At 43.7% G+C, this 121,896-nt stretch overlaps 4 protein-coding genes and 1 long non-coding RNA gene across 17 annotated transcripts; 3 read left to right on the top strand and 2 right to left on the bottom strand.

The window, feature by feature from the left end:
- The first annotated feature begins 13,674 nt into the window (after positions 1–13,674).
- On the top strand, positions 13,675–30,339 carry GNPDA1 (glucosamine-6-phosphate deaminase 1). 6 transcript variants are annotated; one of them, XM_084838801.1, is made up of 9 exons: positions 13,675–13,780; positions 15,541–15,746; positions 19,006–19,135; positions 19,579–19,660; positions 20,868–20,969; positions 25,390–25,572; positions 27,193–27,377; positions 28,609–28,783; positions 29,835–30,329. In XM_084838801.1, the coding sequence occupies exons 3-9, from the start codon at positions 19,037–19,039 to the stop codon at positions 29,930–29,932; spliced, it is 924 nt and encodes a 307-aa protein (XP_084694927.1). In that variant the 5' UTR covers positions 13,675–13,780; positions 15,541–15,746; positions 19,006–19,036; the 3' UTR covers positions 29,933–30,329. The 6 variants fall into 6 exon arrangements, with proteins under 6 accessions (XP_084694927.1, XP_084694926.1, XP_084694930.1 ...); XM_084838800.1 differs by having other exon boundaries at positions 13,675–13,727; XM_084838804.1 differs by lacking the exon at positions 19,579–19,660 and having other exon boundaries at positions 29,835–30,339.
- Positions 30,340–31,062: 723 nt separating this feature from the next.
- On the bottom strand, positions 31,063–52,564 carry RNF14 (ring finger protein 14). Of its 7 annotated transcripts, none has more exons than XM_084838797.1 (9): positions 52,335–52,518; positions 50,146–50,267; positions 49,522–49,684; positions 47,603–47,754; positions 46,131–46,643; positions 44,889–45,117; positions 42,370–42,542; positions 36,653–36,783; positions 31,063–32,622 (listed from the first exon to the last, which is right to left on the bottom strand). In XM_084838797.1, exons 3-9 carry the CDS (start codon positions 49,673–49,675, stop codon positions 32,559–32,561), a joined length of 1,416 nt encoding a protein of 471 aa, XP_084694923.1. In that variant the 5' UTR covers positions 49,676–49,684; positions 50,146–50,267; positions 52,335–52,518; the 3' UTR covers positions 31,063–32,558. The 7 variants fall into 7 exon arrangements, with proteins under 7 accessions (XP_084694923.1, XP_084694919.1, XP_084694922.1 ...); XM_084838793.1 differs by having other exon boundaries at positions 50,071–50,267; positions 52,335–52,462; XM_084838796.1 differs by having other exon boundaries at positions 50,071–50,239; positions 52,335–52,369.
- Positions 52,407–56,507, top strand: LOC146354410 (uncharacterized). Its single transcript, XR_014788386.1, has 3 exons — positions 52,407–52,806; positions 54,019–54,128; positions 55,807–56,507. It is a non-coding gene; the product is annotated as an uncharacterized LOC146354410 (long non-coding RNA).
- On the bottom strand, positions 56,082–89,304 carry HSPA4 (heat shock protein family A (Hsp70) member 4). Of its 2 annotated transcripts, none has more exons than XM_084838791.1 (19): positions 88,858–89,304; positions 76,908–76,965; positions 74,708–74,848; positions 74,131–74,253; positions 72,080–72,179; positions 69,284–69,417; positions 68,225–68,469; positions 66,765–66,841; positions 65,348–65,499; positions 63,805–63,911; positions 63,358–63,491; positions 62,629–62,810; positions 61,532–61,624; positions 60,610–60,762; positions 60,324–60,449; positions 59,622–59,729; positions 58,724–58,843; positions 58,165–58,326; positions 56,082–57,880 (listed from the first exon to the last, which is right to left on the bottom strand). In XM_084838791.1, the coding sequence occupies exons 1-19, from the start codon at positions 88,962–88,964 to the stop codon at positions 57,674–57,676; spliced, it is 2,529 nt and encodes an 842-aa protein (XP_084694917.1). In that variant the 5' UTR covers positions 88,965–89,304; the 3' UTR covers positions 56,082–57,673. The 2 variants fall into 2 exon arrangements, with proteins under 2 accessions (XP_084694917.1, XP_084694916.1); XM_084838790.1 differs by having other exon boundaries at positions 61,523–61,624.
- Positions 88,963–121,628, top strand: LOC146354412 (uncharacterized). Its single transcript, XM_084829805.1, has 6 exons — positions 88,963–89,175; positions 89,423–89,553; positions 105,379–105,463; positions 118,667–118,741; positions 119,838–119,903; positions 121,384–121,628. The coding sequence occupies exons 1-5, from the start codon at positions 88,963–88,965 to the stop codon at positions 119,892–119,894; spliced, it is 561 nt and encodes a 186-aa protein (XP_084685931.1). The 3' UTR covers positions 119,895–119,903; positions 121,384–121,628.
- Positions 121,629–121,896: the final 268 nt, after the last annotated feature.

Consider the following 121,896-nt stretch of genomic DNA (forward strand, 5'->3'; position numbering starts at 1 on the left):
CGCTTCTCCAGAAACAAACACAAGGTCTAGTGCATGACCGGCTACATGGGTGGGCCCAGTTAGAATATGGTGCAGCTCTCAGGAGGCCATGGTCTCCATGAAGACCCGAGGTGCTCCTGTGAGGATGGCCTCCGAATGTACGTTGAAGTCCCCCAACACCAATAAGTTAGGGGACTGTACACGCACATCAGAGACCACCTCAAGCACCTCGGCCAGGGAGTCAGTCATGCAGCGGGGTGGATGGTGCACGAGCAGAATCCCCAGACTACCCTTCTGGCCCAACCTCCATTACATGCACTCAGCAACCTTGGTCTCCTGGAGAGGGAGTCTGGTGAAGACCAAGGACTCTCAGTAGATAACAGCCACTCCCCCTCCCCGATCCTAGGTGCAGAACTTGGCATTTATCCCTATTAAATGTCATTCTGTTGTTTTCTGCCCAGCACTCCAGTCTATCCAGATCACTTTGAATTTTGTTTCTGTCTTCCAAAGTATTAGCTATCCCACCCAATTTGGTGTCATCTGCAAATTTGATCAGCATTCCCTGCACCTCCTCCTCCAAGTCATTAATAAAAATGTTGAAGAGCACTGGGCCCAGGACTGAGCCCTGCGGTACCCCACTCGTTACCTCTCCCCAGTTTGAGAAGGTCCCATTGATAAGCACTCTTTGGGTCTGAATCTGCACTCTTTGAGTCCGATTCTGTAGCCAACTGTGGATCCACCAGATCGTTGTTTCATCTAGCCCACTTTGAGCTAGTTTGCTCATCAGGATATCATGGGGCACTTTGTCGAAAGCTTTGCTGAAGTCGAGGTATATGATGTCTACAGCATTCCCATGGTCCACAAGGGAGGTTACTTGATCAAAAAATGAGATCAGATTTGCCTGGCAGGACTTGTTTTTGACAAAACCATGTTGGCTTCGAGTAATCACAGCATTGTTTTCAAGGTGCTTCCAGATGGATTGCTTTATCACCTGCTTCAGAATTTTCCCAGGGATTGATGTCAGACTGACTGGTCTGTAGTTCCCAGGTCCCTCCTTTTTACCCTTTTTGAAGATAGGGACAACATTAGCCCTCCTCCAGTCATCTGGCACTTCACCTGTCCTCTATGATTTCTCAAAGAGAATAGACAGCGGTTCTGAGAGTTCTTCTGCCACTTCCTTTATTACCCTAGGATGCAGTTCATCTGGCCCTGGAGATTTGAACTCATTCAAAGTCATTAGGTGTTCCTTGACCATATGCCTATCGATCTCAAGCTGCAATCCTGCCCCCTTCAGCCTGTACTTCGCCTTTGCCAGGGGGGTCATAGACCCTCTTTTGGGAGAAGACTGAGCCAAAGTAGGAATTGAGCACCTCTGCCTTTTCTTTGTCATCTGTTATCGTTTTGCCATCCTTATTTAATAGCTGAACAACCATTTATTTCCTCTGCCTTTTACTATGCACGTAGCTGAAGAAAGCCTTTTTGTTGTTTTTAGCATCCCTCGCTAACCTCAGCTTGTTCTCAGCTTTAGCCTTCCTGACGCCATCCCTGCGATTCTGTGCTACCTGCCTGTACTCTTCCTTTGTTACTTGGCCTTCTTTCCACTTCCTATATGTGTCCTTTTTTGTTTTCAGGTCATCTCTAAGCTTTTTGTGAAGCCACATTGGCTTCTTCTGTTGTCTTCCACCTTTTGTTCTTGTTGGAATTGTTTGTGATTGTGCCTTGAGAATGTCCTTTTTTAAAAGCTCCCACCCATCTTGGACTCCTTTTCTCTTTAGCGTCGCTTGCCATGGGACCTTACTGATCATTGTTCTGAGTTTATTAAAATCAGCTTTCCTAAAATCCAGGGTACACGTTTGACTACACTCGGCTTTTGCTTCCCTTAGAACCAAGAACTCAAGTACAACATGGTCGCTTTCCCCCAGAGTTCCTGTAACTGCTACTTTATCCACTAAGTCATCTCTGTTGGTTAGGATCAAGTCAAGGATAGCTGATCCTCTAGTTCCTTCCTCTATTTTCTGTAGGAGGAAGTTATCCGCCGCACAAGTCAGGAATTTCCTGGAGGGGCCATGTTTTGCAGAATTTGTCTCCCAACAAATATCGGGGAAATTGAAGGTGGGCGGCCCTCTCACGTTCCGGAGAGGGCCACCCACCTATCTCTGGGTTCAAGCCCTTTCTCCCAACGGCCCATCCTTTGGTGGCCTGGCTTTTGCACAGTTTTTTCTTCATTCTAAAAGGTGGAAATACCTCTCCTAAGGCTTAATTAGTGGCAGTATGAGCTTTAAGCTCAAATATGTTGGTATTTGTTTGTATTTGGGGCCCTTTTGCCTTTGGCCCTGCACATCACCAGAATGTGGTCCCCAAAGAGCTTCCCCAAAATGAAATTTGGCCCTCAGGCTGAAAGAGATTCTGTACCCCTGAGCTAGTTCAAAGTTGAATTTCTTTCTATCATTTCAGTCATTCCAGGTTTCTTTAGTGTTGTTGTTGTTCAGTTGTTAAGTCGTGTCTGACTCTTTGTGACCCAGTGGACCATAGCACGCCAGGCCTTCCTGTCCTCTGCTCTCTCCTGGAGTGTGCTCAAGTTCATTTCTTTAGTGTACATTTATTTAAAATCATGAAGCAAGAGGGAAGATCTTGGCCACAACAATTTCTGTGATCTGAGAGGTACAACACTGAACCTCTGACATCACATCAGCTCCTAGTTCAGACCAGAGAGGTTGCTGCAGTCAATATCCATATGCTCCCAGCTCACAATGTACCATCACTTCTGCAAGTGCAAGGCACAGTCGGACTGAAACATCCGTGTAGGTCACTTTTCCAGCTTTCTTCACTTACCTCGACATAGCAGAGTTGGATTGTGCAAGAGGAAACCTATGTAGAAATTGCAGAGTGAGATTGAATCCATATCTTTAATTATGTTGAACACTGAAATACATTCTTTATGATCGTGGCAGGGTAGAAAGAATTTCAAAAATTGCCAATATGCACTAATTTGCCCAAGACTTTAAATTTTCCTGATTCTACTTATGACATGGAGCATTAGATCATATGAATTTTCTATTATATCATATAATCTAACTCTCCTTGTCATAAACAGAATCAAGAAAAATTAAATCTATGTTTCTGTGGAAGCAGATCCTCATAGAGCTGTAAAAATGTGTTAGTTGTTTTTATCATTTTTTGAGTGCCAATATGTCATAAACTCTTAGGTACCAAAATACAAACCAAATTACAAATGTTATTGACATCTTTTTTATTTTTAAGCCAACTCCAAATATTTTAATGTAACATGATTCTGACATTTTCAAATTTCTCTTCACTTGCTTAGTTGCTGATCTCACCATGTCAAGTGATCAACAAAGCCTCAGTTGTTACATTTCTGAGGTGTCACTTGACAAGCCAAGAAAACTGAGGAAGGCTCAAGAGAGAGATAAGTAATGGGGTGGGGAGAGAGAATACATTCAAAGATTTTGGAGTCTGCTGTTGAGTATATCAATTGCTAGTCTGATAAGTTGGTGACACTGACATACAGCATTCATCCCTGTGATTATTTTAAGCCAGTGGGTTTCATTGTGTTCCAGGGAACTTTGAGGTTCCTCAGAATCTTATAGATTGCTTAATGAGAAGATACAGCTGCAGGGAAGTATCAGATATGTTCTAGGGTGCATATTCTTCTAGGCATGCTTATCTCGTTTATTTACAATTCATAGTATAGAAAAACCAAGAGCACAATTTAGCTAAAGTGTTTGTCAGTTCCACTGATTTCCATTAAAATCATCAGGACCTAAAAGTGGTTGGGAAAGCAGAGAACGGAGGAACCAGGCAGTTGAGAGGCATCACTTGAATAAAGCCTGTCTGTGCTCATTCCATCTGTAATGTGGCATGAATTATCCAGGAGCTGCATATTGTACAAACAATCCTGATGGGAAAAGCAGCAATAGTATATAATACACCTATTAAAATTATTTTATGCCTGCTCATTTTCATTTCAGCCATTCGTTTCTGACTTGATACTTTGATAGGAGAAAAATGCCTGGATGTTGCTCTTTGGAACTCAGCGTTACCCAGGATAATTAGATTGTGTTTATACTTACTTGCAGTTATGCGCATCACATATAAAGCACTTCTCAAGTTCCCATTCATGTTTCCCTTCCTGTTTCTGTGTTCTGCTGAACTGAATGTTATATTTATTGTTTGCTTAGAAAACATCTGATAGCTTGCCGAGCTAAAGAATGCTGAAGTTTTCAAGGTTTTTTTCCCCTGCATTATTTTGATAAGGCACATTCCAAAAAGAGTTGCTAGATCGCCTTCCCGGGAAGGACAATAGAGCAATTTCTCACATAAGTGATTTTGATTATCTTTAGGTCTGTTTTCATGACAGACTCAGCACCCACAACAAACTACAATTCCCAGGATTCTTTGGGGGAAGCCATGGCAATTAAACTGGTATAAAAATGGTACAAACTCTAAGGTATAGACAGGCTCTTCCACTCCTTGGGGATACAGCTAGTCCAGAATAGGGCCTGGCCAACAAGATCACACTACACCAGTACTCTTCCAGCTGCACTGGCTGCCAGTCCATTGCCAGGCCTGATTCAAAGTGCTGGTATTAACATTCAAAGTTTTTAACGGCTTAGGACCAGGTGATCTCAAGGATCGCCTCCTCCCATATGTGCCTGCCTGGACCTTAAGATCATCATCAGCGGCCCTTCTCCGTGAGCCCCTGCCAAAGGAAGTGAGGCGGATGGCTACCAGGGCCTTTTCTGCTGTGGCATCCCGGCTGTGGAATGAGCTCCCTAGAGAGGTTTGCCTGGCACCTACATTGTACTCCTTTCGGTGTCAGATGAAGACCTTTTTAGTCTCCAGTATTTCAGCATTTTAGAGAGCAATCCTATGGCTGCTAGTCAGTGGCTAGACAGCCATAAGATACATCGGTTTCCAGGAACTGACCTCAGAGCCCGCGCTCCGAGATCAGGTCCCTGAGAACTGACCTTTCCCCACTCCAGAACGGCCCCATGCTCCATGCTCAGAAGAGGAATATGGAGCGGTGAAAACAGGGCGTTCATGGGGATGTTCCAGGGTGGGCAGGGTGGAAATGCCAGTATGACACATCCAAGCTGTTGTCCAGCAGCCACTTCCCCTGCTTCACCTTCCCGCGACTAGACAGCTGAAATCGTCTGTCGAGCCGCAAATGCAGGGCAGCTGAAGCACAGAGGGGACGATCCCCTCCACGCTTCTCCATTGGATAGGCGGTTGCCTCCGAGTTTGAAGGCAGCTGCCTATCCCAGTAGGATTGCTCCCCCGGCTTCGTCGTCTCTTAGCTTTGATGTTTTGAATCTGTATTTTAAATCTCTGCATTGTTGCTAGGTTTTATTTTGGTTGTATTGTTATATTGTGTTTTTAAGCTTTCATACTGTTTTATGCTGCGCTTTGTGGTTCTAATTTTTGTGAAGCACCCAGAGAGCTTCGGCTATTGGGCGGTACAGAAATGAAAGACAGACAGACAGACAGACGGACAGACATGTAATTTTATTAATAGGGGTTAGAAAGTAGGAAGAGTATGTTATTTAAAAACCACATATGAAAATGGCCTAAGAGTGCTTTGGAAATCTAAAGACTGCTTCACATGTTACAGTAGAACACTCAAAATGCACCATCACACTTGAATGTGTGAAGCAGCTACAGAAAGACACTGGAGGCGGCCTTGTGCAAGCCAAAGTTAATGAAAATACATCCTGTTACCGTGGGATTAGACCAAGGGTGGGCTTCCAGATGTTTTGGCATGTTTTCTTGTGAGCTCTTTGGTTTTAATTTCTGTGAACCGCCCAGAGAGCTCCGGCTATTGGGCGGTCTAGAAATGAAATAAATGAATAAACAAACAAACATCTCCCATCAGGTTTAGCCAGCATAGCCAATGGTGAGGGGAATTGTAGGCCAAAATATCTGGAGTGTCATAAGTTGCCCAACCTCTGGGTTAGACTCTAGCAAGCAGGGCTGGCTGCAATTAAACCCTAAATAAGAGAAGGAAGATACACTGGTAGGTTCTTACAGTCATCATTCTGTCTTAGAGAGCTGTGTGTGTGTGTGGGAGGAGGTCTGTTTATATAATTTTCAAGCAATACACTTTTGGAAGCTAAGGGATTCCTCTTCTCAAACAGCCACTTAAACGTTAGACTTGGGATTGGCAGCTTACTTGTTTATTTCTGCCAAACCACGTTTATGACAATTCCCAGAGAGAAGTGATATTTGCTTGATGAAAGGCTGCATCTTCTCTTGTGTAATAACTGCCTCTTTCCCCATCCCAATGTCACATGGATGGTTGCCATGCAAAATGTGTCTGCCACATTTAAATGCTGTAGGTGTTTCTAATGGTGGACTGCTAGGGAATTTTCAGTGTAGTGCCCCTTCAGAAAAAAAGATTGTCATTTTAACTCAAAGCAAAGGATATACCAACTTGTAAGAGATTAAAGCATTCAGAGGGAATGAACCTGCCTTATTTATTTGTTACATTTATATCCCCGCTTTTCCAACAAAGAGTCCCAGGTAAGGCAGCATACGTGATCCTCCTCTCCATTTTATCTTCACAACAGCCCTGTGTGGTAGGCTAGGCTGAGAGTCAGTGACTGGCCCAAAGTCACCCAGTGACCTTCATGGTTGAATGGGGACTTGAACCCAGGCCTCCACAGTCCCAGTCCAACACTCTAACCACTACACCATACTGGCTCTTATACTATGCATTATAATTCCACGAATATCTCATAGCAAAAGACTGATGGGTGGCTACTTAGCATCAAGAACCACCTGGAAGTACCCTCAGACCATTAACTCATTTAGTCCGTTACTGGTTACTCCAGTGGTTCTCAACCTGTGTGCAGCAAGAGAGGCTGAAGTGTGCCATGAAAAATTAAACCAACATGTTGGATACATTCACCACTCAAGGTATTGGCCATAGCTCAGTGGTAGAGCACATGTTTTGCATGTAGAAGGTCCCAGGTTCAGTCTTCAGGTAGGGCTGGAAAAAAATCCTGCCTGAATCCCTGGAGAGAGAGAGATGCTGTTAGTCGGTGTTAACAATACTGGGCTAGGTGGGCCAATGGTCTGACTTTGTATAGGCAGCTTCCTATGTTCACTGTATGTCAGGGGTGTTAAACCTGTTTCAGACCAAGGGCCAAATTCCATTTTGGAGAAGCTCTCGGGAGCTTCATTCCAGCAGTGGGAGGGGCTGAAGGCAAATGGGGCGAGGCCAAATGCAAAAGGGGCAGTGTCAGGGTGGAAACTGAGCCCATAGAGCCCCAGAGCAGTTTTGATTCTTAGGAAGAACAGCAATCCATGAGAGAGGAGCTCGCTCATCTCTCACAAGCACAGCAGCTGGCAGAGATTCCTCCTGCCAGCATTCCTGAGAGAGATAGTGACCCTGGCAGTGAGAGAGTGCTGGAGGGGGGCTTGCTGGACGCTCGGTACAGACGCAGGGAGCGGCGACAGATGGAGGGCGCTGAAAAGAGGCGCTCTGCTCGTTTGATGCTAAAACAACGGTCGCGTCCTGAGGACCCAAGGGTAAGAGGGAGGATCTCTCCATAGCCCATAAGTTCAGAGTCTTTCCGCGGTTCTCCTTCGAACGGGGACCAACTGCCTTACCTGGAGCTTAGGCTACTCTGCTATCTATCCCTAGTGCAGTTCCTTGCTTAGTTGCTAGTGATTAGTATCTGTAAGAGTCATAAAGGAATAAAGCCTTGGAAAGAATCCTCGTCATCTGTGTCCTGAGTTGGCTATTGGAGGGGACTGTAAGAGGCAGCTAAGGCGCTCCTGACAGGCAGAGCCAAAAATACCAGCATATTGTAGCGTAACGTTTTTACTGCCAGTGACCAAGCCTTAGGAGAGGCATGTCAACCTTTCAGAATGGGGAAAAATTGCATAAATGCTGGGAAACCACCAAATTATAGGTGGTTAAGGGGAAGTGGTGGAACCAGGGGAAAGGAATGTGGCCATCTGGGGCACCCTGAAGGAGCCCATTGGGACCCCAGGCGGGCCAGATATAACCCTGGACCAGAGATTCTGCACTCTTGCTCTATGGCCATTGGAGAAGGGAAGTGGAATACAACATTGCACCTCTGACAATGACAACGGTGGCAGCCGCCGCACCCACTCCCTGACCATGATGGTGGTGGTGGCAGCAGCCACTCCCTCCCCCCAGTGCACTGCAGGCCTCTCCCATGATCCCTTGCTGTGAGGAGTCCTTCTTCAGAGCAAGGCATTCATGGGGAGGTGGCCCTGGAGACTTGTCTGTGCTGCTGCAGCAGCACAGGTGATCTCAAGGGCCAGCTACCTGCTAATGCCTCACTCTAAGGAAAGACCCCCCTCACAGCAAGATGTTTGGGCCGGGCTCTCTGGAGAGTCACGCTGGCTGCTCTGTCTTCTGAACAGCCAGTGGGGCTTCTCAGATAGTTTACCCACCTGATGCCACACCGTGAGGGTTCCTCAAAGCAAGGCATTGGCTGGGTGGCGCTCCAGAGAGCTATGCAGCATTTGCCACAGCAGGACTGCAGCCAGCACAGCTTTCTGGAGACCCGGGTGGGACATTCAGTTCTACTGTTGGCAGCTGCCCAGGGCACATGGGATCTGGGGGCCTTCAGGATCTACTGCCTGAGGTGAGGGATTCACCCCACCTCATGGAAGAGCTGGCCCTGCTTCTCTGTGCTGAAAAGCTAAACTGCCCTTGCATATACACTTAAATTTTGGGTGCCGCTGGTCAGTCCATAAGCATACGTGAGTGACTCCTTGGAGCTGTTCACACATACAGCGGTAAAACATGGGTTAGTTAACCCATGATTTGCCACAGTGCATGCCAGGCACATTGCACAACTGTTTTGACTATTCAACCTTAATTAATTAACCTCAGCTTAATTAATTGGTTAATTGTGGGTTATTCGGCTATTAAGTGGTTTGGAAATGTAATAAATAAATAAAATTAAACAACCCACCATTGCCTACAGTGTCTGGGTTCATACGGCATGTAGCAACTCCCAGTTGGTCCGATTGGGGGTTGAATATTCAAAATGGCCATGGAATGTCCCCAGCACACACCACAGCAAATCGGGGGGCGGGATTAATTAACCCATGATTTGCCACTGTTACATGAGAACTGGGTCTTTATAAAACATCACCAGAAGGGAGCTTGCTTGCATGTTTATTTGTTTAAAAACATATGAGCCTGACCTTCCTTTCATAGGGAAACATGCTAGCAGCATCCTACTGCATTTCCCTCACTAAGCCAACAAAAACTCAGTTAATGGCATGAGAATTACAGTATAGAAAGAGTTTGAGGGGGACACTAGAGCAAAGAAGCAAGCACCTTTGAAAAAGAGCAGTAATCTGTCATAGCTTTTACTTGGAATGAGTAGTGGGCTGGGCAAGGGCGTAGCTCAGTGAAAGAGCACGTGCTTTGCATGCCAAAGTTCCCAAAGTTCAGTCCCCAGCAGCTCCAGACAGGTAGGGCTCTGGGGTTTCAGACAGAAGGACTCCTCTCTGAAACCCTGGAGAGCCAGTGTCAGTCAGTGCGGTATAGACAGTACCGAGGTAAGATGAACCAATGGTCGGACTCAGGATAAGGCAGTTTTCTCTGTTTCCAGGGCTGATCTACTTCCACTGAGAGCCATTGTTGGGAGAGGCCTGGACTGTCTATCTGGTGACCCACTTCTGTGCCTGTCATTAGTGTTTGTCTTGTACTGCTTTCTAAGGAGTCTCCCGGTTGTCATAACAACCAGAGGCAAAGTCCATACTGGTTACATGCCCTCGTGAGCCTTGTGTATGTTTGCACCCCATGAAACTACTGAATAATTTTGACAGTGCAAGATGACAGAAACTGGACTTGTGGCCTTGATTAATGGAAGTGTTTTATTTCATATTGATTTTGCCCAGTTATGATGCTGACAGAGGGACAGACTCAGAAGGTTTTCAGTGAGTCATATAGGCTCATAAGACTGCTTATGCCAGAAGAAGCAGTTGTGATCAGTCTGTGCTCGTATAAGATTCCTAGATGTTGCAGTCCTCACAAAACACCAACTAAGTTCCCAAGTTCATCTCATTGATGTCAGTAAGGGTACTGTAGAAGAAGAGCTAGCAGCCCCATCTGGTGCTTCCTCTGACTGCAGGTGCGCCTTCTGTTGAATGCTCCGTAGGTTTGCCACTTTAAAAGCAACAACTGGCCCTGCGTCTGTGGCCTGACATGCAAAGAAGCAGCAGGAGATGGAAAAGCCCAATACACTATACTAAGACCCCTCCAGTGTATATTTTGTCGCCAGTTATGTTTATACTCTTTTGGATCTTTTACTCTATCCTAACAGCAAACTCATTCTCTGAGCGTGGATCCTTAAAGAAGCGAAACAACACTATCTACGCACAAGAGGACAGTATCAGCAAGTTTGGAGGAGCCCAATGCTTTGCAGATGTACAAAAAATATTTAGAGAAAAAAACCTCTAAGGGATGGGGGCAGGGCGGAAACCCAGCCCAGTGAGAACTGAGCATGAGCATATGCTGGAGGGGTTGGAAGCAGAAATTGGGGGTAGGGGTGAGGGATAGAATGGAGTATCCTGGAAAAGGGGCATGGCTGTCTGGCACTCACTCTGAATAGGAGCACTCTATAGTGAAATATTTTGTTACAGGTCTGGCTTGTCTATAAGAAATGTCACTCCTAGACTGAATGCAACCCATCTGGCCTCAGATCAGTGCTTGTTGCTAGGGGACTAAAGAAAACTCTAACCAGATTGAGTTATCTAAAGAGAACCAGATTGGTTACATTTAATTTACATGAATCATCAAATAACCCCAGGAAACGGCTCATAATGGCAAGAGTCAAATGCTTGCATAGAATCATAGAATAGTAGGGTTGGAAGGGCCTATAAGACCATTGAGTCCAACCCCCTGCTCAATGCAGGAATCTAAGTCAAAGCATCCCCGACAGATGGCTGTCCAGCTTCATCTTGAATGCCTCCAGAGTAGGAGAGCCCACCACCTCCCTAGGTAATTGGTTCCATTGTCATATTGCTCTAACAGTCAGGAAGATTTTCCTGATGTTCAGCTGGAATCTGGCTTCCTGTAACTTGAGCCCATTATTCCGTGTCCTGCACTCTGGGATGATCAAGAAGAGATCCTGGCCTTCCTCTCTGTGACAACCTTTCAAGTACTCGAAGAGTGCTATCACATCTCCCCTCAGTCTTCTCTTCTCAAGGCTAAACATTCCCAGTTCTTTCAGTCTCTCTTCATAGGGCTTTGTTTCCAGTCCCCTGATCATCTTTGTTGCCCTCCTCTGAACCCTCTCCAGTTTGTCTCATCCTTCTTAAAGTGTGGTGCCCAGAACTGGACACGGTACTCCAGATGAGGCTTAACCAGGACTGAGTAGAGGGGAACTAGTACTTCCTGGGATTTGGAAGCTATGCTTCTATTAATGCAGCCCAAAATAGCACTGGCCTTTTTTGCAGCCACATCCCATTGTTGGCTCATATTCAGCTTGTGATCTACAACAATTCCAAGATCTTTCTTGCTTGTAATATTGTTGAGCCAAGTATCACCCATCTTGTAACTGTGCATTTGGTTTCTTTTTCCTAGGTGCATAACTTGGCATTTACCCCTATTAAATTTAATTCTGCTGTTTTCTGCCCAGTGCTCCAGTTTATCAAGAGCACTTTGAATTTTATTTCTGTCTTCCAAGGTATTAGCTATCCCGCCCAATTTTGTGTCACCTGCAAATTTGATCGGCATTCCCTGCATCTCCTCCTCCAAGTCATTAATAAAAATGTTGAAGAGCACTGGGCCCAGGACTGAGCCCTGCAGTACCCTGATCGTTACCTCTCCCCAGTTTGAGCCCATGGATAAGCACTCTTTGAGTCCGATCCTGTAGCCAACTGTGGATCCACCGGATCGTTGCTTCATCTAGCCCACTTTGAGCTAGTTTGCTCATCAGGATATCATGGGGCACTTTGTCGAAAGCTTTGCAGAAGTCAAGATATATTATGTCCACAGCATTCCCACGGTCCGCAAGGGAGGTGACCTGATCAAAACATGAGATCAGATTCGTCTGGCAGGACTTGTTCTTGACAAATCCATGTTGGCTTCAGGTAATCACTGCATTGTTTTCAAGGTACAGATTGATCACTTTATAATGTTTAGGATCGCAGCCTATTGTAGCCCTGCCTGTCATTGGATGCATAGTTGTCAAAAGTAGAGACAAAACCTGCTGTTACAGTAACTACTGGCAGTGGACGATGCCTGGCTGGATAGGTCTAAAGGCAGCCAGATTCAATTTCAGACAAGCTCTTGGGGGGCCATGTGCCAGCGGTGGCCGGAGCCAGCACGTTAGTGTAAAGCTCTTTCAACCATTTAGAATGGGGAAAACATCCAGGCAACCATCTAACACTCAAGGGGGGAAGGGGGGGAGGTCAGGGGAAGTGGGCCTGGTCCTCTGGGGAATCCTGGAGGGCCAGATTTGGCCCCCAGGCATGAGGTTCAACAGCCCTGGTTTAAAGAAATGAAGGAACTGCTGAATGACTAGTAACATTCCCTTTACTTCCAAAGTTCAACCGTAAGTAACCAAAGCAACACCATCTATGCACAAGAGGGAGGAATCAGCAGGCTTGGGGGAACCCAAAAAGTTTTTAGAAGTAAAAGTTTTTTTTTAAAAAAGAAAAATACCCTAAGATGAAGAATCCCCAAGGAGGGCTGAACATGGGCATGGGACTGGGGGACATGGGGACTGGGGGGTGCTTGCAGACGGAGGGCTCCTTGCGCTACCATTCTGAAGATATTGTGCAGCTATTCCACCTTTCTCTCCTTAATGGATTTTCTGGGTGCTTCCAGAAGAAAGACCCTAGCAGTAACAATAAGAAGGCATTGTGCAGCTATTCCACCTTTCTCTCCTTAATGGATTTTCTGGGTGCTTCCAGAAGAAAGACCCTAGCAGTAACAATAAGAAGGCATTGTGCAGCTATTCCACCTTTCTCTCCTTAATGGATTTTCTGGGTGCTTCCAGAAGAAAGACCCTAGCAGTAACAATAAGAAGGCATTGTGCAGCTATTCCACCTTTTCTTCCGTAATGGATTTTCCATGATAAGAAAAAGTGGTGGGAAAACATGGGAGGTTTATGAGTGGAAAGCAGTGTCGTCTGGATCCCCTGTGAAATTCAGTGAAAGAGGCCGAGCAGTGGCACCATAAAAGGTGGAAACGGCTGTGGGAAAACACAGGAGGGTTACAAATGGGAAATCTCATCTGGACCCCCATCGAATTCTGTGAAAGGGTCAGGTTAATTGCGCAATAAAAGCCTCATCTAGAAGCACCCTGGGGCGGGGGGGATGGAAGGGGGTGGAATGGAGTATCCTGAAAGAGGGCAGGGCTTCCTGGCTGGAGTGCAACCCCCAAAAGGGGCACTCCGCATTTGTCGCAGGTCCTCCCTGTAGGCTAGAGCTGTCTTCTGGTTCTCCAGTAAGAAGCACTGCAACAAGAACAGCTTAACAATTTCTAGCTGCTGGGCGCAAGGAAGCCTGCGGTAACGGAAAAGAGGAAGCCTTAGAAGCTCAGCCGCGTCCGTCGCACGTCGGGGCGGCCAGCTTTGGGGGAGGCGGCGGCGCGGGCTCAGCGCCTTTCGAAACGTGATCGCTCATATGACTGAGTGAGGTCATAATGAGGCGGGCCAGGGCGGAAGACAGCCCGGAGGAGGAGGGGCGGCGGCAGCAGCAGCAGCAGCAGCAGCAGCAGCAGAGCGGTGAGCGAGCGGAAGGAAAGCGGCGCGGTCCTCGGACCTGGTGGCGATGCGGGGTGAAGGCTGCTGCTGCCGCCTTTGCACGCACAGAAAGGGCGGGCGCGCTATAGATGGGGGGTGCGGGGAGAAAGCCCCCGCTCGGGCATGCTTTTCTCCAGAGAACTTGGGCCGTGTTGTTGCACGACAACGGCCGCTGGCTGGACGCCTCTTCCTCGGGCGGCCTGCGCGAAGTGACTCTCGTCTCTTTCCCTGGCCCACGTCGTGCTCGAAGAAACTTCCCCTTCCTGCTTCCTGGGCCTCCGTCTCCTGTCTCTTTTTGGCTCCCGCCGGCCGGGGGAAGCGAAACGCCTCCCTTGCTGCCATGGAGGCTCCCATCGGGTAGCCTTTCCCAACCGGGGGCCCTCCAGATGTGTTGGACTACAACTCTCAGCATGCTGGCTGTGGCACGCTGGCAGTTGTAGTCTAACACATCCGGAGAGCCCCTGGTTGGGGAAGGCTGGGCTCAAAATCATGCAACCTGCCTTCAACCATCTTTTAAATCGGTTGATGACATACCTTCAGTTCAGAGTGGCTAAAATGATGCAGAAGCCCGTGGCCTTTCTGTCTCTAAGCCTACATCTCTGTGGGTGAAGTGTGGCATCTAATCCGTGTTAGCGAAGACTGTGAATAAGGAACAAAGACTGGTCCTTGTTTCTGTCTGATTTCACGTGGAGTACGGAGGGGTGCTCCAATATGTGTGATGTTAGCTGCATCTGCAGCTTGGTAGCCTGAAAGGTGTCTGTATAACAGCCTCCCCCAACCTGGAGCGCTCTGGATGTTTTGGACTTCACTGCCAGCATCCCCCAGCCAGCATGGCCAATGGTCAGGACTGCTGGCAGTTGTAGTCCAAAAAGTCTGGAGGGCACCAGGCTCAGGGAAGGCTGCTGTACAGTGGAGGTTAATGCCTCCTATTTCAATGGGGTGGTGAATCCGCTCTGGATTTCAATCAGAACACATCCATCCAGTGGGTATTGTGAATAGGTTGTTTAGCCTTCGTTTGGGAGAATCTCTCCGTCCACCTTGGACTAGGCTGCATCTGGCCCTGCTGCTTCTGCAGCTTGAACCACAGCTTGATACGCAAACCTGCAGCAGGAGATTGAAAAGCCTGGCACGTTCTCCTTCAGCTGCCCACCCTGGAGGAATATTTGGAGGATCAAATGGGATAAATGTATGCTGTTACCTCAGTGTTGAACACTCCCTCTCCCCACTCAGTAGAGCAGGCGTGGGCAGACTTCAGGCTTTACCCTTTGTGTAGGGTCCACTTTGTTTTCTCCTAGAACCCCAAGATCCACCAACCGGAGTCTGATGCAAAAGACATAGAATGAAAGGATTCTGAGCCCAGGAATTTCTTCTGGGTGCCAGAACTGAAGGCAGCTCACAGTAACCCACTCCTAGTTAACCCGAAGCTTTCTTCATTTCAGCATTATAATTTAGGTGAGGGGGAAATAATGTGTTGCTGTTATAGTTACATCATTGCCAGTCTAGCGGAAATCACCCAGAGATCTATCAGTTAATCCAAATCTACTTTCTGCCAACCACTGATGCTGAAGAAGCTGAGGTTGATTGGTTCTATGAAGACCTACAACACCTTCTAGAACTAACACCAAAAAAATACGTCCTCTTCATCATAAGGGATTGGAATGGTAAGGTAGGAAGTCAAGAAATCACTGGGATAACAGGCAAGCATGGCCTTGGTGTACAAAATGAAGCAGGACAAAGGCTAATAGAGTTTTGCCAAGAGAACACACTTATCATAGCAAACACTCTTTTCCAACAGCACAAGAGGCGACTCTGCACATGGACATCACCAGATGGTCAAGATCGAAATCAGATTGATTATGTCCTTTGCAGCCAAAGATGGAGAAGCTCTATTCAGTCAGTAAAAACAAGACCTGGAGCTGACTGTGGCTCAGATCATGAGCTTCTTATTGCAAAATTTCGGCTTAAATTGAAGGACGTAGGGAAAACCACTAAACCATTCAGGTATGACCTAAATCATATCCCTTATGAATATACAGTGGAGGTGACGAATAGATTTCAGGGATTAGACCTGATAGACAGAGTGCCTGAGGAACTATGGACGGAGGTCTGTAACATTGTTCAGGAGGCAGCAACTAAATCCATCCCAAAGAAAAAGAAATGCAAGAAAGCAAAGTGGCTGTCTGATGAGGCTTTACAAGTAGCTGAGGAAAGAAGGGAAGTGAAAAGCAAAGGAGAAAGGGGAAGATATACCCAACTGAATGCAGATTTCCAGAGAATAGCAAGGAGAGACAAGAAGGCCTTCTTAAATGAACAATGCAAAGAAATTGAGGAAAACAATAGAATGGGAAAGACTAGAGATCTCTTCAAAAAAATCAAGAGATATCAAGGGAACGTTTTGTTGAAAGACAGGCATGATAAAGGACAAAGAAGGCAGGGACCTAACAGAAGCAGATGAGATTAAGAAGAGGTGGCAAGAATACACAGAAGAACTATACAGGAAAGATCTGAATGTCCCTGATAGCCATGATAGTGCGGTCACTGAACTTGAGCCGGACATCCTAGAGAGTGAAGTCAAGTGGGCCTTAGGAAGCATTACTAACAACAAAGCTAGTGGAAATGACAGTATTCCAGCTGAGCTATTTAAGATCCTAAAAGATGATGCTGTTAAAGTGCTGCACTCAATATGCCAACACATTTGGAACACTGAACAGTGGCCACAAGACTGGAAAAGGTCAATTTACATTCCAGTTTCAAAGAAGGGCAACGCCAAAGAGTGTTCAAACTACCGTACAATTGCGCTCATTTCACATGCCAGCAAGGTGATGCTCAAAATCCTACAAGCTAGGCTTCAGCAGTATGTGAAAGGTGTATGACAAGGCTGTATATTGTCAACCTGCTTATTTAATTTATATGCAGAGTACATCATGAGAAACGCCGGGTTGGATGAATCAGAGGTTGGAATTAAGATTGCCGGGAGAATTATCAACAACCTCCGATATGCAGACGTTACCACCCTATCGTGAAAGTGGAGAGTCCAAAGGCTGGTTTGCAACTCAGCATTAAAAAAACGAAGATCATGGCATCTGGCCCCTTCACATCCTGGCATATAGAAGGGGAAGAAATGGAAGCAGTGACAGATTTTATTTTTTGGGGCTCCAAGATCACCGCAGACGGTGACTGTAGCCATGAAATTAAAAGACGCTTGCTCCTTGGGAGGAAAGCTATGGCAAACCTAGATAGCATAGTAAGAAGCAGAGACATCACCTTGCCGACAAAGGTTCATATAATCAAAGCTATGGTTTTCCCGGTAGTAATGTATGGCTGTGAGAGCTGGATAAGGAAGGCTGAGCGCCGAAGAATCGATGCTTTTGAACTGCGGTGCAGGAGAAGACTCTTACGAGTCCCCTGGACTGCAAGGAGGTCAAATCAGTCAGTCCTAAAGGAAATCAACCCTGAGTGCTCGTTGGAAGGACAGATACTGGAGCTGAAGCTCAAATATTTTGGCCACCTAATGAAAAGAGAAAACTCCCTGGAAAAGACCCTGATGCTGGGAAAGATTGAAGGCGAAAGGAGAAGGGGACGGCAGAGGATGGGATGGCTAGTTAGCATCACCAATGCAATGAATATGGACTTGAGCACACTCCGGGAGAGAGTGCAGGACAGGAAGGCCTGGTGTGCTGTGGTCCATGGGGTCACGAAGAGTCAGACACGACTGAACGACTGAACAGCAACAACACTTTCTGCCCAACGCTGCCATAGGCCACTTCTCTCCCCCCGCACTTTCTATCCTGGCCTGCTTCAAAACCTGTTGCATCATTAAAGCCATCATAGCCTTATCCCGTCTACGTTCTGTCTACCAGTAAACTTGCCATCTGCACTGTGTCTCTTTCAAGTCTGCCTCTGCTTTTGTTCTATCAATCAAATTTACTAATAATGTTACATTGTGTCAACACTGAGCACTATTCAGATTTTAAGTTGAAAAGAACAAACCCTGGGCTGGATCCAGACTTAGTCATACTTCAGAGTACAGCCATTAAAAGCAATGGGACTTCAGTTAGTCATGACTAAGTCCCATTGATTTCAGTGGCTCTCCTTTAAGTATGACTAAATCCAGCTTTTTGTCCGCAGGCTTATAACCCCTTCAAGCATGTGCAAGTAGGGAAGGAACACAGAAGGAAGGAGAAGGGGCAGAGATGGAAGGTAAAAAGGCTCAGAAAAAGATAGCTGTTGATGCTGTTTAAACATTTGAAATAAGGCAGAGGTGCAGATTTCAGGGGGCCACATGAGTTCAGAGGAAAAGGGGAGCAAGAGTGAGGGCTGAGGTATGAACCGGTGGTTACCCAGTCCTTAGCCAAGGGAAGAATATTGGCAGCATGGTGATGGCACAGCTCTTCTAGTACCAAGTCTGCCATTGGTCCATCAGAGCCTAGCCAGGTCTACTCTGACTGGCAGTGGCTCTCCAGGGTTTCAGGAAGGGTTTTTCCCCAGCCCTGTTACTTGACATTGTTTTAACTGGAAATGCTGTGGATTGAACCTGGGCCCTTCTGCATGTGGAGGATCTGCTCTATTGCCAGGTTGTGTCTTCTCTTGCTTCAGCTGTAATGGTTGGAGTAGAGCTTGCAGGGCTTCCCTGCACTGAGAGCTGCGAGTTCAAAGTCATTTGGGGCTCATGAATGGGTGAGAGTCCCACTTCCCACATTATAAGGAAAGAGGAGAAATAAGCAGCAGGAGTAATTTGTGCTTTTTTTGGTAAGCTATGAGCTGACTGGCTGTTGTACTGGGTGCCCTTCAGGGTCAGGGAGCTGTTGTCTTTTCTCATCTGTATAATTCAGGGGTAGGCAACTTGTGGCCCTCCAGGTGTTGTTGGACTGCAGCTCCCATCAGCCTTAGCCAACCTAGCCAATAGTGAGGGCTGATGGGCGTTGGAGTCCCACAACATCCGGAGGGCTACAAGTTGCCTATCTCTGGTATAATTGCTGTTTCATGCCAGGAGCTCTTCAAAAGGGATATAAATCAAAACCATGAAATGTTAATGCATTATAGCTCAAATATTGCCATCCGCCAACATTTGAAGATACCCTAATGATTTTCTACCTAACTATGATTTCCTACTCAGTAGCTCTTGAAGGCAGAATACCCCTAAGCTGAAAAACTGCTGCTAATTTAAGGAGTCAATTATTGTTTAAGTTGGTATTAGCTGGCCAAACCTCTCCACCCTCATTTACAATCTGTTAATCAAACCATTCTTTCAAATTTACAGGTTAGGATGAAACTCATCATTTTAGAGAATTATGCTCAGGCGAGTGAATGGGCTGCAAAGTACATTAGGAATCGAATTATCCAGTTTAATCCGGGTCCAAGCAAATATTTTACCCTTGGGCTTCCCACTGGTAAGTTACAAGCCTGAACTTATAGGAGTGGTGGCAGTGGGGCTTTGTGATGAGCAGAGCAGTGACCTCGGTTCCTTCCCACTCACAATTGTCTTTACTCTTACACAGCTGGAGCCACTCTGCCTATGTAATATTATAATGAAGGCATCACATTTTGCACAGGGAATTTTCAACAATTGATTAGTAAGTTTAGACATCTTTATTTTGCAAACCACAACAAAGATACTCCATGTAGTAAAACGTCAATAGCTTACTGTTGTAAGCTTACTTATAACTTCTTTGTTTGACTGCTGTATGAGTGTGTCATGACCGTCACATGCCACATTCATTATTCTTAGCCTGACTTAGCCTGTAGGATTCTGAGGCTGCGTTTGGGCTATGTAAAACTGGAAAGTACAGTCCAAGAAGGTAATGGTTGGTGGATTGGCTTCTTCCCTTGGCAGGGCCCAGCCTCTGGATGCATTGCCCAGATTGTGCTCATCATAAGAACAGGCTTTGCACCACTACATGGGTATACAAAACAAGGTAGTTTTTCACTTATTTTTATTTACCTATTTGAAAAATGTAGGTCTGCCTTTTACGAGGGCCCCCATATTACAAGGAACACAGATGTACTGTTGAAAGCAACAGCACCCCATGCTGAGTTCCCCTCCCCTCTTCCATAATTCCTGATTCAGCCTTCCCCAGCCTGGCACCCTCCTGATGCGTTGGACTGCAATGTCCGTCATCCCCAGCCAGCAATGGATGGGGTTTATGGAAGCTGTAGTCCAATACATCTGGACAATGCCAGGTTGAGGTCTAAATTCACCTTTGTTCATTTCCCTGCCCTTGCTCCACATCATTGTTGCTGGTGGGAATGAAAAAAAAAATGCACAGCACAGTGTTAGAACCCAGGGCAAGTCTAGACTGCGCTGATTGTGGCAGAACATTTTACTTGAGAAGCAGGATAAATGTATGAAGATAAATAACTAGTTGATCCAGGGGGAGAGCTTAACATGGGACTCCTGTTTCTGAGTTGCTATGTTCCTTGCCATCTAAGATAACACCAGCATGGGTTAGCATGAGAAACTGCAGTAATTGGGCTAGAGAAAGACCGAGCTGAAAGGGCTACTATATGTTGTTTTAACCTGCTCTTTAATGATGGAGTGACCATATTCCTAGGTACCCTATTCTGGAGAGCCATTTTGCTTTTTAATTGGCTCATTAAACAACGATGCTCTGTCATAACATTGTCCCCAAATTCTTGTCTGATACATTAAATATAGGACCCCGTGTACACATAAGAGGGGTAGATTCATTTCCTCTGCAGAGTGCTTTGCTACTATGGGCAGAAAATGCTTGCAAGAATATGGGCTTTGGAACTGGGGTGCCACTATGGTCTTGCAGATACTGACGCAGTTCTGATCAAGAATGAAACTCAGCAGATGGAGCTAGGATTGACTTCCACAGGATGCCTTTGAGCCCTTCTTCAATAGCAGCCTCCCCCAGCCTGGTGCCCTCCAGATCGGGTGGACTGCAACTTCCATCATCTACAGCTGGTCAGGCCAACAGACCTGCTGGCTGGGGGTGATGGGAATTGTGGTCCAACACATCTGGAAGGTGTCAGGTTGAGGGAGGCTGTTCTGTAGTAATACACAACGTAGTGATTTTCAAGTCCTATACATGCTGCTTGCCATTTATGTGGTGCCGAATGACACTTGGCTGACTGTCCATTGCTGTCTTTCATCCCCAGGAAGTACTCCATTAGGATGTTACAAAAAACTAATAGAATATTACACGAATGGAGATCTCTCTTTCAAATACGTGAAAACCTTCAATATGGATGAATATGTGGGTGAGTCCTCTTTATGTTAAGAACTGTAGAGGGGAAAAATAATTGCTATCCCTTGTCCACATATTCTATTTACTGTGCTTAATTAAACACGGAACTGGTTTGCATGTAACAACAACTCTGGGTTAATTAACCCATGGACTGCCAAAATCTAGTGGGAGTGAGTGCACTGCCTCCAGCTCGCTTATCACTTCCACTTTGAATGGACAACCTATGATCACTCTATTTGTAGGTTCTTTTTTTAATTAAGTATTTTATTTATGAAATACAAGGTAACTATTATATAACAACAAAAACATCAACACAGTCAGTCTTACATTATTCATCACAGATTCTATACATATTTTAAAATCGTTATCCCTGAACATACTCTTGTTGTATACATTTTATTCTCCGTTGCAGCCACAAAATAATCACTTTTCAATTATTAGCCTTACTGGTTATTACACCCTTCCAAAAATAGGGTGGTGCACTCAGATGCTGGTCTGCGGACCCTGCATTAATGTATGTAATGAAGAAGAACCACGTTTCAAAGAACGAATCCTGTTTGATTATCCCTCTGATCAATCAGTTATGTTGTGTTAGTTTTTCAGCAAGATTTTCAGAAGCCATCCATTCATAGTGTGTCCTATTTTTGTTTTCCGGTATCATGCTATAACCATTCTTGCTGCTGCTAGTAACAGTAAAAGTAGATCTTTATGTAACAGCTGTTTTTGTGTGTAATTAAAAATAGAGAGAAGAGCTAATAACGGGGTGCCATGAACTGTTTAATTCAAAATGGCTGCCCAAAATACTTGCATGTGTTCACAAGGCTACCACATATAGAATAAAGTACCTTTGACCTGACAACCTGTCCAGCAATTTGGGGAAAGATCTGTGTTAATATGATTTCATTTCACCGGTGTGAAATGACACCTATGTATTAATTTTAAATTTGTTTCTCAAATTGCTGCTGAAATAGACTTAAGTGGGTTCTTTTCCCAGATGGCATTCCATTGTGTATCTGCAGTTGGTTTCCCAATATGATTTTCCCAAACTGTTTTCAATCCTGTTGCTCTGCTATGATGTGTTGCATATCTATGAACCAGCTACAGATTTGTTGTTGTTCAGTCGTTCAGATACGAGAGACTAAACCTTTAGACCTGCCTTGCGAGCTAGTGCATTCATTTTCATTGAGAGATCAGGTTGCCTCATTCCTTCGTATTAGTTCTGAAGCAAACCTTTTATTTGAGTGATTTGAAACCAGTTCCTTTCCATATCTTGCCATTTCTCTTGCAATTCTTCTGTTGAAATAGGTTTTCTTCCTGTATGATGTCTCTAAGTCTCTGTATTCCCTTTTCCTCCCAGCATTTGTATTGCTTGCATTTATCCAGATCACTCAACTCGGGGTCCAGAAAAGGGATAAGTGGGGGATACAGGAGAAGCAAGAATTCTGTTCTGGGAGCCCACACTCTCGGTGTATTTTTTAAGAAGGGATTTTTTAAAAATCATTTCCAATGCCTTCTTCTTTAGAGGTGAAAAAAGGAGAGATTTGATGTTATGGTTGTTGGGGGAAAGCTGTATGGCTATCCATGGCACAGTATAGTCTGTTTGTATTAGTGGTATAGCCTGTTTTAGTTGAAAGGAATCATAATAAAATTTTAAATTAGAAGCCCCCACTTTTTGTTTGACTGTACAGTATATTTTTACTTATGTGTAATTTTTTTTATGCCCGGTACTAAATGTTTCCATAACTTTCTGCCACTGTTTGAAGAATATAGGAGTGATTTCAATTAGCAAACTTTGAAGTAAAAATAAGAATCTAGGGAGAGATGGCAGCCAATCTACCAAGCCCTATTCATATGTTCTTAGCACGATGTCTGAACCTGGGCACTCTGGGTTCCTTAGGGGTTAAATGACCCAGAATTAACCTACTTTTTTTGTTGGGTTAACTCTGGGTTGTTTAACCCCTAAACAACCCAGAGTGCCTGGGTTCAGACATCACAGTAATAACCAATGAATGGGGTAATCGTAGGTTGTTAATTGAAAGTCGAAGTGAGGAATAATGTGTTCAACACCTGCTAGATTCCAGCAATTCATGGGTTAATTAACCCACATGTGAACCGGGTCACAGACTTATTTCTGTAATGCAGTACTAATTTTAGCCAGAGGCAATGTGTTCAACGCCTGCTAGATTCCAGCAATTCATGGGTTAATTAACCCACATGCGAACTGGGTCACAGACTTATTTCTGTAATGCAGTACTAATTTTAGTGGAAACCCAGGATATAAATTAAACAAATAAAAAATAAAATAGTGACTCAGGAACTCAGCTGTAAACCAGGAAATCGCTGGTTCATATCTCGCATCCTAGCAGCAACTCAATAGGGTAGCCTAAGGCAAGTCATTCGGTCTCTCTACCTCACTCTCCTATTTGCAATATGAAAATAATCCTGTTCTACCTTACAGGGCTGCTGTAAGGATTACTGTGATAATGTATGTGAAGTGGCTTGAGCCTATAAAAATGCTAAGCATTATTTCTTTTTAAGAAATATTTCAAAAACTATGGGTAGACAATCAAGTAGGCCCCTCTAGTAAAGGGCGGTGGTGGTGTGGAGATGACTAAGCAACTTAAGGGATAGGTTTTGGATTCTTCACCCCTTCTAACTTTGTCATTTTCAAGTTCATGAGCAAGAACAGGGTTGGGCTGGTTCTTCAAGCCAGGCTTTACCCTTTGCTTCTTGTTAAAAAGAGCTGTGGGACAGGGAGATGGGTTGGGAAAGATAGTCCCTCCCAAATTCCTGCCCTGGAGTCCTTTCTCTCTCTTCCTGCCCAAATTGCCTCTGCTGCAGTTTCCGAGGAACAGCCATTCTTCATAGGATGTAGCAGTAGCTGCTCTAGCCAGGCTTTAAATGTGGGGGATAGGAGACCCTTTCCCAGCAAACCAAGCCATTTCTGCACTGCCTGCAGGGGCTAGGTTCCTGAGATGGGCTTTTCATGCTACCCCTGTTGAGATCAGGTGCATTTTAAGGACATGCACTGTCCCTCCAATAGTGAATTCAGGTGGTGAGTGCCAACAGGATTGGAGTCAAATGGGACCACCAAGAAACAGGATGCAGGTATTTGCATACCTGGGGTGGGAGGAGACCCAGTGAGGACTAGTTATGCTTGGTAGTCAAGGCATTTGGAGTTTTAGTTGGAAAGTCAAATTGGAAAACTGGGGTGGGGTGGTGGCAGAATGCCCTGTTTAAGCTCTTTACAGCTTATAGTATCCTGGAGGAGGGCATGGCTGGCTGGAACCCTGAACAGCAGCACTCCTTGCAGATCCCACCTATTTTACTCACCTTCAAATAATGACTGAGACATTTTAATTGAACATAAAATAGGTGTGTGCGTGTGTGTAAACTCAGTACATTGCAATGTTCCTGCTGTATTGATATTGTAGAAAAACAGAGATCTGTCCTGTTACACCAACTCATAATTTAAAATCTTTGACAAGCATCCAAATTTCACAAAGTTCTTTATCAGGCATAGATGTTCAGAATAAACACAAAAATAATTTTCTTGAATTTCTAAGAGCACAGCACTGTCACCCTGATCTGAATAAAAATCAGGCTTTGAGAGGTTTATTTTTACTCTGTGCCTCAGAAGGCAAGAAGTGCTATGGATCACCATAGTTATTCTCTAACCCTCCCACCAAAACTCCCTACATGAAATGATAGGGCAAACACAAAAACTTAATTTTCCTGTCAGTGTTTTTATAAAAATATAAAATTTAGAATGCGTGATTAAAACATAGCCATACTGTTCCGCCTCACAAGATTGGGGAAAAATGCATCCTAGTTGCCTTAATTATAGCATTGTTCTTCGGGTTTATTGGTGTGCTAGACCAGTTTATTTTTATTTATTACATTTATATACTGCCTTTTTTCCTCCTAAGGAACCCAAGGCGGCATACACAATCCTCCTCCTCTCCATTTTATCCTCACAACTATCCTGTGAGGTAGGTTGGGCTGAGAGTCTGTGACTGGCCCAAAGTCATCCAGTGAGCTTCCATGGCCAAGTGGGGACTAGAACCCGGGTCTCCCGACTCGCAGTCCAACACTCTAGCCAATACACCAAACTGGCTCTCTTTATTTTGACATTTTAATGTACCACTTAGCACCTAGGAAGCTGCCTTATACCAGGTCCAACTATTGTCCATCTAGCCCTGTATTGTCAGCTCTGATTGACAGCAGTCTCAGGCAGGGGCTTTTCGTAGCACCTGCTACTGGACCCTTTTTAACTGGAGATGCCAGGCACTGAACTTGGGAGCTTCTGCATGTAATCTAGGTGCCCTGCTATTGTGCTACAGCTCTTGCAAGCTGCCACTTGAGTATTATTATGGGCAAAAAGGTGGAATATGCAGTAATAACAGCCATGAGCGAATGCACTCTTTTGTCAGGCCTTCCAAGGGATCATCCAGAGAGCTACCACTCCTTCATGTGGAACAACTTCTTCAAGCACATTGACATCTTGTCTGAAAACACTCACATTCTGGATGGGAATGCCACTGACCTGCAAGCAGAGTGCGAGGCTTTTGAAGACAAAATCAAAGCGGCCGGAGGGATTGAACTCTTTGTTGGAGGTGAGCTTGGAACGAATGGGGAATGAGGCCAAGTTTGCGCATGCATGTTTGTCACGCAGCAGCTTGTGTTGGAAATGACTGTTGCAGATCAGCGACCGTCACACAGAGCATTTGTGTCTCCTCAAAGCACATAATTTGCAGTGGAGGCAGTTCCTGTTATGCCACAAGTCAGACTGATAATTCATCAAGGGAAAAGATACCGAGTGATGTATATGCATGTGTGGAACCGACAAGATGTTTAACAGAGTAAAAACCTATGTTCAGGGCATGTGATTTGCTATAACTGTAGCTCAGAGTATTTATTTGAACAGGTTTGCAGTAATGCCACATGCTAAGCTCACTGTAACCTTTCCCATTAGTAGTATGTGTAGCTAGTCCTTTCTGGAAGACTGAGACTTCTCCCAACCCTTTCAGTTTAATATATTAATACTAATGATTTTTTTCTGGCTACTTACTCTTGAAGTAACCTAATAAAAATGACTGGAACTGCTCCAAATAAGTGTTCTGGAGACTAGCTGGCACCCAGTAGCACCCCAAATGTAGCAGATCTGCAGGAGCAATGTATGGGCTGCAATGTGAAGGACACTTAACTGGGAGGGTCCAATTGAACTCAAAGGAACTATTAAGCAAATAAGGATCAGATTAAGCTGGAACTCCACATAGTGAGTATATTTCAAGAAAAATGGGTCTAGGAATTATCCCAATACTGGCTACCAAAAAACAAAAACAGTACCAGAATCCAAAGAACCATGCAACTAGTTTCTTGAGCTCCAAATGGGCTTAGATTTGACCCAGTTTGCAAGTAACAGCAATTACAGGGTTGTTTAACCTAGGAATTGCCATGGCCGAGCAAGAGCGAGTGCACTGCCTCCCCTGCGCTTGTCACTTCTGCTTTCAGTCAACAACCCGGGACATCTGTGACATCTGAATCCAGGAACTCTGGGTTGTTTAGGGGTTAAACAACCCAGAGATAACCCAGCAACAAACTACGGGTGATTGTTGGGTTAACTCTGGGTTGCTTAACCCCTAAACAACCCAGGATTCCTGGGTTTGGTCATCACACTAATAACAGAGGAGTGGGGCATTGCTTCAGTTGTTGACTGAAAGCGGAAGTGAGTAGCACACAGGAGGAAGCATGCTTGCTCACTCTCGCTTGGCCATGGCAATTCCTGGGTTAAACAATGAACCAGAACTTTGTTTTTCTTGAGCAGCATCCCCCATATGTCATGGCAAATTGCTCTTGAAACTGCAGAGAGTTTAAAAAACATTCCACTGACCTAGAGAGGCCCTTTTTATGAACTGAAGCAGCTCTTTTGATCTCCATCCATGTAAATAGCATATTGAAGTCCAAAATCTACATTATAAATAAGGATTTGGACTATCCCATTATTTGAATGAACAGAAAATGAGAAGAGCTCCTCTGTAAGCAAGAATAACTTGGCACAACTGGGCCTGATTCTGTGGGAGACAGCAGATTCTCCAGCCCCAAAGAACACTTGCAACTCTCTTGTTAGGGTTATGTGCTTATCATGCTCAAGAGCTCAATCACTAAGTCTTAATTGCTGATGTTGCCTTTCCTGGCTTTTGCTAGATTATAAATTGAAACTGTCTGTATTACAGGCATCGGTCCAGATGGTCACATTGCCTTCAATGAGCCAGGCTCAAGCCTGGTGTCCAGAACCAGAGTGAAGACCTTGGCTATGGATACCATATTGGCTAATGCCAGATTCTTTGATGGAGACCTCTCCAAAGTGCCCACAATGGCTCTTACAGTTGGAGTAGGGACAGTCATGGATGCCAGAGAGGTTAGGAGCACAATAGTAAGCTAAGAGAGGAGGGGGGATTTGGGACCAGTGGTACATCTTGACAGAGGATTTCTAGGCTGTCATGTATGTGCTCTTATTAGAAGTGTGTGTATTTAATCCATTGCTTAAAAATAGTCCTAGTTGCCAGTTTTTGGAAATACACCAGAGGGCTCTGTTGGCAATTTTAATAAGATCCCTGAGGAAGGCCCAAAAAGAAAAGTGGGCTGAGCCTGAAACACACTGGGCTTGGAATAAATTTTCCAGCATGCTGAGACATGGTCCTTTGTTGTGGGTTTGCACTGGATGCTTTACAGGTTTGTTTTTTGCGTTTGTCTGCGTATCAATGCAAGTTGGGGAACATCTCCATGAAGAAAATAGCTAATCTACTTTACAAAAAATTCCTTACTTGTTCACCTGGAGGACATTCTTACATGCCACAGGTGAGTGGCTATTTACAAGCCAGCTGTAAATTGTGGAGCTCTTCTAGTTTCAGGCTTTCACGTGAAAACACAGGTTTCATGCTGTCACTAAAACGAAAAAAAAATCTAGGGAGCTTTAGTGGCTACAGTTTGCCTTATCTCCTATTCCCTTGTCAGAGTTCTCAAATATTGCAGTAGCATTCTCTAACTCTTAGTATTCCATTTGCAAAATGTTGGTTTTCTGGTTGCAGAGTTCTAGAACAGAGGTGGGCAACATGTGGCCCTCCAGATATTGCTGGACTGCAACTCCCATCAGCCCTAGCCAGCAAAGTCAATGGTGAGGGATTATGGGAGTTGCAGTTCAACAACATCTGGAGGGGCACAAATTGCCCACCCCTGTAGACTAGTGATGTTGGAGAAATCTGCAAGGGATTCAAATGAGTTCAGCCTGCGGATTCCACAGCAGACTGGCCTTTTCTGAGTTGTGCAGACCAGTTTACTTTGGGGGGAGATTTGCCCAAGTGCATAGATGCGCTAATGCACATTTGCAAACAGGAACAGAATTCTTGTACACCCCTAAAAAACCCCCAGATTCCATCAACAAGCAGACGATGGAATGAAAGACGCCCAACTATCTGTGAAACAGAGATGGAACAGATTTATCAAAATCCGTACAACCCTACTATAGACCATACCCCTTCTTAACCTCCCCATACATATTTGAGAATAGCAAGGGGAGTTTCTCTGTATTTCTGACGCTCATAATCAAAAGCCGAAGGCGAACCATGTTAACCTATGTGTCTTGCATTCAGGTTATGATTCTGATCACAGGAGCTCATAAAGCATTTGCTTTGTACAAAGCCATTGAGGAAGGAGTAAACCACATGTGGACAGTTTCTGCCTTTCAGCAACATCCCCGTACTGTCTTTGTATGTGATGAGGATGCCACACTGGAGCTTAAAGTAAAAACAGTGAAGTACTTTCAAGGTAGGTAACCACTAGGAGGCTGAGAATGTTCATATAAAGACCATCTTGTGTATAAATCCACATTAAACCCAAAAGTGATCTTTAGTAACTCAAGCCTACACAGGATTTTATAAAAATATTCACATTTAAAAAGGTATGTATGAATCTGCTCCTTGGTTTGATTTTTGGAGTAGGGAGGGTTTAAATACCAGGAGTGCCTCATATGTGACTATAACTTGCAGTGCAGGCTGTCTTGATTATTGCTCCACTATTTCTTAGCATGAAAGCTCTTAACTCATTGAAGAGCTACTAACTTCTACAGTGGCTCTTGACTTGTTTAGACTATTACCTTCAGTATCTTTGCGCCTTACCATTATTGTACTACCCTTTTTTTAAATGTGGTTCAGCATATGATCAACCTATAGACAGGTCATTTTTATAACCTAGCACAGCCTTGTCATCCTTGCTAGTCTAAACATGATGTTCAAAGCTTTCTTCTCCCCACTCCCTGCCCCCAAAACCTAGGCATACCTATCAAAATAGGGAGCATGTCTTGTCTTGCAAGCTTCCTTGACCCAAAATCCAATCTTGATAAGAGTGAGCATATGGATCATGTGCCTAATTCGCTAAAAGTAAAACACTGAGAGCTTCTTCTCACCCCCATGTGACTTCACAACTACGTTTTCCAAGGACCATTTTACTTCACTAGCTGCTCTTTGCAGATGGAGAGAAACTAAGTGTAGTGTTAACATGGCATGCATTTTGGACTGCTATATGTCAATATGGGGCTCGGTGGGGTGGGGGGGACCAGTAGCAGAAGCCACACTAATTCCAATCTGATGCACTAAACATTTTCTCTTATTGGACTAGCTCATCTTCTGAACACAGTATCTAGTGATTCTGCCAGCTAAGTGACTTGGAAGTTAACGGCTGTCCTTATCCAACCCTATATAAACATTTTAAAACAATAGAGGGAAGCAAGGAATAAGAGTGGATATAAATTACTTTATTCACAATTTTAGTACCACTTGCATTGGAACTAAGTTCCTGCTGTTTTGTTTCACTTAATCAGGTTTGATGCTTGTTCACAACAAACTTGTGGATCCACTCTACAGTATAAAAGAAATAGGGGCAGAAAGAAGCCCGTTGAAGAAGCCGTACAGTGACTAGCCTCTTCGGATTCTGGGTAATTGGGTAAGGGGTTGGTGGAAAGTGTCCTCTCCTCTTGATGCAAGTCTACAGCAAAACACATTCTGGGAGTCCATTACTGGAAAAATCTTCAACCCCATTGAGAGGTAGTAGCACTGGATGTTGCCACATTGAGCATCCTCCAGCAGCAAAGCAAACTAATGTCAGTTCGCCACTGTTTTAAGAACCAAGACCAAATGTGAGAACTGAGGCCATCTATTCTCCTTAATAGATCACAGAATGTATTTAAGATCACCATCCCAGTAACCCCTAACATGATACAGATTTGAATCACAATCTATATATAATCAGGAATGGAATCTGCAAAACATGAAGCTTTTGCTACTTTTTTTAACATTAAAGGCATTAATACATGTTTTCCAAAACAGAACTGGGTTGTATTTATTCCATAATAGTTGGGAAGATGGAGCTAGGCATCACGGGAATCAGACTTTAAGGGAACTGAGGAAATCTGATCAGAGAAAATGGGTAACATTCTCAGTCTGCTGTACCTCACCCAGAAAATGAACACATCATTCCTCCAGTTCTATATGCTCCTCTTTCAAAGTGCTCTCAGTTGCTAAGGCATTGCCTTACTACAAATAGAGCTTCTGAGGGATGCAGAAAGAGGATTGTTTTCCATTGCTGTCCTCTCCCTTCCCTCCTTGCCCTCTGTCTCTTACACAAGCCTAATAGCAAGTCCAACTGGAAACACATGGACTTGCTATACCAGTGCTTAAAAGATGCTCCCTCGCTTCGAGCTTGTGGCCTTAATTTTGAAGTGGTACCTTTCCCCTAGAAAGCCCTACATCAGGGGTTGGCAAACGTCCCACTGAGGGCTCAGTTCCCTTGGGCATAATCTGTTAAGGGTCTCAAGATGGTGGTGGGTGGGACTGGAGCGAAAAGTCAGTAGGGCCATCCCCTCTTCCTCCCCACTCAGCAGGCTGCCAGAGAGAGAGGACCTGCTCTTTCCAGAGGTCTGCACTGATTTCCAAACGCGAGGCCTTTCCCCATGGTGGCACTCTGACTTGAATGCACTCCCCTAGAGGTATTAATGAGGTGCTTATACTCCTGTTTAGGTAACAGACGGAGACTTGTTTTGACTGTTGATATGGTAGCTGCTAAGGGTTATGCATTTAGAGTTGGTTTAATTGGCTTTTTTTTTTGGAGGGGGTTGTTTCAAAATGGTTAGGAGGGGTATAAATGTTCTACGTAAAACTAGAGGACTTAAGCCTTGGCACCTTCTAGCTCCTCTCACTTTCATAGCTGGCTCCACCCCCAAGGAGGCCAGCCATGCTGCACTGAGCCACTTATGGTCAAGTGAAAGAGAGGGTTAGAGACCAGGAACCGTCATCTAGAGAATGCTGTGATTGCTGAAAGGGATGCCACGGAAGGGGCCTAAAAAGTGCTGCTAATGAAATTACCAAACTGTGCCGGTTTTACATGAGCAAAGATCAGTGCAAACTGATACTAAAACAAATGGTGAACTAACAGTAAGACAGTGAAAATGTAGAGCTTGGATATCTTACATCACCTACAACACATCACCTTTTCAGGAAGGCATCTGCAGGAAGTAAGTTTCCAGAACTGTCTGAAGGAAGACAGTTCCATGGGACCATTCTTTCTCTGCCCTGCCAGCTACAGGAGTTAAATGGTGAGGGCTCAGCGCACAAGGCTTTTCGGGAAGAACCTGAGGATAAGGGAATCCTACTTACTTGTTACCATCTCAAATATGTATGTAGGAGGTGGATGAAACTAGTTTATGAAATGGTAAGCGGCTCTGTTGTAATGCTGTGGCAGGAGGTGAGAACGCTGCTGTTCTCCTTCCCCAGGCTTCTGATAAGGTGCAGGGCCAGTTGTTCACGCCTGTGGCAAGTTACCACTAAATGGTTGCCTGCATTCATTAGTGGGGGTTTTATAAACACGAAAGCTATTTCAGAGCATTTGTTGGCCTTGGATAGGGTGAACTAGCATGATGGGAAAAACATATACACTGTTAGGTAGTACTTCAGAAACGTGTATATCAGGAGTCAAAATAATAATTTCAACCACCTTCCATGTTGGAAAATCTGCTTCAGCAGGTGAGCCCTAAGGTTCCATGAAAAGAGGCATTCAGATACAACATGCTTGCACCAGAATATGTTCATAGGCCTGGGATGGGGTCTCCCCCTCTTGGAACAGATGCTAGCGTGAACAAGGCGGTGTTTTTGCAGCATAGGAACAGCTAGGAATTTCTGGGTGTGTACAAATGTACATTTATACCACCACTTGCTCCTTAGGCAAGGGTAAAGAATGAGTTGGCTGTATTCCACCACTTTCTACTTGTACCTGGATCAGTTTTAGTGGAAATAGGGCCATTTATAAGGAGCACGTTGTAAAAATGTAATGCATTTGCTCAATTTTTCAGTGCTCTGCTATTTGAAAATGAAAAGACCTTTGATCACCTCATAAGGTTGAAGGCTTCTAGTGGCAGCAAACAAAAGCAGTTCTATAAGCATCTTGAAGTGTTTGTGTCTTATCTGCCAGTGTTCAAAACAAGCTTGAACAGAGCATGCATGGCACAACTTCATTTCTGATGGCTTTCTTAGCTTTTGATACTGGGTAGGGACTAGTCCTCCTCTTCCTCCTCTTCATCCCAGAAGCCACCAACATTTTGCATAGCTTGAAATAGCCTGAGACACACAAGGAAACAACTGAGTTAGGAACTAGAAAACCATCCACATTTGCCAACATGTAACAAGTTGTGCACACTGAAGTTTAACTCGCACTTTCAATCCTACTGGCCCTTTCTTCCTACTGATAACCCATTCATACAAGCAGCAGAATTAAGTGGAAAAGCTTTTCTCTGGAAAGTTGCATGACTGAACACTTCCACCCCAAATGAAATGGGAGGAAATCCAGGCCATAGGAAGATATCATGTAAGAAAGAAGGCTGGCTAGATTCCATCTCCCTGCCATTCGAGTTTACTATATGCAGGGACTGCATATTTGTAGTGATTAATTTACATTTATTATTATTATTATTATTATTATTATTATTATGTTGTGGTGAAGGGGCTTGCGTAACTCAGTGAAGCCATAAGCTATGCCGTGCAGGGCCACCCAAGACGGACAGGTCATGGCAGAGAGTTCTGACAAAATGTGGTCCACTGGAGAAGGAAATGGCAACCCACTCCAGTATTCTTGCCAAGAAAACCCCATGGAACGTATCACAAGGCTAAAAGAGATGACGCCGGAAGATGAGCCCCTCAGGTCGGAAGGTGTCCAATATGCTACTGGGGAAGAGCAGAGGGTATTTCCAAGTAGCGCCAGAAAGAGTGAAGCGGCTGGGCCAAACCCGAAAGGACACTCAGCTGTGGATGTGTCTGGCGGTGAAAAGAAAATCCGATGCTGTAAAGAACAATATTGTTTAGGAACCTGGAATGTCAGATCAATGAATCAAGGTAAGCTGGAGGTGGTCAAACATGAGATGGCAAGATTGAACATCGACATCTTGGGAATCAGCGAACTCAAATGGACAGGCATGGGCGAATTTAATTCAGGTGACCATCATATCTACTATTGTGGGCAAGAATCCCTTAGAAGAAATGGAGTAGCACTCATAGTCAACAAAAGGGTGGGAAAAGCAGTACTGGGGTACAATCTTAAAAATGATAGAATGATCTCAGTACGAATCCAAGGCAAACCATTCAACATCACAGTAATTCAAGTCTATGCCCCAACCACTGAGGCCGAAGAAGCTGAGGTTGATCGGTTCTATGAAGACCTACAACACCTTCTAGAACTAACACCAAAAAAAGATGTCCTCTTCATCATAGGGGATTGGAATGCTAAAGTAGGAAGTCAAGAAATCACCGGGATAACAGGCAGGCATGGCCTTGGTGTACAAAATGAAGCAGGACAAAAGCTAATAGAGTTTTGCCAAGAGAACACGCTGATCATAGCAAACACTCTTTTCCAACAGCACAAGAGGCGACTCTACACATGGACGTCACCAGATGGTCAATATCGAAATCAGATTGATTATGTCCTTTGCAGCCAAAGATGGAGAAGCTCCATACAGTCAGTAAAAACAAGACCTGGAGCTGACTGTGGCTCAGATCATGAGCTGCTTCTTGCAAAATTTCGGCTTAAATTGAAGAACGTCGGGAAAACCACTAAACCGTTCAGGTATGACCTCAATCATATCCCTGATGAATATACAGTGGAGGTGAGGAATAGATTTCAGGGATTAGACCTGATAGACAGAGTGCCTGAGGAACTATGGACGGAGGTCCGTAACATTGTTCAGGAGGCAGCAACGAAATCCGTCCCAAAGAAAAAGAAATGCAAGAAAGCCAAGTGGCTGTCTGATGAGGCTTTACAAGTAGCTCACAAAAGAAGGGAAGCGAAAAGCAAGGGAGAAAGGGGAAGATATACCCAACTGAATGCAGAGTTCCAGAGAATAGCAAGGAGAGACAAGAAGGCCTTCTTAAATGAACAATGCAAAGAAATTGAGGAAAACAACAGAATGGGAAAGACTAGAGATCTCTTCAAGAAAATTGGAGATGTCAAGGGAACGTTTTGTGCAAAGACGGGCATGATAAAGGACAAAGAAGGCAGGGACCTAACAGAAGCAGATGAGATTAAGAAGAGGTGGCAAGAATACACAGAAGAACTATACAGGAAAGATCTGAATGTCCCTGATAGCCATGATAGTGCGGTCACTGAACTTGAGCCGGACATCCTCGAGAGTGAAGTCAAGTGGGCCTTAGGAAGCATTAGTAACAACAAAGCTAGCGGAGATGACAGTATTCCAGCTGAGCTATTTAAAATCCTAAAAGATGATGCTGTTAAAGTGCTGCATTCAATATGCCAACAAATCTGGAACACTCAACAGTGGCCACAAGACTGGAAAAGGTCAGTTTACATTCCAATTCCAAAGAAGGGCAACGCCAAAGAGTGTTCAAACTACCGCACAATTGCGCTCATTTCACATGCCAGCAAGGTGATGCTCAAAATCCTACAAGCTAGGCTTCAGCAGTATGCGAACCGAGAACTACCGGAAGTACAAGCTGGGTTTCGAAGAGGCAGAGGAACTAGAGATCAAATCGCCAACATTCGCTGCATCATGGAGAAAGCAAGAGAATTCCAGAAAAACGTCTATTTCTGCTTCATTGACTATGCTAAAGCCTTTGATTGTGTGGATCACAACAAACTGTGGCAAATTCTTAAAGTGATGGGAGTACCAGACCACCTTACCTGTCTCCTGAGAAACCTGTACGAGGGTCAAGAAGCAACAGTAAGAACCAGAGATGGAACAACCGATTGGTTCAAAATTGGGAAAGGAGTACGACAAGGCTGCATATTGTCACCCTGCTTATTTAACTTATATGCAGAGTACATCATGAGAAATGCCGGGTTGGATGAATCAGAGGTCGGAATTAAGATTGCTGGGAGAATTATCAACAACCTCCGATATGCAGACGATACCACCCTAATGGCAGAAAGCGAAGAGGATCTCAAGAGCCTCTTGTTGAGGGTGAAAGAGGAGAGTGCAAAAGCTGGTTTGAAACTCAACATTAAAAAAACTAAGATCATGTCATCTGGCCCTATCACTTCCTGGCATATAGAAGGGGAAGAAATGGAAGCAGTGACAGATTTTACTTTCTTGGGCTCCAAGATCACCACAGATGGTGACTGTAGCCATGAAATTAAAAGACGCTTGCTCCTTGGGAGGAAAGCTATGGCCAACCTAGACAGCATAGTAAGAAGCAGAGACATCACCTTGCCGACAAAGGTCCGTCTAATCAAAGCTATGGTTTTCCCAGTAGTAATGTATGGCTGTGAGAGCTGGACTATAAGGAAGGCTGAGCGCCGAAGAATTGATGCTTTCGAACTGTGGTGCTGGAGAAGACTCTTACGAGTCCCCTGGACTGCAAGGAGGTCAAATCAGTCCATCCTAAAGGAAATCAACCCTGACTGCTCATTGGAAGGACAGATACTGAAGCTGAAGCTCCAATATTTTGGCCACCTAATGCGAAGAGAAAACTCCCTGGAAAAGACCCTGATGCTGGGAAAGACTGAAGGCAAAAGGAGAAGGGGACGGCAGAGGATGAGATGGCTAGATAGCATCACGGATGCAACGAATATGAACTTGAGCACGCTCCGGGAGAGAGCGCAGGACAGGAAGGCCTGGCGTGCTATGGTCCATGGGGTCACGAAGAGTCGGACACGACTGAACGACTGAACAACAACAATAAATATATTATTCTGTGTTTGTGTGTTTGTATGGACATATTTCAATGCAATAAAAAAGAACATGTGGAATATAACATTTTAAAATCTGTCAAAACAGTTTTCACAATTTAATGATTTTGAACTTTTCAACATTATGGCTCATCCTGCTTGCAAAAAGAAACTTAACACCTATCCCAGACGTTTTGTGAAAATACACACTATGAATTAGCCAGCACTGCAGCTAGAGTTTGGCGAAATCTCTAAATTTAAAAGCAACTAGCATATTCACTCACTGTTTTGCTACATCTCAAATGATAACCGCAATATGTGGTTGTGTTTTGATTATCCTACTATTCCTAAAGCTTGAACAGAGAATTCGTGCTAACTATTTTCTAGATTTGAGCCCCTGGTAACACAAGTAAATACATCCCAATGTGCAGATGAAGTATTTTTTGTCTTTCAGTATTATATAACTATACATACCGATTAAAGCATGGGGAGGCTGGATCATTAAAGTGCCTGTATGGGTTTGCCCGTGACAGAGAACCCATACAAATCCAACAGAAGTACTGCATGCAAGCAGTGCATGTCATCTTGTTACAGCCATCTAATTTCTGACAATGGAGAGAGGAAGACAAACAGATCAGCAAACAACTTCAAGAATCAATTGTGCCTTACGCAACAGAAAAACAGCTCTAGCCAGCATCAGCCATTTGCACTGAAATCTGCATTTTATCACAATTGCTCACTGGAATTCTAGAAAAAAGCCACTCTGTTCCTTTGAGAGCTATTCATACACATAGATGATGATCATCTCAGGGTCAAACTACACATACATTAAAGACACAGCATGGAGCTCTATTTTTATTTTACCCAGAAATGCATACGCAGGTTTCTTTCCTCCCTTCGCATGACCTCTGGTAACAGTGAGCAGCAGTTAAAGAAATCCCTATTGGCATCCATTAGTGATTTGTGAATGGTCACTGTAACAATTTTACACACATTTAAGCTTTAATGTAGTTGTCAGAGTCTGTACTTTTGGCATTTCATTTCACCCTGACCGCACTGCTTACAATTTCCACCCCCTCTACAGCCAAATCAAGGGACATCCTCCTTATCAATACATTTTTACCATGGGGATAGGCAGTGACCAATTCCAGCCACTCCCAACACATGATTCTTAGATCTGAACAGAGCATTTCCCCACAGCACTACAAAGCTCTCCCACCTCAGTATTGGAAGAGGCCAAGACAAGGGTTTCCAGTGCCACTGCACCCACAAGGCCAGGCTGAAGCACCCACCAATCTATTTTCCCCATCTGTTCACTGCATTCACTTGCACAGAGGGAAAAAGTTATCCTTGCCAAAAACAGCTGGAGGAGGGGGAAGTCCACACCCCACCAAGCGAACAGGGGGAGCAAACAGGAGTTGGCCAGGGGAGGTGCAGTGGTAGAAGAGACAAAGGAGACTGGGCTGCAGGAAGCCCAGGGGGCTGTCCATTTTCCTTCTGAGAGGTTGTGAGCTCACCAGGTGGTAGAGGAAACAAAGGAGACAGAGGCAAAGAGGTAAGTGGGTTGCAGGAAGCCCAGGGGGCTGCCCTTTATCCTTCTGAGTGGCTGTGAGCTCACCAAGTGCTCCTGAGAGCTCCAACTGAATTGAGCGTGTGTCGCCTGAGTACTCCCAGCAGCTGTAGGCAGGAAGCTTCAGCCTGTTTCTCGCCTCCCAGCTAAGCAGAGGAGAGCAGAGGAAGCTGGTCCAGGGACTACAGAAGCAAGCAAGCTCCCAGAGAGCAAGTGATCAGAGCGAGCGGACGGGGAGCAAACAGGAGTTGGCCAGGGGAGTTCGGCAGGGGAGGTCAAGGGGGAGGCCCCTAACATTTTTTTAAAATTATTTTTCTTGTAACACACACTTCCACACCAGAGGGACTCTGATTTTAAACTCTAGTGAGTAGAGGAACAGGCACAGACTAGTCTAGAACAATCAGAAAGCTAGACACAAAAAGGGAAAAGAGGCTATGGAAGGACAAGACTCTCCAGTGATGGTGACCTGCAAAGTTTGTGTAATATTTGTTTTCTTGCCTGAAAACAAGATGGCCTACACCTGCAACGGTGGAACTACAGCAGCAAAGTGAAGACCAGAAGCTTGAAGAGCAGCAGCAAGCTGAGGCAGAAGTGGGAAATGCTGAGGTGAGGAAAAATGTAGTAGAGGATACTCCTTGGAAAAGGGTGACAGTTAGGAGAAGAAGAACTAGACACTACTCTGCACCAGTGGAAGCAGTGGAGCTGTGGAACAGATTCCAGGTACTTGAGGATGAGACTGGAGAACAACCTGCAGAGGAGGAATTATAGGGGAACCTGCATGAGAGTGAGCAAGAGGCTGAAGGTCAGTAAAGCAGAGGCGATGAAACCCAGGCCTACAACAAGAATAAGAGAAGAGTAGTAGTAGTGGGAGACTCCTTGCTGTGTGGGATCAAGACCTAAGAATGTTGCGAAGACCCATGGACTCGCCAGGTATGTTGTTTCCCAGGAGGACGGATTAGAGACGTGACTGAAAGGTTGCCTGCACTCCTAAAGCCCACTGACAGATATCCCTTCTCATCCATGTGGGAACAAATGATACCGCCAAGCGGAGCTACCAAGAAATCACGTCAGACTTTGAAGCTTTCGGAAGGAAACTCAAGAACTTGGGGCCCCGATGGTTTTCTCATCCATCCTTCCAGCTGTTAGAAGAGGGATAGAAAGGGAAAGAAAAATACTCCAGGTGAATGACTGGCTATGAAGGTGGTGCCGATGAGAGAGATTTGGATTCTGGGACCACGGGCTATACTTCCTGGAAGATGGGCTGTTGGCAAGGGATGGGTTGCACCTCATAAAGGCTGGGAAGAATGTGTTTGGCCACAGCATGAAGAACTTAATCAGGAGGGCTTTAATCTGAATCCTTCGAGGAAGGGAGATGTAAAGTTGGAGGTAACAATGGATGAAGGTTCATGCACTGCAACGGAGAGAACAGCTCTAATAGCGCCCATTAATAGTCTTCAGACACATGTAGGAAGAAAGCCAGACTATGAAGCGCATGGGCTTCGAGGTCTATATACTAATGCCCAGAGTATGGGAAACAAACAGAACAAACTTGAACTCTTAATTCAAGAGGGAAATTATGACTTGATAGGTGTAACTGAGACTTGGTGGGATGATTCTCATGACTGGAATATAGCAAGTGAAGGATGTAACTTGTGCAAAAAGAACAGGAAAAACAGAAAGGGGGGTGGGGTTGCACTGTATGTGAAAAATACATTATCTCTGCACAGAAATACAGGAGGATGAGCTTGGTAGCCCCATCGAGAGCATCTGGATCAAAATAAATGGAGCAAAGAATAAAAGGACCATGGTGGTTGGAGTCTACTACCGGCCACCCAATCAAGGAGAAGACAAGGATGAAACTTTTGAAAAGCAAATAGCCAATGTTTCAAGAAAGCATGATGTAGTAGTAATGGGGGACTTCAATTTCCCCGATATTTGTTGGGAGACAAATTCTGCAAAACATGGCCCCTCCAGGAAATTCCTGACTTGTGTGTCAGATAACTTCCTCCTACAGAAAGTAGAGGAAGGAACTAGAGGATCAGCTATCCTTGACTTGATCCTAACCAACGGGGATGACTTAGTGGATCAAGTAGCAGTTACAAGAACTCTGGAGGAAAGCGACCATGTTATAATTGAGGTCTTGGTTCTAAGGGAAGAAAAGCCGAGTGTAGTCAAACGTGTACCCTGGATTTTAGGAAAGCTGATTTTAATAAACTCAGAACAATGATCAGTAAGGTCCCATGGCAAGCAACTCTAATAAGAAAAGGAGTCCAAGATGGGTGGGAGCTTTAAAAAAAGGAAATTCTCAAGGCACAATTACAAACCATTCCAACAAGAAGAAAAGGTGGAAGACAACAGAAGAAGCCAATGTGGCTTCACAAAAAGCTAAGAGATGACCTGAAAAAAAAAAAAAACACATATAGGAAGTGGAAAGAAGGCCAAGCAACAAAGGAAGAGTACAGGCAGGTAGCACAGAATTGCAGGGATGGCGTCAGGAAGGCTACAGCTGAGAACGAGCTGAGGTTAGCGAGGGATGCTAAAAGCAACAAAAAGGCTTTCTTCATCTATGTGCACAGTAAAAGACAGAGGAAAGAAATGGTTGTTCAGCTATTAAATAAGGATGGCAAAACGATAACAGATGACAAAGAAAAGGCAGAGGTGCTCAATTCCTACTTTGGCCCAGTCTTCTCCCAAAAGAAGGTCTATGACCTCCCTGGCAAAGGCGAAGTACAGGCTGAAGGAGCAGGATTGCAGCCTGGGATCGATAGGCATATGGTCAAGGAACACCTAATTACTTTGAATGAGTTCAAATCTCCAGGGCCACATGAACTGCATCCTAGAGTAATAAAGGAACTGGCAGAATAACTCTCAGAACCGCTGTCTATTCTCTTTGAGAAATCATGGAGGATGGGTGAAGTGCCAGATGACTGGAGGAGGGCTAATGTCCCTATCTTCAAAAAGGGTAAAAAGGAGGGACCTGGGAACTACAGACCAGTCAGTCTGACATCAATCCCTGGGAAAATTCTGGAGCAGATGATAAAGCAGTCCATCTGTAAGCACCTTGAAAACAATGCAGTGATTACTCGAAGCCAACATGGATTTGTCAAGAACAAATCCTGCCAGATGAATCTGATCTCATTTTTTGCGGGCCGTGGGAATGCTGTAGACATAATATACCTCAACTTCAGCAAAGCTTTCAACAAAGTGCCCCATGATATCCTGATGAGCAAACTAGCTCAAAGTGGGCTAGATGAAACAACGATCCGGTGGATCCACAGGTGGCTACAGAATCGGACTCAAAGAGTGCTTATCCATGGGATCTTCTCAAACTGGGGAGAGGTAACAAGCAGGGTACCGCAGGACTCAGTCCTGGGCCCAGTGCTCTTCAACATTTTTATTAATGACTTGGAGGAGGAGGTGCAGGGAATGCTGAAAGAAAATTCAAAGTGATCTTGATAGGCTGCAGCGCTGGGCAGAAAACAACAGAATGACGTTTAATAGGAATAAATGCCAAGTTCTGCACCTAGGAAAAGAAACCAAATGCACAGTTACAAGATGGGGGATACATGGCTCAACAACATTACAAGCAAGAAGGATCTTGGAATTATTGTCCATCACAAGCTGAATATGAGCCAACAATGGGATGTGGCTGCAAAAAAGGCTAATGCTCTTTTGGGCTGCATTAATAGAAGCATAGCTTCCAAATCCCGGGAAGTACTAGTTCCCCTCTACTCAGCACTGGTTAGGCCTCATCTGGAGTACTGTGTCCAGTTCTGGGCACCACATTTTAAGAAGGATGCAGACGAACTGGAGAGGGTTCAGAGGAGGGCAACAAAGATGATCAGGGGACTGGAAACAAAGCCCTATGAAGAGAGACTGAAAGAACTGGGCATGTTTAGTCTTGAGAAGAGAAAACTGAGGGGAGATATGATAGTGCTTTTCAAGTACTTGAAAGGCTGTCACAGAGAGGAAAGCCAGGGTCTCTTCTTGATCATCCCAGAGTGCAGGACACGGAATAATGGGCTCAAGTTACAGGAAGCCAGATTCCGGCTGAACATCAGGAAAAACTTCCTGACTGTTAGAGCAATATGACAATGGAACCAATTACCTCCAATGGAGGCATTCAAGACAAGGCTGGACAGCCATCTTTCAGGGATGCTCTGACCTGGATTCCTGCATTGAGCAGGGGGTTGGACTCGATGGCCTTGTAGGCCCCTTCCAACCCTACTATTCTATGATTCTATGAATGCAAAACAGGATATACAACAGTACATTTTTGTAAAATAGTCTAAAGCAGGAAAATATAGATTTAGAACAGTAGTTTTTACCTCATGAGGAAATGTTCAGAGGCACATTCAATTGCCAACAGAATAGGAAGTGACTCTCTTCTACTTAGCAGCTCCTTTTAGAACTGCAAAAAAGAATTTGCTAGGAGGGGTCCCAGCTTTTGATCCCAACAGTAATTTTTTTCTAGAAAAGTATTTGATCATAAATGGATCTGTGCATGGCACACAAAGCAGAATCAAAGTTCTAAATTACTCGCCCATGAGTAGCTGAATTAGTATCCAGAGAGAATAAATATTCATTTGTCTCAAGTCCACTCCCTCTGCCCTGATCTCACCTCTATAGGAGTTCCACAGTAAGGACATGATTTGGAGTTCTTTTCTAGCCATTCTCTACTTTCCATCTCCTCCAGAGCCTTTTGAATCACTCTTTTCCCATAGCGTTGCTCTAAAAACTTTTTTGTGGTCTCATCTGCTTCAAGGTACTCATTCCGCAAATCCACTAACTTCTCTAAGGGAAATAAAGGAACAAAGAGTAAAATGCATCAGGCCTTCTAAAACCATATTATATAAATATGCCTTACAGTACAATTCAATGGCACTTACTCTCAGATAAGTGGGTACAGGATTGCAGTGTACCTTTAGTTCTTAAACAAAACAAATGCCATTACTAGTCAATCTTGTATATGTATCCTATACAGAACAATAGGGGCTATGAAGCAGTCTTATGGGCTGGAACATTTCCCATCCCCCACCCCCAAAATTAATTCAAAAAGTGCCAGTGTAGGTACTAAGTGAAGTACTTATCTTACAGAAAAACTGATTTTACAACAGAACATCAGAGTTATCTTCTTCATTATTTTTTAGCTGATAAGCCCTTTTCCTTCTACGCTTTATAGCAGGGGTATCCAACGCAACACCCATAGGTGCCCACCACTGTGCCTGCAAGGCCAGGCTAAGGTGCCCATCAAGCTATTTCCCCCCTCTCTAAGTGAACTGAGCAATTCCATTCACTTGCACCGAAGGAAAAAAGTCATCGGGGGTGAGGGGAATTCACCCCCCACCAAGGATTCCTGGGGACCAGGGTCCTTGTGAGGGTGATGTTCGCCGCTACCCCCCTTCCAGCTGATTTTCAGCAGGGTTTTTCCCCCCTGTCCCTATCAGTGCCAATGGAGTAATTGATCCATTGGCTTTAATAGGGATAGGAAAAGCCTCGCTGCTGGAGGGGGGACAAGTCCGCCCCACATCAAGGACCCTTGGGGCAACAGAGTCCTTGGTTGGGTGACCTACACCCACCCAGCTGATTTTCGGCAGAGGGTCTTTTCTCACCCATACAAATGAATGGAGAAATTGTTTCATTCACTTGCATGGGGACAGAGTGAGAGAGAAAGCAAGAGGGAAAGCAGAACCAGAAAGAAAGAGAGACCAGAGAGAGAGAGAGAGAGAGAGAGAGAAAGAGGAGCCAGAGATCAAGAAAGAAAGAAAGAAAGAAAGAAAGAAAGAAAGAAAGAAAGAAAGAAAGAAAGAACTGTCACTTGAGGCACAGGTGAACTCAGTGGCACGGAGCACTTTTTATCAGCTTAGGCTGGTATACCAACTACGCCCTTATCTGGACAGAGATAGCCTAGCTACAGTGATCCATGCTTTGATAACTTCTCATCTGGATTACTGCAATGCGTTATACGTGGGGCTGCCTTTGAAAACGGTCCGGAAACTTCAGCTGGTCCAAAATAGGGCAGCAAGATTGTTAACAGGGACTGGCCTGCGAGCTCATATTACGCCAGTACTTTTCCAGCTGCACTGGCTGCCAGTCCATTTCCGGGCCCGATTCAAAGTGCTGGTGTTAACATTCAAAGCCCTTAACGGCTTGGGACCAGGTTACCTGAAGGATCGCCTCCTCCCATATGTGCCTGCCCGGACCTTAAGATCATCATCAGCGGCCCTTCTCCGTGAGCCCCTGCCAAAGGAAGTGAGGCGGGTGGCTACTAGGAGGAGGGCTTTTTCTGTTGTGGCACCCCGGCTCTGGAATGAGCTCCCTAGTGAGGTTCGCCTGGCGCCTACATTGTACTCCTTTCGGCGCCAGGTGAAGACCTTTTTATTTTCCCAGGCATTTTAGCTTTCTAAATTTTTATCTTTGCTGTTTTAAATCTGTATTTTAAACTCCTGTACTGCTGCTAGGTTTTATTGTGGTTGTATTGTTATATTGTGGTTTTAATGTTCTATATATTTTAAATTGTTTTATTGTGTGCTGTTTGGTTTTAATTTTTGTGAACCGCCCAGAGAGCTTCGGCTATTGGGCGGTATAGAAATGAAATAAATAAATAAAGACAGACAGACAGACGAGACAGAAGGAAGGAAGGAAGGAAGGAAGGAAGGAAGGAGACAGAGAAGAGACAACAGGGAAGGAAGAACGGACGGAGGAGGGTGGAAGGGAAGGAGCATCAGAGTATGTAGCACTCTCCCATTCTGCAGGATGGGAGGGGGGCTCTCCCAACATTTTTGTGATTGGCCCTCCAGCCGCCTACAGCAGCTAATTTGTGGTAGTGCCCAAGGCATTTTTTCAAAATACCAAATGTGCATATGGGCCCCCCAAAATTGGAGACCCCTGCTTTATAGGCAGTACTTCCTCCCCTACTGGGCTGAAGAGGTAAAATGTTTGGTAAGAGAACAAAAAAGACAAGAGGCAAATGTGATGGAGGAAGGCTGTAGAGTTAGCTGCATCCCTAGAGAATTTCACTTTAGTTCTCCTGTGACCATGATATCCTTGAACAGGATATCCTTTGCCTACATCAGTAGTTGTAGCATTTATCATCTAAACACTCCAGCATGAAAAATCTTTTTCTTGTGTTCAACTCACCTGCAGTTACTTTACAGGGGGAGACACCATGGTAAGTCATCTTACACAATGTACAAAAAGCATAATTACACCTGGAACAGATGCCCATTGTGCAACATGGTTCCTGCATCACTGGTGTTTGGCAGCAGGGGCGTGGGCAATACACTACATCTGCCATCAGATCCAAGCTTGACTGAAGCAGTAGACGATCATAACGTGCAAATAGTTGCTCTTCCACCAGCTCCTTTACCTGAAAGAAAAGGGATCAATACAATATAGCATTGGTGAATTTTGATTATTAGAAAATGAGGAAGCCCACAATGGCTGCCTGTGTCCTAGCAACATTTATCCCACAGTGCACTGATGGAAACTACCAGGAAGGTTTTTTTTAAGTGTGAAAGTATTAATCAGATGCTCTCTCCTTAGATGTATTGCCTTATCATAGAAACTTCAGCGAGCAGTGTTGGCTCTCAGTTCATATCCTAACCTGAAATTTACTACTTTTGATCATCAGTACTGAGTTTGCCTATTTCTATGTGTTTAACATATCCAAGGTCCAGGCATTCCAGATGGCATCAAAGATTCACAGTAAGTTCCAGGCAGCACACTCCTTCCAGTTTAGTGAGCACTTCTATTGCAGCCATCTACCCAATCACCCACTACAGAAAACTAGAAGCATACACTTAGGTTTGTGTTTAAATCAAGCACAAAGTGATTCCACAAAACATTAAATATTAAGGAATATGCTTCACTTCTGCAGGATGAAGAAAACACCCTGCTGTTTTATGAAGCACATTTAGTGTTATTGATACCCCTGTCCTTTACAACCACAATTGTTTTGTAAGCAAGTGGCCAGTTTTGAAGGCTGGGCTTTCCTCTCTGGGGAACCTCTATCTATTTTTGAGCTCTCAAGATGGCACTGGACTTAAACTGTATGGGGAGTATCCAAGGGAACCACTCTGTCTCCATTGCTTCCATTGCACTCGCAGGACCCACCTCATGCACAACATGAGCTTTGGCACAAAGGGCTTTGGCACTTGTAAAAATAACCCTGTAAACGAATGGAAACACTTGTTTCTGGATCAGGACAGACCAGTAGAGCTCCCTTCTACAAGCTCTACCGAACTGCCTCATTCTGGAAATGAGTATTTTAGAACACCAAAGCCCCATTGTACAAGCTGTGGGTCCTGCAAGCACACAGGGTCAATACAATACTCCTCTGTGCTTCTTTGAAGGGACTGCCCACAAACAGATTTTCTTTACCTGCCCAGGAGTAGCAACAGAAGGACATTTGGGCTCCGGACAATTCAGGCAGTGGACCTGCCCATCTTTGATTTGAATTTCAAAGTAGTCCTTTAAGCAGGCCTTGCAGTACACATGCCTGCAGTCTGTAAAGTACATACATTCACTTCCCAGCTTTTCAGAAAAACAGATATTACACATGTACATTTTACTGTTGAAGCACTTTTCTCTTTGGGCCCTATCAAAGTCTAGAATTTCCCTAATCAGGTTGGACAGAGACTCAACATCCTGCACAGCTCTTGCATCGAGGGCTTCTTCCTGTGCTGCTGCAGCACCTGGTACACTGTAGCAAGCTTCCTCTTCGTTAATCCTGTTTTGTTCTTTTCCTTGTTCACATATCTTTGGCACATATGGGGAAGTGATGTTGAGATATGCAAGTGTTTCTTCTTTCAGAAACTGCATCCAGGCAAACAAGACCACACAGCCTCTGGTTTCTTCCCATAAGTTGTCTAAGTGCTTGCAAAGAGCAGTGAGCTAAAAGAGAGAGAAAATAACAGTGGTAGAAGAACATCTTCCACAACCCCTGGGGCAATCATACTATGCGAAGAGGAAAAAAAGGAGCACATTCTCAGTGCTATTCTCTTTATTGTTATTTACAGCTTAACACTATGGACAATTAATCTTTCCTTCCACAGGAGCAATAATCTTCAGCAATAAGACATCCTTCTTTTAACTAGCATGCACAAATTATCCTTCTAGCTTTTACAAATGGATAAAGAGAATCACTTCACTAGCACTGGGTACATGGGCCTTTTTTTCTTTCTCTTCAGCTATCAGGTGTTGTCCCCCGCCCTGGCCCTTCACTCTCTACAATCATACTATGACCTGGTTAGCATGATCAAAATAAGCCACTGTGGCATATTTAAATCACAGCACGTGCCGGGTGCGTACAGGTCACTATTTTCATAATCAATGGCTGGTCGTAGCTTGTCGCATTGTCCAAACCCAGATGGCATGGGTTATTAGAGCGGGGAAACAACCCTCAAATAACCCCAAAACATCCCATGATGCAAACTGACCCTATATCTTTTAAGACAGTGTCAGATTTCAAAATTAGGATACAATTATTAAAATAAAGGTGCTCTAATATAAATTTCTCAAAAGAAATGGGAGAAATTCATACCCTGATTCAGAACATGCTTATTTCAACATAACTTGTTACTTGCGTGCATGACTGCTCTCTTTCAGCCCAATCCTAAAAGCAAATACATTTTTACTCAAAAGCAAAATTCTATTGTGTTGAATAGAACACACTTCCTAGCAAGTATGCTTGGAACTCTAGCTTATTTTCCCTTTTAATTATTAAGCTTCTTGTAAGTAGTCTTCCATTGGCTGCATCCTGAGTTACAATCAACCGGAGTGTTAATTATATAAAAAAAAATACGTTTAGCATTCTGGACAACTACATGAAGTGTTAAAGATTTGTGCCAAACCTGAGCCCGGGACAGCCACTTGCTACTGAGAGTGAACACTGGCGGGGAGGTTGATGGGTAGTCTGCTGGGAACTCAAAATTCAGCACAATAGGAGGTAAAAAGCAAACCGTGCATTCAAATTTGCTGTTCTGAAGATTCTCTGTCAGGTTGTCTGAAACGAAATAAATCCGATGCTCTAAGGGAGATGCAAGCGTACAGTTATTTTATGTAACTGTTTGATATGATTTCCATAAGCATTTCCTTCATTTGAAAAAATTATATTATAATTGGTTCACCAAGAGCACTGGTCCAATTCAGACATCTTCAGCTAGCAGGAAGTGCCACGGGCTTGCTTGTTTGCTCCCAAGATGGATGCTGATTCCCTCCTCCATTCCCTGTCTCTCAGTAACCATGGCATGCCATGATGTCAGGCAAACCAACACTCTGTAATTATTATGGTTATCATTCTTTGTTGGCATCAAACCAGTGCAAGATCAGACATGTCTGGGGTTTGGAACCCCGTGTATGGATTGCCTGGGTTAGATATGCCAGGAATCCCAAGTCCCTTCCCCTGTGTTCAGAGCCATGGAGATAGCAAAGGGGAAACCACATTGATGAGGATATCAGTCACAGTGGTAGTGTTTAGTTTTGGACTGTTCTGGAATTACATAGAGCCTATAGCTACTGACCATCAGCTATATGATTTCTGAAGTGTAACCATTAAACTTTTGCTGTGGGATTCCCTGCAATAAAGAAATCTCACTGATTTAGGTTTCCGGTGTCAGAATGGGGCCATAGCTCAGTGTGACAGAGCACATGCTTTGCATGCAAAAGGTCCCAAGTTCGATCCCCAGCTTTTCCAGGTAGGGCGAGGAAAAATTTCTGCCTGAAACCCTGGAGAGCCGCTGTCAGTCAGTGTCGACAATACTGGGCTAGATGGGCCAACGGTCTGACTGAGTATGAGGCAGCTTCCTATGTTCCTAATGCCTGAGTGTGTGTTCTGGAGGGATCGGGAAACCTGACAGTAATCTGGGAAATAAAAAAAAACATGGTAGCAAAGAAACAGGCAGAGATGAAGGTAAGAACTCCCTGAGGGCTGGCAACTGTTCATGTACAAAATGTTCTAACACCTTTCTGCCCCACCTGGGTATCTGTGTCATCAACAAGACTTGACATCAGATATGTGGCCATAAGCTGTTCCAATGTCATTGCAACTGGATGCAGTACAGAAGAATCTAGCCTCTTCTGGCTCACACAAAGCTATGTCAGGGCAGGCCACTCTGTAACCCATCATAGCTACATATATGTTTCAGATCAGCCAACATTAAAAATATTTCAATTTGCCGTTTATTCCAAAGACCTTCCAGCCCTCCATACTATACCTATCCTTACCCCCTCCAATACACACACAGATCTTACTCTGACTTACATCTTTACTGTTTTCAAAAGTTTAAAACATTTGAAGAAGTACAGACTAGACCATCCTGCTGAGGTCATTTTATTTTGAAGCCTGATCTCTTGGTACAAGCAGGCCACAATCTCACACAATCTGATTCTTTGTCGGTAAAACATACAACACATCTAGCGCTTACAGGATTCACATTTTAGCGGCCCAGCATCTAGCACAAGCCCCTCACCAAACCTGTGCAAAAAATGCATTATGTGATCGGGCCTGTATCATGCACCCCCAGGATCTATCTTTGGGTGTGGCACAGCAATCTGATCACACCTCACATTCTCAAGACAGGGCGGGCGGGGGGGAGCTTTTGCCACACCGTGTGTAGAATATGCACACTGGGCCACTGTGTGAACCAGCTCCTACATCTTGGGGGAGGGGAACATGAATTAAAACATTTGGAACATATGGCAGTACTACAAACAATTTCAAAAAGTATCCCCGCCACCATCACCCCCCAAAAAACAACAACCCTGGACTCACCACTCACAGATATGTTGAAGTTTTGAGGCAGGTCAACAGAGATTCTAGTTTCTCCTCCCTGTACAGACTGTGCTCTCTTGAATTCATCTTCATCATAAATACTTGCCAAAGCAAGAAGCTCATCCTCCTGAGCTTCTTTGTCCTCTGAAGACATTTAAAGTTCCTGTGAATGATGAATATATCCCCAGAGAAAGTTAGGTGGACCACTATAATTAGAACTGTCTATTAGAACATTGATTCAGATGATACCTATGTAAGCTGCAGACAGATAAACCATGGTTTATCTTTACAGGAATGAGCAGCAGCAGGCCCCAGGTTTGTGAACCCCCCCTCTCTTCCTCCAGTACAGCTGGGAGGTGGTGTCTGGAAATGTCCATTTCCATTTTAAGCGAAATGCCATTAAGTATTAAGTCTGAACGCAGGCAAACTGCAGTTAATCTTTAACTATGGTTAGTTGAGACAGACAATTTCAAACCACAGTTTATGAAGCCAGCTTGTTTCAACAAACATAATTAAGATTATCCATAGTTTAGGGTTTGGGCAACACACGTTCATTGAAATCAAAAGCTTCCGATCTCCTCCTTGGCAGGCACACTGGAGGAGTGGAGAGGGGAGAGTGTTTACTCCTGCTTCCAGTTTCTTCCTCATTCTTTGTTTTCCCGTGATGTTGAATTTTGTATTGCAAACGCTTCCGGACGGGGATCTGTCCTCTTGTATTCTGTAAAACGCCAGGCACACCAATGATGCTATATAAATAATTTAAAAATAATGGTAGTGTCGTGATCTTTTCTAAAAGGGCATATGTAAAAGATATGTTCTTCCATTTAAATATTTTTCTTTCTCTAGTTACACACAAGAATACACAAGTCACTCTAATGCATAACGTGGCTGAGTTTCGTGTTTGTGAGAAACACCATAAGCAGAAATTACTAGTCAGTCATATTAGTAAGGCCTGAACATCAACCTTGTTTATTCTCTGAATAACCAGGGCAGGAGACACACAAGGGTGTTTTTTTTTTTTGCTGAAGACAAGGACAGTGGTGACTTATGTTGCCTATACAGGGTCAATGAGGCATAATATTTATTTTCTGTAGAAAAAGGAATAAAAAAATCAACATCCTCTCCCCATTTAAAAAATGTTTATTATACCCTGCTAAAGTACACCAATAGCATGCCTGGTGTCTACTTTCAGTTCCAGAATAAGAATTATTGAATTTAGTGAGGCTCCACCCTACTCAATTTGACTAGTTTATATGATATCACAGTATGACACCCAAGTTGAGATATTAACAGAAAACATTTTTATCTACACAAAGAATGCAGGAAATACAGGTGTAACATAAGGCAAGAGAACCTACTGCAAACGTCTGTCCCATGTCAAAAGATGTTAGGGGCAAAGCATCCCTCACAAATGCCTACCCAGATTCTAAAAGGCCATTTGATTAAAAGGGAACTTCACAATTTCCCTTAACTGCTCATAAATTTCTTAAATGGTTATTCATATGATTGTGCAAAGCCTTCCCTCAACTGCAGTTGGTCTCAACTGCAAGAAGCACCATCTCCCCTTGAGTAGTATAGCATGGAGAGCTCAGTCTCTGAAGATTTAAGTTTTAAGAACACAAAAAAGGTCAAAGACAGGAAAGAAGCAGCATCATTTTGTTATTGGTCCGATCACAGGCAATATCCATTTGGTACTGGTGACACTCAAGTGACAGCCATCCATGTAAGGCTTGGAATGGCAACAGAAACAACAGCGGGGAGTTAAAATGGGCATGAAAAATACTGCTGCCTTCTTGCTAGAAAAACTTGATTGCACTGCAACTGGCCTCGGGAAAGCTACCTGGAAGATGTCCCATAATAAGTGAGGACTGCCCCCCTTTTGTTGTCAGAAAGGTCATAGATTCATAGGGTTGGAAGACTACAAGACCATCGAGTCCAACCCCCTGCTCATTGCAGAAAGCCTGATTCCCAGGCAGTCTCCCATCCAACTAACCAGGGTTGACCCTACTTACCTTCTGAGATCAGATGAGATCAGGTGCATCCAGCCCTTTCAACACACACCTTTTAAAACTGGTCTTTTAAAATTACCTTGAGTGTTTTTGTAGTTTTAACATTTTAAAATGATTTTATTGATTGTTCTCCTTTGCTGTGAACTGCCTTGATGGCTTTTAGTAGAAAAGCAGTGTGAGTGCGTATGTGTATTTTATATATATATATATATATATACACACACACATAATACAATAAGCTCCATATAGTAGCAATCATGATAATGGCAACGTTCGGAACGGCCCCAAGCTTTTCCCGATGGCCAAGATACATCGACAGGTGTTGCAAAGCATCAGTTCATCCCTATCTTTGGGAACAGCTTCTCACTGAGCCAGGTCAGCGCCCCTACGCACAGCCTTCCCCAACCTGGTGCCCTCCAGACGTTTTGGACTACAACTCCCAGCATTCCTGACCACAGGCCATGCTGGCTGGTGCTGAAGGGAGTTGCAGTCCGAAGCTGAGGAAGGGTACCCTAGGCTGTACTGAGCTGCCCATCACGTCAAGCACCACAGAGCCACAAAACCTCGCGCAGCGCAGCGCACCCCCGGTGCACAAGGCCCCTCCGTGCTGAATGCTCTAATCCGCCCTGACGCGCCTCTCCTACTGCCAAACCCCGTCGCTCGGTGCACCTCCCCCGCGGCACTACGGGGCTCCCCTTGCGCTGACGCCGGCCTTCCTGTCCTCCGCCCCGCTTGCTTCTACCCGCCACAGAACTGACGGCCGCCCCCCGCCCGGGCCCGCGCACCCATCAGCCCGTCACTCACCAAGCAAAGCAGCCCCTCCCTCGAGCCGCTCGAGTGTTCCAGCGTCGGCGACGAGTTCCGGCATGAGCTCCTAGAGCGGAAAGGAAAGAGCGGGGAGAGGGCGAAGTCATGCGCGCCCCTCGGCTTCCGGTGTGATCCGGGAGCGCCGTGTCACGCTGCTCGCGGGTGGAAGCTCGCCGTGCGCGCGAGGGAGTTCGTACCGCACCGCGCCGCCCCGCCCGTTTGCGCGCGGCCCAGCGCTGCGTTTGGGGGCCGAAGGGCGGTGCCGGTGGTTCGCGGAAGCGATGTGGTTAAATGGAGCCTGGCTTTGTTTCAGTGCGGGCGGCGGCGCCGCCGACTGTTTTGAGCACGAATGGGCGTTGATTTCAAGCGTAGCGGACAAACGGGCACCGTTAGGGAATTTAGGTTACTTGAAATATATGAGCATCCTGTTACGCAATTGTTCTACTGTCCCTCTGCATCTTGATAACGTGTGAGTACGGAGATCTGGCTCTGTGACGTTGCATTTCGCCAATAAAGAAGGAATAGGCGAGCCTTTATTAGAGGGCTGGCGTAAGCCGCTGCCCTGATCGTCACCGTCTTCCTCCCCCGCCCAAGCTGGAGATCATTACAAGAGGCCTGCAAGCCGTCCATCCACCCAAATATGCCCTATGGGGGTGACTGCATTACCTCACAGGTTTACCGCGAGTCACTCACACAAACGAATGTGTAATGGGGATAATACCATTGGACTAAATGGTAGGAGTGGCATAAGCCACTATTTCCCAACAGTTACCTTCTGTAATATGCCCGTGTCGTTACTCTCTCTCACCCACCTATTTGCAAAATGGGAACAATGATATTGGACAGTTTATCCTAGCGCCGGAAACAGACCATCAGTATTTTTTCATTCAAAATTAACATTCCCTGCCCACCACGGATACCATCGAGATTTGGAAAAGCGTAACAGATGCAGCAGAGTTATGCGTGAAGGAAATATGTCTAGGGTAGTGGAAATAAGCATGTGTTGTAATGCATTGCAAGGAAAGCAGAAAAGATGAGACATCAGATAGCACTATTTCTTCAAGGGACCAGTAAAGCAACAAGATATTTTGTTTAAATGCTTTTCACAGTTTGATAATATTACACAATCAAAACTTGGATTTGCCCTAAGAAATTTGAGGAATGCTATGTATGCATAAATGCTACATATGAAATACACAAAATCATCACTAGAATTCAGCGTGAGAAAGTAAAGGGTTGTATTTAATGGTGTATTCAGTCAGTGAAACCAGGAATCCCCCCGCCCTCCAGCAACACCCCAGGTGCTCTCATCTCCAGAGGACTAGAAAAAACCCTGGAGCAGATGTTTAGGATGGGGGGAGGAGAGAGGGAGAAAGTCCTGTCAGACTAGCACAATTTTGGATTTAACCCATATAAATTTGCAGCTTTAGGAAGCTGTGTGAATCATTTACTAAAAATCACAGTGTATGGCAAATAGAATGAAAATCAGAGCATACTGCTAATCACATTAAGACAAAAAGATTAAATATATCAGAAGAAAGAAACTAGCTACAGAAGCTGTTGGATGATGTGAGTTAAAGGATAATGGGATTGCAGAGAAGCTGAATCAGTTCTTTGCATCTGTCCATAGCAGGAGGTGTAGGGCAGATACCTGTGACTGAAAATGAATTGACATTTTCAGGAAGGGAGTGTGAAGAACTGAAGCAAATAGTGGTGGCAAGGTTGTTGTGAGGATAAAATGGAGAGGAGGACCACGTGAGCCACTTTGGGTTCCGCGGAAGAGGAAAAAAGGTGAGATGATAAGTTCTAGACCTTATTAACAAATTGAAAACAAATTGCTACTAACACTATAGAAATACAAACAAGTGGCAATGTGAACCAAGCAAAAAGTCTGAGTAGTTGATGTCCTTATTCAGGAAATATATAGTAAGCTTGAGGAAGCTGATGTTAATATGCATCTTGAGGCTTATTTTCTAGTTCTCAAAACTAAGTTAAATTCTGTCAAACAGCTAGTAACAGCTACAATTATATGTTATGCGCACACACGTTTTACTGGGATGGACAGATAGAAAAGTAGAAATTCCAAATGTTCTCTGGGCTTACTGGAATGAGGCAGAGGAATTAAGTGTGTGTGATAGGCTCCTTTAAAAAAGGAAACAGTACCCCCAAAAGTCAAATGGAAAAAATGTATATTATAGTAAATACCATACAATCTGGGAACAGAGCTATTTAAAAGGAAACTCAAACTTAATTGCAAGTGCACTCATATTGAAGATTTGGCAAATTATGTACCAGAGCTAACACCTTTAGGAATAAAATTCAGGAAGACCCAATTAGAATCAACATGGAATGTGAAAACCTGCAAGTGAGCAACATGAAGACCTCAAAATCAGACCTGCAAAGCACTAAGAAGTCATGATCTAATGATGAAACAGAACCCGTTTGTGCAGAAATGAAACTGCTGCAGCAGTCCAATGCTACTTGAGGGAAGGTTTTGGCTATTATGGCATCAAGAGACATGAGAAAATGTATTTTTCTTTAAGTGATGTTTTCATTCTCTTATACACTATGAGTAGGTGCGTGGAGGAAGCAATTACAGCAGAGAACCAAAACACAGGCCACCAGTCACTTGGAGATCAATTGTAGAGTTGCAGTGTTGAAGTTTATTTCAGCTTCAGGTCTCCTGAGGCATTATTTTACAATTTGCAGCAGCAACTATTACGTGCTTTTGAAGATTGGATAGTAGATACAACAATCTTAGGAATAAGCCAAAAAGGGGAAGCTTAAGTAGGCCAAACCAATCTCCAATTCCATCAATCAGACTTGAGTGTTTTACTTCCACTGATTTTACATTAGGCCTTTGTTCATTTAGAATGAGAAGGGGGCAGAAACTGGAATGCTCAATTTCTGTTGTGAGGGAGGGGAAGGGATTCAGAAGGGAGATGAAGCTTTGTGTAATACTCATAATTAACAGGTATGCAGAAATGAGACGCTGTGCTGGCTGCAGACCAGTGCCACTTGACTACTGGAAGCTCCGTTTAGATCTGATTTTTTAAGCCTTCAGCTTGGTATTTACTATGCAGTCCCCTCATTGCCCTATTACTTGTAGTGTGGTAGGTGATGACTAGATACTAGAATTGCCCACAGGATTTTCTCCAGGGTTTCACTGGAACTACTGCATTCCACCAATCCTGTACCTAGAAACAATTCTAGGAAGGCCAGCTGCTTTTTTGCTCCTCCAGCTATCAAAAGCAGCATCATGAAATTAACATGCTATGCCTAAACAGCATGTTAGGTGTTTTCCACTTTAAATATTTTTTAGTTTCTTCTATTGCTGAATGTAAAGGAGTTTCCCCACCCCACCTCAACACTTCTATTGCCTTTACCAGAACCCTTTGTTTACATTCCCACTTGTTCCATGTCTTGACATTTCTTTTCCCACACTGATTCCTTTCTTCATTCTACACAGTTCAGCCCCATCTCCCATTTTCAAGTACCTGAAGCATCCTCAGAAAGAACATGTGCTATTTAAGTCTAATCTGACACACAAAACTCATACATGAACATGGTAAGTAGCTTATCAGTTTATATAAATGTATTTCACATTAATACAGCTGGCACAGAGCCCTTCCTCTTGTACTGTGTAATAGTTATTTCATACAAAGAATCATACAATCCTTGGATTTAAGTTAACTAGCACTGAAATGCTTTTCAGAAGAAATAAAAGCTGACAAAACACTGGGGCTTGATAGAGGTAAAGCATTTATTTCATTAGAAGGAAGGGTTGTAGCTGTCCTTAACAGGCAGCAGTTGATGAACAGGTAGAAAAAACAGCAGCAATAATATTCTGAGTTGTCATTTAGACTCAAGGTATTCTTTGGAGTCTCTTCCAACCCATTAGCACTGATTTTTGTCTTGACTGAAAAGCTGAGGGTTTATGGAGGTAAGACAGCATTTTTGCATGTGTAGAACAAAATAGTTCTTTGAAACTTCAGTACACCATCAGTACTGTGAATATTAAGCACTTAATCGAATCCAAGCACTAGGTTAAGATCTAAACTAAAAGCTATAATGCAGAACAAAGATTGTATAACCCATGTATGATTGTAGGATGTGACAGATTCAAGGATGTAGTTTTCTTAAACAAGTCCACTTCAGGTTGGGGTGTGTGTGTGTGTATGTAAAGAGGAGCTACTGCAGAAGGAATATTCTGTATTTTTCTTTTCCAATCTCTCCAGAATTTGATGTCCTTCACCCATAATCAACAGTTTAAACAATCCAGTACAATCCAGTGCATTTATTTCTTGCAATGTGTATGGATGTTTCCATTTTGATTTCAACACATACAAGTTTATAACAATTATCGATACTAGAAGAAAGCACAGCCGAAGTGTAGAGGAGCGCATGAGAAAACTGCCAGACTTGTTCTTTTGTTGGAAGTTAAAGATGAGCACTTCCAAATATAGGAAGCAAATATTCTCTTCAAGGTTAGCAACTAATCAGAATCATCCATAAATGCAGACAGATAGCAGTATATCCTCTTTTTTTCCCTACAAGCAACTACTTAAACTAGAGACAGAAATTTACACAGCTTTTTATATAGTTGGGGAGAATTTACCATATCTGCATCTAATGGCAGGTTTTAGGTATATATTGGCTACACTGCATATCAGATAAGACAATTTGACAGAATGCCCAGGACATTAATATTCATTATGGAGTGTGGACATGAACTGGAAAAAGCACTCCAGCCGTTTCAATTTTTTCCATTTAGCACAAACATGTAATCTGAACCATGGTGCCATATATCTCACATAACTATGAATATTACAATGTGAAATGAATTAAACTTCCAGCTAGAAAACATGCCATTGTTGTTTTTGCAATTGCAGAAGGATCACAAACTGGTACTTTTATTATGCTCTTGTGCAGTAAAACCAGAGCTTCTGTCAATAGATACTTATAATGCAGCTGCTGCAATCCACAATAGCAACTTAGTGGGAGATTAAAAGAACAAGATGATCTTCCAGTTGCTCTCACTTTTCTTTTAAAAATGGGACTCACAGCAGGAATAGGATTAAACTGAAGGGTCAGCTATGACTTTCTGCAAATCTAATAGTTACCAGGGGCTTCTAATGTCATATGGCAAAAGACTGAACTTATCCAACTGAAAAGTTCACTACCGAAGAGTTAAGATGCTTCATACTGACCAACCCCATCCCAAAAGCACCCGATGAGAAAGCTGCAGTTCTCACTTGGCTTGCATTTATATTCAGAACATAAGGTTGACAACTTAAAGCTTTATTGTAGTTCCTAATACAAACAAGAGCTGGAATTCAATCAATGTCCATTTCAGGAAGTTTCTTCTCTGTAGATGTTTGGGCTGTTGGATCAGTACTCTGTTCAGCAGTCTTAGACTCTCTAGTGCCATCGCCCTGGCCTTCTACTGGACCATTTTGTTCTCCTGATTTTTGATCCTCTTTTGGAGGTTCCACCTTGGGTTTGGGTTTGGTGACTACAGGATTACACATGTTTATCAGTTCCTAAAATAAACATGTTAGAAATCATTAAAACTTTAAGAAATAAGTACTACATTAATAGATTGCTGTCCAATAGGTTCTTAAAGAAACAGATGAAAGCATATGTGCATGGACAAACTGAGTTGAGAATAGCCCATGACCTCTTCCATACATGTAAAAGTGTACTCTTCGAGCTTCTCTCACCTGTGGAAAATTCAATACCACCAATATGCTAATACAAGGCATCATGCAGCACACCCAGCTTCAACACTCCACCCCTCTCCCTGCAAGTTCAAATATTTATTTACTTTTGTTTTTGCTTCAATCTCCTTAGCTGTGATAACAGGGTCCAAAGTAAGACTTCGTTTGTTCTGATGATTGAGCTTGTTGTTCATCCATTCCATCGCCTCATTTGCACTCTTCTCCACTTTGGCCACTTCTGTAGGGTCTAAATGGTCATACTGTTCATCCTAACATTTTAAAAAGTAGAATATGAATTTGTACAGAAATGCTACACTTGTTCTACACTTCATCCTTCTGATAAAACATAAAAATGTTAGCCTCAACCTGACAAAAGAAACTGAATGAATGAAGCCTGGCAGGAGACTAAGCAAACAAACTTTATGGAAGAGTACGATTGTGTGGTATATATTGATTACAATGGGTCAAATTAAGAAAGGGAAGATAAGAAGTAAAATTCTGCTTGTCTGTGGGAGGAGACAACTACAGTGTCCAAGCATCGCTGCCCATCACTTAAAAACTATCCCATATCTCCCTGAAAAGGAAACAAGTTGTAAACTTTACCACTGAAAATGTTCAAGACAATTTTGAAACCTGCCATAGATAAGATGTGAGATAAAAAGATACCTTTGCTTTAAATGCAAGAACAGCTTTCATATATTGTTGGATTTGTTTTCCAAGCTCTTCAAAGGCTTTTGGTCTTTCTTCAGATTCTTGAAATCGTGCCTGAATAGGCTGCCCAACAGTCTGAATTGAAGAAAATTTTACCAAGACAGAATTATAGATCTGTATTTCACTTGTGAAATGAGTTACACTGATTGCCTTATTGATGCAACTTCGAACTCCATGTCATATTAATTTAAATCACTTTGTTGAATGCTGCCTCCTGTGTTTGTTAACATGTACAATGTTCAACTTCAAAGCAGTGATGTGAACACATGGGCAGGAGGACTCCCTTGCACCTCAGCAGCTTCCACTGAGATTACCATCTGATGTTCATTTTAAAAGCAGCTTCTTTAATAGCAAGGAACTGTTGCAGCAATATAAAATAAAGCTCCAGAGGTGCATGGTTGGGGAAAATCATTGGCACATCATGTCACATTTTGTGACTTCAGATAGTGTGTGCAAGTGTAATTTAAGGATTATGCACAAGAGCCCATCTAACTGGGAAGGTGCTTTGAAATACTGCCAACGCTGGTTGGCTAAAGAGATGCATAACTCTTGGTGAGCAGAGTTTGGGCATTTCCCAAGATGCTGATGGTAGCCTAACATATATAAAGCAACCATGGTGATGTTAATGTTTATAGTCACAAACAGGATAACAAGGATTATACATACGTTTATAGACACACATAATTAGGATAATAAGGATTATACATACCAGCTGGTTAACTCATACTAGCTAGTTTACATTCTCTTAAGAATTTTCTCACTGTAGCCATTCAACATGCAAGAAACATCCTCCCATGCAGCACAGACAGATTCCTCATGTGAAAAGCTTAGACACTTCTGAAGTACCACTTACTTTCAGTTCTGCCAACTTATCAATGTAAACTTGTTTGGGCTGGTCTTCACCCTCTTCATATAGCCAGTTTTCTGTGTCTTCTAACTTCAGAGTGAAAGTACTACGATCCTGGAGAAAAGTGAACAAAATACCAATCGCAAAGGTTATTTTTCAATGAAGCATGCATTTCCAACATGATTGTGGGTGCGTGAATTTTCAGCTTCTAATCTTCTAGAATTAAATACAAGGTCATTTTAGCGCAGGAATTTAAAGCCCACTCTAAAAAAAAAATAAAAAATTGTAAAATGCTTACTGTTCCCAATGACTTTAAAATGGAATGTGTTTAAGTATGTGTGTGGGTTGAGAACTGTAGGCAGAGAATGAGCAGGCAAAGCAGCTTTGGATGCCAGGGAACAGTGGGCCCAGGAAATCAAAAAGTGCACGATCAAGTTTCTTCTGGTTTGGCTGCACACCTTTTTTTTTATAAAATAGGTGATATGAAGCTCTATGTTGTATTACCTACAATATGAGAAAATTGCTGGTTTATCCGTCCTCTGTTCACATTTTCAAGTGTCTGCATAATGGGTACTAATTTATTAAAGTTTCAATTTACACAGTGTTCGTTGCTCAGTGAACTGTGTAAGCTACCAACGCTGACATCAGATACTCTGAGAGCAGGCCTGGTCTCAAGTGTCTATGAAAGTTGTCATTAGCAACACCTACCTCTTCACTAACAAACTTTTCATACACGCCACAGAGCTTGTCTCTCATTTCATAAACATACTCCTCAACTGCATTCTTGGCATCATTCCGTTCCTTCTCCAGTTTATCCTGCATGATCATTTTACCCTGCAGGAAACATATTCAATACACCTTTGTTTCAGTTCAGACAAGATTGTTACTGCGTACTTTTGTAAGTTCATTATACATTCCCCTTACCTAAGGATCAGCCACCTATAATTTGTAGAAAACATTCCTCTATTCACATTAGTGCTTTAGGTTGGCTTACCTCATTCTCAATAAATAAGTTCAACATATCCTTTCCTATCTGCCACACCAACTGATTCTCAATAGGAAGGTCAACTGTTGTTGTCTTTACTTTAGCTTTTTTAGCTTGAGGAGGTTGATCGGTTTTCTTCTCTTTTGATCCAGCTTGAGATGTCTGTGTTAAAACAGAGTTCAGAACAGAAAAAGAACATGTGACAAATTCATTCTGTATTTTAGAATTGTTTCAAGTTCCACATTATTTACATTGGCCATCACTAATTACACTAACAGATCAAACCTAGTAACAAGCAAGTGCCACCAACTTCATTGGGACTTATGCTCTGGTAAACATGTTCTGAATAAGGATACTGGAGAAATTCAAGACAGACTAAAATGAATTTGGATTTCTAAGAATCCGGCCTGTGGAATCCGCTGCAGACTGGTCCCCTCAGGCTGTGCGGAGTTCACAGACTTCCAAATCTTTTTTTTTTTTTAACCTGAAATCTACGCAAATTTATTCATAAGAAAATATGCAAGTTTCTGTTAACATATGCCATCCTGGAAAATATACACGGGGAAAAGTTAAATGGAATGGGAGACAATGCACTAAAATGTTGCCTAATAATGTAAATTACATAAATTGTTGCGAAGCCTCTTATAGAATTATTTGCGTATTTTTCCACATAATGGGAAAAAAATTCAAATCCGTCTCTGAACCAATGCTGGAACAAACAACACTGCACAATCCACAAAACACCCATGGGTTGGATTCCACAAAATCCAGACATCCCTAGTTCTGAAGAGATGAAAAATGTGGATTTAGAAATTACCTGCTTAGTCTAGTACGTTATCTTAGCTTCTCATGAAGATAGTGAAATTACTGGCCTTTTGTTTCTATTAAAATAATATTTAGTTCTAAAATGAGTGTAACACACCATTTTTACCTCCATTTCCTCAGACTCTGTCTTGTTTTCTCCTTGAGCTGGCTGCTGGTGTTCTTCAGTCTTCTGTTGCTCTTCCTGGTCTACTTGCATCTTCTGAAATTAGAAAAGCAAGTGTAGATCAGAAACCTCCATTTTATTAAATATGATAAACCAAAAGGCAAATTTTCTCCTATTCTTGGAGTTCAAAGTCCCCACCCTGCCATATTCCAACTACTAAGTAGTACAAACCATGAAGGTGAAGGAAGGGAAGGGGGCCACTCTTAACTGCAGGGCAGTGGGAGGAATGCTGGGTCTCCAGATGCCAAAAGGATCTCACTTGTCATGGTCCTGTTTCAGCTGGCTCTCTCAGCACTTCAGAGCTCAAAGGTTTTATCTAATGTGGCCACTCCACTGGTTCCATTGCCCTCGCGGGACCCACTGCTTGTGCAATGTGAAAGTAGTGCTTCTTGAAGTTAAGTCTGGTTGTTTCTGGAACTCAGCTGGTCAGCAGAGCTCCTTTTTGCAAGCTCTGCTGATCTGCGCACTTTTGGAAATGAGTGTTTTGGCTCATTTCCGATTGCTTTGGGGACCACTAGGTTCCCACTGTGCAAGCAGGAGGTCCCACTAGAGGCTGAACAGTACTGGATATCGCCCAAAGAGATAGCACATACCCCTAGTCGTACTGTTCAGCAGGAGTACCAGCACAATAAAATGGCAGCTGAATATTTACATTATTTTGGCTTTTAAAGACTACTAGGAGCGAAGATAGTGAGCAGACTAAAGAGGGGGAATGACAGTTACAAATACAGGTTGCCATGTGCAAAAGCTCAAAAGCTCCAGTTCCTACAGATTTACCTTCTCAAATCTGCATTGTTCTAACAGCTATTTAGAAGTTTTACATAGCCCATTTCAACAAACACGTGAATGTATGGTCAAATGTAATTGTCAGCAAAATCAGTATTCTTTGTTAGAGGAATGACTATTAAAAAAACAGCAGCATAGGTTGAGCTTAACTTGCAAACTCCTATATGTGAAGGCTAGTTATTCAGTACAGCTAGATCAGTAATATATTGCTTTAGTAGACTAGTAAGGGCATATGGCAATCCAAAAGCAGTTACCTCTTCCTCTTTTGCATGCTGATCTGTTTCCATCGGCTCTTCATTGTCTTCTGATTTATGAACTTCCACAAGTGATGCACTTGAAACACTGAAAATGCCATGGATGTTTACTCTGACTTTAACTTTAACTTTTGAACTGGATCCATCTGCTTGTGGCATTACCTTCTGAACTAAAAACTGAGCTAAATAGGAAAGTCAGACAATATTTTTATTAAAGAAAATAATTCAGAAATCTAAATTTGGGTTGAATTAGCAAATGATTGAAATCAAAACTAGTTTTTCCATTGTTAATATTTAAATTGTTCTGTTTTAGTATTGGTAGCATACAGTTTGCTCATTTAAAATGAGAGCTTTGATTTTGGCAAGCACTTAAACAAAGGAAGTAACTGATAAAGCATTGTATTGGTTACTTACTAAACCTCATGTATAACCCAAGTATCTAGTATTTGCCTTTCCTTTTAGCATGTATCTTTTCACATAAGATTTATATATACACACACCAGGTTTGTACAAACACCGCAGCCCACCATAGCTTATCTAAGCCACGGTGGTTTGTGGGGCATGCCGGCACCCATTTTGTATATTCAGGCTATGATGAGTGGTTGCCAAGGCTGATTGTGTTGTGCAAACTCAGTGAGGGTGGCTTATGTGAGGGTTAAACAACCCTCACATAAACCTAAATCACCCCATGGCCCACTAAGTCAGCATTGCTTTCTTATGCTTACATACCTATGGAAAAATCTGGATAAGGCAATTCCTTAGGGCAACTATAATAAGCTTCCAGAGTGAAAGGTTCCTTTCTGTAGAATGTGAGGACCTTGGAGAACGGGGCAGCATGATTCTTTGGGAAGACTTCACAATCACTATAGAAAGGAAGAATATATTTTTACTTCAACTAGTTAAGAACATTTTCCCCTGCAGTTTTAGATACAAGTTCTGTTTAGTGAGCCCAGAAAATGTTTATGCTACAAGATGTCTCATACAACAATAGCTCTATTTATGAGGAACAAATTGCAAGTTTTTATCAACAAATTGCAAGACTGTTATCAATGACTGATATAAAGGCTTTCGTATTCAGGTATTTTCATATGCACATGTGTACAGTATGATATATCAGCTATGACTGTCAGCTGTAATTCGTTCTTCACAAGTGCTTTTAAGTGTTCAAACTTTTACCTTATTCCTTCTTCTGCTGGGGAATTCCATTTCAAAGAAATGGGATATGGTACCAAATCTGTGATAGAAAATTCTCTCACTTTAAAAGCTGGGGATAGAATAGCACACTGTAAGAAATAAAATATTAAATTAATTCATGCAAAATCAAAACACAGGTCAGCTTTAATGTTAAAAGATTGATGATTAAATACATTATAAGGCTTGAACTTCAAAGCACCTTGCTTATCTGATTAATATAGCCCAATTCTGTAAATGCTTATTCAGAAATAAATCCCAGTGAAGTCAATTAAAGAAGTCAGTTTAAGAAATGTGTATCTTGCCTTTTAATACCGTAAGTTTAAGGCAGCTTGCATAGGTACAAATAGGCCTGGTTCAGATATAAGAGGTAACTATGGTGACCTGAACGAGCCGCAACATGTCTGAGCCTCATGCACTCCATCCTCTTCTTTTGCAACCACCCAGAGAACAGTAACATGTGCTTCCACTTTTAAAACTATAGTTTTCCATGGTATCTGAATTCAGGGGACTGTAGTTTGCATTTAACTTTACTTAGTGAACAAGTGACGAAACCCTATGTTCCAAGCAGCCATTGCTTAAAGGGATCAGACAAAAATCCCTAGCCAATGTGAAGCGACTATAAATGCATGCAAGAGGATTATACAATAATACCTTGTATAATAAGTCATAGTTCAGAAATTGTTATGGATTCTTTGGGCAACATGGGTGCTGTTCCTGCACTGCTTAGTCCAGGGATGGGGAACCCCTGGCCCATGAGACAATCTAGCCCACCAAACAAGGCTCGGACAAGACCCTTCCATGAAGTGGTATCCCCTACTGGAAAAGAATCTCCACCATTATCTCCTCTCAGAGATAATAGCAAGGATTCCCCTTGACACGCCACACCTGTTCCCAACTGGCAGGGGGAGCAGCATGCAGGGGAATCCCCGTTTTCTCTGATTGGAGATAACAGTGACTACTCCCTTCTCCATTAGCTTTGCTCAGTCCACATCCTCCACAATAGAAAGCCTACCACAGCAAAGCCAACTCCCCAACTAAGGTGCCGGCTGGAGAAGCCTCCAGCTGGTGCCTTGGTTAAGGCAGCTTTGCCAGCTCTGCATCCTCCCCAACACTCCAACTGGCATTTTGGCCAGGGATCAGATGACATCACCCACATATCATCCAGCCCTCAGAAGGTTAGAGGAGAGGTGTCATCTGGCCCACCACCCAAAGTATGTAGTCCATTGGGATTTTTGGGTTGCTGCTGACTAAACACAATTGTTTGTTCAACACACAGAGGTTCTTTGCTAGCCATTTTGGTCTGACCAGAGGGTAGGCTATAAAAAATTGCCTTTGAAAACTCCCATATCTATGGGATCAATGCACTTCACTGCTATATAGAAAACTACAAAAATGCATTTCTTCCCAAACACTTGATATCTTTTTCAAATTCAGCCACATTATACTCAGATGTATCTTTTAAGAAACTAGAATCCAATCAGCACTGAATAAAAGGCTAAATTAGCATACAAACAATCATTCTTACCTGCAACGCACAGCCTCGTGTGACAGCTTCATCAGCATTCAAAGTTGTACTGACTTCTTTACCAAAAAATTTACTGACCCGCTCTTTTACAGCAGGTATTCTTGTAGTCCCTCCTACTATTTCTACTGCATAGATGTCCTCCTTCTTTAATTCTATACAGAACAAGACAAACATGTGAGACACTTTAAGCCTAAACTCATTTGCATTAGGAGAACCCCACTAGCTTCAATGCAATTTGTAAGGGCATTTTAGCACTCCGACCATAGTCAACACATATTAGGTTAGCAACACACAATCCAAATTAACATTTCTCCAGAATATGTAAGTTTCATAGCAGAGGGTGAACGTATTTGAGGTCTCCCAGTAGAATTTGCATACTCCACCTACTCACTAGCACTGAAAAAGCTCTACTCAAACCATATGGGCAGCACTGGACAATGGAAGTGGACTTAATTACTAGGAAGTTACTGAAGATACTTATTGCTCCAGCAGTTCAGAGGAAGAACAGTTACAGCGCACTCCTATGCAAACCAGAAAGTGTCTTTGGGATGGATGGAATAGGATAGTTTGGCTTCCTGGCTCTGAGCTCCAAGCCAGGAAGCCACACTCCCCTCCCCATCCCCCTCGTAGCCAGCACAGAGAGAACTGCACCAGCTAACTCTCCACACTCGCAAAATGGAGTGCGGAGACAGGGAAAAGGGGGCATTCCCAGGAGCAGAAAGGAGACCAGGGTAGTTGCCTTACGCTGTTTCCTATGGCCACCCCATCCTCCTTCCCTCCCCTGCTGAGGTGCTGCTGCTAGACGGGCAAAATCACCCATCTAGCAAAAATGCAGGGAGGCTGGAGCATGGAGCCTCCACTCTCCCCCCGCCTGGCACTGGATATTCATTGGCGGCTGCCAACTATCTGGATAGGATTGCGCCCTTGGTCTATATTAGGTTTAGCTTTATTGCTTTAGCCAATATAAAAGGATCTTAAAACAAGATATTCTACGTAAGGCATGAATATTTTTGTAAATATTCACAATAGAACCTTGAGAGGATACAATCCCAAATCGTTATTTTATTTAATATATTTCTAAGCTGCTTTTCAAGACAGTGGTCCTCCCAAGATGGTTTACTATCTAAAAAGAAGAAAAATCAGTATCAAAGAAATAGTTTAAAGTTTTAAAGTGAGCTATTAAAAATATTTTCAGGAATCTTACAGTAGTAAATACCATAAACATGTAAACCCTTTCGATTAAAATATTTGGCAAATAATTGGTAGAGCTGGCAAAGATCTGACACAACTAAAAACAATTATTGCTGCTTATTTTATATAGCACTTCCAATGCACCAATTTGCAGTATATTTTAATCCTTGCATAATTATATTTACCAATACTATATTGCATTCCAAGTAGCAAAATTTGCACTTACTAGCTTGCTCCAAGACACTGCGAAGTGGTGGTTCAACTCTAGCCAAGAGGTCATCACACATTTCTAAGAATTTGCTCCTGTGGGTCGGTGGGAGTGTTAATTTATATTTTATGACAAAGTAAAAAACAGAAGAGCAATAAAATATAATTAAGTTTGTGGCAGCGTCTTAAATCCACCCTCCCTAGAATTTACAAAGTTGTGTTTAATGCGGCTTGACAGCAGCACATCTATTAAACAGCAGCAAGCTGTTAAAATGTTTACAATGCTGTAATTCCTTGGTTGCATTTTGTTTATGTTTAGCCAAGATGCTCCCAACCTCAACCAATACCAATCTCATTATTTCTCCTCCATCCTGCTCCCAAGAACAGGTTTTTGTAAAAGTGTGTAGCGCAGAAGTTCTGAGCCATCAAGAACCACACAGAGGTTAAAGCTGGTCTTGACCCTCCCCCACCTAGGTAACATTGACATCAGTAGTATGAAGAATATGTCACCTGTATTAGTTCATGTATATAGAACACAATTCAAGGAGCAGGCATAAAACAAAGAAGCTCAGAAAGCACCCAGCGCACATGTTTACCACTTGATATAATCATGGGTTTTGAAATAATACTTAAGACAATTTTGTGCTGTATGTAGGAAGATACTATTAAAAATGTAATCCAAATACTGTGATCTTATGGGGAAAAAATGCATGTGTTTAATTTTCAGTAATTACTGCAGTTTTCACTGTGTGAAATGTAATGCCTGAAAGTCATGTCCTCTGCCTAGAAGTCTCCCCCTCCCCAAGCTACCACCTCCCTAAAAATATGGGACTGGAATTCCTCTTCATTGCTGCTTCACATGTTTGAAGGTTCAGCCCAAACTCTGGAAACAGGTTAGAGAGTTACAACACTTCTTATGGAAGTTATTAACCACTATCTTATATATTCATCCATCATGAAAAGAACTAAACCAGGTTGTAATGAAGACCACTATTTCCATTATCTAAAATTCATAATATGGAACTCATTTTATTGGTTTAGGTAATCTAAGCACCAAATTGGCGATATCCTCAAACTTACCTGTTTATATCAGAAAACAGCTGTTAGAGGAAAAACTATTCTAATTTTATCACATAAACTAAGAACCAGCTTTTCTACCCTGTCCGCTGGCACTTGCCCTTGCCCTTAATGCCATCTATTCAGGTTAAAGTACACAACAGATCAGGGATGGGGGAACATGTGGCCCTCCAGATGTTGTTGGACTACAACTTCCATAATCGCTCACCATTAGCTGTGCTGGGTGGGTATTATGGGAATTTCAGTCCAACAACATCCAGAGGGCCACACCTTGCCCATCTTTCCAATAGATACTATACAGATTTGTAGAAAAAGATGCAAATAAGGCAGAGTGTTCACCTTATAAAACAGACGGGTTTATATGCAGAGATTAAACATACAGACAAAATTAGAGTAGGATACCTGTTCATAGTCCCAGAGACATCAATGTCATTCATGAAGCATTCTATGTTCATTGGCAGATCAGAGGCATTTGCGCTCATCAACTTCTTCAGTTTTTCACATTCCTGAGATAATCTCAACAGTGCACGAATTTTGGACTTTATGTCTAATTTATATTTCTTCCCAAATTCTTCACAAAAATAATTTACTAATACTTCATCAAATTTCCTGCCACCAAGTATCGTGTCAAATGCTGTTGCAAGAACCTTTACAATAGAAGGAATAAAGAATCTCTATGAAACAGATTTCTTCTCAAGATTTCAAGCCATTAATATTCTGAGTAACCCAAACAACTCATATTTAACCTAACTTTGTGACACCCAAGGCTCTGGATTGCAAACTATTGTACATTTGTTGTGCACAAAGTTCTATGTTGCAGTCAACAATACTAAATCCACAAATAAATGGCTACCTACAGATCAGTAATAGGACACTACTAAAGTAAGAGAGAAGAATTACCAGTACGTGAAAAGGTTTACACTAGGCTGCCCACGTCCATGTTCCTATGCATTATCATGGAGCAATGGGCCTGGCAAAAACAAAGCTGACATTCATGCAATTAGCGTAGTTACCATCATTTCAAAGAACTGTTGTCTTTCAAAAGACTTCACAGGTTTTGGTGATATTTAGATACCTTCACTTGAAGAGATGGAAACTGGACATTCCATCAGCCAATATTCTGATCATGGTGGGCCCCTGAAGATAGCCGTCTAAGTATGAGCTATATATCAACTGTTACGGAGTTGTGCTGACAATGCTATGTGTAGGCAACTTTGCACAGTGTGCAAAGGTTGCAATATTTTTTTTGATGAAAGAATATTTGATGAACGGCCAGATGGGCGATTAAGAAATTCAATAAATAAATAAATAAAGTGATGAGAGAATATAACAGAGTAATAGCCCAGTTTAGCATTATCTTGATGCCGTAATGCCTGCAAGTTTCTCCAATCTAGTATCTTCTCTGTTGGAAAAGCAGCAATAGCTTTTGTTGTTAAAATGAACACACAACTTTATACTTGCCTTCAATTTTCCCTTGTTGAATGCACATACTGAAACTTGATAAGCTGAATGCCCTATGTCAACGAACACAACGTTTCTTGGTTTCTCTTCTAATGCAGGCAGGTCTTGTTTATAGATTCCATACGCCAGAGCAACTAGAGAGAGAGTTCAATCCACTATAAATAAAAATCATTTTCATTCTTGGCTAGGTATACGGAAAAAAGGTTTCTTTCCTATGGGCAGTATTCAATGGTGTCTGTCATTCCGCAAACTCAAATAGCGCTAGCAGAGCTCCTCTGACTCTTTCCATTGCGCAGCCACGTCAGCGCAAACGCAACTTTAGTTGGATTGTCCTCTTATGCACAGTTCAGAGCCACTAGCGCATCATCCTTTGTGTTAGCGGAATGACACAGTTGGATACTGCCTTCTGTAGCTGGAACTGTTCAACAAAATTGTACATGGTTACTTACTACAGATGCAAGCCATCACAGCACATAATGCTGTATAGCTTTATTAGATGTTTCTAGGGACGCTGCAAGATCCACCTTGAGATTTTTGACGTCTCAAGACAGCTGTTGAGGTTACCTGCTTTGCAAAGTTAATATGAAACTACAGAATAGAAGGGCTCTCCCCTCAGAACTTTAAGGTAAAGGTGCGTTTTCAAAAACAAGCATGACAAGACAAGAGTCAAGTTCATTCATCATGCACTGATGTACTGATGACCATGTATGAATAAATCATCACTTTTGTCACCACAGACAGAACTCTCATCCAAAAACGTATCTATGAAAACAAAACATTATGAACTGAGACTAAAGATGTAACATTTCCAAATTTTTTTGAAGCCACAAAGAAAACCTGTATTTATCCAGGTAAAAAGGGGAATTGAGTAAAATTAAAATATATGCAATACTTTAGGTGAAATCTAACATTCTGCGAGCAGTCTCCTACTTGCGCAATGGTATTTTCCCCATCTCTCCTCTCCCCTGAAGACCCCCACATCCCAGATTTTCAGGGCATATGGGGGGCTGCAGAGGGAGAGGGAATTGCCCATTCTGCTGATGGAAGTTGGCTAACTGGATACAACCATTACTTTCTTATCAAACCTAAGCCTACTTTACTGCTTTAACATAAAATGCATCATTTATAACAGTGGTGGGCAACTCATAGCACTCCAGATGTTGCTGGGTTCCAACTTCCATCAGCCCTAGCCAGCATAGCCACCAGCGAGGGCAGACGAAAGTTGCAGTCCAACAACATCTGGAGGGTGCACGTCACCCCCACCCCGACGGAGCATATAAAATTATACTATTTGGCATATTTATGAAATTTGCAGAACAATTTCTTTATTACGTTTCTATACTGCCCAATAGCCTAGGCTCCTATGCATGTTTACTCAGAAGTAAGACCCATCTGTTTAATGCAGCTTACTATTAGGTAAGGCCACATAAACTAGCAGCATTCACAGTACAAATTCCTTCATTTTCTAGGAACAAATTTATTTATTTATTTATTTATTACATTTATATCCCGCCTTTTTTCCTCTTTCAGAAATCCAAGGCGGCATACATAATCCTTCCATTTTAGCCTCGCAACAACAACCGTGTGAGATAGATTGGGCTGAGAATCTGTGACTGGCCCAAAGTCACCCAGTGAGCTTCCATGGTTGAGTGGGGACTAGAACCCTGATCTCCCAGCTCCCAGTCCAACACTCCAGCCACTACACCACACTGGCTCTCGATTGCAAATAAATCTAATACTAGACAGCTGTAAACTGCTACACCCTATGCTATCCAGGCACATATATCTTTGGTTTATGCCATCTGAGTAGAAAAAAGCAGAAAATAGAAACCACAATTTTATAGTAAACAAAAGGATGTATTTGGACAAAAACAATCTCATACAGTCACAATATTAATGCATGTTGGATGTGACTGTTGTATATGTCTACAGTATAAATAGGAATTATTCTCCAATACTGTAGATTTCTTTCTTTTCTTTTTTTTGCATACAAACCTTCATACTACATAGAGAGCAATCCTATGGTCCCTAGGGAGTGTCCCAGGGACCACTGGAGATAGCAGTTCCCCCTCCAAGACACTGCTATGATCTCAGGAGGGGAAATCCCCCCCCCACAGCACCTCACCTCCCAGCTGCACACCTGGAAAGCATGCTCACCCAAGTTCCGAGCTCAGGTAAGGATGCAAATGAGGAGGAAGGGGAGAGAGAGACTGAGGATCTGCAGGATCCTAAAGCCTTCCTGCTGCTGTCCCCTTGACTCGACTAGATGCACTCAAAAGTGCATCCAGTGGAATATCAGCAGAGTATTACCTCTGTCATTCCTCCTGCTCTGCCAGGTGTCTGCAAGCAGAGCACAGGATTTTTTTGGAGTCTTTCAACTTTGGAGTGCTACCAGGGCACCCACAGGTGTGCTCTGTAAAAGTCTGTCTTCAGCATTTCGCTCATTCCAGAAGAGAAAATATTCCATACGAAGGTTTTGAGGGCTCCCTAAATTCCTAATTTTTCCATTGTAGAAAATGGCAGGGGGAGGTGGGAATCCTTTGGGAAAACTGTTTTGAGTTTTTCCAGGGGTTTCCAGGCCTTCACATCTGAGAGTCATCAAAAGTTCAGTAATCAAGTGATGTACATTTATGTACGAACGAGCCCAAAGGCAAGCATTCGTTTTCAAATTTTATCTGGATAAATCGTCACTCTTCAATACTAACATTAAGGCAGACAAGCATTTAAGAACGTGAATGATGTAAAATTTTGGGAAGGAAACATCACACCCTGCATTCTTTGCAGTTAGCTAGCTACCTGCAGTAGTTTCATTAATTAATCGCAAGCAGTTGAGTCCAGCAATCTGTGTAGCATCCATCACAGATCGCCTCTCTGCATCTGTATAGAAACAGGGAACCTACAAGACATAGACAAAACCATATTTTGAAGAGATTACTTACCAAGCAAAAAACGAACAACAAGCAATATGTTACTGCATATTTTTTTTAAAAGCAACAACTAGAGTAGGAAAAGGGGAAAGTGATTAAATGCAAGTAATCTCTTTGGAATTACTTCTATATATTAACACACTGACACTTCACAGCTAAAACACATACTGCAAGGTTGAGATCACATTCCAACTCAGAGTTTGGCTTCCAGCATAATATCTACTGGTACTGGAATCCTAAGCATAGGTCTACACGTTTCAGTTGGTCTTGATGGACAATAAAAGCTTGTATTAATCAGGACTGTGCCCATCCTCCAAGGGAGTCTCATCCCTGACTATGTGCACTGCCTCCAAAACTCGGCAGCCCCTGCTCTCCTCTCCAAGCTGAAAAGCGGGGTGGGAGGATTCCATAAGTCTCCAGTCCCATCTAGCTCAGAGCTGGCAGGAAAAGGAAGGCAAGTCTTGCTTTTGCTCTGCACTTAATGAGGGTACCTAGTGCCTGAAAGTTCAGAACTACACCCAGACACATCTAAATTGCCCCTCCAGCTCAGTGCTTGAGGTAGAGAATCAAAGCCTGCCTCTGCCTCCTGCTTGGGCCCAGCAAATACAAAACCAAGCCAATACATCATCTCTCTCTCCAAGCTCTGATCTCGAGGAGAGATGTGGAGGCTTGCCTTGTCTCTGTCCTTGCCAGGAGCTTTGAACACTTAGCAAGTAGAGAGAAAAACAAATCCCAACATTTCTCCAACTTTGGGACAGGGGAAGAGGCAGGGCTCTCTCTCTCTCTCTCTCTGAGGTTAGGAAGCCTGGAGTTTGTCACATTCACCAAAAACTGGCTGCACAATCACCCTAGCAAGTTATAGTATAGATCCCAGAACCTATGTAATGCAATGCAGCTTATCTTGTTCTCATGACTATACCGATAAGCTTCAGAAGAAACAGTTTCCGGTGAAGTTCCTAAGATTTACAATAGGTTTTGGTGAGGTCCTTAGATGGGCATAAATGCAATGTTTGCAGTCCTTTGCCTTCCTCTGTACATATCTAGAACTCAATAGTAACACTTTAAGTCCCATCTTTCCTTCCTTTACCACTACACAATTGTATAATAAAGACCTTGTCAAACATAGGTTGTACTTGTCAAAGTCACCTTGTCAAACATAGGTTGCACTGTCTCAGATGAATCAATGATACTAGAAAAGTTGTGGCAAATCAAATTTTACTAATTTACTAGATCAAACTTCACTATTTGGCATGCACAAACTTGTTTTTTGGCTAGGAGAACACTACAGCTGTCCCAAAATAACAGGATTTATTATCTAGAGGAGCGACTGTCACATTAACGAAATTCAGAGAGACAGAGTGCAAATTCAAAGATTTTATAAACTGACTTGACTAACGGAGCAATCCTGCAGTCCCTGGGAGAGCGCCCCATGGACCATAGGATTTTTCAGGGCCCCCATCCTGAGGCTACAGACACTCCTATGACCTTGGGAAAAGAACTCTGGGTTCTGATTCTTCTCCTCATCCCCCTGCTACTGCTATGGAAAAGTGACTTCAGGGAGGTGAAAAGGGGTGCATTCCAGTGGGCAAGGAGGAGAGAGGCCAAGATCTGCAGCACCCTGTGACCTCTCCAGTCCTGCCCCTGCCAATGAGACCTCTCTAGACAGGTTCAGAAGCCTGTCTAAAAGAAACAACAACGAGGTGGATGCAGAGGTGAAAATCACCTCCAGTGCTACTTTTGCTCTGCCAGGAGTCTGCCTGTAGAGCATAGGATATTTGGGGCTCTCCGACATCACAGCTCTCCTTCAAAGGGCACAGAATTGTGCCCTAGAACATTTAAATACCAAACATACATTGTACTATTTCCATGTATGAAAGAACACTTTAGAAATTAACATATACATTCAGATTATCTACTTACAGACAGAACACAATCAACTACAGGTTTCTTAAGTGCATTCTCTGCAGTTTCTTTTAGTTTAGAGAGAAGCATTCCTGTCATCTGCTCAATGGTGAAATTTCGTTCTTCTTCCATATACATAACCTTAGTGCAAATATAAAAGAAAGCACACACATTTTAACATTGTAATCTTCAAGATACCCCAAGCAGTCTTAAACCAATGCTAAATCTAGGGTGTGTATAAGTTTCTCCTTCCATTTCACAAATAAATATCAGAGGAGCAACCTTAAAATGACACTTTTTAAATTTATATTTCAGAGATAACATGCTGACCATTACCTATACTTATGTTACCACAAAGAAGTGGAACTCCTCCAAATCTGGACAGATTTTAAGAAAGCCTGCTGTTCTGAATTCTTAAGGGTTGGATTGTATTTAAGGAAGTAACCCACATCCATCCCTATTTCACTGATGGTTCTGCAGTGACTCTACTGTTTTCACTCCTGTCAAAGAGCCAAACTACACTGCATTTTTATTGGCAAGCACCAGTATGTGCTCATTTGTGTGCATGTGCAAGTTCACATACACATATACCCACCTTGATGCCGACTGAACGGGATGGCAGCTGAACAAGTTCATAAGCAAGCCTTGCTTTTTCATCTTGAACAAAGGGATCCGAAAATGCACGGCCATGAAATCTTTTAAAACCTTGTACTGTATTCTTTGCATTTGAAATTACCTAGAAGAGAAGAGAGTTCAGTCTCATCTGGTACAGCAACATTTCGCCCATAAATCACAGAATAGGCTTTCAGCAAGAAGCATTAGAAAATATTTATAAAATCACACTTCTGTGATTTTTTTCTTTCGTGTTGTTTAAGCAAAGAGAGCTTTTCCTGTAAGATGTTTTTTAATGCTCAAGGTATACACACAACTCATCTGGCTGCACAGCCAAAAAGCTTTGAAAATACTCTGGAAGTAGCATAAGAAGATGCTACCCTTAAAAGTGTTCTTATAACTTTTATCCTAAAAACTTGCTCTTTGGGAAGCTTTACGCAGCCTTCTAGCAATGACGTCCGAATGAATTTAGTCTACCTGAACCAATTCTCTATTGTGCAACAGAATTAGATGACTAGACTGGCTGGCTGCCACACTCTTGAGTTCCACTGGAAAGGGACATCTCATCCCCTTGCTATGGTCCAATCCCCAGCCAGAAGGCAGCAGCCACAACCACTGGCTCTCAATGGGAAAGGGCTCAATGGATCTTTAAGATCTCAGCTCAGCCTGGTTCTTCAGTTTGCTGCAACTCTGCACAAGTACAAACTAGAGGTGGCACCAAGCACACCTTGGTAACAGTAAATATACAGTACGGTGAATACAGTCAAAGACACTTGAAAGCCAGAGCAAAAGCTTACATTACCAACACATAGTAGGTAAGTGAGTCAAGGACATACCCTAGAGATCTTTAACAAAAGAAGAACAAAAATAATTTAGAAGAACAAAAATAATTTCAGTTTCCTTTGTGTTTTAAGACTACCATAAATACAAAAAAAAAAAATAGTGCTATTACAGCATACACTTTAGATTCTGCCAAAGGTTCAAGGTCACTGTATTCCATCTGTCAACAACCACAGGATCTAGCTTCTGGAAATCATATCTCTTATTAAGCAATCACTGTTCTAATGGAGATTGACTCACTATTTTTTAATTCATGCTATGAATGCTATTTTTTTTTTTTAAAGAAAGGTTATGTGACCAAAGCTGCAGGAAGAATTTCCAGTTTTTCCAATTCCATATCTGAGTGGATTTAATGGTTTTATGGCTCCAGGCATCTCCCCAGGTAGGGAATTTGACCTTCCAATCCATTTAAGAGCAATACCCATGTACCAGGGCCCAAATTATAAGAGGTAAGGGTGGAGGCAGAAGATCCACCCTGACTCTCCCCATTTTAGCCAAATCATGCCTCTGGTATAACCTTCTAAAAGCAGTAGCTGAAAGGACTATCAAAAAAAGTTAAGAAAGATCCCCACCCCTGTAATCCAGGCACTGGCTTGTATTAGGTACAACCCTTGACCACACTATTGAGTAAACATGCTTAGGATTGCACTGCAACAGGGATCAATAACTAAATGTGTAATGCAAAAGGGCTAAAAAGAAAAAAAAATACAATATAGATCTCTGGTATTCATTTACTAGAACATTAGAAATTTCTCATCTGAATTCTAGAACACAGTTCAGTTGACTCACTCATGTCTGGACACTTTGATGGGACAAAGATACATAACAGGGGTGGGGAACCTCTTTCATCCCAAGGCTCAAATTCAATTTCAGAGAAGCTTTCGGGGGCCACATTCCAGTGGTGGGCAGGGGCAAAGGCAAAATACAAAAAAAAGCAGCATACTACAGCTTAAAGTACTTACTGCCAGTAACTAAGCCTTAGTAGAGGCATTTTGACCTTTTAGAATGAAGAAAAAAACTGCACAAAAGCCAAGAATCCACCAAACAATCAGTGATTGGGGGAAAGGGGTGTGACCATATGGAAACCCCAGAGGACTAGATTGGGACCCCGGGAGGGCCAGAGGTTCCCCACCCCGATATATAGTATAGAAGACAAAAGGCACATACACAATTTTGGATAAGTTAAGAAATCAAATCCATTAATTCTGTGCATAAAACATTTAACAAAGTTACATTAACAAACAAATATCATTTTAGTTCAAACTGTCAGTGTTTTTTTAATGTTATTCTAGAATCTATGTTTGTGATTATATAAACCAATCCTGAAATCATAGAATCCTTACTTGACTTTTAGCTGCAGCTCCAATTGAACGATTCTTGGGTCCAAAGGATATACACGAGCTAGAATTAGAAGAAAATGTTCACTTCTAAGACAAAGGTAGAAAAAAATCCGTTTACTCAAATATAAAAATAAAACACGGAGTAAGCTTGAGTGATGTGCAACAATAACAATATTCTAACCAAATGGATCTATTTATAAAGATCCACTCTTTAATACCAACCATTTTCATAAGACCAGTTTGCAGTACTGATGAGATTCAATTCCTTCCAACAAGACATTTGTGTCTATGGAATGCAGCCACCACTTGTATCTACACTGATCTTATAATTCAAAATAAAACAATCAATGCAACACACACACACAGTTCCTGCTGCCCCCACCCCACCCAATACTGGCTGCTTTATTTCATGGATGAACTCTTTAATGTTAAGCAAGCATATTATGACTATTCAATACACAATTGACTTGGATCCTAATGTGCTTTGCTGTTTGTGCGGGGGGGGGGGGGATTCACCCCACATCTTTCCCAAGGGTCACCCAAACTTCAGAAGCAGATTTTCAGGGAGTGCAGGAGGCTGCAAAGAGAAGGAGAAGGCAGGAAACCCCTGTTTGTTGGAGGGCACTTAGGATCCAAGCCATTCACCCCAATGAAGAAAGACTGTCATCAGACAAATTCAAACATACCAATTGGAACTTGACAAAACACAAGACTGTGTTGGCTGCTTTATTGCTATTGTCACTATACTACCAATTACACAGATTAAAGCTCATTTCGAATACATAGAGTATATTAAGGCTTTAAGCGTCCCTACCCCAAATTTATACAAAACTGCTGATACTGGAACACTAAAAGAATATTATGTTCTATGCTATGAGAACATTACATCCATTCATCCCTTAAATTTACATATAGCTTAAAGTGTGGTGGCTTAGTGGTTAAGACGCTGAACTGCAGACTGGAAGGTCGGCAGGACAGCAGTTCGAGACCCGAGTGCCGCGTGACGGAGTGAGCTCCCGTCTTCAGACCCAGCTCCTGCCAACCTAGCAGCTCGAAAGCAAGAAATTGCAAGTAGATAAATAGGTACTGCTTCGGCGGGAAAGGTAACAGCTTTCCATGTACCTTGGTGTTCAGTCATGCCGGCCACATGACCACGGAAGCGTCTTCGGACAGCGCTGGCTCGTCAGCTTAGAAATGGAGATGAGCACCACACCCTAGAGTTGGACACGACTGGTTGGGGACACCTTTCCCTTTTTTTTTTTTTTTTTTAAGTGGGTGGGGTCAAGGGCTGAATTCAATTTCCAAGACGCTTTTGAGGGTCACATGCCAGTGATGGGAAAGGCCAAAGACAAAATACCAGTATATTTTAGCTTAAAATTCTTACTGCTAGTAACTAAGACTTAGGAGAAGCATTTTACAATGGTAAAAAAACATGCATATGCTGGAAAACCACCAAATGATCAGCAATCAGGAGAAACAGTACGTAGCCATATGGGGAACCCTGGAGGGCTGAAGTGGGACCCCAGGAGGGATGGATTTGGCCCATGAGTCGGAAGTTCCCCACCCCTAATTTACAAGATCTGCCAAATACATACAAACATCTAAAGATTTATTAGCTGGTCGTTAGCAGAAATTGTGATACAGGTGTACTGAAAACTTCTAATCGGTAAATATTTAGACAGTCTGCAAAACTCATGAGCAATTGTACCCAGTTCACAGGGATGCCACTAGTTCTGATTTAGAACATATTACTTCTCTGAAAGCCAGTTCACACTTCAGACTCTGGAAATCCATTTTTATCAGAGGTTTCATCACAGGCAGTAAAACACAGATTCATTGCGTTGCTTCACCTATGCACAATGTTTCTCCCAAAAATTGGTAGGGTATTTTGCTACTGACTTAATGAGGATCACACACCCACATTACAAGCATAAACAAGATTAACTTCCAAAATTACACAAATACAGATCTTTACAAAAAGTAAACAGTCTACTGTTAATGTGTGTCCTTGTGTACATGTGTCCAAAAATGCATACACCCCCCCCACAAAGTGATGTGTCAGAAATCTTTAACAGTATGTGAGAGCATGAATTGGTAGACCCAGATGGAAAACAAGAAGTAAATGCAAAACTGGGCTCAGGGAAAGCCAGAGATAGGCATGATTTATTACAAAGAACAGAAATAATTCATACAACCTGGTGGGTTCAGTTAAAGAATTCATTGTACTGAGGGGTTACGTGTTAGACAAGACAGAGTGGGGTAGGATGCACTACATGTGTTTATTAGATGGAGAAGTTAGCCAAATAACAATGGGGGAGGACTGAAAGATTCCAGTCGATAAGGTTAAACTGGGACAGAAACAGAAATGTAAATATTGTAAATCTGAGGTTATGGAGGTAACTTTCCTTAGGGAAGGGAACAGCCGCCTCGAGTGCCATTTTTTGGTGGGGTACAAATCAAATCAATAAATAGAAGCAGAGAACACAGTACTGGAGAAAACCAGAGCACAATATTGCTTCTTCCAAAGTATGGGCAGTAAAACAGCCTTGTTTCTTAGGGTCTGCTATGAATAAGGAGACTGAGTAATGGGATAATGTGTGCTGTTCCCTACAAATTGTGATGGCTAACTTCTCCCCATGTCCTGGATAATAGCCAGCAACCTATTATTAAAGGGGCATGGGAGTGCCAGTTTAGTTAAAGTAAGTCACCAAAAAAAGGAAAAGGTTCAGCCATTATAAGCCTCAAAATTCTAATGCTTATAAAATGGCACCTGTTGAACTAATAACATGAAACTTGGCATCCATGATTTACCTGATAAGGTCTACAATTGTGCAACATTTCAAACTTTCCCAATACATATTGTTACAGATACAACAAGTTACAAAGTGCTAAAAAAATGAATACAATGAATGAATACAATTTTATTATTACATCCACTTGCTACAACAATAACCACTGGAAGTGGAAAAATATGGCATAAAATACATGAAAACATGTAAACCGTTAAAACAATTCACAATCAATAAAACTTATTTATCATGCCACAGAGGGTATGGGAAATTAGCTCAAAGTTTAGAAGCTGAAGGGCGAAGTTCACCATTGCTAGAGTCACCTTTTTATGGTATATAAGCACATTAAAAAAATACTAAAAACAATGATTCATAATTAAACTTGTTTATCGTTCTAAATAGGAGGCAGGATGTTAGCTCGAGTTTAGAAACTAAGAGCACAATCTTCTGACTTAGGCCCTTGATGCTAAGTCTCCGAACTCAGAAGTTTATGAGCATCCAGTGCAGAGCTGGAGGAGCAGTGGAGGCAATGGTCGCCTCCCCACTCCTCCTGCTTGGCATTTTTGCTAGACAGACTTTTTTGCCCATCTAGCTGGGGCGCATCAGAGAGGAAGGGAAAGAGACTGGAGAAGCCTTGGGACAGCTCGTATTCTCCCCTCTCCAGCTCCCTCCCCTCCCACCATAATGCCCCTTGAGTTCCCAACCTCGGAGAGGCAGCCGGTGTGGTTCTTTCCAGCTGCGAGGAGGAGGGGGGTTGGAAAACGGGTTCCTGGATCTGAGGTCGGAGTGCTTGTCTCCAAAATATCCTATGGATATCCAGGAATCCAAAATATCCTATGGCCCCCAGACACTGTCTAAGGGCCATAGGATTGCTCCCTAAAAGGGTGAAGTTCACCACTGCCAATAGGGTCCCCCATTTATTGGATCTAAACAGATAAAACATTAAAAAAATTCATAATTATTAAAACTTATTTGACATTGCACATAGGGGGTGGGAAGTTAGCTCAGACTTTAGAAGCTGAGAGGACAAAGTTCGCCACAACCAATAGAATCACCCTTTTATGGGTCCCAGGGCATAATCTGAAGGCACATGAGGCAGCCACCTTGCTGAAGCTAAGCAGGTTTGGGTCTGGTCAGTGCTTGGAGGGGAGACCACCTGGGAACCACATGTAGCCACCTTGAGTTCCATGATGGAAGAAAGGTGGGATATAAATGTAATAAATGAATAAATATAAACAGAAAACCAATTTTCTCCCATTCAAGTCAGCAGGTTTTCCCGATGAGGCAGTTTCTAAAAACTTTATTCTAGCCACAGAGAAATTAAGAAAGTGAAACTAATAATGGGGGAGGTCTTCCACTGACCCACTGCCACTTGGGCACAATCTAGAGTTGCAAGGTATTTTATTAAAAGGCACTTCTAAAATGGCAGTTACCATTTGTTGCATCCTAAACCAGGTTAGGGCATTTCTAAGGGTAAAATTAGCATGCAGACGATATGCAGACGATACCACCCTAATGGCAGAAAGCGAAAAGGATCTAAAGAACCTCTTGTTGAGGGTGAAAGAGGAGAGTGCAAAAGCTGGTTTGAAACTCAACATTAAAAAAACGAAGATCATGGCATCTGGCCCTATCACTTCCTGCCATATAGAAGGGGAAGAAATGGAAGCAGTGACAGATTTTACTTTCTTGGGCTCCAAGATCACCGCAGACGGTGACTGTAACCATGAAATTAAAAGACGCTTGCTCCTTGGGAGGAAAGCTATGGCAAACCTAGACAGCATAGTAAGAAGCAGAGACATCACCTTGCCGACAAAGGTCCGCATAATCAAAGCTATGGTTTTCCCAGTAGCAAAGTACGGCTGTGAGAGCTGGACTATAAGGAAGGCTGAGCGCCGAAGAATTGATGCTTTCGAACTGTGGTGGCGGAGAAGACTCTTACGAGTCCCCTGGACTGCAAGGAGGTAAAATCAGTCCATCCTAAAGGAAATCAACCCTGAGTGCTCATTGGAAGGACAGATAATGAAGCTGAAGCTCCAATATTTTGGCCACCTAATGCGAAGAGAAAACTCTCTGGAAAAGACCCTGATGCTGGGAAAGACTGAAGGCAAAAGGAGAAGGGGACGGCAGAGGATGAGATGGCTAGATAGCATCACCGATGCAATGAATATGAACTTGAGCACGCTCCGGGAGAGAGCGCAGGACAGGAAGGCCTGGCGTGCTATGGTCCATGGGGTCACGAAGAGTCGGACACGACTGAACGACTGAACAACAACAACAACGAAGGGTAAAATTGGAGATAAGCTTCAAAAAGCTCTTACATTTGAAATTAGGCTTAAACCTTGCATAGCAGGGTGCTATCTTGTTACTTGCGATAGCACATAGGTCAGATTGAATACAGACACCATGAACTAGGGATGTCGTGGGAGTCCGGGAAGGGGGTGGAGCCAGGTAGACTTCCCCCTACCCTTGGCCTCCCGGACTCCAGTCCGCAGACCACCTCACCAAGCCAGGCAACCGCGGGGTTCCCCCCTGGTCCACCAAGATTCCATTTTGCATAAAAATGGCAGCTTGGCCTTTTTTGTAAATCCCCATGTATGCAAATGTCAGCCATAAAGGGGCCATTTACACAAGATTACAGCAGATTATGTTTTTGCATTTTGCAGCAGTGAGAGTAGAAACCAAGCAGGGTGGGCAGAGGAGCAACAGGGTAATCCTCTCCTCATCAACCAGCCCGCTCACTCACATGCCTGGAATTCCTTGTTGCCTATGGCAAAGATGTTAAATGCAAGGCAGTAGTACACTCAAGCCACCTTGTAGTACACTCAAGCCATACTGTATATTCATTACAGGGTTCCACTTCAGTATTGTAGGCAAACAATCCAGAAGAGAATCTTAGGAACATGTTGCAAAATGCCCAATTACACTTCTATCCATGTCTTTGGCTTTCTTGCATAAGGGATACTAGGATAACACAGATGTTGTCTACAAGACTGCAAACCTAAACCACCCAACTAGGGAGTAAGTTCTAAGAAACGTAGTGGAACTTATTTCTGACTAAACATGATTAGGATTGTGCTGTAAGACTGAAGTCCTAAGCCTACATACTTGCCAGGAAGTCTCACTGAAGTTAGTAGCTTACTTTTCATAAACAGACTTGCTAAAAACTTACCACAGCTAAACTTAAAGTGGAGTCCCACTATGAGAACACACAAGACTACTTTAGAGAATTTGTAAATCTATTTTTATGTTTGTTGTTGCTGTTGCCAAGTTACTGAAAACACGGTATTACAAAGCTTGTGATGCACTGATTAAGCGGATGATGTATATAAATTTTGCAAGATCTAGTAAAGACCCTGCTTATGACTTTGTGTTTATGCCCTGAAAAACTCACTAATAAATGGCACACCACTGACAGCTCTCACCCCAGAAACTCCTGGGCAATTTATTTAGACAATGGACAATATGATGTGGACACACTGGGACACCCCTGCGAATCCTGATCACTTACTGTGCTGAGAAGGATACAATATCTCACAAAACAAGCGCTCAGATTGAAATTGTGCCAAAACTGTAGGAGAGCAGTATTAGCAGATTAGGTGGAGAAAGGGATGAGTTGAGCTATCCATTTTTACAAATGTGGTTTATAAAGTTGCAGCTCAGAGTTTGTCATGCAGATACAAACAAACCTTTTCTTCTCCTACGGACATGGAATAATCTTAAAGTCCCCTCCAGTTTGCACTAGAAGTCTGAAGCTGGGAAGTGAAGCAATCATATAACTCCAGAGGGCAAACAGTCACTCACCTTTGGTGAGTAAGAACTGCTTCCAAGCAAACAGACAGGGACGTTTGCATAATCAAGAGAATGGTTTTTGTTTTTCAGACTACTGATGTGTCGCAAATAATTAACATAGGTATTTGTGGAAGGGCTTATAAAATAATAACTTTTGTGGACTCCTATGCAAGGCTGATATAACTCCTTTATAGCAAGCTAAACTCCTCATAAATCCATCCCATCCATATTTTATTCACAGCAATTTATTTGTGCAAATTGATTCCACAAACTGAAACCACAGAATCCGACTAGACAAAGCTCAATGTCCAGCCTCCTGATGTTTTATAACTATTGTTTATTTTTAAAAGTAATCTCCTTCCCTTGCAATCAATCCCATCATCTGCCAAATGTGTCCCACAACTAAGTGGCGTATGCTTGGGATGGGGGAGGAGGTGTATTTAATAGAAGAGGAAATATCTCTGGAGTCATATACTTCTAGCCCAAGTTTGGGTTAAAAGGTACCAAAAGCACATTGTTACTGTTCATGAGTAGCAAACAGCTCCAAGATTTGATGAGAAATTGATAGACACTTACACACTACAATGCTGTCATTTCATTATCTGGTAACAGTATATCCTAGCAAGCAGCAACCTGAATCCTGGTACCAAGTTTGAACAAGCTATGAGACATTAGCAATGATTCAAATAAATAATTCCACTACAAAAGGAAATTTTAAAAGTTTGACATCACCCAGCAGCTCTCCACTGATCAGAATTCTCTCCTAAATGATCAGACATAAACATTTGTTCGTTACTTGAGAACAGTATTTTCAGGCAATTTAGTCATAGAGTGCCATTTCCCTTGTCTGTTATTGGAAATTTAGGCCATTTTCTCACCACAATTGTCACCACCACTGTAAAAAATTCAATTGATAACAAAAAGTAAGAATTGCAAAAAGCATCTTGACATATTTTGCAATTAAATTCTTATGTTCACTAGGTTTTGGAGCAGCTTGGTTTTAACTGCATACTTAATGGTATTTATTCTTTTGCAAGCCCCCCTGGGAATGCTAATTGGCCAGTGAAGGGCAGGATACAAGTTTCAGAAATAACTTTCAAGGTCTCAAAATAATTAAGACCAGGGTTCTCCAGCCAGGCACCCCACATATGCATTGGACTGCAACTCCCATGGTTCTCAGCCAGCATAATGTATTGTTATACTGTGGTTTTAATGTTCTATATATTTAATGTTGTTTTATTGTGTGCTCTTTGAACCACACCAGTTTTGTGAACCACCCAGAGAGCTTTGGCTATTGGGTGGTATAGAAATTAAATAAATAAATAATGTGAGTTCCAATCCACCACATGTGGAGGGTGCCAAGTTGGAGAAGCCTGATTAAGACTATGGGAGGGATCCAGCATAAGCCTCCCACAGATGGAAGGGCTCCTTCTATTCACAAGAGGGTTCCAATACAGCTGGAATATTCTGCTGGCGGAAGGGGGGAACACTCTTCATGGATTCCCTTCTCCCCCTGCAGTCCCCCTATTCCCCCCAGAAATCTGCTCCAGAGCATTGGGGAACCCTCTGTAATAGTGGGTGAAGTGGCCATCGGGCTGTAGAGGGAATCAATGAAGATTGCCTTTCTCTCTCCATCACTGGGAGCATTCCGAGCAAACCTCTGCTCAGGGACTGTTTCCACTGGCAGAAACAAAGTGAGTCCTGTATTTACATCCAAATTTTGGGAGAGTTTAACAAGGCTGTTTTAACCAGATTTTCAAATAACAGAAATGTAATCCAACAGTATACTTTTCTGTCTTTTACTAGGCCACATGCTGCTTCCATCACTTCACATTTTTACATGTAGAAATTTGTTAGGAGTACAATCCTGAACATTTTTATTCAGAAGTAAACTCCACTGACCTCAACGGGGCTTACTGTGTACTAAGTGTGCTTAGGACTGCAACCGTTAACATGCGATTCCTCCAATTTCTCTCACTACAAGACCACAACGGCATAGCAGAATAAATGGCTATGTAATTTAAGCTTGTCTACCTGTGAATTCAGTGACTGATATAAACTTCACATGCTCTGCCAATTGCAAATACAATATTATGCAAGCTTGGCAGTTTCAAAGTTGTAATTGTTTTTCAGGTTATCCCTAGCAAGTATGAGAGAGAATACATATATGTTACTGAAATACGTATATGTCTCAGCGTGAAATGCAACTAATAAATGGTGATCGCAAAACTGAAGGTGCCCCAATCACCTTAATGGAAGTCAGCTGAACTCTGTTGAAATAGATGAGATTGAAAACAATTAAATTCACAGTTCTTTGATAAAAGAATGTTGCTAAAATTAATTACTATAGCCTTTCCTACCTGTTGCCTTCCAGATGTGTTCGACTACAAGTCCCAGGTATCAACAGTTATCAGTACCTTTGCTTTTTTCTTACATCAAGATAGGTTGGCGCCTCCGGACTCAAGAGGCGACCGCCTATCCAAAGCAAGGCAGGAGAGGCGGGGGGGGGATCATTCCCACTCCGCCTCTCCTGCCCCGCTATTTTCTGCTGGACAGATGTTTTTGGCGGTCTAGCCGTGGAGGGGGGCAGCAACCAGGAGAGGAGGCTGCTGTATGACACATTGGATGTGTCGTACATGCAGCTCCACTCTCCCCACCCCGGAATGCCTCCAGCCAAGCCCCTTTTCAGTCGCTCTGTACTCCACTTCTGAGTGAGGAGGATGGGGCTTCTCTGAGGCAGGGCAGACATGGGGGGAGGTCAGTTTTCCAGGAACCAACCTCGGAGCATGGGCTCCGAGGTCAGTTCCAAGAAAACAGCATATCCTATGGCCCTCTAGGCAGTGTGTAGTGGCCACAGGATCGCTGCCTTAGACAATGTAAGGGAAGTGCATGCTATTGTCTTTAAATTTTGACAACTATTCCAAAAAAAAAAAAGTCACATAACATAACATTTAAATCACATTATGGGAGCAATCCTATGGCCCCTAGACATTGTCTGAGGGGCCACAGGATACTGATGGCTCCAACTTTGGTTGGGGGAGTTGGGAGATCTGACTCCCCTCCACCACCTGCTCACAGCCGGAGCAGAAAGAACCACACCGACTGGCCTCCGAGGTTAGAAAAGTGACCTCGGAGAGAGGGGAAAGAGGACGTTTCAGTGGACAGGGAGAGCGGGAGACCAGGATCCGAGATATCCTGAGCCTCAGCCAGTCACCTTCCCTCCCCCTCCAAAGAGTTCTCGCTGGATGCAAAAAAAGCCCATCTAGTGAAAAATACAGGGCAAGGGGACAGGGAGGTGAAGATTGCCTCCATCCCTCCTCCTGGCCTGCACTGGATGACTGAAAGCCTCTGAGTTCAGAGGCTTCCAATCATCGAGGGTGCAATTGATAGGATTGCACCCCAAGTGTGTTTTAATTCTCCCCCTCAAAGATTTCAGGTCAAATACTTGTGGTATATTGGGACAAAAAAATAACATGGGGTACTTTTTAGCTTTGTTTACTACAGACGAAATAAACATGCTAAATTAGATCACTCTCTAACCCACACCACTGGATACTGGAGGTAGCACATAGCCATCAGGACTAGTAGCCATTGATAGCCTTATTCTCCATGAATTTGTTTAATTTCCGTTTAAAGCCATCCAAACTATCCCATGGCATGAATTCCATAGTTTAACTATGCACTCTTTTTATCTGTTCTGAGTCTACCACCAATCAGTGTGCTGGTTTTCTCTGCCTCTGGCGGGCAGCTGAAGCTCCAACCACCTGGCAGGAACAGATACAATATTCTAGAATCATGCCTCTCCCGGTGCAGTACTAGTGTTGGAAAGAAGTATTGAGCTTGCCTAGCTTGCCAGGCCTAGCTGACCCCTCATCATAGCGAGATGCATGGGTGAACAAGACTGTTGAACCCTGCACTTAAGTGGAAATATTCAACATACAGGTGTCTCTAAGCGCAGTTACAATGCTCAGGTGAAATGCAACTTTTACATAAAAGCACATGTTCATTTAAAATACGGAGAATAACCATCACTTAACACTAACCTTGCTTTTCTGCAGGCTTATAGGAAAACTGGAGATGAAAAGGTAGAAGAGAAGGAGGACTAGGGGAAGCGAATAGGCAGAAATAACTCCTCAGACAGCCAAAGACCACTGAGGCTATGTAATATTGTTTATTATGATTTATTTATTTCTTTAATTGTTCATAACTGGTACCCTTTGTACTCATTTCAAGAGGAACTAGAGGTTGCCAAAACATACATTAAAAAGCATCCTAACAGAAAGGGGTTTGGGAACCCTCCAGAACAGATTTGCAGTGCTCAGGGGGAGGAGAATTGGAAAGTCATGTTCCATGAACAGACATCTGCTTGTGCAAGAGATTGCTCCAACCCAATACTACTACTTGGTATATCCCCTTAAAACCTTGCAGCGAAAGCCATCAAAAATGTTAACAAAAGGACAGACACACAAACTGTCAGAGTTCATACTAGGTGGGAGCTGTTAGCTTCAGCACCATTTATTTCCCCAACATTACATGTGCTTGTTGCCTTACATGCCCACAATGGAATTTATTGTTTTAAGCATGAGCTTTTCAGTACTATAGCTAAAATAATTCAGCAAAAATTCTTATATTTTGCTTTTGTGACATCAGAAAAACCACAGGTTTGGAGACATACATACCATGTTGAGAAAGTCAGTCCTATGAAGAAACTAGCTACAATTCTGAAACAGGTTAAGTATCAGCCCAAGAACGGTTTCCGGCTTATGAGATGCATACACAAGTCATACTGACCAGCAACAGTCACACACGTTCCCAAATAACGAATGTTACTGAAGCATAACTTCATTAAATTTAGACAGTCTTAACACTGGATGCTTCTTACAATTCTACAAACACAGAGTGCCAGTCGCTTCACTGTCCTGCCGCCCTCACCTCCCGGGAGGTCATCTCCCTCAAACCAGCGCGTGTCGATTTCACGGGACAGTGCTGAACCATTCAATATCTGCGGGGGGGCGCACGTGTGGGGCGGGGGGATGGCGGAAGGAGGAGGGAGACAGACGGGCACTTCCTCCTCCTCCTGGGCGCAGCGGCGCGTATTACTCATTGAATTAAGCGGCAGCCTCCACTTTTTTTGGCCCCCATTGAAACAAGGTGCGGCCATTCTGTGAGAAGAACACGCACCAGCCGCCCCGAGGCAACAAGCGGGAGGCGGATCTGGCCCCGGCCCCTAGGCCCTGCCGCATGCTCGGCTTGGGGGGTCCGTCGTGACAAGGTGGCTCCGCCGTGCCCTCTCCCGCCCCGCCCGCGTCGGAGCCCCTCCTTTCCCCATTGTTCCCTCGACCCGCGCGGCCCCCAGGCCCCCAGCCGCTACTCACGGCGTGCAGCGGTCGCTGTACTCGTTGGCGATCGTTTCGATGCCCCCCGCGCGGGCCACAGCCACGTAACAGCTCTGGAAGCCCAGGTCGATCCCCACCACCGACATGCTGCGCGCGGGGACGGTGCGGGTGGGCGGGTCTAAAGCCGGGCCGAGCAGCGACGAAGCGAGGCGGCCTGAGGGGCCCGCGGGAGGGAAGCTCGCACAGGGCCGGCCGCCGGGCAAGAAAAGGCAGGCGGGCCAGGAGCAGGAGCCGTGCTGTGGACAAGCGCCTCGTCCGCCGCCGCCTCGTCGTTCCCTTGAAGCGGCCGCTCAGACTGTTTAAAAGGGCAGCAGCGCCGCGCGACTCCGGGTGCCTCCTCGTGGGGAGGGAGGGAGGGAGGGAGGGGGCAAAGCGGCTGCGGAGGAGAAAAAGGGAGATCTAGAAAGATCCCGTCCCGTCAAGAGGAAGGGGGAGGCGGGAAATCGTCTCGCGAGATTCCCGGGGCGGGCGCGCTCGCGTGTTCTCTCGCGCGCGCGCACGCAATCTCTACTCGCTGCAGCCCCGCCTCCGGCAGCTTGTGCAGAGGACCGCGATCGGCGGGGCGGTGGGAGGGCGAAGGGTGGCGGCTGGGACGGGATATCCCGAGAGGCCCGCCGGCTACAGCAGCTGTTGCGCATGCTCCTATCATCGCCTCGGATCGCGGAGCGCACAGAGGTATGGTGACTGACAGGCCGCTCGTTGGGACGCGCTTCGCTCGCTCTCCTCAGCTCCTCCCCAGTATAGCGGAGCGCCCCTCAGCCTCCCTCGCGCGCAGCCTTCTCCGCCTGCTTCTCCCTGAGGGGCTACGATCCCCTTTCCTTAACCGGTCACCAGGCTTCTTATGTTTTCGGGAGGGACACTCTGCCTTTACTCCCCCCACCCCCGTCCCGACCTTCGGTCGAATAAGTTCCGCTCATTTACGTGTAGTTGGGAAGTCGGTGTAAATAGAAGGAAACTGACGATCCCCCAACTAAGCTAAATGAGCCCTCTTCCATTACCTCCAGCTTTTCATATCACCCAGGTGAGGCAGTGGAAGTACTTAAACCAAAACCTGTCCACCGTAATGCTGTGGTTGGTGTTGTTTATTTCTTTTGCGATTGTTTTTATGTATTTGTTCTGATGTTTTAAATAAGATTTGTTTTTATTCCGGATTTTATGGTTTGCTACCCTGAGTGTCATTTTTTTTTTCCCCAGACAGGTGGGATGTAAATAAAATTAAATCAATAAAAGACAGGATGCAGGCTAACAAACTGAAGCTCAAGACAAGATGTACTGTTAGTGGGTGGCGTGCTTGTCCAGCCAGTGATGTTTAACCTCATCTGGAAGGGGTTGCATCTCAGCCCCAAATCAAGTTTATTGTTTGGTGTGGCGGTTATGAATCCATCTCTGTTACTAGAGGCACAAGTGCCTTCTGCAGGATGGAACACCTACAAGCTTAAGGTAATATGCCCTTTATGACTCAATGTGGATTGTGATAGCTTGGCTTCACTAATCAATGTCCTGGTAAATTCCTGCCTTGATTACTGTAATGTGTTGTATGTGGGGCTGCCTTTGAAAATAGTCCGGAAGCTTCAACTGGTACAAAATATGACAGTAAGAGTACTGACTGGAACCAGGTGTTATTGTATTACACCAATATTGTATCACCTTCACTAGCTCCGGGTTTATTTCTGGGTCTAATTCAAAGTGCTTTTAACCTGTAAAGCCTTTCACAGTTTGGGGCCATGGCATCTCAAGGACTGCCTCTCCATGTATTCCTACCCAATTCCTGAGATGTCAGCAGAGGGCCTGCTCTAAGTACCCTTGCATGTTGAGATGATGAGAAATAAATAAATTATGCCGGAAAATTAGAGGAAGAGTGTTACACCAGATGAAAATATCTGTGGTGAGAAATCAGTGCAAACCCCAAATATGAGACTGATAAAAAAAAATTTGATGGGCGTGTTTTGGGGGTCCCTTTACAGTTTAGTAAGTGCTGTGTTAAGGAGTAGATTCTTCCACTCCTCTAAAATTCTGGAATGTGTGTTCATGCTCTGGGTCTCTGGCATGACAAAGGTTCTTTTCACACTAGACCCTTTCCAGGATTTACACTGGCCCTGAATACAGACATCTCTCATAGTGTGTCCGCTGTATACTTTTTCATGGCTGGGCTGAGCTGCATGGAACAATCAGGACAGAAGGGGGCTGCTGGCTCCATACCCCCTCCCCTGATCATTGGCTCCTATAACATGAGTGATGCCTCCGCCCCATCCCTCCCCTCCTCCACAGCAGGAGGGAAGTCACAAGCCCTTCTAGTGATTTGGATAGCAGGCTATGGGAGCTGGTCCCCTCCTTCCGCCAAGGGAGAGAGTTTTCTCGGTGGCTTACCCCAAGGTTGCTGGCGCTGCTAGTCCTTCTCTGCTAAATATGTCAGTGTGCGATGGAATTAAATGTAGTATATTGCTTGCACAACTGAGTTTGAAGGGTATACGGATTTCCGGGTTCCCAACTACAGAAGTAAGAAATCCACAAACGGGCTTGTATACAGTCAATGCAGCAAGACATCCCTACCAGCCCCCAGGCAACAGTTTCTTAGGGGCACCTTCTTCATTAGACATGACTTGCTCCCCCCCCCCCGCTGTTGTTGCTCTTCCCCCATAATCTGGCTTCCCAATAACCCTGCAAGGTGGGCTAGGAGAAGAGATAGTGGCCAGCTAGGTGGGAGGGAGTACTATGGAAGACCACCTCAGCATTACTGCCTTATCTAAAACAACTCCACACCCGAAAAGGGAGCTATTAAAAATGACAATTCCAAGCTATACATGACAAATTTATTCAGGGGAGGAGAAAAGGCACTTTTAATACCATTGAAATCCTAACTGTCAAGCCTTTCTCCTGCATGGCTGAGAAGGGAGACCTCCCCATCCACCCTGGGAGGAAAACAGCCCATCAATCTGGTGAGCAAAAGGGAGAAGAAGCAGTCAGTAAAGTCAATGGGAGGGGGAGGTTCAAAGTGAATGCATTGAAGGGGATGGGAGACCTTAAGACTGCTACTCTCAGTAGACTTACAGTGCTATGCATGCCTACTCAGAAGCAAGCCACACAGATTTCAGTGGCACTTACTCCCAGGAAAGGAAAGCCTTACAGCCAATGTGTTTACTCACAAGTAAGCATTGCTGTGTTCAAGGGGAACTCGGCGCCCGTAGCGGAATGGGGGAGAGGCAGAAACAGTCACTGGAAGCCTGGTCAGTGACCTGCCCCCGCTTCGCACCAGTGTGTTGTCATGACAATGTTATTCAACATCACCCAGCAACACCCCCAGCACACATCCACACAAAGTGGGACAAAGTGCTAAAGGGGAAATGCACAGGAGGAAAATGATTATTTCAATCGCAAGCACAGAAAGTGCTGGGTTTTCCCCATTCTCAGATAACAAGAGAAGAGGGAAGGAAAGTTGTGAGGTAGCAGCAGCAGCATCTAAAGCTCCCATGAAAACAAGTGATTATAGAAGAACGATCCTGCTAGAAAACTCAGGTGTGAAGAGGGCCAAAGGGTTGGCAACAGCATCAACCCATTGTACTGGAAGCCTCTGCCTCACATGATCTGAGGTGACCATCAAGAGTTCAGTGACATGCCCCTTGCTTAATCAGAGATCCCAGAGCATGTGTGGCAGGGGCCTAGCACGGTCTGCAAATGATGTTCCCATGTCAGCACACACATACCCCAATCTTGCAAGCCAGAGGCCTGTGGCACAGCAAATATCAAGACTTTGCTGCACAGAACTCCAGCCTATCTGAGGGCGAGGCGATCTGTCACAAGGAGCACAACAATGGCGCCACTCACTCGTTGCCAAAGCCAGTGAGAACTCTGACCTGGAAGCGTTTACAGGTGTCTGGGAGTACCACAAGACCTGCTCTTGCCTTTGTTCTCAAGAGACTTCCTTGATGGGCTAACTGCTTTCCCTGTAATTCTTTCCCTTGGCCAGAGGTGGGTGGTGGTGCACAGGCTGAATCCTCCCCTTGACATCCATTAGATCCAAACTTCAGGACCTGCTGCAGGCTTAATTTCTGATATCCACTTAATCTCGCAGGACAAAAAGAGGGTGGTCTGCTTCCCAGTAAAATAGATTAGGGAGGAGAGAAAAAAAATAAAGGCTTTTCAAGACAATGTATTTTTCATGCAATTATGTCACTAGTATTACTCGGCTACTGCATGGGATCCAGATATCTTTCGGTCATGTTTTTATTGGGAGAAAAATAATATTTTACAGTACTTAAACTACAATATGTTGTTACCAACTGTTATAGATTCATGGTGAGCTGATCTCATTGAGCAAACGCACTTCTCAGACTCAGACTCTCTTTAGCTTACAAAAACTGGAATAAATTAACCAGCCTTCACACTGTCCCTCACCACAATAGCTCCACTTTACTACATATTCATATCCAGGTAAGTCAATACAATGAAATTGTTGTTGTTATTATTAATGAAGTTCCTAACATTTACTAAATGCTGTACATTAAAAAAAAAATAGTCCTTGCCCTCAGGCTTACCATCTAATAGAGATGACACAAGAGGAAAAAAAGGATGGGGAGAGAAGAGGAAAATAAGCAAGTTCGGGCACTACTTCTTAGAACGGCATAGTTCTTAAAATGACCAGGTTGAATGGAAACAGTTTAGCAAGAAGAAGAACCCAATGGCAGTTGGTTTCTCACTTAAGCTGTTGGAGCCAGGTCCACTATCCAACCCCTCCAGCAACAGCCAGGTGGAATTGCTGCTCATAAATGATAATTGCAGGAGAGAGGAGAAGCCCAATGGCAGCTGGCTGTGCTGCCTCGCCTCTCCCTCTGCTGCAGCCAAGTAAATTGTTGTTGTTGTTGTTCAGTCGTTCAGTCGTGTCCGACTCTTCGTGACCCCATGGACCATAGCACACCAGGCCTTCCTGTCCTCCGCTCTCTCCCAGAGTGCGCTCAAGTCCATATTCATTGCATCGGTGATGCTATCCAGCCATCTCATCCTCTGCCGTCCCCTTCTCGTTTTGCCTTCAATCTTTCCCAACATCAGGGTCTTTTCCAGGGAGTTTTCTCTTCACATTAGGTGGCCAAAATATTTGAGCTTCAGCTTCAGTAACTGTCCTTCCAATGAGCAGTCAGGGTTGATTTCCTTTAGGATTGACTGATTTGACCTCCTTGCAGTCCAGGGGACTCGTAAGAGTCTTCTCCAGCACCACAGTTCGAAAGCATCGATTCTTCGGCGCTCAGCCTTCCTTATAGTCCAGCTCTCACAGCCATACATTGCTACAGGGAAAACCATAGCTTTGATTAGACGGACCTTTGTCGGCAAGGTGATGTCTCTGCTTCTTACTATGCTGTCTAGGTTTGCCATAGCTTTCCTCCCAAGAAGCAAGCGTCTTTTAGTTTCATGGCTACAGTCACCATCTGCGGTGATCTTGGAGCCAAGGAAGTAAAATCTGTCACTGCTTCCATTTCTTCCCCTTCTATATGCCAGGAAGTGATGGGGCCAGATGCCATGATTTTAGTTTTTTTAACGAGCTGCAAACCAGCTTTTGCACTCTCCCTTTTCACCCTCAACAAGAGGCTCTTTAGATCCTCTTCACTTTCTGCCATTAGGGTGGTATCGTCTGCATATCTGAGATTGTTGATAATTCTCCCAGCAATCTTAATTCCGACCTGTGATTCATCCAACCTGGTGTTTCTCATGATGTACTCTGCATATAAGTTAAATAAGCAGGGCGACAATATGCAGCCTTGTCGTACTCCTTTTCCAATTTTGAACCAATCGGTTGTTCCATGTCCGGTTCTTACTGTTGCTTCTTGACCCTCATACAGGTTTCTCAGGAGACAGGTAAGGTGATCTGGTACTTCCATCTCTTTAAGAATTTGCCAGAGTTTGTTGTAATCCACACAAAGGCTTTAGCGTAGTCAATGAAGCAGAAATAGACGTTTTTCTGGAGTTCTCTTGCTTTCTCCATGATGCAGCGAATGTTGGCGATTTGATCTCTAGTTCCTCTGCCTCTTCGAAACCCAGCTTGTAATTCCGGTAGTTCTCGGTTCACATGCTGCTGAAGCCTAGCTTGTAAGATTTTGAGCATCACCTTGCTGCTATGTGAAATGAGCGCAATTGTACGGTAGTTTCAACAATCTTTGGCATTGCCCTTCTTTGGAATTGGAATGTAAACTGACCTTTTCCAGTCTTGTGGCCATTGTTGAGTGTTCCAAATGTGTTGGCATATTGAATGCAGTACTTTAACAGCATCATCTTTCAGGATCTTAAATAGCTCCGCTGGAATACTGTCATCTCCGCTAGCTTTGTTGTTAGTAATGCTTCCCAAGGCCCACTTGACTTCACTCTCTAGGATGTCCAGCTCAAGTTCAGTGACCGCATTATCATGGCTATCAGGGACATTAAGATCTTTCCTGTATAGTTCTTCTGTGTATTCCTGCCACCGCTTCTTAATCTCATCTGCTTCTGTTAGGTCCCTGCCTTCTTTGTCCTTTATCATGCCTGTCTTTGCACAAAACATTCCCTTGATATCTTCAATTTTCTTGAAGAGATCTCTAGTCTTTCCCATTCTGTTGTTTTCCTCGATTTCTTTGCATTGCTCATTTAAGAAGGCCTTCTTGTCTCTCCTTGCTATTCTATGGAACTCTGCATTCAGTTGGGTATATCTTCCCCTTTCTCCCTTGCTTCTCGCTTCCCTTCTTTCCTCAGCTACTTGTAAAGCCTCATCAGACAGCCACTTGGCTTTCTTGCATTTCTTTTTCTTTGGGATGGATTTAGCTGCTGCCTCCTGAACAATGTTACGGACCTCCGTCCATAGTTCCTCAGGCACTCTGTCTATCAGGTCTAATCCCTTAAATCTATTCCTTACCTCCACTGTATATTCATAAGGGATATGATTTAGGTCATACCTGAATGGTTTAGTGGTTTTCCCTACGTTCTTCAATTTAAGCCGAAATTTTGCAAGAAGCAGCTCATGATCTGAGCCACAGTCAGCTCCAGGTCTTGTTTTGACTGACTGTATAGAGCTTCTCCATCTTTGGCTGCAAAGTACACAATCAATCTGATTTCGATATTGACCATCTGGTGATGTCCATGTGTAGAGTCGCCTCTTGTGCTGTTGGAAAAGAGTGTTTGCTATGATCAGCGTGTTCTCTTGGCAAAACTCTATTAGCCTTTGTCCTGCTTCATTTTGTACACCAAGGCCATGCTTGCCTGTTATCCCAGTGATTTCTTGACTTCTTACTTTAGCATTCCAATCCCCTATAATGAAGAGGACATCTTTTTTTGGTGTTAGTTCTAGAAGGTGTTGTAGGTCTTCATAGAACCGATCAACCTCAGCTTCTTCAGCCTCAGTGGTTGGGGCACAGACTTGAATTACTGTGATGTTGAATGGTTTGCCTTGGATTCGTACTGAGATCATTCTATCGTTTTTGAGATTATACCCCAGTACTGCTTTTCCCACCCTTTTGTTGACTCAGAGTGCTACTCCATTTCTTCTAAGGGATTCTTGCCCACAGTAGTAGATCTGATGGTCACCTGAATTAAATTTGCCCATGCTTGTCCATTTTAGTTCGCTGATTCCCAAGATGTTGATGTTCAATCTTGCCATCTCATGTTTGACTACCTCCAGCTTACCTTGATTCATTGATCTTACATTCCAGGTTCCTAAACAGTATTGTTGTTGACAGCATTGGACTTTCTTTTCACCACCAGACACATCCACAGCTGAGTATCCTTTCGGCATTGGCCCAGCCGCTTCATTCTTTCTGGCGCTACTTGGAAATTCCCTCTGCTATTCCCCAGTAGCATATTGGACACCTTCTGACCTGAGGGGCTCATCTTCTGGCATCATATCTTTTAGCCTTGTGATACGTTCCATGGGGTTTTCTTGGCAAGAATACTGGAGTGGGTTGCCGTTTCACCTGTTTTTGCATGTGACTTTACACCACAGTGGAGCTCTTCTTCACAGCTAGAAAAAAAAGTTATATATAGCAGGAAATTTCTACCAGTTCAAAAGAAATGGGCCGCAAAAACCCATATCAGAAGGCTGACCGCATGGCCCTGCTGCACCACTGGCTGCTACACCAGGCCTAATGTCAGCATATCATGACTGTAATCCTAGGTACTACCAGCTTCAGAGTTTGGGCACCCTTGGGAAGATGCCCTCACTGCCCCCTCTTCTTGAGTTGGTCCCCCATGCCACTGTCATCATTGCCCATTTGCTTGTTCTCTCCCTCTGAGCCCAGTCTTCAACACTGCCCAGAAGGAGAGGGCAAGACAAGTGGAGACTGTTGCTCCTACTCCTTACTCTTGTGTTTGGTTCAGCCCTACTAAAACCTTAAAGACGACGGTGAATATGCAGCAACAATGAGGAGGATGAAGAGGTGGAGTTAGGGCCATGAAGCTCTGAGGGTCAGCAGTGAGCCCCCTCCTGGGCTCAGGACCTTGTCAGGTGCCCAGTTATGCCAACCCCTGCCACTAGCCCTGACTAGTAACAATGCAGAGAGAACAAGAATGGATGTATAAAGAAGAGGCAATGAAGCAACAGCAAAAAAAAATCTTATATCCCCCACCTGGCAATTCCACCACTATGCAGCAGTCATGATTCTGCACTACACAATAGTGTTGTATGCCAGCATAGATTCACTACACCAGCATATATGTGGGCTGTGCTAATACAGGGGAATTTAGGAGAGGTTCTATCCCTGCTTATTGGACATAACCTGGGGACAGGGTTGTGCTATAAATCTTTTTTTCAAAACTAGATGTTCTTTGTAGTCTGAAGGATGGAAATAGTTTCAATTAACTGGTAATTAAATGTCCTTTATTGCCTCTTTATATTATAAACATTTGTTCATGATTTTAAATTATTTTTGATTACAGACATTATGGTTTCCATGCTAGACAATTTGTTCCTCGTGCAAAATTTTCAAATGTTTTACATTAGCTAAATGTCTTACTCAAAAAACAATGAGCAAGCACACTGAACTTTGAACGTTCCCGATTATTCACTGGGTGTTCCTGTGTCAAAGTAATGTAATTGAGCCAAGCCTATGGTTATCCAAATTATCCCCTAGGTCTGTCAGATAAATTACACTGTACTGTATTCCACATATGCAAAATGCCTCAAGGCAGACAAGAGGTAAAATTAATCAAACATGCAAGAAACAAGATTGGAAGTGAATCCCCTTTCTGATTAGAAGTCAATGGCTTCCTGATGTAAGAAAGGGAGATCTCGGCATCTCTGCACCAGCCTAAAATCCTGCATTTAAAACAGGGCCTTCTGCTTCCGTTTTAAATGCAGGATCACAATGACTCCCTTTTTCACGTGCTTCATTTCCCCCCACTCCCTTCCCCCTCCTTCTCCACATATCTGAGTCTTCCATTATCTTTCATTGATCTCGCTCCTCTTCTTGCCACTTTCCCTCTTTTCATGGAGGGAACTCAAGCAGAACACAACTGGTTAATTTTATAGCTCATTATCTGCAATCTATTTAAAAATGGAACAAAGGGCATTTAGTGCAGGAGGTTTACGGCGTCATGTAAAGAGCCCGCAAGCTTCGGTGAGGGAGCAATCTCGATCACAGGATAAAAGTTCCATGTGAAGAAAGCCCTAGTTTTCAAATACAGATGTCACTCATTTCTGTATTTTTTATGGCTCTAGAAGTAGGGAGATCAACTTCATTGTTTTCACCACAAAAGCAATTTCCTGTACTTGAAAATCTTCCTGCTCAGACAAAGTCTTTGTGTAAACTGGATAAAAACCCTGAGTTTTGTGCACTCAGTGTGTTGGTTTTGGATCAGTTCCAATCGTAGCTGTAGGACCAGCACCATCTGGATCCTCACTTCTGAATCCCACTTAGCCATCCCACTGTTGGAACGAGTACCGTTAGTTCGTTAGGAGTAGGACAAACTGCAGAGTCCCGTGGGCAAGCCCACAGAAAAACCAGGACACGGGATGCTGCAATTCTGTTGCTTCTCCACCCTTTTGCCCAGTATCACTTGAGTCTGGCCACTCAGGTTACCGCCTAGCCACAGGCTGAGATCATCTGCAGCCCTTTTTAAATGGACACATTTTTTCTTTGCCTGCTGGGACTCAGGAGTTTTGACACTACCTGAACTTCAGCTACAGAAATGGATCATGTGGACCCAGGCAGAGGTGTCTTTGAATTTCTGTCCTATTTTCAGGAGGTTCTTATACAAATTGTAGCCTCCTGCTCTGCATCCCCTTTTCGTTCTTTTTTTGAATCTATTTTTATTTTATTTTTATAAATGAAATAAACAGTACTAACAACATAATCAGAATCTTCCATTCCCAACATTACAGTATTCTGGAGAAAAGAAAAAAGGGAGGATAACAAAAGAAGGAAGAGAAAAAAAGAAAAAAGGATTATATTAAACTTCAATAAAAACAAACCACATATCCAAATATAAATACAATTGCAGATTATACCTATACAGCATTCTTCCAAACATTGCAAGTATTATTAACTCTTCAATCCTCTACACCACTAACAGTAAACCTTTTCTTTCAATATCATAACCTCAGTCTTATAGCAAAGGAATGGGAGCAAACAATCCATTTCCATTGGCCATGTTACCATTCAGTTAACACATATTAATAAACATTAAAGGTTTAGCCAACAAGAAATAGTAATAATAATAATCACATAATGATATTAATAATATAAAAAGAGGGGGGAAAGTTTAAGAAAAAGATTTTAAAAAAATTTAAAAAATTTTATCATTTGTATATTTTAAGTAATATATCTAAAAATATGTTTATATGTGCACACCCACAAATAGGCATTTTATTACACAAAAAAGGAGAAAAAAAAATATGCAAACATTTACTCTGGCATACTGCCTAGACATCTTTTCAGCTATAGCCCAAATAGCACTTCAGAACAGTAAAGATGGCTAAGTTCCAACTCCGGAGGCTGAGAGAGTTGGTTCTCTTGTTTTAATTTTAATACCAATTAAAAATGATTCTGCAGCATCAAGATCCAAAAATCTTTTTATCTGGCCTTCAGAAAGAATACAAAATGTAGCCGGATATTTAATATGATATTGCAGGTTAATTTGCTTTGCCGAACTTCTCGCCGTGGTGAATTGCCTTCTTCTGTCAGCGATTTCTTTAGTATAATCAGGAAAGAGCATAATCTTGTCATTTGCTGGTCCCCACTGAAGCTCACCTCGTTCTCTTGCCAGATGTATAAGGTAATTTTTTGTAGAGACTCGTGAAAATTGAACAATAACTGCCCCAAAAGTCCCTTTAGTGCCACATATTGAACCAGGAACACGATATGCATGCTCAATATCAAGAAAAAAAATGGTAAAGCAAATAGCTCATGCAAAAGTTTATCCATAAATTCAGCCAAACCTATATCAGTAGCCATGTCTTTAATACCAAGGATACGTAGATTTGCTCTATGTGTGAGAGCCTCCAGTTGAGAGACTCGAGCAGGCAAAATATTATGAGACGCTTCGATGGCTGTTTCATGAGCAGTAACCGGACCTTCAAGAGCATTAACCTTCGATTCCATCTTTTGAAAAAAGATATTAATGAAATCCACAGCCCCCTGAAGGGCAATAATTGAGTCCTGGATTGTTTCAAGTTTCTTTGATTACTCTGGTAGCTGAGATGACATAGTTTTTATCAAAGTAAGCAACTCCTGTTCATCTCTGGCATTTCTAGAAACCTTTGCCGAGGGAGCAATTGGGAGGGTAGGTGGCGGTCTCATGCCTTTCTTTTTTTTCCTTTGGTACTGCCATCCTCCACTTTCAAAAGCACAACAAGCAAGTATAATTGCAGAAACAAAAAAACAAACACAGAGATTTAATTACAAGTTCTCAGATATTGCTGGTAGTTTAAATTCAGAAATACTATTTGGTGCCGTTTGTCCTTATGTCTCCTAATTGCTTAGGAGTTTCAAACAGTGTTCAGTAGATGTTGTGTCTAATCTCCAGCATCTAATCTTAGATTTCAGCCTCTCTGTTTCTCTGCAGAAGCAGCTGTTCTTCCAAGATTTCACCCGGATGGTACTGTAATTCCCCTTTTAATTCCAGGGGAAGATAAAAAGGTTTCTCAACCTTTTCACAGCTGTTTGAAATAAGCAACCTGTGGAGCTCCGCAAGTCACTACAGGAAGCCATGGCTCCAACCGGATATCCCTCTCTGCATCCCCTTTTCTATGGTGTGTGTGTGCATGTAAATAATTTGATCTACTTTTGTGCAGCTTTTACTGAAGCCTTCCCTGGTCAACTAATGGAAAGGATTGTAGCTGGGATCCATGTTTGCTCCCTCTTGTTTCCTTCTTCTTGTTTGCCCCACTGTACTTGTCCACGTCTTCCAGAAGATTTGGCCAAGTTGAGGGTGGTAATGTCAGGAGCGCCCTAGCTGCCTCTTGCAGTCCCCTCCAATAGCCAACTCAGGACACAGACGACGAGGATTCTTTCCAAGGCTTTATTCCTTTATTACTTTATAACTCTTTCAGATACTAATCACTAGCGACTAAGCAAGGAACAGCACTGGGGAAAGACAGCAGAGTAGCCTAAGCTCCAAGTAAGGCAGTTGGTCCCCATTTGAAGGGGAACCATGGGAAGACCCTGAACTTATGGGCTATGGAGAGATCCTCCCTCTTTCCCTTGGGTCCTCGGGATGCGACCGTTGTTTGAGCGCCAAACAAGCGGAATGCCTCCTCTTGGCGCCCCCCATCTGTCGTCGCTCCCTGCGTCTGCGCCAAGCATCCAGCAAGCCCCCCTCCAGCGCTCTCTCACTGCCAGGGTCACTATCTATCCCAGGAATGCTGGCAGGAGGAATCTCTGCCAGCTGCTGTGCTTGTGAGAGATGAGCAAACTCCTCTCCCACGGATTGCTGTTCTTCAGAATCAGAACTGCTCTGGGGCTCTGTGGGCTCAGTTTCCACCCTGACAGGTAATTTCAGAGGACCCAAGCTGTGGGCAGTAGTTAAAAAGAGATGCATGTGTTGCATCAGTAGGTGCAAGCCCTCCCATGGGAGGAAACAGGAGTAAAGCGCACAAGGTGCTATAAATTGAAGTGAATGTGCTTTGAGTTGGTGTCATATACGATCTCTGAATTATGCTGTATTTGCCTCCTTATATCAGGCATACTAATCAGCATCTTTTATATAACTATATCTATATAAATATCTGAACAAGTTGCATCAGAGAGAAAGACATACTGAAAAACATACTGATCTTGTGCTATCTTGTAAAAACCTTTCTTTGTACATGATTGGAATATAAATTTATAAACCAGAGAAAGAGCATCTTTCTTTACCATTCTCTTGTTAATAAGTCATCCTTTCCAGGTCATTAAGTTTTATAATTGAAGTGAGTTCCCTATATCACTGTACACAATGTGGCTAATTAACGGTGTATTCTAGTATGTATGTCAATTCCTAAGTAAGCTCTATTGGGTTTAATGGTACCTACTCCCAGTTAAGTATGTATCGGATTACAGCCTCGGTGTATTATTAACGCTTCTATTTCCTGTTCTTATATTGGATAAAAGCAAAATAGGGCAGAAACATACTTCAAACCTGCTTGCCTATTATAGCCTGGTTTATATCAATATGTCTTAGCTTGGTTATTGTGGCATGGCTTGAAAATCAGTATTGGACTCCAAGTATTAAAACAAATGTGACCTGAATAGCTAATATTGGTGTCATGCAATCCTGATGACATGCTAACACTATGTACAGTGACATTGTAACATATTGCTCATAGTTCTATTCTGGGATGTTCATGCACAAATGGTGTTTGCAGTCGCCTGTACTCAGGAGTATCATGTTACTCAGATGACAAATTCAAATCATGCAGCAGATAATGTTACACCATTCTCAGAACATCCCAAATGTCTGTGGAATTGAAAGTTGTGTGTGAGCTACTTTCCACCAGTACAAGGTCCTTATTAGTTTTGGGGGGAAATCATTTTTGTGCGTGTGTGTGTGTGTGTACACACACACACACACACACACACACTATTATGTTCCATAGGTCTTCTCTGTATTTTAAAGATATGATAAATGGCCTTATTATGAGTTCAGTGGCTTTTTATTTGATTATAAATAAAGATTGGGTCAAAAAAAAGAAGGAGAAGGAAGCAAAAAAGAACAGTGAAACTTCATGGATGCTATCATAAGAACCATGTCTGGGTATGAACATGTTTGAGATCATAGAATAGTAGTAGGGTTGGAAGGGGCCTACAAGGCCATCGGGTCCAACCCCCTGCTCAATGCAGGAATCCAAGTCAGAGCATCCCTGACAGATGGCTGTCCAGCCTCGTCTTGAACGCCTCCAGTGTGGGAGAGCCCACCACCTCCCTAGGTCATTGGTTCCATTGTCGTATTGCTCTAACAGTCGGGAAGTTTTTCCTGATGTTCAGCCAGAATCTGGCTTCCTGTAACTTGAGCCCATTATTCCGTGTCCTGCGCTCTGGGATGATCAAGAAGAGATCCTGGTCTTCCTCTCTGTGACAACCTTTCAAGTACTTGAAGAGTACTTGAAAGATGTTGATGGTGCATTCAGATGTAAAATAAAAATCAAGGCTCCTTTCTACAAACATTTAAGCATCTTAAAAATGGGATCTGCAACAAAATGTTGTAGTGTACCCTCACTCCTTAACAGGAGGGCTCCTTTTCAGGTGCCTGCTGGCCAGCCATACTCTCTTCCAGGATACTACTAGCTGTTATGGGTTCAAGCAATCAAATTCATTGCCCCCTCTGTTTTGTTTTTGTTTTCCAACTGACACTCGATATTCTGTTGTTCCTGGAGGTCCTTATTGTGCTGTTTGGGGATTTTGGGGGGCCCACTTTGTGTTTTAGAAAAAGATCTGTATTTCAGCATACCCTAGAATTCATCCAAGCATGCTGATACCTCCTGGTTGTCTATCTGTGGCCACATTTTGGCTCCATTTCTGTCATCATGGGGCACTGAGTTCACTATTAGGGCATATTACTATGTTTGGGGGTGTAGGTTTTTATTGCAGTACTTCTCTTTCAGTCCCCTAGCTCCCAGACTAAGGCTGCAATCCTACATCTACTAACCTAGGAGTAGATATGTATGGGACTGCACTGTTAGACAGTAATCCTATGTGCATTTTATTGGGAATAAGTCCCATTAAACTCCACAGGACTTACATTTGAATAAACATGCTCAGAATTAAAAAAAAATTATTTGCATATAACAAACTAAGAAATAAAACCGTTAACATGAAGCTGGAGTATCCAAACATTTGCTTATACATGCGAAGTGATGTAGGTACTTTAGTCTGGTGCATGTCATACATTAGATGATTCGATCATATAATTTTATTTATTTATTAATTAAATTTATATCCCACTTTTTTTCCTCTTTTGAGGAACCCAAGGTGGTGTACATAACCCTCCTACTCTCCATTTTAGCCTCACAACAAGAACCCTGTGAGGTAGGTTGGGCTGAGAGTCTGTGACTGGCCCAAAGTCACCCAGTGAGCTTCCATGGCCGAGCGGGGACTAGAACCCAGATCTCCTGGCTCCCAGTCCAACACTCTGGCCACTGCACCAGCTGCACTGGTTATTGGTGTGTTTCTGAATCCAATTTAAGGGAGCAATCCTATGGCCACTGGACAGCGGATAGATGGCCATAGGATATGCCGTTTTCCAGGAGCTGACCTCACAGCCCACACTCCGAGGTTGGTTCCCAGAAAACCCACCTCCCCCCACTTCTGCGCTGCCTCAGAGGCAGCACGGAACAGCCCCATCCTCCACGCTCACAAGAGGAGTGTGGAGGGGCCCAAAAAGGGGTGTGGCTGGGGGCGTTCCGGGACAAGGGGAGCGTAGCTGCATGTACGACACATTCAATGTGTTGTACAGCAGCCTCCTTCCCTACTCCGTGCTCCTGCGGCTAGACAGCGGCAATCGGCTGTCTAGCCAAAAAAGCAGGGTAGGGGAAGTGCGGAGAGCACAATCCCCTCCATGCTCCTGCCCTGCTTAGGATAGGCAGTCACCTTCGAGTTCAGAAGTGGCCACCTATCTTGATAGGATTGCACCCTAAAGTGCTGATTTTGACCTTTAAAGCCTTAAATGGTTTGAGACTAAGGGCCGATCTACATTGCACCCACCATCACAATGAATTCGGTGTCCCGTCGGGTTAAACTCTCTTGCATTAAAATGTGATTATTCACACTCACCCATTTTCCCCTTTGCAGTGCTCCATCGAATGTGCGAGCTTGGTTCACACTCCAGTGCTGTGCTGTTTTCCTGCGCACGCTTGTCTGATCTCGGATGCTAAGCAGGGTCGGCCCCGGTCAGTAGTTGGATGGGCGACCGCCTGGGAATCAGGCTTCCTGCACTAAGCAGGGGGTTGTTCTATCCCTTCAAATGAGACCAAGTTTTACCCTCTCCTTACCGCCACTCCGGATGTGTTTTTTTTTAATTAAGGCGTTGTCCTCACAGAATCGGGGCTTCTCCACGATGTTTTTTTTTCTAATTCAGGCATGATCTTCGAAGATTTGAAGTTGTGAAGCTGTGGGCGTGTGAAAGGCGGGTGGTGAAACCTCATTGGAAGCGAAAAAAGGCGGTAAGTGTAGATCCAGGCCAAATTACTTGAAGTTCTGCCTTTACCCTTATCGGCCTGCCTGCACTTTAAGATAAGCAAGAGAGTCCCTGTGAGGGCAGTTAGGTGGGCGAGTAGACAAAAGTGGGCCTTTTCTCCAACGGCCCCACACCTCTGGAATAAGTTGTAATTGGGGATCCCCCAGGCCCCATCGTTGTAGACTTTTAAGAAGGCCCTGAAAACATATTATTTTACTCTGGCCTTCCCCTGATTATGTTTTAAAGGACTGTATTGTGGCTGCAGTTGTCTGTTGTAAGTTTATTTTATGCTGAAGTTTGCTATTTTTTAGAATGTTTGATGCTGTTGCTGCTTTTATTGTGTTTTTATTGTTTGTAATACTGCATTTTTATTATGTCTTTCATTGTTATATGCCGCCTTGGGAGGGCTCCTGAAATGCGGCCAAGAAATATTTTAAATAAATGAATAAAAAAGCTAAAAAGTTCTCCCTCAAAGTCTTTCCTTGTAAGGAAGGAAGTATAAGTACATAATTACTTTTGTTGCTCTTTTCTTTTTCTGCAATGTGATATTGATGGCATAGGTTGACCACAGATGCACACATTATTCTAAATATGACTGTACCATACATGTATATAATGGCACTATTCTTGATGTTTTATTTTCAGTCCCTTTCTTAATAATTTCTAACACTTAATTTGCCCTTTTAATTGCTACTTAGATGCTCACCATCACATGGAGATGATGGTAAGCTTTCCACCAGCACGGCAAAATCTTTCCTAGCTAATCACAACCAGTTAAGAAATTTGTTTAAAATAAAACTGAATTTTAACCCAATTTGCTATTCTGAGCAATTAGGAAAGAAACAGTGATTATTAACATGGATAACCATGTTTCTACCCCTTGGTTTTTGGTTGCTGTATGTGTGACTTTGTAGTACTACATTGATTGCTTGACCAGTGATGAGATTAATAGTCTGATAATGCAAATCACTACACTAGTACAGCTAATTTCAAGACTGCATACTATGGTCTCAGAACTGTTTCAAGGCAGAAAAGAGGACCTCACTGCAGCATTAGAGCCCAGCAGTCTCACAGCTAATGTAACAAAGCAATTCCCACAGCTGCACTGGGTTTTTTTATACCTTTCCACAACCTAGTATGACAGGGCAAGTTCTTCTCCAACAGCGTCAACTTCTATATAGGATCTCAGTCTATAGTCTCTCTCAGGCTGACCTAAAACCACTTCAGAGGATTTGGATTCCTCAGCAATCTCCACTGAAACAGAAGACATGGGGGCAACCTGAGGAGTCCCTTTGCAGGGATGCCATGCCTGAGGTTCCAAAGACCCCCTTCTGACCTCATCCTGAGCTCTGCCAGGATGCTCAGAATCATTGTCAGAGCACCTGCTTGGCCACCAGAAGACCTTTCAGGTGGGGCTTACTCAGGAGGAAGGGTCTGCTTGGGAGGAGGAAGACCTAGCTGTAGCCAATGAAGAAGTAGACCCAACTGCAAGTGGTGTATGAAGGAGAGCAAGTATATAAGCCCTCAGTCTTCTCCCAGAACAAGGGTTAACAACTGGGTTAACAACTCTCTGCTGGGTTAGCAACTGTCTGCTCCAGCTGCAAGCTCTGGATAGTCAGGTGGTTGCTGACGCAACAGTTCCGTTGGTGCTTTCAGCCAACCTCCTCTCTGCCTGCTAGGGTTCGTATCTTCTACCCTTTTGGATAGGGGAACAAAGTTGGGGGCCAGGACCAGGCTTGTGTAGTATCTTGGCATAGTGTGGCTGCTATGCTTTTTCTCCCACAATGCAGTGTTCAGTGTCTATCAGACATCAGGCATTGCATTGTGATACATAAAATATAGTATCTACCTGGTGTTGTTTGGAACCTGGCTCCCAGCCCATTATAGCACTTGTTACAAGACCGGGAGTGGGGGGGATAACGTTTCCTCCTGGTGGACCCCTTCCTCCCCATGGTTCCCCAGGAAAAGAATTTCTGACAAGCTGCTATCAGTCAGGATGAACCTTCTGACACGCCATTGGGGAGTTTCTGAGCCCTGTTGCCTTTCAACCCAGCTCTAAGGGAAAAGAAGAAAAGTGCTCCTTTGTCCTACTTTGGACTTTCCTTCTCCAACTCCAACAACAGAGAGCTTACCAAAACCCTTAAAAAATTCTTAACACAAGTGGTAGTTTTGTACCTATGCAGTCTTTCAAGCGGAGAAGAGCTCAGTGAGAATCCCTTTTAGAACAACACAGCCAAATGTCCAATATAAAAAGGAGTTTATTTAGAGGTAAAAAGAGAAGGTGAGGAGGAGACCAAGGAAGGCAACAACCACACACATATGCAGAATTCCGAATAATAAAAAAAATCAGTCTAACTTACTTAGTCGCATTATCTATTTGAATAGAGTCTTGAGTGCCAGAGAATATGCCAAGTTTATTGGAGAGAGGATGGTCTGAGAAAGAGAGAGAGCACAAGCGCACACACCTGGCTTCCTGTTAGATGGTATATAAGCTCTAGAAGGACCGAGGGGATATTTTTTATGGGGATCTCCACTCAGTAAAAGTCAGCCCCAAGTCAAATGGCTGGTCCGTCCAATACCATGATAGCCTCCATTTCTGATGTCAGTGGTCAACCAGCAAATCAGAAAATTACTTAGTGGCTGGACCCACCTTCTTAACAACAGGAACTTGCAATTCAAAAGCCGAAGGTGGTTGGAACCAGTCAGCCTCAAGAATATGGATCAAGTTTTGTTCACATTTTAGAGGACAAATAAGTAAGTTAAGTTTAGATAAAACTATAGGTTAGATAACACTATTCAGGTTGCCCAGCAGGGCACCAAATGACCAGCTGCTCTAGGGAGGACTTGGTTCTATATCAGAAGTAGGGGTTTTTCACAGGACCATTGTTGGCTAAGCCCACCTGGGGAGGAGTGCGTGGCTGGTGGTTGCAGTGCTCCTAGGATCAACACCCAAGCCACCAGGGGCCTGAACTGATTGCCAGCAGCAGGAGACATTGACAATGCTGGGAATGTTAGGGGCCCAGGCAAGGTGTAAGCCCCGGTAGGCTCTACTGGGACACTTGGACCGAGCAGCTGCCAGACTATGCTGGGTGCTGATGCTGGGGCTGAATGTGCTATTAGAAAGAGTGTTAATTATACATGTTTTAAAGTCAGTTTTCAGTGGAGATGCCATTTTAAAACACAATGTAGTATATAAGAAATCCAGGGTTATGTTAGTACTGAATGTACAATGCCTAATCAAGGAAAATAGTATCTTTGGACAATGGTGAATGGGAGTTTGGGTAAATGGAAGATAGTGAAAGTGAGTTCATCATTCAGTTTAATGTTTGCAAAAGATGTGGGGTTTGGCAGCTGTATATTTTTATTTATTTATTATTAAATTTATTAATCGCCCATCTGGCTGGTCACCCAGCCACTCTGGGCGATGTACAACATACAATAAAAACAGTTTAAAACAATAAAATTCTACAATAAAAACATTTTCTAAAATACCCTAACCCACCCCAAATGCCTGCCTGAACAGCCACGTTTTTAATGCATGACGGAAGCTCATTAAAGAGGGGGCATGACGGAGTTCCCTAGGGAGGGAGTTCCACAGAGTGGGGGCCACCACAGAAAAGGCCCTCTCCCTCGTCCCCACCAGTCTAGCTGTCCTGGCTGATGGGACAGAGAAAAGGCCATCCGAGGCTGATCTTGTTAAGCGGCCTGTCTGCTGCTGCTGGAGGCGCTCCTTAAGATAGGCTGGGCCGGAACCATATAGGGTTTTAAAGGTCAAAACCAACCCCTTGAATTTGGCCCGGAAAACAACTGGTAACCAGTGCAACTCCTTCAGCACTGGAGTGATGTGATCTCGCCAGCAGCTGCCTTTAATCAGGCGAGCCGCCACGTTCTGTACCAGCTGCAGTTTCCGAACCGTCTTCAAGGGTAACCCCACGTAGAGCGCATTACAGTAGTCTAAACGAGAGGAGACCAGGGCATGTACTACCGATGGGAGCAGATGGTCGGGAAGGAAGGGGCGCAGCCGCCGTATCAGATGGATATCTTGGTATTAAGGACATTTACCTGGAAACAAGTTCTACCAATATCTGTGGCACGCTTCCATGATTGTTTCCACCCTACCCCTTTTCTCTGGAATTTCTATCCTTTATTCGCCTTACTTTTTATGGAGTATACAGACAACATCATTGTCACACTGTTACATTTTCTGAGCTTTCATCCTGAGATTTCTTAGTCCTGATTTCTGGCCATTTTTAAAGAATAAAATGCAATTCCAATTGTCTCATATGGACAGGCAAAGTACTAAGAAGCTTCTTAAGGCTCCTGTACTTATAAACACTTCCTCTTTGCAGTTTCAGCCTGTTTCATTTCTGCCTCATGATTGGGAGGGCAATTAATGATTAATATCCTATTAATTGCCCTTGAATGGTCTCTCTCAATTGCCCCAATATCACTTCTTGTGGGGCAGGGTAAACTTTCCGAATTCCTTTCATTCCTTTTTATTTTATTTTTTTACATAACGAAATGGTGCAATTGTTACAAAAAAGAAAAAGAAAGAAAGCATCTTAGAAATCAAAGACTCCCCCACCCCAAATAGTGCAATTGTTACAAAAAAGAAAAAGAAAGAAAGCATCTTAGAAATCAAAGACTCCCCCACCCCCAGGAGCTGAAACTGACTTTGGGACCATTAAATGGTTATTCAAGGGAGCATTGATAGGCTATTCATCACTTATTCCCCATGTGCTCTCCTCAGGAAAGATGGAAACTTTTAATGAATGTTGCTGGGAGCCTTTGCTGAACTGAACTTCTTTGTGAGTAAATATTATGTGGAAATCTTGACCACAGAGAAGGGTATTGCTGGATAACATATAGCACTTTATTAAGTGCTTGTGTGGAATCTTCATGTTAATTCCTCTAACAGCTAATTTTAGTAAAACAATGCCTCAGCAGCACTAAAGGGCTCTAGTTTAAAAGCAGCCCAAGTGGGTGTGCTTAGTATTGTAACCTTGGAAAGTGAAGTCTTTTCAAATCCTTTGTCACTACAGAACCATGCCAGAGAAGCCACCTCTGGCAAATACTTCTTTGGCACTGAGTTATAAATGGAATGCCCTTGAGAGTCAGTGTTGGAAAACCTACTATAAGAACACGAACTGAATTTGGATCAGTGCACTATATAGACAGATGAATGATTCACCATTCCTTCACCAATGTTTACTTATCAACTCCACACATTGATAGCTGGAGTTGCTGTGTCACTAGATCTAGGTCTATTTCAGAAGAGAAGCACTTGTGAACTTACAGTTTTTAATCACATTCCACTAATTTACTGAATGATGTAAGTTTCTACAAATCATTTCAGTTACGTCTTTCTTACATCCACGTACATCACATTCCAGCAGTGTGTCATTTATGAACTGTTGACACACACAGATCGCCATGTTCACTGAAAGTTGAGTTCAGCATCTAAAAATACCACAGATGTTTATAGTCCAGTGCTTAGGACACTCACCATGCAAGCACTTCCTAAGGAAACAGAAAGGCAACACTATGTTTCCATGGGAATATCACATAAAAATGAACCAGGAGTGTCAAGATCACAGGCTCAAGAAATCAAAATTAAAACAGAAATCAACAAGAGATTTGTTGGCTGTAGAGGACTGAAACAGTTTATTCCTAATCAAGATATTCCCGTATATCTTCCATCTACTCCCTCAGCTTCTGACAAGATATTAGTGAATTGTATAGAAAATGAATAAGATTTCTATACTGATCTTTCATAATATCAGGGGCCAGCTTCAGCACCGTGGTGAGCCTTGTAATTTATAGCTAGAATTTGATCAGAAGTAGACTGGAAAGGTCTGGGCCTATTCAGCCTGCAGAATGTCAGAATCTGTGTGAGTTTATCCCTGTCAGCGTTCTCAGAGCAGAGCTGGGGGGAGTCACCCTACTCACCATCCACCTGCTGATCTGGCCTTGGCAAGGAGGGAGGCTGGAAGCTCTCTGTGAGATCCTTACAGAAGTAGAGTAGGGTTTGCAGAAGGATCAAACAGGTTGAAGCGTCGACATTGGAGGGCTGAACAGAGACGCCCTGTTTGGATAGGGGCCTCGCTGAAAGTCCAAAAGCCCTTATCTGTCAAGTGGTCTGGAGGAGGTGTCCTACAGTCACATTTTCTCTTTTTATGTTGATGCAAAAGCTAAGAGCTTTTGCTAGGAGCATTCTCGTTTTCATTGCCCAAAACCTTTGAATCTACCATCATCTGAGCCTCTAGAGGCACCCTGCAGTTAGACTCTCTTTCTAATGGGAACTTTGGATTGCTAAGGACTTGCCATGAAAAAGTACCATGATGCTTTTCATAGACCTTGAACTTTTGTTTGCTATAGATTGTGTGTCTTCTTTGTTGTCATTCCAAGTGCTGGCAGGCTGGGTTTGATCTTGACTCTTAGACTTTTTTCTGCCTAGACTCATGCAGCATAGATTTACCAAAACCAACACTATGGTTGTCAAACTCTTTGCGTGTGTGGGTTTACACTTAGACTTAATATGCCCCGACCATATAGTGCAGGGATCCCAACAAAGATTCTAGGTTAGATGAAGTCTCTCTGTGTGTAGATTTGTTTGGGAATTTTCTAGAACTCATGCCTTTGATTGCCTGGGAAAGATGACCCCGGGTATCATTCCAGTTCCTTGTGCTGTTTGTAGAAATTCGTGTCTTTGATTGCCTAGGAGGGTTGACCCCAGGAGTTATTCAGGTTACTATCCTTGTCTTCAGTTGCCTGGGAAAGATAGCTCCCAGAATTCTGAGCCCCTTCACCTGTATTTTGAGCTACAGAGATTACAACGGGAAACCCGTTGTGCGGATCTCTGTCATGGTGTAGTTTTTAGCTTTTGACTGTTCTGGAATTAAATAGAGCCTATAGCTAATGACCATCAGTTATATGATTTCTGAAGAAGTTAAGCTTTTGCCGTGAGATTTCATACAATAAAAAAGTCTCACTGATTTAAGTGTCCTGTGTCAGTTTGTCAGAGTATGTGTGCTTGAAAGATTGGGCCCGTGACATGTAAAGCTTTCTGTACAACCTAATAAAATATATTATGTTCCATGTTAAGATCTAACCATAGATAAAAGCAAGAGCTGATTTCATCAAATGCATGAAATAATAATACTTTATACTATTTTAATGTTGCTAATGTTTGTTTATTTATTTATTTCATTTTTATACCACCCAATCGCCGAAGCTCTCTGGGCAGTTCACAACCATTAAAACCATAAAATACACGACAATAAAATACAGACGATAAAATACAGTATAAAATTTAAACATTTGAAACTATAATATACAAGTAAAAATAATAAGAACCTAGCAGCAATGCAAACATTTTAAATACAATACCACATATAAAACAAACTGAAAAACTAAAATGCCTGGGAAAATAAAAAGGTCTTCACCTGGACCAAAACGGGCACAATGTAGGCACCAGCTGAACTTCTCTGGGAAGCTGATTCCACAGCCAGGGTGCCACAGCAGAAAAGGCCCTCTTCTTAGTAGCCACCCACCTTACTTCCTTTGGCAGGGGCTACTAGAGAAGGACTGCTGAAGCTGATCTTATGGTCCGAGCAGGTGTATATGGGAGAAGACGATCTTCAGATAGCCTGGCTTGAAGCCATTTAGGGCTCTGATTGTTCGTATCAGCACTTTGAATCAAGCATGGACTGGCAGCCAGGGAACATGGAAAAGTACTGGCATAATATGATCACATTGGCCAGTCCCTGTTAACAGTCTTGCTGCCCAGGTTTGGACCAGCTGAAATTTCTGGACCGTTTTCAAAGGCAGCCCTACATATAATCCACTGCAGTAATCCAAACAAGAGGTTATCAGAACATGGATAACTGTAGCTAGGCTATCTCTGTCCAGATAAGGGGCCGATCTACACTCACGGTTTTTTACACCTCCAAACATCTTTCAGCGCCCGTCTTTCACACTACGCAGCACTTGCCTCGTATCGGAAGCAGGATTTCCTGCTTCTGCTGAACTGCTTCTAACACCCTGATATTCCGGTATTTCCCATCAGTGTGCTCTGTTGTTCCCACGTTCATTACCTAATATGGTCTCAGGCCCCTCCCATGCCTGTCCATATACAGCTTCTTTTGTATTTCCCCCCTGCCCAATCACAGCTCTCAACAGCACCCTTTCATCTTCCGGCTACCGATAGCGTCGCTTCCTCCCCAGTCCACGTTCCAGCACACACCTTCGGCCTTCCCACACCCCGTCCCTCAGGTTTTTTTTCTCCATCGGAGATTACCTTCGAATCTTCGAAGAATCGGTGTTCGGAAGGTGTCGCTACAGATTCCTTGTCTCCTGCGCTCGAACGGTAAGTGCATTCATCCACCTGGCCCTTTTCTGAGTGTACATTGTAATGGCACTGTGTATTCCTGCTCCCCCTTCCTCCGCTTTCCTCATGACACAGCCGCTTGCACCCCGCCGCACTACCAACACCCCCTTTCTCTGCAAACTCTCTTCCTCACATGTACTTCGCCGCCGCCACCAGGGCATTTCAGGGCTGGGAGTGGCTCTTGCCACAGCGGCGCGCAGAACATTTTTGGGGGGAGACTTTCCCAATGTGTTGTGTGAGGTGGCCAAGGGTACTAAAATAACTTCCCCAGGTATTTTGCCCAGTGATTTCCCGCTCAGCGCCCATTCTGTGTTTGCCCTTGGGGTCCGTGCAAAACTTGCCTCAGGGGCTACGGTATTCCCCGAGGGCAGCATCACCGGGTAGCATGGACAAAACCACGGCAAGGGCTGGTGCTGTCCGCTTGGGGTGTTGCCCGAGTGAATGCTCCCCCTTCCGAATAGCTTTCCCAAAGGATTATTTTCTCTTCGCGGCATGTGTCTCTGGTCGTGCCGCATGCTGAGGCATGCCCATGGTTGAAGAAAGAATGGAGGTGAGCAGGGGGGACTTGCATTCAGATGCTCCTGCACGGAATCACCCTTCGGGATTCAAAAGACATGGCCCAGATACAGACACATGGCACCTGGGGGTGGGCTTTTATCCTGCCCCTCGCTCTGGATCCCCATGCAGCTCGGCCAAGAACATGACTTCAGGTGGGGGTGCATTGAGAGGGGAAGATAGGCTCTAGCATCAAGCAACCATGTAGCCCTCTCCCTCTTCTCAGAGTTGCTGTGTTGTCCTCTTTTCTTGATCAGGCTCCTCAAACACTGACTGCTGAGGGACCCTCTACGGTGGACCCCATCACAACAAGCCAATAATGCAGCCATTTTGGCCCAGGGAAGAGCAGGTGGAAAGACCCATCCCGGTGCCTTCTCCCACCAATGCCAACCCAGAATGGCATCTACCAGCAAGGGAAGAGGGGTGTCATGGAGGCGCACGGAGGTAGAGGACTTGCTGGACATTTGGGGGGAGCAGAAAATCTAAGAACAGCTGTGTAGCAGCCACAGGAACTTGGACTTCTTTGAGGAGATCTCAAGAGAGATGACCGCATGGGGCCACCAGCATAACGCCATAGAGTGCAGGTCCAAGACAAAGTCCATGTGCCAGGACTACAGGCGGATGGTGAACCATAACTCAAGGTCAGGCAACAATGCGGCGACCTGCCCATATTTATTTATTCGTGTCAGAATCATCACAATTAAAAACATACAATAACACATAACATTTAAAGTATAAAATGTAGAAGCGAAAATATATAAAAATTAGACAACTCTTGCCCCCAAACTAGCAACATTAACTGCGCTCCGTCATGCTGTCATAAGGTCCTCATGTGTGCATTAGTCAGGGCACAAAGGGCAAGTGTACAGATGTGTTGTTGTCTGCAAGTCCCCGCAGTCGCATAGGGCAGAGATCTCCAGATAGCTCCATTTAGTAAAAGTATCTCTAGATCTTATTGTACCCGTGCGCAGCCTATTCAATGATTTCCAAACTTCCCAGCTTTCATTGGAACCGGGTGCCAGCTCCTCTGCTGGTTCCCTCCAGTGTTGATTCTTTGTAGCTTTCCATAAGTCCATTCTACTTTTGAATTCATCAAAGTCTTCCGTTGATCTGAGGAAGCTTTTCCTGGGTTTTAATCTCTGAGGAGCTGGTTGTAGGCTGTAAAGAGGATGTTGTTGGATATTGAGGATTTAAGCCTCTCTTTGTGTGCTGCTGCTTCTCTACAAACAGCAGGTGGGGCAATGCCAGCTATATGGTAGATCTTATCTAGAGGAGTAGGTTTTAGACATCTGGTAATTATTCTACTTGTTCCATTCAAAACGACATCAACTTGCCCAGCATGTGCTGATTTGTACCAAACTGGGCAGGCATATTCGCCGGCCGAGTAGCAGAGGGCTAATGCTGTAGTCCTAAGAACCCTTGGTTTAGAACCCCAAGTAGTGCTCGTTAATTTCCTAATGATGTTATTTCTTCCACTGACCTTCAGTTCAGTGTTGACACAATGCTGTTTATATGTTAAGGCCCTATCCAAAGTAACCCCTAAATATTTAGGGTTAGTGCAATGCTGAAATAACACTCCTTTCCATGTAATTTGCAGCTTCCTAGCAGCCTGCCTATTGCATAGATGGAAGGCACATGCCTGAGTTTTTGCTGGATTTGGCCTTAGCTGGTTTTCACAGTAATATTGGTCCAGCTCTTCCAGAGCTTCCATTAATCATTGTTCTACCTCCTCCAATGTTTTTCCTTGTGTGGCCATTGCCCGATCGTCAGCGTATATGTAATTATTAGTGCCTGCGGGAAGCGGTTGATCGTTAGTGTAGATATTGAAGAGAGTTGGAGCTAATATACTTCCCTGTGGTAGACCATTCCTCTGATTCCTCCACCTATTTCATCTTCCCTGGAAGTCCACGAAAAACCTATGGTTCTGAAGCAGATTCCTAATAATGTTTGTAAGTTTAAAGTCTTCAGTTATGTCATATACTTTCTGCTTCAGTCTCCTAAGGTTAATGGTATCATATGCAGCCATTAGATCTATAAATACAGTTCCTGTTACACTACCTTTTTGGAATCCATCTTCAATGTATTGAGTTAAATTAAGGATTTGTGCAGTACAGCTTCTTTCGGGGTGGAATCCAGCCTGCTGCGGTATAAGCAGGGGTTCTACAGCTACTGTAAGGCAATTTTGTATCAGTCTTTCAAAGATTTAATAGGTATGGCACAGAAGAGAGATTGGTCAGTAGCTCTTAGGGTTATTAGCCTCTTTACCTGGTTTTAGAACTGCTATAACCTTAGCCTTTCGCCAAACACCAGGGATCTTGCATTGTTCCAAACAGGCATTAAACATTTCTAATATCCACTGCCTTGCTTTCGGCCCGAAATGTTTTATCTGCTCGGTAAGAATATCATCCAAGCCTGCAGCTTTCCGTGGTCTACATTTCCTTATAGCATCTCTCAACTCTTCCGTAGTAAAAGGGGAGGATAGGTTAGTTGTTTCATCCTCCTTTTTTCTATTAATTTTAGTCTTATGGTTTAAGGGCATTTGTTCTAAATTACCATTCTTAAGGAGCTGGCTAGCTATTTGGTCTGCTGTTACATTGGCAAATTCTCTAGAGCCAGTTGGATCATTGTTCAGGCGTCTCAGCAATCTCCACGCTTTGTGGCTACTTATGCTCATATCTAGTTCTTCTACTAATCTAATCCACCTTTCTCTCTTGGCCTCAGATATAGAGTCAATTAACTGCTGGCCTGCATTCACTGTGTCCTCTGCTATTGGGTCATTGTCAAAGAGAGCTAAATACTTCTGCAATTTATCCTTTGTCTCAGCTGTCAGGCCTTGGAGATAGTTGGTTTTACATCCCCATGGGATTGATAGCCAGGAGCATTTTTAACAACTTCCACAAATTCATTGTAGTAGCTCTGTATAGGTATTAATTGGGTAACAGCTCTATCTAGCAGTCTCTGGAATTTAACCTAATTGGCTTTTTAAAAATTATATCTGCGCCTAAAAGGGATATTATGAGGTCGAACTACAGCGGTAACCTGGCAAATAATTGGCCGGTGCTGGGTGTTTGGAATAGGGGAACAGACTGCTTTGACACATTGCTGGACTATATGGTCACTCATGAATATCAAGTCTGGATTATATTCCCTATGCCACCTTCCACTATTAAATGAAGCTGGTAGTTTGTTATCATGTAGAAGAGCCAGGTTGTTCAAATCCACCTACTGTATCATGGCCTCCCCATTCTTATCATCATCGGAGTACCCCCAGAAGCTGCTGTGGCTATTAAAATCACCAGTGACGAAATTTGTTTTGTCTTTATCAAATATATTAAATTCATCACCTTTAATCTCAATTAATGGCAGTTTATATATTGAGGTTACCATACAGTTACTCAGCTCTACAGTTATTACTTCTATATTGTTTATTTCTGATATGATTGTAGCCCAAACCTGAATGTCATGCTTCACAAAGACTGCACTACCATATTGTCAATGGGGACACTCTGCTATCAGCCGCATACCTTGAATTTTAGGTCTTTTCTGGTGGCTGTCTCTGTGGGTTTCCTGTAGGCATAGGACATCACAATTGTGTTTTTGGCATAAGTCCCGCATCAGTTCTTCCTTACTTGTGGACAGACCCTCAATATTTATTGAAATAATAATAATCTTTGGTCCTGAGAAGGTCCTTTGTGGGGTACGCATTTTGTCGCACTTAATAAAACACTACACAACACTTTAGTAGAAACTACACTTAATAATACCTTAGTATTACGCGCAGCTACACGGGATTCTTTGGGGGGATGCCACCGTTCGCCCGAAGCGCATGTCGGGGAGTTTGCAGATAAGCAGGGGCTGTGTGCGCGCGGAGTCTCCAGATTGGGACCCTCTGGAAGTGCGTTCCTTGGAGCCATCGGGACCATCGGCGGAAGAGGGGGAGCACTTCGCTGTGGAGCAGCATGAGGTTGCTGGGTGTCATGGACCAGGTGAGTATCCACAATGCTGGCCACCGTGCTTTGATATCCTAGTCATGCATCACTACAGACCTTGCTCCTGGGGGCCCTGGAGTAGCCCTACTATTAGGATGGCACCACCTACACTTGTGACTCGTGTTCTCTCCAACACTGGGAAATCAGCACCCTGTTGTTTCCCAGTAATGCCAGAGTGTGTTGTGTGGAAGGACTGGGGGGTGGGGAAGCACGTGACTAAGTACACATGAGCTCACACGCTTCCCCCATTTCACAGGACATGACAGTATGGTTCGGGGAGAAGAATGAGCATCCCAAGAACAGGACGTGGACCAGCCCGAAGAAGGGAGTGGTGAGTTGCGAACCGCATTCCTGATTTTCGGTGCCAAGTCCACATTCTTCTCCACTCACGGCTAGTTCCAAGCGGAAAGAATGGATATTGTCATAGTGGCACACAGTTTGCAAGGTGACATATAAATGTGATTACGTAAGAGGGTATGAAGGTGTGAGGTCAATTGAGGGTTGGGTGCTCGCAATGTTTAGTCAGAGTCACATCCTGCGACGTTCCACAGGGATTCCTTCCTGGTAAGTTTGTTATGGGATTGCGACCACAGGCTTCTAGTGAGACAGGGAAAGGGGAAAGCTGTGATGAACCACTGGTCGGTCCCCGTCTAAGGCAGCGTCCTATCTCCCACCTTCCCAAAGTCTCGGGTGACACCCTTTCTCAGACAGGCCACGAGAGGTCCTGCTCGATGGGGGTGTTGGGGCTAGAACTTTGCAAGCTGTGCAGACAAAACATATGCTTTCCTTAGCTTCGGTCCTTCCCAAGCATTTTTTAAGCTAGGTGCCCCTGCTTGGTCTGGACCGGGGAAAGGCGCCATTCAAACCCAAAATCGTGCGGAGAGTGCCCGAGCCTGGTGTCTTCCTTCCGGGGCTCTTGGTCCACAGCTCCGGGGAGCCCCGAGCATTTGCTGTGTTGTTTGGGGATGATGCAGCTTGTAGTTCAAAAGAGCTTGAGGGGGGCATGTTGGTTAAGACTGCTTTGAAAACCGCGTGAGACATTGGGCGCAGCTACCTTGGGCCCCATTGAAATCACTGAGAATTAACCAAGACTAAGCTGGGGTTGGGCATCGCGCTCCTATAGGCATCGTGCTGCAGCACTTCCCCTGTCCAGACCGGGGGGCAGGGCGCAGTGCACATGTTTTCTCCTCTGTTTCCCCCTTTTTTTTTTTTCAAAGCCAAGCAATGACATAAGGGGGGTGAGGGGGGATAACACGCAGCCATCTCTCAGGGATCTCTTTGCTTGGACCCACACGTTGAGCAGAGGGTGGGACTGGATGCTCTTCCAGGCCCCCTTCATGCCTGCTATCCCATGATTCTATGATTCTTGGGCTGTTCTGGGGCTGCTCGGCACTGTAATATGGCTGATCTCTGCAATTGCCTTTTAGGTGGAGAGCCGTGCCCGAGCGATCGTGGGGAGACTGGGGTTGGCCGTGATGAGCTAGAGGACACAGGTAAGCAAGGGGATGCATGCGCCCGCAAGGGGATGCATGCGCCCACACGGGCAGGGGCCCCTTGGTGGAAATATTCCCGGCTCTGGACACTGGCGCGCCGTGAGGTGCCCCCTCGATTGTTCCCTCTCCCCCCCTTTGGGTTCTGAAAAAAATCTCGCGGCCAACACTGGGGGTGAAATCAACTCTGTCCCTCCCACTGTAGCTCGGGGGGAATAACACCATTCCACGAGAGGAGGAAAGTTGTGATATATTCCGCAGGAGGAAAGGTGAAGTGGCGAGCATCCGGGATTCACTCCCTATAATTCTCCACCAGCACCCACACCATGGCCCCGGGACATGGCTGCAGATTGACTTCTGGCCGCGGCGGACAAATGCCCCCAATGCGGATTTGCTTAGAGGGACATTTTCCCTGTAGTTTCTGTCCATGGGTCTTTTTTCCAGTTCCCGCCACAGGCACTTAAACAATTTCTGATTTCTCTAATGCAGCATCTAGTAACCAACAGACAGGCCACCTTATCCCCCGCTACACGCCTGTCACTGATCAGGAATAGAAAGATGTGTAGAGCAGCCAACGAAATTGTTGAACGCATCATGCGTCATGCCACTGAGGAGAATGATCATGTCCTTGGAGTCATCAAGAGAGATGCGGAGGTGTTTAGGGAGTATGTGCGAAGATCTGCTCTAGATGATGAGGCAGCAAGCAGGGATAGGAGAGCGCTCATCAGCTCCATAGATGCCCATGCTGTCATTCTCAGAGCCATGCTTGATAAGATGCCTGACCACAGCTCCGGTCAAAGCGTAGTGCACCATGGGTGGGAGGAAACCCGGCATAGACATACCCCCAAACACCCAGATTCCCCCCTGTGTAGACAGACCTCTACACGCCCTGAGTCCACCCCACGTGGATGAAGCCACCTCCCCCCTGACGCGGGGACTCCTTGTTGTCCTTGTTGTGTACTCCGTTCTTGTTGTTTGCAATGGTGTGTTTTCCTGTCAAGGAAGGTGTCAGGAGCGCCCTTGCTGCCTTCTGAAATCCTCAAGTAGCCAGAATCAACACACAGACGATAGGGCTCTTTTCCAAGGCTTTATTTCCATTCAACCTAATGACACTTACAGATGCTAACTGCATGAGCCTAATGAGGGAAACTTAAGAGAGCTGCCTACTTGGGGTTTCTAGCCTTAGTGAATCAGTTAATCTCCATTTGGAGGTAAAAGTGGGAAACCTCTGAACTTAAGGGCTAGGAGGTGAAAGTCCACTCCTTTCCCATGGGGCATCGGGGCGCAGCGCCTCCTCTCAGCGCCCTCCATCTCCCACTTGTCCCTACGCCGGCGCCTAGCGTCCGAAGCTCCAGTTGTCACTCCCCCTACCTGCCAGGGTCACTACCACTCTCAGGAATGTGATCAGGGAGGGGCTTTCCCTCCGGCGGCGCCTCTGAACAGCGCGCAGGTTCCTCTCCCACGGTTTCTATCTCTTCCTCAGAATCAGAACTGCTTTGGGGCTTTATGGGCTCCGATCCAACCCTGACAGAAGGTGCCGTGACAGCCCCTATCTTGAGCCTCCGTGGATTGGAAGCTGGATTGAGGAAGTCCCTGTCTATCCAGGAGTGACACTACGGAGAGGTGACCACGCATACTCCACCCACCTCCATCACTTATCAAGCACAACTGTAATGTTTTATAGACAATGTTTCTTGCAATTCAAACAGTAAATGTTTCCATAATGAGAAATGTTTCATTCAATACTTTTCCGAGGGGACTGGGAAAACAGGACACGAGACAGGTGTTGTTTCAAAAAATCTTTAAGTGCTACTCTTTACTTTTACTTTAAGTGCTACTGTTTACTTTTTCTTTTTTACACAGGAGAAACCCCCCCAATTCTGCCCTCCCCCCTCCCCCGCGCTTCCTCCCTACAACTTTTTTTGGCACTACGGGCCTCCCTCTCGAGGCAGGTGATGCACTTCTCCATCCAGCTCACTGCAAACAAAGAAAGAGA

Source organism: Heloderma suspectum, chromosome 2 (genome assembly GCF_057233095.1).
Source record: "Heloderma suspectum isolate Gila_16-S chromosome 2, 16-S_ref, whole genome shotgun sequence".
Taxonomy (NCBI): Eukaryota; Metazoa; Chordata; class Lepidosauria; order Squamata; family Helodermatidae; genus Heloderma; species Heloderma suspectum.

Excerpts from the sequence above, each read along its gene's own strand:
- GNPDA1 (XM_084838801.1), top strand. The coding sequence starts at position 19,037 with ATGCTCAGGCGAGTGAATGGGCTGCAAAGTACATTAGGAATCGAATTA. Across the intron at positions 20,970-25,389 it reads CAATATGGATGAATATGTGG|GCCTTCCAAGGGATCATCCA; the intron begins GTGAGTCCTCTT and ends CTCTTTTGTCAG. Across the intron at positions 27,378-28,608 it reads CAGTCATGGATGCCAGAGAG|GTTATGATTCTGATCACAGG; the intron begins GTTAGGAGCACA and ends TCTTGCATTCAG.
- RNF14 (XM_084838795.1), bottom strand. The coding sequence starts at position 49,675 with ATGTCTTCAGAGGACAAAGAAGCTCAGGAGGATGAGCTTCTTGCTTTG. Across the intron at positions 47,755-49,521 it reads CTTCAACATATCTGTGAGTG|ACAACCTGACAGAGAATCTT; the intron begins GTGAGTCCAGGG and ends ATTTCGTTTCAG. Across the intron at positions 42,543-44,888 it reads CCCCTGTAAAGTAACTGCAG|AGAAGTTAGTGGATTTGCGG; the intron begins GTGAGTTGAACA and ends TATTTCCCTTAG.
- LOC146354412 (XM_084829805.1), top strand. The coding sequence starts at position 88,963 with ATGCTGCGCGCGGGGACGGTGCGGGTGGGCGGGTCTAAAGCCGGGCCG. Across the intron at positions 105,464-118,666 it reads ATTGGAAGCGAAAAAAGGCG|GACATGACAGTATGGTTCGG; the intron begins GTAAGTGTAGAT and ends CCCATTTCACAG. Across the intron at positions 118,742-119,837 it reads CCAGCCCGAAGAAGGGAGTG|GTGGAGAGCCGTGCCCGAGC; the intron begins GTGAGTTGCGAA and ends ATTGCCTTTTAG.
- HSPA4 (XM_084838790.1), bottom strand. The coding sequence starts at position 88,964 with ATGTCGGTGGTGGGGATCGACCTGGGCTTCCAGAGCTGTTACGTGGCT. Across the intron at positions 76,966-88,857 it reads TACAGCGACCGCTGCACGCC|CTCGTGTATATCCTTTGGAC; the intron begins GTGAGTAGCGGC and ends TTCTAATTCTAG. Across the intron at positions 68,470-69,283 it reads TCAACAAGGGAAAATTGAAG|GTTCTTGCAACAGCATTTGA; the intron begins GCAAGTATAAAG and ends TCTATTGTAAAG.